This window comes from Beta vulgaris, chromosome 8 (assembly GCF_026745355.1).
Source record: "Beta vulgaris subsp. vulgaris cultivar EL10 chromosome 8, EL10.2, whole genome shotgun sequence".
Taxonomy (NCBI): Eukaryota; Viridiplantae; Streptophyta; class Magnoliopsida; order Caryophyllales; family Amaranthaceae; genus Beta; species Beta vulgaris.
The window spans coordinates 19,784,811-19,928,989 of NC_079209.1; the positions used below are offsets into that span (position 1 = coordinate 19,784,811).

At 35.3% G+C, this 144,179-nt stretch overlaps 4 protein-coding genes and 1 long non-coding RNA gene across 10 annotated transcripts; 3 read left to right on the plus strand and 2 right to left on the minus strand.

The window, feature by feature from the left end:
• Positions 1-49,964: 49,964 nt before the first annotated feature.
• On the plus strand, positions 49,965-53,474 carry LOC125492606 (uncharacterized). Its single transcript, XR_007269253.2, has 3 exons — positions 49,965-51,683; positions 52,472-52,539; positions 53,325-53,474. It is a non-coding gene; the product is annotated as an uncharacterized LOC125492606 (long non-coding RNA).
• A 13,898-nt stretch (positions 53,475-67,372) lies between these two features.
• LOC104882926 (subtilisin-like protease SBT5.6) lies at positions 67,373-83,517 on the plus strand. Its single transcript, XM_010667347.4, has 8 exons — positions 67,373-67,573; positions 67,754-67,946; positions 68,802-68,993; positions 75,308-75,419; positions 80,231-80,792; positions 81,484-81,581; positions 81,730-82,087; positions 82,565-83,517. Exons 1-8 carry the CDS (start codon positions 67,499-67,501, stop codon positions 83,315-83,317), a joined length of 2,343 nt encoding a protein of 780 aa, XP_010665649.1. The 5' UTR covers positions 67,373-67,498; the 3' UTR covers positions 83,318-83,517.
• Positions 83,518-84,206: 689 nt separating this feature from the next.
• On the minus strand, positions 84,207-90,211 carry LOC104882924 (pentatricopeptide repeat-containing protein At4g18975, chloroplastic). Of its 4 annotated transcripts, none has more exons than XM_010667344.4 (8): positions 90,055-90,211; positions 89,306-89,444; positions 89,113-89,208; positions 88,951-89,003; positions 88,605-88,707; positions 88,063-88,206; positions 85,293-85,505; positions 84,207-84,632 (listed from the first exon to the last, which is right to left on the minus strand). In XM_010667344.4, exons 2-8 carry the CDS (start codon positions 89,366-89,368, stop codon positions 84,441-84,443), a joined length of 864 nt encoding a protein of 287 aa, XP_010665646.1. In that variant the 5' UTR covers positions 89,369-89,444; positions 90,055-90,211; the 3' UTR covers positions 84,207-84,440. The 4 variants fall into 4 exon arrangements, with proteins under 4 accessions (XP_010665646.1, XP_010665645.1, XP_010665647.1 ...); XM_010667343.4 differs by having other exon boundaries at positions 90,051-90,208; XM_010667345.4 differs by lacking the exon at positions 90,055-90,211 and adding an exon at positions 89,933-90,020.
• A 524-nt stretch (positions 90,212-90,735) lies between these two features.
• Positions 90,736-91,686, minus strand: LOC104882934 (uncharacterized). The gene is made up of 2 exons (XM_048635601.1): positions 91,368-91,686; positions 90,736-91,205 (listed from the first exon to the last, which is right to left on the minus strand). The coding sequence occupies exons 1-2, from the start codon at positions 91,684-91,686 to the stop codon at positions 90,736-90,738; spliced, it is 789 nt and encodes a 262-aa protein (XP_048491558.1).
• Positions 91,687-94,920: 3,234 nt separating this feature from the next.
• Positions 94,921-99,734, plus strand: LOC104889432 (protein tesmin/TSO1-like CXC 6). 3 transcript variants are annotated; one of them, XM_048635151.2, is made up of 6 exons: positions 94,922-95,514; positions 96,674-96,748; positions 97,308-97,417; positions 97,991-98,313; positions 98,568-99,262; positions 99,446-99,734. In XM_048635151.2, exons 2-5 carry the CDS (start codon positions 96,710-96,712, stop codon positions 98,597-98,599), a joined length of 504 nt encoding a protein of 167 aa, XP_048491108.1. In that variant the 5' UTR covers positions 94,922-95,514; positions 96,674-96,709; the 3' UTR covers positions 98,600-99,262; positions 99,446-99,734. The 3 variants fall into 3 exon arrangements, 2 of the variants coding, with proteins under 2 accessions (XP_048491107.1, XP_048491108.1); XM_048635150.2 differs by having other exon boundaries at positions 94,921-95,514; positions 97,991-99,262; XR_007269152.2 differs by having other exon boundaries at positions 94,927-95,514; positions 97,308-97,382; positions 97,991-99,262.
• The last annotated feature ends 44,445 nt before the right edge of the window (positions 99,735-144,179 follow it).

Here is a 144,179-nt window from a genome sequence, read left to right on the forward strand (position 1 = left end):
ATAACTCTAATTAGTAATTGCTATAACTTAATCAAATACTTCTATAACTTAATTAGCACTGTTGATAAGTAATAGAAGTATTCATCAAATTAGTAATTCATATAACTCTAATAAAATACTCTTATAACTCTAATTAGTAATTGCTATAACTGTAATCAAATACTTCTATAACTCTGATCAAATACTTCTATAACTCTAATCAAATACTTCTATAACTCTAGTTAGCACTGTTAATAAGTAATGTCATAATTAGTAATTCATATAACTAATAAATACTCTTTAACTCTATTAAATACTCTTATAACTAATCAAGCTTGGAGTTCTTATGCAACAACACAACAAACAATAAAAGAGAAGGGTAAGAATGATTTTACTTTCATATTTATAAGGTTTGCAACATGTATTTCCTTTTTATTCTAATTATAATAACAAATACATTAATATCTAAAAGAAACACAACTATCTATATTAGCTATTAGTTCTTCACCACTTTCAGCTGTCTTAGCCATAATACACCGCCAGCTTGTTTAACTGCATCACCTTGGCAACTCGAGCAGTATCTCATTTGTCACATGCATATCACCATTATTCCTGCTGCTTTTGATGAATCAAGCTCACCTGCAATTTTAGGACAAACAAACAGAAAGAATAATTAAAATGTTTCAGCCAGTTCAAAAAAAAACTTTTACAAGGAACGCTAGTTCAATAGCAATCCTTGAGCAATATAATACCTTTCTAAATCATACACATCAAGACTACATAAATTTTGGTACAAAAGACTCTAGAATCATAAACATTACATTGGTGTAAGATTTGAAAAAATAAAATTCACTAGTTTCCGTATAAAAAACTTTTGAAGAAAGACTAAATGGATTTAAATACCTTGAGAAAACAAATATTGATAGGTTCATGCCAAAAACACCCAACTCCTAAAGTAAAAGTACAGGACTTCTGTGTTGTAATAAAAAAATTGATAAAAGAGTAAAGCCTAGACCAAAAAATACAGAAAAGCCATCGATGTCAAATAGGTGATTACTAATAACTAGAGTGAAGAAAAAAAATATGGTGAAAAAGAAGCTTAATACTATTCCACTAATCAGATGTGGGGTGTTCCTGTTGATGAATCAAATTACCTTAAGTTTGTTGATTTCGATAAGGACAATTCCTTGCATCATGATTGACCATTTTATTGCATAGTTGACACCTTCTTAGTGGTTTTTGTTGCTTCTCAATAGTCTTTTCTTTCACAGATTTGAGCCTCTTCCTACCCTTGTTGTTGGCTTTCTCATGAACTTTTATAATTACCTCTTTTGGAGCACTACATCCTATCAATTCTTGAATGACTTGGTCTTTTTTCATTGACGTATTATCCTCACCCGATTTAATGGATTTCTTGAAGCCTCTTAGATTTTCAATTAGAGCATCAATATCTTCATCCCTTTCTTCAACGAGACCAATGGTTGTATATATTTCAGTCCACAATTCACCTAATTTTATTTGCTTCATTTCTACCTTTCCACATCTTTAGGAAAATTTTCATCAAACTCATAAATATGACTTTTGTGTGCTTCCTTCGTCCATCGAGTGAGGATATATTTATCGGGCAACTTATTCAAATGTTTGGCCTTGTAAACCCAAAGAATATGCCTACATACCAATCCAACTCTTTCGAATAGTGAACATGAACATATGGCATCGAAATTCATTGGATCTAAAGTGACCTCATAATTCTTCTTCTTTCTATCTTCAGTGATAGTGATGTATTCCATTCCATCCCTAATTTCAGACCTTGCATGACCACATGTGAAACATGCTGCACTCACTTCTTCTTGAAATAGGTAAAAGATTACATGGGTGTATACTTTAGAGACGCTTGCTTCCATCGGCCAAGGGGTGATAAGTTGAGGGTAGGAAGTGTCATTATCTTTGTTCAAACTGCTTTGAGCATGTCTTTGTTGTTGACAGCCGTTTGGAAACGCAACCAGAACTCAACCAATGTAGCACATGGACTATTGAAATTACCAAAAAAACTATTATGGCTCTCTGATCTTTGTGTTGTGCGGAATAAGCCAGCCATTAGTTTCTCTTTGAAATATGTTGGGATCCAAGACTCCTTTATGTTGAATATGTCATTAAGCCACTTATTTTGCTGTAGATTGAATTCTTGTATTACTTCATTACTTATAACAAACTCTTGTGGCTCTAATTCTTTATCCAAACACAAGCATTTATTCTTTTGAGGAAATCTTTTTCTTTATTGCGTTCAGCTATCCCACCATGTCATTAGGTTCCGACTCTTCTAACCCTTCTGTATCAGTTGAGTTTGTAATCTGTATGTCTTTCCCTTTCCCCACCTTGTCAGTAAGTTTACCCATAATATGCCACATGCAGAATTTTTGTTGTGCATCATTGAATACTTTTGGGAAAGCTTTCTTATTGCAGGATCCTGGTCAGTGATAATAAAGTTTGGTTCCTTATTGCCCATAGCTTGTTTGAATTTTTCAAAAACCCACACAAAAGATTGTCATTCTCTCTTGATGTCAAAGCAGCACCAAAAATCACAGACCTATGAAAAGGAAAGGAAAAAACTTAAAATATACGACGGAGATACATAAAAGATAGACTAGACTGAGAAATTATAGTTTCATAAGTATATGATTAGAGTTATATGCATTACTAATTAGAGTTACAAGAGTATTTGATTAGAGTTATATGAAAATAATTATAGTTACATGAGTATATGATTAGAGTTATATGCATTACTAATTAGAGTTACAGGTGTATTTGATTAGAGTTATATGAATTACTAATTAGAGTTACAAGAGTATTTGATTAGAGTTACATGAATAATAATTAGAGTTGCAGGAGTATTTTACTAGTCATAAGAGTTATATGAATAACTAATTAGAGTTGCAGGAGTATTTTACTAGTCATAAGAGTTATATGAATTACCTTTTATGATGGTCAATCCCTGTAAATGGGCAGAATACCAAGTTGTACATGTTTGTTCCATACGTAGCATCAAACGAGACAACATCTCCAAAAGCAAAGTAATTTCTCCTACACAAAGCATCGGCCCAAAACATCTATGCAAACCTTCTTTCGCATTAGCTACATAGTCAAAGAAAAATCCACTATTCATCTCCTTTTGTCTACTTAAGGTGCTTATAAACATATCAGCATCATGTTCTCCAATGTATGCTCTAACATCCCGTGCAAAGTTTTTGAAGTCGCCAACAGTTGCTCCAACATTTCCATAACCACCAACCTTCTCCTTATACATTCGGTACGTCTTTGTTGCTCCAATATTGAGTTTAGAGTTATCAATTATCATTTTCTTTTGATACATCGTCAAATTTCTTTTCAACTTTTGGAATTGTCCTTCTTCAGGACTTAGTAGCTTGTGGTTATGTCCTTCATGAAAAGACCAAACTCGATATTTGGATTCTCATGAAGTCGGAAAACATCTTGGCTTTGCAACCAACCCGTGTAAGTTTTCTCCTCCTCTTTTGAGTTGGGGAAATTGGCTCAACCGACTCAATATTAGTTGTGTGATTTGCTGCAGCCACTGCCTTCACTCCTTGCTTGTTACAACAAAATGTATTTGAATACAATAGTGCCATCCTTTGCTCGAGTCTCGGTAGACATTCTAGTATCAAATCCACATGCTACAGCATATATATTATAAAAGTCTATTGCATCTTTAAGACTGTCGAAAATCTGCCCAACTTTAGGAATTAATTCTGCTGGAACAACTCGAGTGAACTCATGTTCTCCGCATGGGGTGATGTTCGTACTTTGCTTAGGTGGTGTAGACAGATTTAATGAGGCAATGTTTATGCTTTGCATATAGTTACTAGTTCCTGCCTCTGCATATTAAATAGGTATAAATTGCAAGTCAACGATTTAGAATTCAAAGTATTGCACACATAAATTCCTATAACTCTAATCAAGAGTGTCTATAACTGTAATAATTATTTCATATAACTCTAACTACTCACTAACTGTAAAGAAGTCTTGCTATGTAACTAGTAATGCCATAACTATAATTGTAACTCTTATCACTAGTCAAATACTCATGTAACTCTAATTAGTAATTCATATAACTCTAATCAAATATTCCTATAACTCTAATTAGAACGTACATAACAAGAAATGCAATAACTATAATTACATCTCTTATTACATGTCAAATAATCATATAACTCTAATTAGTAATTCCTGTAACTCTTATCAAATAAACCTATAACTCTAATTAAGACGTACATACCAAAATAATGCTATACCTATAATTATTACTCTTATGACTACTCAAAGTACCGCTCTAACTCTAATTAGTAATTCGTATAACTCTTATTAAATACTACTACAACTCTAATTAGATCAAGGTGAACATTAGTTTGCAAAATATGAATTTCCTATAACTCTAATCAAGAGTGTTTATAACTGTAATAATTTTATCATATAACTCTAACAAGAAATGCCATAACTATAATTACATCTCTTATGACGTGTCAAATACTCTTATAACTCTAATTAGTAATTCCTATAACTCTTATCAAATAAACCTATAACTCTAAATTAGACGTACATACCAAATATAATTATTACTCTTATGACTACTCAAAATACCCCTATAACTCTAATTAGTAATTCGTATAACTCTTATCAAATACTACTACAACTCTAATTAGAAGGTGAACATTAGTTTGCAAAATATGAAATTCTTATAACTCTAATTAGTAATTCCTATAACTCTTATCAAATAAACCTATACCTCTAAATAAGACGTACATACCAAATAATGCTATAACTATAATTATAACTCTTGTGACTACTCAAAGTACCCCTATAACTCTAATTAGTAATTCGTATAACTCTTATCAAATACTACTACAACTCTAATTAGAAGCTGAACATTAGTTTGCAAAATATGAAATATATGAACAAACCTTACTTCCTTTTTTTTTTCCCTTTTCCTACGCAAAAATATCACACAAACATCCTCAAAATTCATATTAGAAGGTAAACCAAATTTGATTCACTGTTTACATCACACAAATTACATAAACCTTACAACAAACATGTGAATTGTCCTTTTCAACTTACTACTAAACTGTAGTCAAAGAAAAATCCAAAACATCATGAGTCTGCGTTTGTCTTCAATCTTCTCTCTCTCTTTCTCTCTCTCCCTCTATCCCTATCTCCTCTCGCCTTGTGCTTGCACAGATCATTCTTGCTTCATTCATACTAAACAGAAACTTGTATACATTATTGTGACACATGTGCTAACTTATTGGTTGCAATGCATATGAAGCTTAACAGAGATACCTGGGCAAAGCTAAACTAAACTGTAGCCTTTCTATCAAAGCTTAAAATTACCAAAGCTTACTACTAAACTGTAGCCTATCTATCAAAATTTCCGTTCTCGACATATTTCAACATGATGAAGAAAGCAATATTTCAATATGACGCCAAAGCTTTACCAAAGCTTCACGAAAAGGAAAAAATAAAATAAAAAAATCCAATGTATGCCTGAAATTTTTGATACAAATTTGATTAAATTTTTGCAACTTCAAATTTTCAGATTTGTTCTCCTTATAACTGTTAACAAATTTCAAAAAGAAAAGCATACAAATTTATGAAAATAAACTAACCTTCATACGATGTGGTAATGGATTTCATGAAATTTCTTGATGGGAGAAGAAAGGAGCAGTACCACGTTTTTTTTAAGGAAGGAGTACAACGTTTTTGGAAGAAGGAGGAGAGAGGAGAGAGAAAGTTAGGTTTTGCATGGAAAAGATGAAAAAAAAGGTAGTTTAAAGTTAACATTAGTTTTCAAATCTTGGCCGTTGATAGGATCTAATCTAAGGGTAGTTATTCTTTCTCATTTCTCACCTAATTTCCTTTCTCACATGATCCTACCTCTATATATATATATATATATATATATATATATATATATATATATAGGGATAGGATCCGCTGAAAACAGCTCTTAATCTGAAAACTGAAAACAAGGTAACTTTTAATCCCTTTAGGGTAACTTTTAACACTTTTAGGGTAACTTTTGACAGTTTTAGGGTAACTTTATTATATGAAGGGTAGTTGTATATATTTCAAGCGTAACTTTATTTATTACTTCCTCCGTTTCTTTTTACTTGCAACGGTTTGACTTTTACACTATTCACCACCTATACTTAGTTTATGTTTGGTGATTTATAGTTAAAGAAAACATATTCATGTGGGATCTTGTTAAATGCGTCAAAATGTATATTTTCCGAATATATATTTTTTATAATTTTTATTTATCGGTAACTAAAGTTATTGATGGTTGAAATTATGCATTGGCAAGCGTGAAAGTCAAACTGTTGCAAGTAAAAAGAAACAGAGGAAGTATAAGAGTAACTATTACCACTTTTAGGGTAACTTTTACCATTTTTATGACAACTTTTTAGATTTTAAGGGTAACTTATTTTAACTTTGATTATAGTGAAACCAATGAAGGATTCGAACCTACATCGTTGTGTCTTACACAATGTTTTGCCAATTGGGCTAATAGGTTGTATGAATTTCAGTTTTATAATAGTTAGTCTTATAATAAATAAAGTTATCCTTCAAATATATAGAACTACCCTTAATATAATAAAGTTACCCCAAAACTGGTAAAAGTTACCCTAAAAGTGTTAAAAGTTACCCTAAAGGGGTTAAAAGTTACCCTAAAGGGGTTAAAAGTTACCCTTGTTTTCAGTTTTCACCCTAAAGATAGTTTTCACGAGATCTCATTCCTATATATATATATATATATATATATATATATATATATATATACACACGTATGTAACACAATTATGTGGATAAGTTCACAAAACAATAAATACTTGAAAATCAAAAGTTTGGATTTGTGATATCTGCAATGTAATTGAACATAAAAAAATTTAACTGTTCTTCAACAGGCCCGGTCCTGAGGGGCGTTTAAAGGGGCGACGGCCCAGGGCCCAGCCTAAAAGGGGCCCAACTATAGAATTTTTTTTTTACTAACAGTGGCAATTACATGCGTGAAACAGAAGAAAGAGTACGCATCAGTCTTCACCACACCAAAAGACTTCTCATCTGCTTCAGTTATTCTCTCTCTCTTTCCAAAGTCCAAATTTAATTTTCTTAATCATTCCCAAAATTTTCCCAAAATCCTACTTTTCCTCCTCTTTCTCTCTCCTTTCCTCACTACTGCTTGAGTTTTGTGTCTACATCGAAGGTCCTCTCTCTCCTCCCTCTATATCTTTTCTAATGCTGAAAACTGAATGTCTTTCATCCAATCATCTTCATGTTTTACTCATATATTGAACTCATTTATGAGTTAATGATATTCTTTGAATTTCGAACTATCATCTTTGATCTGTTGTTTTTTTCATTTGATTTGATTAAGTATATTTTTATGTGAAACATTTTGCTGTTTTTAATATTCGCTTCATTTATATTTCAAGTTGCATCGATTTTGTTGTTCTTACTGTATATGGGCAATGGAAATTTATCAAGTTGTTCTTACTGAAGAAGATGAGAAGTCTTTTGATGTGTGAAACATTTTGCTTTTTTCGGAAATTTCTTCAGTAAGTGGGTAAGTGTGGGAAGAATTAGATGAAAGGCCATGAGAATTCAAGGAAAATTAAGTTGCATAAGAGAGATGCATACTTTAATAATACTGAGAATTGAAATTGATGCCTGCAAATTTCTTCTTCTTATTCTGATTTTGTTTTCTTTTATGCAAGTGATTAGTGCCCTTTTATTAATTTTTTTAAATTGGGAGAATGGGTTATTGTTTTTTCTCCTTGTGGGTGTGTAATTTTGCCAAAACTACTATCATATGTTCTTAGTTGAATCTATCATAAATTACATTTTTTTTAAAGGGCCCCAATCGACTATTTTACCTAAGGCCCCAAAAAGATCAAGACCGGGCCTGTCCTTCAACTAAAAATCTGGTAACTTCCGTTCATCGCTAAAGAACACTTTGTAACAGCATTAAGGCATGGATGCAGTTTAATGTCCTCGATTGGCGATTGAGCTAATGGCTCTTTTCAAAGAAAATATCCTGACCTTAGAAACGAAATGTTTCCAACAGTTTTTTCTTATGGAAAGAAAAGCAAAACAACTACACGGAGAGGAAAGCGACGGGCTCAAAATCGTGAAATTAACATGATTCCTTCACTCTGCCAAATTGTATGTCAGATTCTAAATAAAAATAATAATGAAGCATCTAATATTATTTTCTTAATGAAAGATAACAAGATATTAGGCCCCTCTATCTCATGATAATGTTTCATGTTGACACCAGGCCCGTCTCGTATAATTTAGGGGCCCTGTGCTAAAATAGAAATGATTCCCACATGTAAAAAAAAAAAAAAGACGTAGTTATATACATAAAACAACTAAAAGAATTCTAGAACAATTAGTAAGCAAACTATACAATTTGGGAGTAAGGAAACCAAGAAAAGTTGAGTTATGAAGGAGCTTCTTTTCTGGCAGATTAGCAGCATTATAGGATATTCCCAAAACTCTTTGTAGAACCAATCAGACCACTACCACTATACCAGCAAATCTGATTACCTAAATCAACCACATAACTCATTATAAAAAAAGTGTCCAATTAATAAATGAAAAATCGAAATTCTTCTATGATTTAAGTTCACCGATCCTCTGTTCTTTCTGTAAATTTACAGAAGATTAGAGAGAGACAAAATTAAGAATAGGCATCATTACAAAGAAATTATAATTTCCAAGTACTTAGAATTGTATCCAAAACTCACTTTGCAAGAAACTTACAAAATCGTTCCTTTTCCGGAACATGAGTATGAAGAAGCAAAGTCAAACTCAACCAAAACTTTTTCTTTTATGGCAAACCGAGGTATCAACAATGAATTGTAAAAACCCTCAATATATTCAAGTCGAAGAAAAACTATCTTTTCTCAAGCTTGATAACTGTGATTTCTCTTTTCTCTATAAATTTCAGTCATTGCATTTGATAAATTGTGGGTTTTGGTTTACTTCATTTGTATAAAAGAGGGTTAAAAAATGTTTATCTCCATCTATTTATTTAATGGTGCCATAAATGGGGTTTTAGAGAAGGAGTCATTAATGGGTTTTGGAGAATCTAAACAGTGTGTTTGGTTCATTTTTAGTAAAGGAAAGAAAGGGAAGAAAAAGGAAGGGAAGAGAAAGGAAAAGAATGGAAGAGAAAGCAAAAAAACTTTAATTTCCCATGTTTGGTATAAATTTTTTCTTTCCTTCCGAATTCTCCCGCTTTTGGGAGGAAAGGAAAGTGAAATTTAATTAAAGAATCTTTCCTTCCAATTCCTCCCATTTCCTTTCACTTAATTTTTTTTAATGAACCAAACATTGGAAAGTAATAAAATTCCTTCCACTTCCTTTCCTTTCCTTCCAAATTCCTTCTACCAAACAAACTGAAAGAGTCGAAGAGGTGGAGGAACTAGGGAAGTGTGGTATATGTGAAGTTTAACGCGTGATTCTTGAAATTGATTTTTTTTTTTTACTTTGGGCGATCAACAAACAAAATTGGGCCCTCATATTTTTTGGGGCCCTCTGCAGTTGCTCACCCTGCACAAGGCCTTAGCCGGGCCTAGTTGGCACATAGAAAAAGAGGTGAAAAAAAGGACAGAAAAAATATGCGAGTACAATTAAGTACAAGCTCGTGAGTAGAAGAACCACAACTTCTTTAACCTAATGGAAGTGGGTAGGGAAACTTACAAAGAGAGGTGGCACGTGAATCGTGCTCTGGTAAAGAATTTCTCGTGCTGCTATGGTTCAAGGTTAATTGGCCGGAGACTCTAGCAATATATAATAACTTGGCACTCTGTATTGCAATGAATCCATAGATGTTACAAGCCTATTGTATGGGTATAACTCAAGTGTGTTAATTGGCACTCTTTCCAGGTCCGCAACCATCATGAAGGACACGAACATACAAACATCATCTACAACCCTATAAGTTAGTTCACTAATGTGGTCCGACATCGTTATTGACGGCCGTCTAATAAGACAAAATAGAGGAATCTTCCCTTCTGTCAGATACCGCACAGCGTACACATATCGAAAGCTTACACGCCTTATCATAGGAATTGTACTTCTATAAATAGCCAGCCAGTATCATTCTGCAGGTACATTCTCACACACAAAAAATAACTTATCTCACTCTCTACTTTCTCACTCTTAAAATTCCTCGTGGGCACATGCTAACTTGAGCGTCGGAGGGGGCTTCCTCGCATCCCCCCTGAGGGTAGTTTACGGTTCCTTTCTGTGCAGTTATTTACCAACGGACGCCAACTCCATTACTTGGCGGACTCTTCTTAGGACCACCAACCTGTTCTATAACCGGAACAAATTGGCGCTTGAAGGAGGGGGCTTCCCATCTTTTGTGATAACAGTCATAGGTGATACAAACAATATGACTTGCAAACCACAAGGATTCTAAACCGGTCAAGGGTCTTCCCAACCCCTTATTACCGGACCTATAGGGGCACCTAAGTTCCACTCAAGGACGTTAGGGAACGATGAACAAATTCCCACCAACAATGTTCTAATGTAGAACTCTAGTGGCGTCCCATTCAATTTGGGTCAGTTGAGTTAATTATCTCCAAAGCAACTGAAAACAGTATTATCCTTCATACAAATGTTGACGGGCACTCCTCAGCCTAACAAAACTCCTCGAATTGCTAATGTCGGAAACTGCAAGCGACCACTAGTTTTAACTGGTAGGAACGATGTCGGGACTCTGTGAAGGAAGATGCATAATTTCACTAGACAAGGACGACATTCCGAAAAGCAGCTCGACCAATCTGCGTAGAAGGAGCCATTGCTAGACACAGAAAAGCTTTATAACCCTGAAAATTGAAGAAAACCAAGGTCACTCCCACCATGAGTACAGCACCATGAGTGGCGGCCCTGTTCATGGGGGCAGTATGAATGGAGCCAAGCAAGGTTGAAAGAGCTCAGACACCGAATAAACTTTAATAAGAGTATGTAGTGGAGAAAGCCGCTAGTAATGCCTGCCATGTCTTTCACTTTGGAGGACGCCAAGCATGTTATCTACCGCCATGATGATTCTTGTGGATGATGGAAGTTCTCCAAATATACTTTATTTTTTATCTTTTGAAAAATTGTTGATTGGCCAGGAACATCTGAAGCCTATCTGCTACCCGGTGATTGGGTTCACGGGAGCGTCTGTGGTTCTTGAAGGTCTCATAACGTTAATGGTCAGAGTCGTAGAAAACGAGGAAGCTAGAGATGTAATGGTACAATTTTTCGTAGTAGATAAACTGGAAGCTTATAATGCTATAGTGGGATGCCCATTCATTCATAACGTCCAAGTAGTTCTATCTACTTACCATATGTCAATGTTGTATGTCTCTAATATAGGGACGACAATGAAATTGAGAGGAAATCAAGAAATGGCCAAATCATGCTATCTTACAGCCTTAGAGTAGCCCGCGATAAAAATTATTCCGGTAGTAGATTTAAATCCGCCAACCCGGAAACAAAGGGGAGCTCAGACGAAAGCTCTAGGCAATGAAGTAGAGTCCGAGCAAATGGATGAAGTAATGATGGAAATATCGATGGGGGATTTGGAGTCTAGGCCTGATGATACGCCAAGACCCAAACCTGATGGGGAGACAAAGTAGGAGATGCTAGCTGAAGATATTACAAGGACGGTCGTTGTTGGGACTGACATGGACCCAAAGGTTATAATCAACCTGGTGACTCTCCTTTGAGAAAAACTAATGTCTTCGCGTTCTCGGCGGATGAGATGCCACCGGGAATAGAACCGATCGTGACGGTACATTGTTTGAACATCGACACTGCTATCTGTCCTATAAAACATTAAAAGAGAAATTTTTCTGTTGAAAAACAAGCCCATCAAAAGAAGTTGACAAATTGTGGGCTGCTAACTTCATTGAACCATATGATTACCCAGATTGGCTGGCCAATGTAGTCATAGTGAAAAAGGCTAGAGGATTGTAGGTGTACAATTATATCCATTATTGGATTCCACTAGAGGTCACAAATTTTTGAGTTTTATGGATGCATTACCATAAGATCAATCTATCTATCACGGATTCTGGGGTGTACAATTATAAGGCAATGTCGTTTGGGCTCCGCAATGTAGGGGAAACATATCAAGAATTGGCTGAAAAAGCGCACGGGGAAATCTTCATGCACTCGCATCGAGAAAAAAACATCTTGCCAACCCTCCAAACCGCTAACCTCAGTGTGAACAATTAGTTTCTTATTGACAATGGTAAGCGACCACCATCCTCTTTGACGCGAAGAGCCATTCTTTTTCAGCTAATGTAGCTGCCGAAACAGATTCAAAGTTTCCTGAAAAATCCAAGAACCGGATGGTCCAAATGTAGGCAATCAAGTTGCAGACCGCCAATGGAGTTAGTTAAGTTAATCAAATGTTAAACTTGTTCAAAATCTTTACTAAGAAAGAATCTAAGGGGAGAGAAGCCCAAACTCAATATGGTGGGTTTAGACGGCTACATGACCGGGAGGGCATTCTGTTACAAAGGAATCCTTAACAATCACCACCAAACGATAACTATTAGGAAACTGGTATAGATGGTGGTCAACATGGGGATAGTTCAGATCAAGGGCATCCGACCGCCAAGGCTAATCAAGTTTCACACTCAGAAGACCGTCACTATATTCCTTCGGGAACCAGGGTGCATCAATACCTAAACCATCATCATCTGTATCCAGGACGTTTGAATTGTCAGTCCTATTCTCGGTCTCATAGGAACTCTCCCGAGCTTTTCGTTCATATAGAGGTCCGCCGGTACCTACATTATTCACGGCCGTTGTGTCATTTGCGTCCTTAATAACGCACACATGGCTGAAAGATTCATTTCGACGAAGATAAATCGACTCTTGATTGGCTATGTCAGTCACGATGGAGTCATTGTAGTCACCTAAATCAATGGCATTGGGGTGAGTGGGGCAACAAACTCTTGTAAGCAGTCATAAAAATCAGGACAACCTCAACCCCAACGTCTGCCAAGCTATCTAGCTAAGCATATTCTCTAAGAGGAGCTACAACAACACCAGGAACAGCGTGAAAGGGGGGGCCGGGGTGCCTAACGGTCCTTAATTCCCTAAATGCTTAATTCTCTAAGTGCTTGTTTATCACCACTCTGGCTGGCAACAAGATACCTTAGGGTCAAATTGTGCTCGTTACAGGTAGAACAGTCATTAAGGAAGTTAGACATATGTTCTCTTTGCATCTCAGATGTATGCAGAATGTCCGCCAACAACCTAGTCCGCCTCTCACTTAAACAAGTACCAGATGAAGACAAACTTTTGTTCTCGGACAAGGGGGAAGAAGGCTCAGTCTCGATCATAAAAGCATCATTTAGATTATGTTGGCTATCAGACTGGTCTGACATGATGAAACGCAAAGAAACACAAGGAAAAATGAGGAAGAAAATAAAAAGGTACATGCAAATGGAAAATTGCTGTAAAAGCGAAAAACCTCATAACGATTGCAAAAAACGGACGAAAAATCTCTTGAAAGCGAGAAAATGCAGAAAAGTTCCAAGCTTGACCCAGAAAATCACCGGCGAAGAAGTAGCTCTAAAACCCTCGAAACACCCAGAATAAAGTCGTAACCAAATCGTAAATCTTGGATGTACTGAAATTGGAAAGTAAAAACTGGAAGTTTGGGTTACTTTTGGAGCAAGGTCGACTTTTGGGAAGAACATCATGAAGGAAGTGAACATCATGAAGGAACCGAACATATAAATATTATCTACAGTCCTATGAGCTAGTTCACCAATGTGGTCCGTCAACGCTGTTGGCAGCCGTCTAACAAGACAAACAGAGGAATCTTCCCTTATGTCAGATAACTCACAGTCGTACACGTGTTGCGAGATTACACACTTTGTCAGAGGAATAATACTTCTATAAATAGCCCACAAGTACCATTCCGCAGGTACATTCTCACACATAAAAAATAGCTTATCTTTCTCTCTTAAAATTCCTCGTGGGCACGTGCAGACTTGAGTATCGGAGGGGGTTTCCTCACATCCCCCCTGAGGGTAGTTTAAGTTTCCTTTCTATGCAATTATTCACCAGCGGGTGCCAACCTGTTCTACAACCGGAACACCTATGATAAAGTGAAAATTGAAAATTTCAACCTGCTTTGGAAACTTTACCATGCAATCAGTAAAACAATCACTACCTAGAATAATAAATTGGTGAGAGTTCAATAACTGTACGCAATTATTAACGAATAAAAAGCACCATCCAGATGAAATTTCCACTATTGAACGAAACGGATGATCGTTAATTTGGCCCAAAAAATTGAAATACATTGCCAATTTGTCACGAAATATTCATAATAAGAAGCAATCCCTTAATTATTTAAAAGTACTAAACATTTCTTTAAAATAAAAGCCTTGAATTTCCTTAAACTTCCTTGAATTTCCTTAATAAAATTGTTCAATTCCTTCAGCCCTACTTGATGGGATGTTCATGACGACTATTGAAATCTCATAAACTTTGGTTGCAAATTCGTGACTTCAGATTGAAATCTTACAAAATTCAAGAAGAAAAAAGACTATAATTCGAGACAAACCTACTGAAGACGATTATTGAAATCTCATAGACTTCGGTTGCAAATTGTTCAATTTCGAGCAGCTTCCAACTCCTTCAAGACTAAGGTGAGGTAGGAGATAAAGAATTCAATGGAAAACCGAAAAATCGGAAGGAAAAAAGGACAAGAATTACAGATGACATATGTACCTAATGAAAAAACATCAATGGTGAGTTAATTGAGAAGAATCCAGCGGATATGGTTTAAGGAACTTGATCAGATACGTGCGGTTTTCATGGGAACTGATTTGCTCCTCGGAAATTTTAAGCACAAGGTTTCATTTTCCTACTAGAATTCTTATATGTGATAATAAATGAATCTTGAACAAGTGTTGTAAACGTGATCTCTGCACGCCAAAGAGTTGGCAAAAATATTGACACTTATCAAGTGTCGAGGAGAGGCGAAAACTTTTTAATCCATCCAACACCTATACTAGGGGGTCGAACAATAAGCACCTAAAAGGTAAGGTAAACTTTTGTATAAGGCAGGCCACACCTTCAACAAATGGTCTGGACAACTAATGAGAATCCCCAATATTGGCCTTATAATGAAGCCCAAGCGTGAATCCTTTTTTAGAGGGGTTACTTTTCGTAACCGAGTTACTTTTATTGAATCGTTTTTAAAGGGGTTACTTTTCGTAACAAGGGTTACTTTTGGTGAATCTAGTTTTCTTTTTCTAATGCTAAGGTCTTACTTTTAGTGAAAATAGGGGTTACTGTTTCGAATACTAAAGGGTTACTTTACTGAATTTGTGAATTACTTTTCGTAATGCTAAGGGGTTACTTTTACTGAAAGTATGGGTTACGTTTTGTAATTCCAAGGGGTTACTTATACTGTAACTAGGAGTTACTTTTTGTAATTATAAAGGATTACTTTTAGCGAAACTAGAGGATACTTTTTCGGATTCTGGGTTTTACTTTTTGTGAAACTAAGGGTTACATCTTGTAATGCCAAGGGTTTATTTTACGGAATATATAGGTTACTTTTTGTAATCATAAGAGATTACTTTTACTGAAATTAGGGCTTACTTTTTGTAGTTATGCTTGGAATTTACTTACGTCCTTTTTTGGAATATACATGCCTCCTTATTCATATAAAATCACATGATCTAGAAATCGTCATTTACCCCTTCTTCACATCTCTCTAACAAAAATTCCCTCAATTTAAAATTTCCCTCTGCTTTGTAAATCATTTTTACAACATACTATTTCAAATTCTAGTAATTTGTTCAACCAAATCATTGAGGAAAATCAAAATGAAAATCAAGCGGAAAACGTTGAGTTGTCGGAAATTGCCGATAGATTGGAGGAAATTCTCACATTAGGAAAAGAAGTAGTAGTAGTAGTACAAGAAGAAACTCACGATGAAAATGAACTAGATTTTTCGATGAAGTAGTCAATGAATGACACGTGGCAAAGCATACAAAGTGGCGTGTCGCCCGCCAGGATACCTAACGATGACGGTTGTGGGTTGGCGCATGCGACGGTGCCGTTGGAGGAGTGAGTGGCGAGCTATGGGGAGAGAGAAAGGAAGTGGGAATTAGGCTGTTGGGGATAGAAAAGAAGATAAATTGCAGTAAAATGTGCTAAGTGGGTGGGTGATGAAAAGAAGCGAAAAGAAAAGAATGGGAAGGAAGAGTTACAGTAAAATGTGTTATGTGGGTGGGCGATGAAAAGAAGAGAAGAGTGAGGAAGGAAGATGGATATGGCTGCACGCTTTAGCTTTGGTGTGGCCTGTGTTACAAAAAACGGACTGAAAAGGTAAGGTTTTTATTAGTGGCTTTTTCGTTGGAGATATCTTGATCTTCATGAGTAAGGCTTCATTAAACTTAGCTTGGAAAGGATTTGTTTATAGTGGAACAATAGGGAAAACAACAGCTGACCTAGCTATTTGTTACAACAGCTCAACTGCTTGTGATCAATTCAAAACCAATGAACTCAACACGATCTTAGGCAATAACTAATTATTAAATTATATATATGGCATAGAAGTATGTTGTCAACATCTCGAAGGATTGCCAAACACTTTGTTGGAGTACAAGGTGACACTCAAGAAGGGAGGGGGGGTTGAATTGAGTTACAAAAACAAATCGATTTTCGCAAAAACATTCCTTCGACATAGGGCTTTACACTATGTTATTCACTGGTAAACTCGCGTTTTATGTTTTTGTTCGAACGAAATTGTATCAAAACACGAAAACAACGAAATCATAATTCCTCACAATTGTGCTTCTTATTCAAGCAAATAGAGGAACGTTACACACGTGATTTGCAAACGTCAACTTAGTAGAACTCTGTGCTATATATACTCTGTGTTGTGGAAGTTCGTTTTCAGCTATTGTTGTTCTCACCAAATTTGAAAACGTGTAATATTATTATAATGATTTATATCCATTATATAATTTGATCAACTGAATAAGAATTATTCTCCAAGATATAATTATCTTTTTGAATCATTTTTATTCCTAAAATAAAGGGATACAATCTTTTCTTTTTGAATATCAAATTTTATCTTTTATAAAAACTGATTTTTTTCCTTATAAGATAAGGATTCTTCCACATCTTATATTAAAAGATTTTAAATCCATTTTTATCAAAACATCTTCGTCAAAATCTTTTTTCTTTAGAAATTAATTTTTCTCTTTCTACAAACGTTCTTTTTGGAAAATCTTTTAAAGAAACGTTTTCTTTAAAATCACTTTTTTTTACATAAAACATTTTGTCCGAAAGTCTTTAAAAAAAACATTTTCCTTTCAAAACTAATTTTCAAAATTAAAAACTCTCTTTTTTATTTCTTAATCATAAGAATATGAAAGTAATAATTAATCATCCTAATTTCATAATTCTAATTTTAGAAAAAAGATCTAATATGTTAATTACATTGCATACACATAAACTTAAGGGTTTTTAACAAGAATAATACAAACTTTTGCTCGTTCTCTCGCAATAATACAATCTGTTGATTATTTTTTAATAATACAAACTTTTGATCAAAATTCTTTCAGTAGGGCAATATCGGTTGTTAACTTATTATAGGAGGTAACATGCTAAGGTGGTTCAGGTGGGTGGGGGCTGGGGGAGGAGAGAGAAAGAAGAAAAATCATTTTGTAATCTTTTTTTGACCTGTTTGACCAGTTACAAGTCAACTTGACATACCGGAGGAATTTTGATGTAATGTTTGTATTATTAAAAATTAGTCAAAAGTTTGTATTATTGCGAGAGGACGGACAAAAGTTTGTATTATTGTAGTTAAAAAATCCTAAAATTATTATAACTAGACGTAAGCTTCCATATCTTCAAGTCATCCAATCTTGATAGCACGATCACTGTTACATATAATATATGTAATAGCATATAGTGTTTATCATCATCAAAAAATTCAAATATCAAAACACAACACACTTATTGGTCTAACATTAGATTTGAAGTTCAATGAGGTAGAAGTGTCTCTTGCAACTAGTGATGTGGAGTTATTGTTAGAATGCCTCATGTTGCCGCCAAATCTTAAATCTTTGAAAATGAAGCACTTGATCGGATCGGAGATTCCAAATTGGATGATTTAATAGTTGTTCTCTTTAAACCTGTTACTTTTCAAACCTGAAGATTGCATTAGTTGTCAACAAATTCCTTACCTACTAAAGACCTAAAGTGATCTACCTCGTCTAAAACATCAGTTTCTTACTAGGTTTAAAACCTTGCATTATGTAGAACATGGCTGGCCCACCGATGGAGAGCCTTGTTCTTTAATATACTTCGATTCCCTACAATAAAGCTGTTTATGTGGGATATGTCGGAAATAAGGAGGTGGTTGTCAAGTTAAAAAATGAAGGATGATGTTCAAATTCGATTACCTGATAAGATATCTAAAAGTTATGAATACTTGACATCAAAAAAGCTTACATTATTCTACCCATGTCTTTATAAGTCATAATACATCATTCCCTGCAGCTTGTTTAAATTCGACTAATACTGCCAACACATGAGGCTCTGGCTGTTGCAAATATCTATTAGAAGTTGCTATAATCCTTTAAAACATCACTTTTACATCTTCCTCAACAACTATTTCTGCATTTAAAGGCATCGAAAATAAATCACATGAATATTCTAATATCTTTTTCGATCCATTTTAATAGTTTTATAGCCCTTAAGAATCAGATTATTTGAGAACCTAGTCGCTTTCATCATGGCATTTTAAAATTTTTACAAGTGTAACAGAATGAGACTTGTATCAAATGTTGTGCAGCATCAGTTAACCCTTAAGGCATAAACAATCTGTAGATGTGAACAACTGGATTTGTGAGATAACAGACCTTGGCAAGGTGTGAGAAGCCTCATTTCTCGTTCTTCATTTTCTCTGTCTTCCTCCATTCTCATCCTTCATTTTATCTCACTTCTGTTAATTAACAATGTCACAAGGAATGATATGTTATATATTTAGTAAAAGATAAAATTAATATATTTAAAAGATTGTATATATATCAAACAATAATCAAATTTTAGTGAAATATAATAGTCAGGAGTACCCTCATAAATTTGGATAATATGTGAATTCGTTCGAGTATAGTTAAAAATCAGTTTAAAACAAATTTAGTTTAAATTTGTTTCAGTTTAGTTCAATTTTAGTTTAAATAAGTTAAGTTAATTCGGTTGCGTATTCAGTTCAGTTGATCGATGAACTTTCCAGTTTTTTACAGTAATTTTCATTTACAGTTTGTTTTCGTTCAGTTGCTGTTCAATTTTGGTTTTTTATTTACAGTTTATTTCAGTTTCAGTTCATCATTTTTCACTTGATTTCAGTTGTAGTTACTCCGAGTTCAGTTTAATTCAGTTCAAATTTCATTTGTTTCAGCTCAACCAACAGTTCATTAACCAAATTGACAGCTCAACAATTGGTTAGTTATATTATCTATTTAATCTTTCATCGAACGTGTCTGGTCAAATATGACTTGTACAAATGTCAGGGGTCAGATTCTAATGCAAGTAATAACTCAATTAGAAGGGTTTCGCCGCTCATTAATACCAAAAAGACTTATGTGGACTTTGTTTTTTCTAAATAAGATAAAGATTGATTGCAAAGAACGAAGTTACAACCTAGCTACTTCATGACAATGCCAACCAACTAGGTTGGACCCTAAAGCCAAGAAGAGCAACACAGATTAATACATTACAATCTTACATACCACTTCTGATCAACTCTAGACACCTTCTGTGGGATAACTGTCACTATTCTTTTCCTGACAATCTGCTTCAACTAACTAACCATATGATTAACACTAGGGACAACATGGTTCCATTAGGCATTATTCCTACTTTGCCAGGTGAAATAAATTGCTGCAGCAATACTAGTATACCATACAGTCTTCCTAAACTTAGTCTTCGTGGTTTGCCGAATCCATTGATGCAGACGAGCCAGCGCACTGGTCACTTTTATGATCCCCACCCACTCTTTAATAGCACCCAACACTCTCTTACAAAAATCACACTTAAAAAAACAAGTGTTCATGTGTTTCTCCATCCTTCTCACATATGTTGCAAGCATCTGAAGTGGCAACACCAAAATGAGCCATTTTTGCTCTGGTGTGAAGTCTAGCCTGGACTACTAGCCAAGTGATGAATTTGTGTTTTGGTGTGTTTAGTCTATTCCACACCATGTGATCCCAATGCACATGCTCCTGTTCCATAGATCCAATCATCTAATGGTATACTTGTTTAGTAGAGTATGAATTCATATCATAAAACTCTGCCCTACTAAAGTGTTGTTGTAATAGTTGCTTAGTTTCGTTGATTTTCCTCCAATACCAGCTGCCATTAGTCCTTGGAGTATAATTCCACCAATCCCCATCAATCAAGTGCACTTATTTTATCCACTTCACCCACAGATCAGATTCTCTTTATTTATTGCCAATGCCAACACATACTTGCCCATACTAGCCACATCCCATATATGTACATTCCTAAACCCCAGGCCACCATGAGTTTTGATACAACACAATTTCTCCCAAGCTATATTTCTTGATTTAGCTATATACACATTTCCAGACCAAAGGAATTCTCTACATAGTCTTTCAACTCCTTGTAAAAATTGTTTTGAAAGCACAAAGACTTGTGCCCAATAAACATGTAAGCTCATGAGAACTGAATTGATCAGTTGGACCCTAGCTGTATAAGACAAGTGTCTTGAACTCCACACTTTGATTCTTGCAGCCATCGCGAGAATCTCACAGTGACCACTAGAGATCCTTTTAGAACAGATAGGAACTCCTAAATATTTAAAAGGTAACTGACCTCTGCATACCTGATACATTAACAATTCTTTGTATCTCGTCTTCATTCATAGCACAACAATAGATATCTGACTTACTCACATTTGCTTTTAATCCTGATGAATTAGAGAAAAGCTTGAATGCTTGCCAAATCAAGTACACATATGAGAATTCCCCTTTTTTTTTGGTAAGTAAGTAATATCATAAAACCTATCGCACAACACCTAGAGGTAGCTTACAAATTAGCAAGCCCCAAACCTATCACTGGATAGACCCCAGTAATTACAAATTTTCAATCCACCTCCTATCATTCTATTTCACCTTTGTTTTAAAAATTTGTACAATTCTATTTTTCACTATATATTTAATTTCAGTAACAGTGTGACTAATACTATTCACAATCTGATTCCACGCAGCTTGATTTTGGTTCAGCCAAACCTTATACACAACAGTAACACTTGCAGCTGACCCAATTTGCCTTTTAAAATGATTGCCTGCATGCCTACTTCTTAGCCATCTACATGTTTGGATCAGGTTTTTGCCACCCCACCTGATACCCAGCCATAGCATAACATCCTGCATACAACTTTTGCTGAAAACACACTCAAAGAACAAATGTTGGATATGTTCAGGTCTCTACATACATAAAGGGCAGATATCATCAGTGCTCAACCCAAGTTGCATAAGCGTGCTTCTGGTTTTCAACCTATTTTGAACAGCCAACCATACTATGAATATATGCTTTGGTGCAGAGTATCTATTCCACACAGGGTGAACCCAAGGTGCCTGGGTTCTAATTTCATCTTGCAGCTTCTAATATTGTTCTTTGATACTGAATTTACTGTCTTCCAGCCACTATATGTTTTGTAATTTTTTAATGATTGTATTTTTTGCTTTACAGATCAACTTCCATATCCAGCTAGCATGTGTTGGAGCAACATACTCACTCCAGTTTGTCTCTTTTATGTACACAATATTAACCCACTTGACCCACAAGTTCTCTTTGTCATTAGCAATATGCCATGCCAATTTGCTAATAGCAGCCAAATTCCAACAGCCTAAGTCTCTAAATCCCAGGCCCCCAGCCTTTTTAGACTTGCACAAATGCTCCCACCCTACCGCCCCAGATTTAGAGTCATATATGTGCCTGTCCAAAGAAAGCACCTGCAGACATAATTGATATCTTCAATTACACCCTTAGGCAAAATAAATATCTGCCCACAGTAAACATGTATGCTCATAAGCATATTGTTAACCAATTGACACCTTTCAGCAAAAGAGAGGTGCCTTGAGCTCCACATACGCACTCTTTTCACCATCTTATCTACCAAGGCCTGATAGTCCTTCTTCTTCAGCTTTACAGTAGAGATAGGAACTCCTAAGTATTTGAAAGGAAAAGTACCAATCTTAAAGCCCCTAACTTCAGTTACTCTGGTGATTTCCTACTCAGCCATTCTAGAATAGTACACCTCAGATTTACTGTTATTAACCTCCAACCCTGAAGCATTTGAGAACATTTTAAAACCCTGAAGCATCATGTAAATGGATTTGAAATCCCCATGGCAAAATAATAGGAGATCATCAGCAAAATGTAAGTGCATCAGTCTTAGTTCCTTACACCTTGCATGGAATCTAAAACCCTCCAACTCACCAATGTAATTTAACACCCTATCCAAGTAGTCCATGCTTAAAGCAAATAACAAAGGGGACATGGTGTCTCCCTAGCTTAGTCCTCTCTGTGACCCAAAGAAACCAGTAATGGAGCCATTGAGAAGTACTGGATAACTTTGGTGTTGTAACACAAATCATCACTAACTCCACAAACTTCTTAGGACTCAGATTGGATCATCTACATAGAATCGGATCATCTGCAAAACATAATAATCATATGCATAGAACCGAATCATCTACAAAACATAGGTGAGTCAACTTGACAGCTTGAAATTTAGGATGAAAGTGAAACTGCTTAATAATAATCATCATCCCCAATACTCTAGACAAGTACTCCATACAGATTACAAAAGGCAAGGGAGACATAGAGTCTCCTTGCCTCAATCCTCTTAATGATTTGAATTACCCTTTCATAGCACCATTAATCATCAGTAAGAATTTTGGTGTAGTGACACACTTCATTATCATCTCAATGAAATGAAAGGGAAAGCCTAAGTGAGTTAGCATTTCTTGTAGAAAACTCCAATCAACTGTGTCATAAGCTTTTTGGAGATTAAGCTTAATTAGGCAACTAGGCTTAGCTGATTTTCTACCATATTGCTTAACCATTTCCTAGACCACCATAATATTATGAACAATATATCTTCCATGCATAAATCCTCCCTGATTCTCAGCAATAACATCAGGTAGAACACATCTCAATCCGCTACAAATTAGCTTGGTAATGCATTTATAGAGTATATTACAACACGAAATGGGCTTGAAATCACATAAAGTGGTAGGACATTTACACTTGTGGATAAGAGTAATCACAGTGGAGTTCAATTCTTTAAGTAACTTATTGTGAGCAAAAAAGTCATGAACTGCTAATGTCACATCTATTCCAATTATCTCCCAGTTATCTTTCTAAAATTGGGCCCCAAATCCATCTGGTACAGGAGCATTATTCTCAAGAATGGAGAAGAAAGCTTGCTTCACATCTTCAGCTGTATAAGGTGCATTCAGGAAGATCTTATGCTCATCAGTGATCAAAGGACCACTTTGAACAATCTGTTGTATTACATTCTTCCTATGAGCATGTGGTACCTAATAACTACTGATAATAGGCCAAAAAAACTTTAATTTATCCACACCATTAACTTGATTACGCCACACTCCTTGAGCATTTGTGATTGCATATACTTGATTTTGCACTTTCCTAGCCATTTTGCCTAAGATACTCAATGTAAATTTTATCACCATTCTTGACCCAGTCTAACTTGGCCTTTTGCCTAAGATACTCAATGTAAATTTTATGTTTCAATTGATAGTGCTTGATGGCATCAAGCTCTGCATCTGCATATTCAATTTGACCAGGATGGTTATACATTTCCTCCTAAGCTGCTATCATTTCATGATAGGCTTTACTATCCTCAGCTTGTACATCAACAAAACCTATTTTATTGAGGTTTTTCAAAACAGCTTTCACAAATTTCAACTTCTGCACTACAGCATACATCTTGGTTCCTTCCACCCTCCTATTCCACTACTCTCTAATGATTTCATTATACTGAGGAGCATGCCTCCACATAGTATAATACTTAAAAGGTTTTTCCCACTATTAATTCTAGGATAAATTGTCAACAAAGAAGGTGAATGATCAAAATAACCCTCAGGCATAAAACACATTTCAGTTGTTAGGAATGCCTCCTACCAAGCCATATTAACTACGACCCTATCCAGCTTTAAAAACACTCTATTATACCCCTGTTGCTTATTGCTCCAGGTGAAGAAGCTACCTGAACTTTTGAGATAATCTAAGCAACACATTGCACACCAATTATTAATTGAATCCATCTCCTAAGCCCTAACAAGTGCTCCAATCCTCTCATTAGGATATCTCACACAATTAAAATCTCCAAGGATTATCCAGGGATGTCTTGTCTAAAGTTCACCTAAATCATGGCGTAAAACCTCTCTATTTATGCTTTGACTAAAAGCATATACAAAGGTGCAGTAGAATCCTTACACTCCACTCACTGGATCAGTGAAACAATGCATGAACTGACTTGTTGCTTTGATGATATTAACCTAAAATACTCCAGGCTTCCAAGCCAACAAGATCCTGCCATTAGCATGATAACTAATGTTAGCTGAGAAACACGAACTTTGAAACATTCTTTGGTACATATCACCAAGGTGAATAGTCTTCACCTTCTTTTCGAGCAAGCCAACTAATCCTACATCATGCTTCATAATGAAAGCTTTCACTTCCATTTGCTTCTTTGGATTATTGACTCCCCAGACATTCCAGCTTAAGATCCTATCCATGAGAGGTCATAAGGTTCCCCCCTTCCTATGGCATCACCTCCATTTATCTCCTCAAGCACTTCTTTATCACCTTGCACACTCTCCTGAACTTCACATTCCAATGTCCCAAAGACATTACTTGTAGTTGTAGGCTTGTGGTGACCCACTCTAACTCTGATAGGCCTTAGAGCTCTCTAAAACCCCTCTTGATCAACCCCAGCTTACCTTTTCTTTGGAGAACTATCTCTTTTGACAACAACAATCCTAGCCTCATCTGTCTCGTCCTGATTCTGGTGTGTCTTCTTCACCCATTGCTGTCTATTCTTAGCCTTCTTACAATTGATTGTGTCATGCCCTAGTAGATGGCATACGTGACATTCTATAGGTTTCTACTCATAATGTACATCCACTTGAGTTCTAACTCCATGTTCATTGACAAAGTGGACATGATCAGGGAACTTCTGAGACAGTTACACCTCCATTAGCACCTAGCATATTGCACCTTATCTCGCTTTCTAGTGGCATCAATTTGTTCGACAATCTTAAACAAAGATTTTTCACCCCAATGGAATCCAACTTTCAATTGAATCCAAATAGAATTAATTTAAGCTCTTCCTTCTCTACATCCATATTAGGATTCCATGGTTTAACAATCAGAGGTTTGCTATCAAAGAAATAATTCCCTTGTAGCACTTTATCTCGATTATCAACAGCGTTAAACCTCACAATATATATTCCTTTCTTAATCACTGCCACTTTATCAACATGAAAATTCTTCCATATACGACGGATAAATCCTTCCATAACTTCAAGTGGAGGGTTTGATCCAAAAACATAACATATCAGAGTTGAATTCCAAAAATTAACTTTCTCCTGAATGTCTTTCATCTCAATTTTAACCTCATTATCACTAATTTCAGTCTGATCATCTACATCAACCATATGATGTAAATAGCAATAACAGAGAATGATACCTCATTGTGTTCGTTACTCTGAGTCTTATGAAGAGAATCAAGCCACGTATTGAACGTGTGTCGAACCTCTGATTGCTGTTGCAAACTTCAAATTGGAGATTTTGGCGTCAGCACCTCACCCAAACAGAAATCCAAAGCTTCAACTCTCATTACTTCATCAATGGAACGAGTCTTTAGTGCATGTGAGTCCGATGTTGGACCTCTCCGTTTAGCTACATTCTTCCCGGAACCACCATATTTCCTGGCCATGGTAGTGGTAGACGTCTACCGAGAAAATATTGGAAGGAAATTAAGAAGAATCAATGGAACAGTTTAACTTAGAGAGAGATGAGAGTTTCTCACTCTAACGGTCGTACAACCCCAAAGAGGAACTTTTTGACACTTATGTGGACTTGGTCCACATTAATATTCCTGTAGATTAGAGGCCTTGTCTATCCCATTAAATCATAAACTATTTTTTAGTCGAATAACCATTTTCCACCTATCGTTATACATCTTTGTACATTCGATATTTTAACCAAGTCACCTTTTCTACTAATTTACCCTCTAAAATTTATCTTTCTAAAATAGTAACATTTTTTTCATTTAATCGTTTTGTACAAGTTGTATTACTCTTGTTTTATATCTACTATTTTCTAACTTAATGGCACCCTTTTTCTCTCCATATAGTAACTTTTCAAAAATTGTAGATACTCTTCTTTTACATTTATTGTTATATAACATAGTGAGCGCTTTTTGCATATAGTAATCATCTATACTAAAATATTAATAGGCATTCCTAAGCAAGGAACGATGCCACGTGGCGCCTTCGTTGGAGTATTTTATGCTATGTAATCCACATACACTAAAAAAATAGAAAATGCATAACATTATGTAAGATTCGATCCCATGATCACTAGCATATATACTAATGTCTTAACCACTAAATCAAGTGCTATTTGATGTAATTATTTCCAAATAAAATATTCATAATTGAAAGACAATTACCCGTGATATAGATCCATTTATGTTTTGTTTTGCACTTATACAATACGGTGATGACACTAGAAAAATACAACATTCTGAAAAACGATACGTTCTACATTTATATTACATAGATTCCCTAGATGAGAATATGAGATAGTGTTTGGTGTTTACTTTCATTTTTATTACATGAGCAAGAAGGTCATTTTCGGAGCATAATAGTTATATATGCTAATTAATACTCGAGTTATACTTAAACACTAATCTTGATAATTTAGATAAAAATAACCAAAATTTCAATTTAATAAAATAATTGACTAATTATCAAAGTTAAAAATTACTAAACCAAAACAATAGTTAGTAAGATTATAAGAATATAAGATTGTCAATCATGTGATAGGTCATCAATCCATGTGATTTATCATTCTCTTTTTCTATTGATTAAAGAATAATATCATGGATAATGAATTAGAAACCTTGATTTGAAAAGGCTCAAAATCTAACCATCAATCTGTCAAACCCTCAACCCCAAAATCTAACCATCAGTCCTTCATCAACGGCGGTTGCTTCTCATTTCTTTCGTTTGAAAGTCTAGAATTAAATTTCTTCTTTTTTCTTTTTTAATTTTACAAATTTCCTTTTTCAATTAATTTTCTTTATTTTTTCTTCTTTGCTCTTCTATTCTTGTTTTATTATGATCCCATGTTGATCATCACTCAATGTTCAGGTATATATCCGATTATAAAAATTTAAGGAAGGGCCTCATAAATAAGTTGTAGCAGATGAAGTTTGCAACTTTGAAGATGGTGATGAAAAAAAGACCAATTCAATTTCCAGAATACAATAGTTAAGGTATTATTAATTTTTTGTTTGTTTCAGATCTATTATATGGATTTTTTATTGATATTTGTTTTTACTTTTAGATGTAATGTATTATTTTTTGTAATGACCGAATGTAATAATTATGAAGAAATTTTAATTTAACAAGATCTACCCATGTTCTATTGCCAATTTCGAATATCAGGATGTTTGTTTGATTAGAGATCTGTTAATCTATGCTCCATTTCATCTTGTTTTGTCCCTTAAATTTCTTGAAGTGCGGTTCAAAATTTATATGTAATTTTCAAATTAGTGGCATCTCTTAAATTAAAGGAGATGTCACTGATTTATTTATTTATTTATTATTTTTGTAAGGAATTAGCGACCGCTAGCGTCGATGTTTATGAGAATACCTCCTGATTTTGGCGGCCGGTGAATTTACCGATCGTTGAACAGTCGTTATCTTTGATTTACCGACCGGGCTATTAGTGACGAACCAAAAACGATCGTTTGGTGGTCGGTAATTCGATTACCGACAGTATTAGGAAATTACAAGCATATATACTAATGTCTTAACCACTAAAACAAGTGCTACGCTACTTGATGTTATTATTTTTAAATAAAATATTAATAATTGAAAGATAATTACCCATGATATAGCTCAAGCCTAAGAACTATTTATAATTACATATGCGCTATGCCAGCATAAGTCCACACCGAATGTAGTGGAGCAGGTCCATTTATGTTTGTTTTACACTAATACAATCCGGTGATGACACTAGAAAAATACTACATTTTGAAAAACGATACGTTTTACGTTGATATTACATAATTTCTGTAGATGAGAATATGAGATAGTGTTTGGTGTTTACTTTTCTTTTTATTACATGAGCAAGAAGGTCGTTTTCGGAGCATAATAGTTATATTATGCTAATCAATACTCGACTTATACTTAAACACTAATCTTAATAATTTCGATAATAATAAGCAAAATTTCAATTTAATAAAATAATTGACTAATTATCAAAGTTAGATGTTACTAAACCAAAACAATAGTTAGTAAGATTATAAGAATATAAGATTGTCAATCATGTGATAGGTCATCAATCCATGTGATATGTCATTCTCTTTCTATTGGCTAAAGAATAATATCATGGATAATGAATTAGAAACCTTGATTTGAAAGGCTCAAAATCTAACCATCAATCCGTCAAACCCATTTCCCTCATCTCTCTATCATTTTTCCTCTCTAAAACCTTAAACCCCAATTCCCCATCCCTCTATCATCCATCACCTCCTCTTCCTTCTCTCATTCTCACTCCTCTCAAACTCCACCTTGGCCGACTCCCATCTACCCTTTTCAACCCTTCATCAATACTTTTTCCATCCCCGACGTCTGTTGGTTGTGGCAGTTCATGGCGTTTGTCCTTCATTAGCGGCGTTTGCTTCTCATTTCTTTCGTTTGAAAGTCTAGAATTTAATGTCTTCTTTTTTCTTTTTTAATTTTACATATTTCCTTTTTCAATTAATTTTCTTTATTTTTTCTTCTTTGCTCTTCTATTCTTGTTTCAGTATGATCTCATGTTGATCATCACTCAATGTTATGGTATATATCCGATTATAAAAATTTAAGGAAGGGCCTCATAAGTAAATTGTAGCAGATGAAGTTTTGCAACTTTGAAGATGGTGATGAAAAAAAGACCAATTCAATTTCCAGAATACAATAGTTAAGGTCTTAGTAATTTTGTGTTAGTTTCAGATCTATTCTAAAGATTTTTTTATTGATATTTGTTTTTACTTTTAGATGTAATGTATTATTTTTTGTAATGACCGAATGTAATAATTATGAAGGAATTTTAATTTAACAAGATCTACCCATGTTCTTTTGCAAATTTCGAATATCAGGTTGTTTGTTTGATTAGAGATCTGTTAATCTATGCTCCATTTCATCTTGTTTTGTCCCTTAAATTTCTTGAAGTGCGGTTCAAAATTTATATGTAATTTTCAAATTAGTGGCATCTCTTAAATTAAAGGAGATGTCACTGATTTATTTATTTATTTATTTTTTTGTAAGGAATTAGCGACCGGCTAGCGTCGATGTTTTATGAGAATACCTCCTGATTTTGGCGGCCGGTGAATTTACCGATCGTTGAACAATCGTTATCTTTGATTTACCGACCGGGCTATTAGTGACGAACCAAAAACGACCGTTTGGTGGTCCGTAATTCGATTACTGACAGTATTGGGAAATTACCGACTGTTTTCGGCGATAGTTAAAAATACGGATTCTTGTAGTGCAACCACCATCTTCGTCAAAGACTCATACACCATGCTCGTCTCAACTTGAAGCATCCTCGCCACAACCACTGTCATTCGTTTATGAGATCCATGTTTCATTTTGTTAGTTTAGTGTTCTTTAATTTTATTTTGTATGTTTAGTTTTAGATCTGATGTTAGTGGCAATGGTGATATTTTTTCTTGTGTCTTTTCTTTTTTATGTTTTGGAATGAAGGTGATGTTAGTTTCATCTTTAGGACAAAAATTCATACACACCCATATGCAAAGATGCATTCATTTTACTTTTTGTTTTTGGAGTGAATTCAATGGATGGAGTCTCTAATATGTGTGAATAATTTGGTCTCTCAAACTTTGTAATATTTTCTATTTTTTTTTCGTAATTTCGTTCTTAATTTCAATATCTATATTCAATTTTTCTTGGATTTTTTAACTGGAATAATACAAACTCTGGCTCGTTCTCTCGCAATAATACAAACTTTTGATTATTTTTTAATAATACAAATTTTAGGCCAAAATTCCTCCAGTAGGTCATGACCGGTTCCTAACTTGTTGGTGCAGGTAAAATGCATATGTGGCACTCCCTAGGACACGTGTCGCTTGCTTATTGGTTGTGTTTTAAAATTATTTTTAAATTTTGAAAAACAAAAAAAACTTTTTTTTCTTTCTCCCTCACCTACCCAACCTACCCCTGACCCTGCCCAGCCTTCTCTCTTCGTCACCCCAGCACCTCCACAGAAGCCCATCCTCATCCTAAAACCACAACCGCCACCAACACATCGCATCAAACCACACTATTGCACCACTACACCGCACCATACGTCCATACCACACTAACACACCTCACCTCATGACACACCATCACCACACCACACCACACCTCACGACGCAACAGCACCAACGAGCATCAACACGAACGTCTCTAACGCTGCCAACACCCGCACCCTATTTTCTCTCTAATTCATCGCACTACCCCCCAGTCGCACTACCCCTAATTCCGAATTCAAGGTGGAGATAGGGAAGATAAAGGTGTTGATAGGGTTTGGTGGATGGGGTTCATGGTGGTTGTGGCTGGGTTTTGTGTATTTCGAGGGTGAAGGAGTGGAGGGGGTGGTTTTCGGGGGGGGGGGGGGAGGGGGCTATGGTTGGGATTGGTGGTTTTCGGGGGGGTGTGGATAGGTTTGGAGGTTTTCGAGGTAGGGTATGTGGGTTGGTTTCGGGGGTGGGGTCTATGTGTTGGTTTTGGGGGTGGTGGTTGTGGGGTGGGGAGGAGGTGACTGGGTTTGGTTATTTTTGGGGGTGGGGTATGTGGGTTGGTTTCGGGGTGGTGGTTGTGGTGGGGAGAGGTGACTGGGTTTAGTTGTTTTCAGGGATAGGGTATGTGGTTTGGTTTCGAGGGTGGTGGTTGTGGTGGGGAGGGGTGATTGGGTTCGGTTGTTTTTGGGGGTGGGGTATGTGGGTTGGTTTCGAGGGTGGCTGTGGGTTGGTTTTGGTGGTGGTTGTGGGGTGGGGGGTGGCTGGGTTTGGTGGTTTTTGAGGTTGATGGTTGTGGGTTGTTTTCAGGGGTGGTGGTTGTGGTGGGTGGGGGGTGGGGGGGGGGGGGGAGGGGCTGAGGTGATTCAGGGCAGTGGGTGGGGGTTGGGGGAGGAAGAAGAAAGAAGAAATATCATTTTGTAATTATTTTTACCTGTTTTACAGGTTACAAGTCAACTTGACCTACTGGAGGAATTTTGGCCTAAAGTTTGTATTATTAATATATCATGCTAGTACTTTTCTCTTTTTCATAGAATATCAGTTATTATTAAGACTTTATAAATGTTTCAATTGTAATATTTTGAAATATCATCTTGTCAAAAAAAATATAATTCTAAATAGTACCAACTTATAAATAGTTATAAAGGAATGATATGTTTTATATTTAGTAAAAGATAAAATTAATATTTTTAAAAGATTTTCTTTATATAAAACAATGATTGGATTTTAGTGAAATATAATAGTCTAGAGTACCCTCATAAATTTGGGTAATATGTGAATTCGGTTCGAGTATAGTTTAAATCAGTTTAAAATAATTTCAGTTTAAATTGGTTTCAGCTGAGCTCTGATTCAGTTTGAATCAGTTCAATTAATTCAGTTACATATTCAATTAAGTTAGGTTGGTTGATCAACTTTCCAGTTTCTCACAGTTATTTTTACTTCCAGTTTGTTTCAGTTCAGATGAAGTTCAGTTTTGGTATTTTATTTACAGTTTATTTCAGTTTCAGTTCATCTTTTTAAGTTGATTTCAGTTATAATTACTTCGAGTTCAGTTTAATTCAGTTCAAATTTGATTTGTTTCAGTTCAACCAACAGTTCATTAACCAAATTAACAGCTCAACAATTGGCTAGTTATATTATCTATTTAATCTTTCATCGAAAGTATGTGGTCAAATATGACTTGTACAATTGTTAGGGGTCAGATTCCAATGCAAGTAATAATTCAATTAGAAGGGTTTTGCCTCTCACTAAAACCAAAAAGGCTTATGTGGACTTGGTCCACACTAATATTCGTGTAGATTAGAGGCCTTGTCTAACCCGTCAAATCATGAGAACCATTTTTTACCTATAGTTATACATCTTTGTACATGATATATTTTAACCAAGTCACGTTTTCTACTAATTTACCCTCTAAAATTTATCTTTCTAAAATAGTAACATTTTTTTTCTCATAATAATCGTTTTGTACAAGTTGTATTACTCTTGTTTTATATCTACTATTTTCTAACTTAATGGCCCCCTTTTTTCTCTCCATATAATCACATTTAAATATTATAAGTACTCTTCTTTAACATTTATTGTTTTGTAACATAGTGAGTGCCTTTTCTGGATAGTAATCATCTATACTAAAATGATAATAGGCATTCCTAAGCCAGAAACGATGCCACGTGTTGCCTTTGCTTGGAGTATTTTATTCTATGTAATTCACAATACTAAAAAAAATAGAAAATGCATTATGTAAGATTCGTTCCCAAGATCACAAGCATATATACTAATGTCTTAACCACTAAAACAAGTGCTACGCTACTTGATGTTATTATTTCCAAATAAAATATTAATAATTGAAAGATAATTACCCGTGATATAGCTCAAGCCTAAAAACTAGTTATAATTACATATGCGCTATGCCAGCATAAGTCCACACCGATTGTAATAGAGCAGATCCATTTATGTTTTGTTTTACACTAATACAATACGGTGATGACACTAGAAAAATACAATATTTTGAAAAACTATACGTTTACGTTGATATTACATAATTTCTCTAGATGAGAATATGAGATAATGTTTGGTGTTTTCTTTTTATTGCATGAGCAAGAAGGTCATTTTCGGAGCATAATAGTTATATTATACGAATTAATACTCAAGTTATACTTAAACACTAATCTTAATAATTTAAATATAAATAACCAAAATTTCAATTTAATAATTGACTAATTATCAAAGTTAGAAGTTACTAAACCAAAACAATAGTTAGTAAGATTATAAAAATATAAGATTGTCAATCATGTGATAGGTCATCAATCCATGTGATATGTCATTCTCTTTTTCTATTGGCTAAAGAATAATATCATGGATAATGAATTAGAAACCTTGATTTGAAAAGGCTCAAAATCTAACCATCAATCCGTCAAACCCATTTCCCTCATCTCTTTATCATCTCTCATCTCTAAAACCCTAAACCCAATTCCCCATCCCTCTATTATCCGCCACCTCCTCTTCCTTCTCTCATTCTCACTCCTTTCAAACTCCACCTTGGCCGACTCCCATCTGCCGTTTTCCACCCTCCATCAATACTTTTTCCATCCCCGACGTTTGTTGGTTGTGGCGGTTCATCGCGTTTGTCCTTCATTAGCGGCGTTTGCTTCTAATTTCTTTCGTTTGAAAGTCTAGAATTTAATTTTTTCTTTTTTGTTTTTTAATTTTACATATTTCCTATTTCAATTAAATTTCTATATTTTATCTTCTTTGCTCTTCTATTCTTGTTTTATTATGATCTCATCTTGATCACCACTCAATGTTATGGTATATATTTGATTATAAAAATTTAAGGAAGGGCCTCATAAGTAAATTGTAGCAGATAAGGTTTTGCAACTTTGAAGATGGTGATAAAAAAAAGACCAATTCAATTTCCAGAATACAATAGTTAAGGTCTTAGAAATTTTGTGTTAGTTTCAGATCTATTCTAAGGATTTTTTTTATTGATATTTTTGTGTTAGTTTCAGATCTATTCTAAGGATTTTTTTTATTGATATTTGTTTTTACTTTTAGATGTAATGTATTATTTTTTGTAATAACCGAATGTTATAATTATGAAGAAATTTTAATTTAACAAGATCTACACAAGTTCTTTTGCAAATTTCGAATATCAGGTTGTTTGTTTGATTAGAGATCTGTTAATTTATGCTTAATTTCATCTTGTTTTGTCCCTTAAATTTCTTGAAGTGCGGTTCAAATTTTATATGAAATTTTCAAATTAGTGGCATCTCTTAATCTAAAGGAGATGTCACTAATTTATTTACTTTTTTTTGTAAGGAATTAGCGACCGGCTAGCGGTCGGTGTTTTATGAGAATACCTACTGATTTTGGCGGCCAGTGATTTTACCGATCGTTGAAAATTCGTTATCTTTGATTTACCGACTGGGCTATTAGTGACGAATTAAAAACGGCCGTTTGGTGGTTGGTAATTCGATTACCGACAGTATTGGGAAATTACCGACTGTTTTCGGCGATAGTTAAAAATACGGATTCTTGTAGTGCAACCACCATCTTCGTCAAAGACTCATACACCATGTTCGTCTCAACTTGAAGCATCCTCGCCATAACCATCGTCATTCGTTTGTGAGATCCATGTTTCATTTTGTAGTTTAGTGTTCTTTGATTGTATTTTATTTTTTATGTTTTAGTTTTAGATTTGATGTTAGTAGTAATTGTGATATTTTTTCTTGTATTTTTTCATTTTTATGTTTTGGAATGAAGGTGATGTTAGTTTCATCTTTTGGACAACAATTCATAAACACCCATATGCAAAGATGCATTAATTTTACTTTTTGTTTTTGGAGTGAATTCAATGGATGGAGTCTCTAATATGTGTGAATAATTTGGTCTCTCAAACTTTGTAATATTTTCTATTTTTTTTGTAATTTCGTTATTAATTTCAATATCTATATTCAATTTTTCTTTTATTTCATTGTTAATTTCATTGTGAAATTTTTTATTTTTTTTGTTATTATTTTTCAGTTATTTTAATATTAATTTGATTTCGTTAGTTAATTCAAGTGACATTTATTGGTTAATTTAAGTAAGATTTTTGTTTAATTTATGTAATCTGTACATTTTAATTTGATTTTAATAGTAATAAGTCTAACGGATTTATGTTAGCATGCTAGTACTTTTCTCTTTTTCATAGAATATCAGTTATTATTAAGACTTTATAAATGTTTCAATTGTAATATTTTGAAATATCATGTTATCAAAAAAATATAATTCTAAATAGTACCAACTTATAAATAGTTATAAAGGAATGATATGTTTTATACTTTGCAAAAGATAACATTAATATATTTAAAAGATTTTCTTAATATAAAACAATGATTGGATTTTAGTGAAATGTAATAGTCAAGAGTACCCTCATTAATTTGGGTAATATGTGAATTCTGTCCGAGTATAGTTTAAAATCAGTTTAAAATAATTCAGTTTAAATTGGTTTCAGTTCAGCTCTGTTTCAGTTTGAATCAGTTTAGTTAATTCAGTTACATATTTAATTAAGTTCGGTTGGTTGATCAACTTTCAAGTTTTTCACAGTTATTTTTAGTTCCAGTTTGTTTCAATTCAGTTTTGGTATTTTATTTACAGTTTATTTCAGTTTCAGTTCATCTTTTTTAGTTGATTTCAGTTATAATTACTCTGAGTTCAGTTTAATTCAGTTCAAATTTGATTTGTTTCAGTTCAACCAACAGTTCATTAACCAAATTAACAGCTCAACAATTGGCTAGTTATATTATCTATTTAATCTTGCATCGAAAGTATGTGGTCAAATATGACTTGTACAATTGTTAGGGGTCAGATTCCAATGCAAGTAATAATTCAATTACAAGGGTTTTGCCTTTCACTAATACCAAAAAGGCTTATGTGGACTTGGTCCACACTAATATTCGTGTAGATCAGAGGCCTTGTCTAACCCGTCAAATCATGACACCTTTTTTCAGTATAATAACCATTTTTTACCTATAGTTATACATCTTTGTACATGATATATTTTAACCAAGTCACCTTTTTTTCTCATATAATCGTTTTGAACAAGTTGTATTACTCTTGTTTTATATCTACTATTTTCTAACTTAATGGCCCCCTTTTTTCTCTCCATATAATCACATTTAAATATTATAAGTACTCTTCTTTAACATTTATTGTTTTGTAACATAGTGAGCGCCTTTTCTGGATAGTAATCATCTATACTAAAATGATAATAGGCATTCCTAAGCAAGAAACGATGCCACGTGGCGCCTTTGCTTGGAGTATTTTATTCTATGTAATTCACAATACTAAAAAAATAGAAAATGCATTATGTAAGATTCGTTCCCAAGATCACAAGCATATATACTAATGTCTTAACCACTAAAACAAGTGCTACGCTACTTGATTTATTATTTCCAAATAAAATATTAATAATTGAAAGATAATTACCCGTGATATAGCTCAAGCCTAAGAACTAGTTATAATTACATATGCGCTATGCCAGCATAAGTCCACACCGATTGTAGTAGAGCAGATCAATTTATGTTTTGTTTTACACTAATACAATACGGTGATGACACTAGAAAAATACAATATTTTTAAAAAATATACGTTTTACGTTGATATTACATAATTTCTCTAGATGAGAATATGAGATAATGTTTGGTGTTTACTTTTCTTTTTATTACATGAGCAAGAAGGTCATTTTCGGAGCATAATAGTTATATTATGCTAATTAATACTCGAGTTATACTCAAACACTAATCTTAATAATTTAGATAAAAATAACCAAAATTTCAATTTAATAAAATAATTGACTAATTATCAAAGTTAGACGTTTCTAAACCACAACAATAGTTAGTAAGATTATAAAAATATAAGATTGTCAATCATGTGATAGGTCATCAATCCATGTGATATGTCATTCTCTTTTTCTATTGGCTAAAGAATAATATCATCGATAATGAATTAGAAACCTTGATTTGAAAAGGCTCAAAATCTAACCATCAATCCGTCAAACCCATTTGCCTCATCTCTTTATCATCTCTCCTCTCTAAAACCCTAAACCCAATTCCCCATCCCTCTATCATCCGCCACCTCCTCTTCCTTCTCTCATTCTCACTCCTCTCAAACTCCACCTTGGTCGACTCGCATCTGCCGTTTTCCACCCTCCATCAATACTTTTTCCATCCCCGACGGTTGTTGGTTGTGGCGGTTCATGACGTTTGTCCTTCATTAGCGGCGTTTGCTTCTCATTTCTTTCGTTTGAAAGTCTAGAATTTAATTTCTTGTTTTTTCTTTTTTAATTTTACATATTTCCTTTTTCAATTAATTTTCTATATTTTATCTTCTTTGGTCTTCTATTCTTGTTTTATTATGATCTCATCTTGATCATCACTTAATGTTCAGGTATATATCCGATTATAAAAATTTAAGGAAGGGCCTCATAAGTAAATTGTAGCAGATGAAGTTTTGCAACTTTGAAGATGGTGATAAAAAAAAAGACCAATTCAATTTCCAGAATTGAATAGTTAAGGTCATAGAAATTTTGTGTTAGTTTCAGATCTATTCTAAGGATTTTTTTTATTGATATTTGTTTTTACTTTTAGATGTAATTTATTATTTTTTGTAATGACCGAATGTAATAATTATGAAGAAATTTTAATTTAACAAGATCTACACATGTTCTTTTGCAAATTTCGAATATCAGGTTGTTTGTTTGATTAGAGATCTGTTAATCTATGCTCCATTTCATCTTGTTTTGTCCCTTAAATTTCTTGAAGTGCGGTTCAAATTTTATATGGAATTTTCAAATTAGTGGCATCACTTAATCTATAGGAGATGTCACTAATTTATTTTATTTTTTTTGTAAGGAATTAGCGACCGGCTAGCGGTCGGTGTTTTATGAGAATACCTACTGATTTTGGCGGCTGGTGATTTTACCGATCGTTGAACATTCTTTATCTTTGATTTACCGACCGGGCAATTAGTGACGAACCAAAAACGGCCGTTTGGTGGTTGGTAATTCGATTACCGACAGTATTGGGAAATTACCGACTGTTTTCGGCGATAGTTAAAAATACGGATTCTTATAGTGCAACCACCATCTTCGTCAAAGACTCATACACCATGTTCGTCTCAACTTGAAGCATCCTCGCCATAACAATCGTCATTCATTTGTAAGATCCATGAATCATTTTGTTAGTTTAGTGTTCTTTACTTTTATTTTATTTTTTATCTTTTAGTTTTAGATTTGATGTTAGTAGTAATGGTGATATTTTTTCTTGTATTTTTTCATTTTTATGTTTTGGAATGAAGGTGATGTTAGTTTCATCTTTAGGACAACAATTCATAAACACCCATATGCAAAGATGCATTAATTTTACTTTTTGTTTTTGGAGTGAATTGAATGGATGGAGTCTCTAATATGTGTGAATAATTTGGTCTCTCAAACTTCGTAATATTTTCTATTTTTTTTTGTAATTTCGTTGTTAATTTCAATATCTATATTCAATTTTTCAGTTATTTTAATATTAATTTTATTTCGTTAGTTAATTCAAGTGACATTTATTGGTTACTTTAAGTAAGGTTTTTGTTTAATTTAAGTAATCCGTACATTTTAATTTGATTTTAATTGTAATAAGTCTAACGGATTTATGTTAGCATGCTAGTACTTTTCCATTTTTCATAGAATATCAGTTATTATTAAGACTTTATAAATGTTTCAATTGTAATATTTTGAAATATCATGTTATCAAAAAAATATAATTCTAAATAGTACCAACTTATAAATAGTTATAAAGGAATGATATGTTTTATATTTAGTAAAAGATAAAATTAATATATTTAAAAGATTTTCTTTATATAAAACAATGATTGGATTTTAGTGAAATATAATAGTCAAGAGTACCCTCATTAATTTGGGTAATATGTGAATTCGGTCCGAGTATAGTTTAAAATCAGTTTAAAATAATTCAGTTTAAATTGGTTTCAGTTCAGCTCTGTTTCAGTTTGAATCAGTTCAGTTAATTCAGTTACATATTTAATTAAGTTCAGTTGGTTGATCAACTTTCAAGTTTTTCACAGTTATTTTTAGTTCCAGTTTGTTTCAATTCAGTTGACGTTCAATTTTGGTATTTTATTTACAGTTTATTTCAGTTTCAGTTCATCTTTTTTAGTTGATTTCAGTTATAGTTACTCCGAGTTCAGTTTAATTCAGTTCAAATTTCATTTGTTTCAGTTGAACCAACAGTTCATTAACCAAATTAACAGCTCAACAATTGGCTAGTTATATTATTTATTTAATGTTTCATCGAAAGTGTGTGGTCAAATATGACTTGTACAATTGTTAGGGGTTAGATTCCAATGCAAGTAATAATTCAATTAGAAGGGTTTTGCCTCTCACTAATACCAAAAAGACTTATGTGGACTTGCTCCACACTAATATTCGTGTAGATCAGAGGACTTGTCTAAACCGTCAAATCATGACACCTTTTTTCAGTATAATAACCATTTTTTACCTATAGTTATACATCTTTGTACATGCTATAATTTAACAAAGTCACCTTTTCTACTAATTTACCCTCTAAAAAATTTATCTTTCTAAAATAGTAACATTTTTTTCTCATATTTGTACAAGTTGTATTACTCTTGTTTTATATCTACTATCTTCTAACTAAATGGCCCCCTTTTTTCTCTCCATATAATCACATTTAAATATTATAAGTACTCTTCTTTAACATTTATTATTTTGTAACATAGTGAGTGCCTTTTCTGGATAGTAATCATCTATACTAAAATGATAATAAGCATTCCTAAGCAAGAAACGATGCCACGTAGCGCCTTTGCTTGGAGTATTTTATTCTATGTAATCCACGTATACTAAATAAAATAGAAAATGCATTATGTAAGATTCGTTCCCAAGATCACAAGCATATATACTAATGTCTTAACTACTAAAATAAGTGCTACTTTATGTTATTATTTCCAAATAAAATATTATTAATTGAAAGATAATTACCCGTGATATAGCTCAAGCCTAAGAACTAGTTATAATTACATATGCGCTATGCCAGCATAAGTCCACACCGAATGTAGTGGAGCTGATCCATTTATGTTTTGTTTACACTAATACAATACGGTGATGACACTAGAAAAACACAACATTTTGAAAAACTATACGTTTTATGTTGATATTACATAATTTCTCTAGATGAGAATATGAGATAGTGTTTGGTGTTTACTTTTCTTTTTATTACATGAGCAAGAAGGTCGTTTTCGGAGCATAATAGTTATATTATGCTAATTAATATTCGAGTTATACTTAAACACTAATCTTAATAATTTAGATAAAAATAACCAAAATTTCAATTTAATAAAATAATTGACTAATTATCAAAGTTAGAAGTTACTAAACCGAAACAATAGTTAGTAAGATTATAAAAATATAAGATTGTCAATCATGTGATAGGTGATCAATCCATGTGATATGTCATTCTCTTTTTCTATTGGCTAAAGAATAATATCATCGATAATGAATTAGAAACCTTGATTTGAAAAGGCTCAAAATCTAACCATCAATCCGTCAAACCCATTTGCCTCATCTCTTTATCATCTCTCCTCTCTAAAACCCTAAACCCCAATTCCCCATCCCTTTATCATCCGCCACCTCCTCTTCCTTCTCTCATTCTCACTCCTCTCAAACTCCACCTTGGCCGACTCCCATCTGCCGTTTTCCACCCTCCATCAATACTCTTTCCATCCCCGACGTTTGTTGGTTGTGGCGGTTCATGACGTTTGTCCTTCATTAGCGGCGTTTGCTTCTCATTTCTTTCGTTTGAAAGTCTAGAATTTAATTTCTTCTTTTTTCTTTTTTAATTTTACATATTTCCTTTTTCAATTAATTTTCTATATTTTATCTTCTTTGGTCTTCTATTCTTGATTTATTATGATCTCATCTTGATCATCACTCAATGTTCAGGTATATATCCGATTATAAAAATTTAAGGAAGGGCCTCATAAGTAAATTGTAGCAGATGAAGTTTTGCAAATTTGAAGATGGTGATAAAACAAAAACCAATTCAATTTCCAGAATACAATAGTTAAGGTCTTAGAAATTTTGTGTTAGTTTTAGATCTACTCTAATGATTTTTTTTATTGATATTTGTTTTTACTTTTAGATGTAATGTATTATTTTTTGTAATGACCGAATGTAATAATTATGAAGAAATTTTAATTTAACAAGATCTACACATGTTCTTTTGCAAATTTTGAATATCAGGTTGTTTGTTTGATTAGAGATCTGTTAATCTATGCTCCATTTCATCTTGTTTTGTCCCTTAAATTTCTTGAAGTGCGGTTCAAATTTTATATGGAATTTTCAAATTAGTGGCATCTCTTAATCTAAAGGAGATGTCACTAATTTATTTTATTTTTTTGTAAGGAATTAGCGACCGGCTAGCAGTCGGTGATTTATGAGAATACCTACTGATTTTGGCGGCCGGTGATTTTACCGATCGTTGAACATTCGTTATTTTTGATTTACCGACCAGGCTATTAGTGACGAAACAAAAACGGCCGTTTGGTGGTTGGTAATTCGATTACCGACAGTATTGGGAAAATACCGACTGTTTTCGGCGATAGTTAAAAATACGGATTCTTGTAGTGCAACCACCATCTTCGTCAAAGACTCATACACCATGTTCGTCTCAACTTGAAGCATCCTCGCCATAACCATCGTCATTCATTTGTGAGATCCATGTATCATTTTGTTAGTTTAGTGTTCTTTAATTTTATTTTATTTTTGATGTTTTAGTTTTAGATTTGATGTTAGTAGTAATGGTGATATGTTTTCTTGTATTTTTTCATTTTTATGTTTTGGAATGAAGGTGATGTTAGTTTCATCTTTAGGACAACAATTCATAAACACCCATATGCAAAGATGCATTAATTTTACTTTTTGTTTTTGGAGTGAATTCAATGGATGGAGTCTCTAATATGTGTGAATGATTTGGTCTCTCAAACTTTGTAATATTTTCTATTATTTTTTGTGATTTCGTTCTTAATTTCAATATCTATATTCAATTTTTCTTTTATTTCATTGTTAATTTCTTTGTGAAATTTTTTATTTTTTTTTGTTATTATTTTGCAGTTATTTTAATATTAATTTGATTTCATTAGTTAATTCAAGTGACATTTATTGGTTAATTTAAGTAAGGTTTTTGTTTAATTTAAGTAATCCGTACATTTTGATTTGATTTTAATAGTAATAAGTCTAACGGATTTATGTTAGCATGCTAGTACTTTTCTCTTTTTCATAGAATATCAGTTATTATTAAGACTTTATAAATGTTTCAATTGTAATATTTTGAAATATCATGTTATCAAAAAAATATAATTCTAAATAGTACCAACTTATAAATAGTTATAAAGGAATGATATGGTTCCTATATTAGTAAGTGTTGTTATGTCCATTTGAGTTTATCTATGAATATGTGAAGTGCTAGTTAAGATTTTATACATCAAGTGATAGTAGTTGACTAAAGTACAAGTCAACGAGTTGTTTTGCAAAAAGAGAACAAGTTTGGTTTCTGAGTGTTATTCTAAGTTTCGGGGCGAAACTTATTTTAAGGGGGATAGATTGTAACACCCCACAATTTTAGTACCTATTTATATGCTTATTATTTGTATATTAAATATCTTATGAAAGTAAATTAAATTATTTCTTTTATGAAAATATTAATTTTTCTCACTTTGGCGTTAGTTCAAGAGTGGTCAACTAAGTTTTATATTTCTAAAAGGGGTTATCATCATATAAGTATACACCTCTAAGTTTAGATGGTAAAAGGTAAACAAATAGAAAAGAGAGGAAAAAAAAAGGAAAAAGGAGTTTAAAACCAAAAAGAAAGAAAAAAGAAAAAGAAAAAAAAAAGAGCAAAGGCTTTACGGGATTGTAATTCCCAGCCAAAACAAACAAACAAAACAAAGGTTTCTTTCTTTTGGTTCACTTCATCTTCTACCCTATTCATTCTTCTCCTATTTCTTGATTCAATACCCTAAATTCACAAACTTTGTTGAACGTTTATCACACATCAATCTTCCTTCCTCTACCTTCAACAATACTTGATTTTGTGGGTATTTCAAAGAGTGAAAATTTGGGTCTCAAATTAGACGTTTTTGGGGGCGAAAATCGGATTTAAAAAAAGTGATTTCGGGTCTTTTTCTTGAGTAATTTCATCTCTCTATTCAATTAAGTTCTAATCCTAAGTTTAATTTTCAGTTTTGTTAAAGTTGCAAAGTTTGGGTATATTGTTAAATTAGGGTTCATGACAAAATCGAATTGAGGGAAATTCCTACTATGTGAAATTTGTATAATTGGTTTATAGTTCATGTTTAATTCGACTTAGTTAATGTATTTTCGAGTTGGGTTTGCGAAATTATTGTTTCTAAAGTATATTCTAAAATTTGTGATATGTGGGATTGTTGTTAATTGCCTAGTTCAAATTGTAAGCCATAATTACAGTTGTTGAGCAGAAATTTTGGAAGGTTGTTGGTGTAATCGTGTTAATTATTGTTGTTGTGTTTTGCTCGCTGCTGTAGTTTGGGCAAATTTTCTCATTGATACAGTAAGTTTTAGGCCTTGGTTCCTTCATGAAAGTTGTAGAGCTCGAAAAGCTAATGAATTTAGACACAAGAATTACGTGATTCGGAGTTGTATACTAGAACTTATGCTTGCTGCAAGTTCATGCTGTTTTGGTAGTCTTGTATGCGGGTAGTACTGTATGCGTGTAAGGGTAGGCAATGGAGGTTAATAACAGTGATAAAATATTCTATAAATTATTAGTGTGGTATTATTGCTTTAGCATGTAGAAGTAGTAGTGATCGAATTATGATAGTGGTTTGATAATTGCTTATTAAGTATATTGTTTATATGATGGTATAAGTAGTTTTGTCTTGGATTGAGTTGAGTCAACTCTAGGTATATGATAAATGACTTATACATATATATATTATTGTATTGTAGATCACGGGTTTGTAGAGGAACCCTTTTGACTTGTCATTGAGATTGGTTGATAGTGGTTTGCTAATAAGGTAAGATTTCATACTAAGCTTGTACAGTTTATTACAGAAAGTATTTCATATTGATTTGTGATTTATATTGAGTTTGGAATCGTTTTTACGATGCTATTTATGGAGCATTTAAATTGTTTTGACGATGTATTTATATCAAAATAATTTATGAGATGATTTAAGATATTATTAAAAGGAGGAAGTTCCTCATGAGACAAGTTTGAGTTTGTTAAAAGGAGGAAGTTCCTCGTGAGACAAGTTTGAGATTATTAAAAGGAGGAAGTTCCTCTATGTTACCAAGTTGAGATTTTGAAAGGAGGAAGTTCCTCACCCTTACGAGGGTTTATAGAGTTTTATTGTGGGGTTGCCGGTAAGCATTATTCTCCGAGTTTGGAAGTATGCTGAGTTAACAGTGTCGCAACAATATATTTTAGTAGTTGGGAGTATGTTGATCAATCACTAGGGGAAAAAACATAAAGGGCTGCGCAGGAAGGGCTGCGCTTTTCGTAAAAGCGCAGCCCTACTAGTGAAGGGCTGCGCGTTTTTAAAAAAGCGCAGCCCTACTAAGAAGAAGGGCTGCGCTTTTTAAAAAAGGCGCAGCCCTTCACTAGTAGGGCTGCGCTTTTTCAAAAAAGCGCAGCCCTTCTGTAGTAAGAAGGGCTGCGCCTTTTTGAAAAGCGCAGCCCTACTAAGTGAAGGGCTGCGCTTTTTTAAAAAGCGCAGCCCTTCTGCTTAGTAGGGCTGCGCTTTTTTAAAAAAGCGCAGCCCTTCCTGAAAATTTTTGAAATTTCGGAATCGCGCGCTTTGAAATATTGAGCGGGGATTCGTCAAATATATTATCCCTCATTCTCTCTCCTCTCTCACGTCCCTCATTATTCCTTTCCTCCTTATCTCTCACCCTCTCTTCTCTCTCATCTTCTCTTCTCTCTCAAAAACTCCCATAAACATTTGTCTCAAAAACCCATTTTAAGCCATCCGAGTTCGTTTAAGCCTCCAAATAGCCATTTTAAGTTTTTCCGAAATTTTTTTTTCCTTTAAATTATGTATTTGGGTTTTGTTTTATGTATTTAAACATTATTAGGTTGTAGTTCTTGTATTTTTTCAGATCTATAATGTTCTTGTATACTTCTCTTTGTTTATATATTTTGATTAATGTTCTTGTATACTTCTCTTTGTTTTGATTAATGTTCTTGCTTGTATACTTTTCTTTGTTTTGATTAATGTTCTTGTATACTTCTCTTTGTTTTGAATGTTATTCTTGTATACTTCTCTTTGTTTATTTTGATTAATGTTCTTGTATACTTATTGTATACTTCTCTTTGTATATTAGTTTTTGTTCCTTTTTTTCATTTTCGTTTCATTCTTTTTATTGTTTTGGGTTTAGTATTTTCGTTTCGTTTCTCTTCTTTCTGTTTAATTTCAGAAAATGTGAGATTATGAGTAAAAAAATGACAAAAAAAAAAAAAAAAAAATTTTTTTTTTTTGGTAGGAAGGGCTGCGCTAGTTAGGAAAAAGCGCAGCCCTTCTAGCCCAGAAGGGCTGCGCTTTTTCCTAACTAGCGCAGCCCTTCTGGGCTAGAAGGGCTGCGCTTTTTCCTAACTAGCGCAGCCCTTCTAGCTTAAGGGCTGCGCTTTTCTAGCGCAGCCCTACTTAAAAAGTGAAGGGCTGCTACTGAAAGGGCTGCTGTCAAAAAGCGCAGCCCTACATGCCTTTTTTAGCGCAGCCCTTCTTCATTTTTCCACTAGTGAATACTCTTGCCATTTGTCTTCCTTCTTGGTACGTTATCAAGTTAGGGGTATGCATACTAGGGACTTTGGTGTTTACCTTATCTAGTGAGCCTAGCTAGCTCATTGGATTTTTATTACTTCCTACTCACAGATTTCAAAGGAGTTATATTTGAAAGTTTTACAAAATGGTTTAGAAAGAAAGTAAAGTGGATTTGAATTATTGAAGATTGTCTATTTTATTCAAGTTAGAATGTTGTACAATTGAAATGATTTTGTGGAATACTATGTATGTATTCCACCTGCACATTGGATAGTTCAAAGTTCTTATTGGTATGAAATCTTGCTCAGCCTTTTGGCTGATATTACATGTCTTCAATGTTCAGGGCTTGATGGTGACTAGCTTATATTGGGGTGAGAGCGTTGATTTCACCTAGATGTAGATTTATTAAAGTTAAGACTTCCGCTGCAATAGTTTAGAATTATGGTTTGTTATAGGAGTGTATTAATTAATTACATTTCCTTTTAGTTGTAATAGTTAATAATTAATTTATGTATTAGTAGTAGTACCTTTCGCCTTGCTGTTATTAAATGTTTAATAACTGCGGCATAACAGCTCTTGAATTGTCCATGCTTTGTACTATAATATGTTTTCTAAATAAAGTGGAAATTCAGGGTTGTTACTGTTGGTATCAGAGCCAACGGTTCAAGATTGTGGCTAGAGTCTATAGTTAGTTGAGCTTAAAGTGGTCTATAGGATTAACCACCAATTTCGTGCAAAGGTGTAGGGCTTTAGGTTAGCCTTAGAGGTTAACCTTGAGTTGTCTAGGACCGAGACCTAGAGTTGTGACCATCGATTCATAACCTATCGGGATCTTCAAATTCCTTTGATTATTTTGAAACTATGTTTTAGGAGAAAGTACCTCTCCTTACGTGGATTGTTCATCACCATTAAGACCATCAGCGGCCGGAGTGCGTGTTAATGATGAAGAAAACTGTACGAAAATTTTAATCATTGTTTTAATTGGAAGTTGGATCCATCCCTACCTCGAGGTAGATTTTTGTGACTTAGTAGGTTGTTCTTAGAGTTGTAACATTGACATTGTGACCTTAAATAAGACTAAATAAATAAAAGTATTAAAATTTGAAAAGCAGAGGTAAGTTTGAGATTTGGGAAGTAAGGGATTGCATGTAGTTGTTGTGTATGGTAGTTGTTGTTGACCCCTCTTATGTGGATGTTTGACTTGATAAAGTTAATGAGTTTGGTTGAGTTCCATGTTTGACTCAAGTTAAGTTGTGCTTGCTTCCATGTTTGGAATGATTGGCTAGTAAAGTATATTCTTGTTTGGGTTGTGCTTTTAAGTTGGTGCATAGCCGAAAGTTTGTAATAAACTCATGTTTGAGTCGCATAATGCAAAATTTAGTTCCATTTGTGTACAGGAACTCTGAGGTGTCATTCCGTCTTGATGTTAATTTCTATTGTCACCTATTTCATTTAAGTATCTAGCTCGCCGGTTTTTATGTTTGCATTAGGACGAACTGCTATAGTAGATAGGGATGAGCCTTATTCCATTCAAAGTGACACTCCTTTTTATTTTTTTTTTGCTCTTATGTGTCTTGTGGTGTTAGACCCACCCACCTCCCGTACTTTGTCCATCTTTTAGCCTGAGAATGTTTTAAGATTAACTACTTGATTCTCGGATTGCAAACTGATTGAGTTGGTGATGGCATGCACGAATTGTAGTTGGTGTGAATTGTTAATTGAAAACCTTATAGGAAAGGGTTTGATTATGTCTTGGATATGCTAGTCTTGTTGACTAAGTGCTATGAATTGACTTGTTAGTGTATGATTGTGTGTTGAGGCTATAACAAGAGTTGAAACTCGAGTTATTAGCTCTCTTGGTCATGCCTATAGACCTTATTTACGTGAGTTTAAAGTAGTCTAGCGAGTCATGAGATGACTATCACTGTAAGTTGTCGTGTTTTGTTGACTTTCATGGAGTATTCGTGGTGAAGTGGATAGCTAAAGTAAAATAGAATTAATCCAAGTGGGTCGATTTCTCGTAGCATACCCGTGACTAGTCAAAGTCAACTCATAATATGTTAAGGGTCAACCGTAAAGTATTACTGTTTATTTGCCGGTGTCAATGAGTCGGTTTGAAATCATTATAGAACAACTAGTAACTATCATGTACCTAGTAAGGCTATGGAGTGGTGACATAAAGTCATGTCGATGGTGGAATGCGTAGTTCCCTGTTATGTGATTTGTTTAGTAGTGATCAAGGTCTAATAACACTAAAATGGTTAGCGAGCCTAATGTAGAATTGTTTAACGAAGAAAGTCTCTTCTCATGAGTTTAATGTTAGGAGTATAAGTTGAAGTAATCTAAGTCTTTGGTTTAAAGTCATTGCAAACTTCTTGATTGGTAGTCACTAACCTTAAATGACAAGCTACAAGCTCCGCAATTCCTTGCACTTGTCTAATGAAATGACTGTAGTTATGGAGTTATAGTTGTACCATGTTAGTTGGTTGAGAATCTCGAGATAGCTTGGTTATAATTTATAAAAAGCTCTCCTTTGTGTCCCTGGGGCGTTAGACGCCCACTTAAAGTTGAACAAATCGTCGTTAATGACCTAGAGGCTATTAGGAATGGTTAAATGTGCTCAAACTCAATTTACTTAAGTCTTGTCCGAAGAATGAGACTAAGTTATTATAGTGGTTAAAGTGTGTAATCGATTAATTTGATTTAAGTTTTATGTGAGTAAGGGTTAAGTGTATCATGTGGCAAGTCTATGACTAGTTGTTTGAGTCGAAATTAATGAATTTAATAGAAACTACAGAAGTATACTGGACCATATCTATTTCATGAACCTTGAAAAGTGAGTTTAAGTTAACTCTTGATTGCTATGTTTGGAGTGTTGAGTATCGGTAGGCAAGGGTAATACCACTATTATTGTTGATGGAGTCGTTAGTTTATGTGATTCACGTATCCTTGCATGACTTGAACTTTTATTTCGTGAAATTATAGTGTGTGAACGGTTTATGATGTGTTATGAATGTGTGATAGTTTTGAGACATGGTATAAAAAAAGAGTTTTGTATAAAGTAAACTTTAGTTTCATGTAAATAGATCATATCATTTTCTGTAGTATCTTGGTAAATCGATTTGGCCCTGTTTGGTCAACGAGTAAGTTATCCTACCAAAGACTATATGAGATTGTTCAATTTGTTTGTGTAGCGTGTGAAAGTGGTTTAGACACGTTTCAATTAAGGTTGTGGATTCATTCTCGAATCGATCTAGAAATGGTTTTTCTACAACGATTTGTGTGAATTTTGGAAAAGTTAAGAACACGTTTTTAAATTTTTTTTTTAAAGGGGGCAAGTCTCCCATAGATTGCGAGCCTTGAAGGTCTTTCAATAAAGCTTTCTACCGCTCTTTAATGTGTTTTGAGTGTTACCAAGTAATAGGAGACTTGGTGTCTAGTAAAGAATATTTGAAATCGTGTTATGTGCTTTAAACTTGTCTGAGTTTCGACCCAACTAAAGTGGATAGTTAGATGGCCGACCCCATGGTGGAGGTTTCAAGCCTCCATGCCCCACTGTCATGACTATGAGTCAAACCAATGCCAGAGATTTTAAACTCCTCCTTTGTTGTCAGGATTATGTTCAACCCCATTATCAAAGGTTTCAAGCCTCAATACCTCAGTATCGAATATATATGTCTTATTATCTGGATTGATTGATCCCCGTCAAGAAATTGTTTTAAAGCGATAGAGCTTAGCATGTTGTTACTTCGGGTCTAGAAGACTGTTGTGACAATAAGAATGATTGAGCAAAGTTTTTGCAAAACAAGAATTCTATAAAAGGTCATTTATTATTGGATTTTTATTAAAGAATCGTTTTGAAAGACAAAAATTTGGTTGTATCCATATTCACGCGTAAGGTTATTTAAGTACTCTTTGGATGTAAATGCTTAGTGTGCTTTGAGGCGATTTTCCTGGTGTCATTGATTACGTGATAGTCATAAAATACAAAACATGTGCTATGAATGTTTATGGGTTAAGACTCTACCCAATGTTGATGCGACCATCAAAGTTGATTGTGAGTGTTATAATAACTTCAAGTTGAAGTTCTAGTTGTCGACTTGTGAATTGGTTTATGTTTTTTTTTTTTTTTGGGCGAGTACGCCAAACCATGTAATGGTGAGTTCATATTGTATGAGTCTTTACTTATATTATTTTTAGAAGAGAAATAGTACTCTTGATTTAGATTATTTGTTTGCTCGCGAAAGCGTTGAGCATTGGATTTGGAAATGCTTTTACGTATTGTGATTGTAACAGGTTTAGAACACTTTTTCTCATTTCGAGTTGTCCATTTTACAAAGGAAACTCTGCCGAATTTTCCAGAAAATCCTATGTTATTATTTAAAGCACTTGTGAACAATAGTGTAGTTATGAATTGAATTTCACACTCTACGACATAGTCCAACGAGTGTGACGGTAGTGGTTCGGTTTAGCTTGACTTAGATTGTTTCCCGTCGTGTCTAAGTTTATCAGTCTATATGTGATCCTTGAAAGGATAGTTGATTGTGTATGTAATAAATCCATGTTTCTTAGTTACGACATCGTATTAGTAACTCTTCACAAGGTGATAGTTGGAGTTCTAGTTGAGACTCTAGGCCAATAGATCCGTAAGACCCGTAGGGTTGAGAAATAGATAGTAAACGTTTTGGTCGCACCACAATACTAAGGAACTACTCGTAAGACCAAGGATGTCATGTGTTTTATGTGTCCCCGTCTCTTGTTCATGTTATTGTTAGTTACGAGGGCGTAACACCCTTTTTAAGGGGGGTAGACTTCATACTAATTCTTGCATGTTATTATTGATGGTTCCTGTATTAGTAAGTGTTGTTATTTCCATTTGAGCTTATCTATGAATATGTGAAGTGCTAGTTAAGATTTTATACATCAAGTGATAGTAGTTGACTAAAGTACAAGTCAAGGAGTTGTTTTGCAAAAAGAGAATAAGTTTGGTTTTTGAGTGTTATTCTAAGTTTCGGGGCGAAACTTATTTTAAGGGGGATAGATTGTAACACCCCACAATTTTTGTACCTATTTATATGCTTATTATTTGTATATTAAATATTTTATGAAAGTAAATTAAATTATTTCTTTTATGAAAATATTAATTTTTCTCACTTTGCTTTAGTTCAAGAGTGGTCAACTAAGTTTTATATTTCTAAAAAGGGTTATCATATAAGTATACACCTCTAAGTTTAGATGGTAAAAGGAAAACAAATAGAAAAGAGAGGGAAAAAAAAGGAAAAAGGAGTTTAAAACCAAAAAAAAAGAAAAAAGAAAAAGAAAAAAAAAAGAACAAAGGCTTTACGGGATTGTAATTCCCAGCCAAAACAAACAAACAAAACAAAGGTTTCTTTCTTTTGGTTCACTTCATCTTCTACCCTATTCATTCTTCTCCTATTTCTTGATTCAATACCCTAAATTCACAAACTTTGTTAAACGTTTATCACTCTTCCTTCCTCTACCTTCAACAATACTTGATTTTGTGGGTATTTCAAAGAGTGAAAATTTGGGTTTCAAATTAGACGTTTTTGGGGGCGAAAATCGGATTTAAAAAAAGTGATTTTCGGGTCTTTTTCTTGAGTAATTTCATCTCTCTATTCAAGTAAGTTCTAATCCTAAGTTTAATTTTCAGTTTTGTTAAAGTTTCAAATTTTGGGTATATTGTTAAATTAGGGTTCATGACAAAATCGAATTGGGGGAAATTCCTACTATGTGAAATTTGTATAATTGGTTTATATTTCATGTTTAATTCGACTTAGTTAATGTATTTTCGAGTTGGGTTTGCGAAATTATTGTTTCTAAAGTATATTCTAAAATTTGTGATATGTGGGATTGTTGTTAATTGCCTAGTTCAAATTATAAGCCATTATTACAGTTGTTGAGCAGAAATTTTGGAAGGTTGTTGGTGTAATCGTGCTAATTGTTGTTGTGGTTGCAATTGTTGTTGTGTTTTGCTCGCTGCTGTTGTTTGGGCAAATTTTCTCATTGATACATTAAGTTTTAGGCCTTGGTTCCTTCATGAAAGTTGTAGAGCTCGAAAAGCTAATGAATTTAGACACAAGAATTATGTGATTCGGAGTTGTATACTAGAAGTTATGCTTGCTGCAAGTTCATGCTGTTTTGGTAGTCTTGTATGCGGGTAGTACTGTATGCGTGTAAGGGTAGGTAATGGAGGTTAATAACAGTGATAAAATATTCTATAAATTATTAGTGTGGTATTATTGCTTTAACATGTAGAAGTAGTAGTGATTGAATTATGATATTGGTTTGATAATTGCTTATTAAGTATATTGTTTATATGATGGTATAAGTAGTTTTGTCTTGGATTGAGTTAAGTCAACTCTAGGTATATAATAAATGACTTATACTATATATATTATTGTATTGTAGATCACGGGTTTGTAGAGGAACCTTTTTGACTCGTAATTGAGATTGGTTGATAGTGGTTTGCTAATAAGGTAAGATTTCATACTAAGCTTGTACAGTTTATTACAGAAAGTATTTCATATTGATTTGTGATTTATATTGAGTTTGGAATCGTTTTTACGATGCTATTTATGGAGCATTTAAATTTTTTTGACGATGTTTTTATATCAAAATAATTTATGAGATGATTTAAGATATTATTAAAAGGAGGAAGTTCCTCATGAGACAAGTTTGAGTTTGTTAAAAGGAGGAAGTTCCTCGTGAGACAAGTTTGAGATTATTAAAAGAGGAAGTTCCTCTATGTTACCAAGTTGAGATTTTGAAAGGAGGAAGTTCTCACCCTTACGAGGTTTATAGAGTTTTATTGTGGGGTTGCCGGTAAGCGGTATTCTCCGAGTTTGGAAGTATGTTGAGTTAACAGTGTCTCAACAATATATTTTAGTAGTTGGGAGTATGTTGATCAATACTCTTGCCATTTGTCTTCCTTCTTGGTACGTTATCAGGTTAGGGGTATGCATACTAGGGACTTTGGTGTTTACCTTATCTAGTGAGGCTAGCTAGCTCATTGGATTTTTATTACTTCCTACTCACAGATTTCAAAGGAGTTATATTTGAAAGTTTTACAAAATGGTTTAGAAAGAAAGTAAAGTGGATTTGAATTATTGAAGTTTGTCTATTATATTCAAGTTAGAATGTTGTACAATTGAAATGATTTTGTGGAATACTATGTATGTATTCCACCTGCACATTGGATAGTTCAAAGTTGTTATTGACTTGCTCAGCCTTTTGGCTGATAGTACATGTCTTCAATGTGCAGCGCTTGATAGTGACTAGCTTATATTGGGGTGAGAGCGTTGATTTCACCTAGATGTAGATTAATTAAAGTTAAGACTTCCGCTGCAATAGTTTAGAATTATGGTTTGTTATAGGAGTGTATTAATTAATTACATTTCCTTTTAGTTGTAATAGTTAATAATTAAAATAGTAGTAGTACCTTTCGCCTTGCTGTTTATTAAATGTTTAATAACTGCGGCATAACAGCTCTTGAATTGTCCATGCTTTGTACTATAATATGTTTTCTAAATAAAGTGAAAATTCAGGGTTGTTACAATATAAAACAATGATTGGATTTTAGTGAAATATAATAGTCAAGAGTACCCTCATTAATTTGGGTAATATGTGAATTCGGTCCAAGTATAGTTTAAAATCAGTTTAAAATAATTTCAGTTTAAATTGGTTTCAGTTCAGCTCTGTTTCAGTTTGAATCAGTTTGGTTAATTCAGTTACATATTCAATTAAGTTCGGTTGGTTGATCAACTTTCAAGTTTTACACAGTTATTTTTAGTTCCAGTTTGTTTCAATTCAGTTAAAGTTCAGTTTTGGTATTTTATTTACAATTTATTTCAGTTTCAGTTTATCTTTTTTAGTTGATTTCAGTTATAGTTACTTTGAGTTCAGTTTAATTTAGTTCAAATTTCATTTGTTTCAGTTCAACCAACAGTTCATTAACCAAATTAACAACTCAACAATTGGCTAGTTATAATATCTATTTAATCTTTCATCGAATGTGTGTGGTCAAATATGACTTGTACAATTGTTAGGGGTCAGATTCCAATGCAAGTAATAATTCAATTAGAAGGGTTTTGCCTCTCACTAATACCAAAAAGACTTATGTGGACTTGCTCCACACTAATATTCGTGTAGATCTAAGGCCTTGTGTAACCCTTCAAATCATGACACCTTTTTTCAGTATAGTAACCATTTCTTACCTATAGTTATACATCTTTGTACATGCTATATTTTAACCAAGTCACCTTTTCTACTAATTTACCCTTTTAAATTTATCTTTCTAAAATAGTAACATTTTTTTCTCATATAGTCGTTTTGTACAAGTTGTATTACTCCTGTTTTATATCTACTATTTTCTAACTTAATGGCCCCCTCTTTTTTTCTCCATATAATCGCTTTTAAAAAATTATAGGTACTCTTTTTTTACATTTACTGTTTTATAACATAGTGAGCACTTTTTCCATATAGTAATCAACTCTAGTCATAGAATATTAATAGGCATTCCTAACCAAGGAACGATGCCATGTGGCGCCTTCGCTTAGAGTATTTTATGCTATGTAATCCACATACACTAAAAAAATTAAAAATGCATTATGTAAGATTTGATCCAAAGATCACAAGCATATATACTAATGTCTTAACCACTAAATCAAGTGCTACTTCATGTTATTATTTTCAAATAAAATATTAATAATTGAAAGATAATTCATGTGATATAGCTCGAGCCTAAAAACTAGTTATAATTACATATGCGCTATGCCAGCATAATTCCACACCAAATGTAGTGGAGCAGATCCATTTATGTTTTGTTTTGCACTAATACATTACGGTGATGACACTAGAAAATACAACATTCTGAAAACGATATGTTCTACGTTGAAATTACTTAATTTCCCTGGATGAAAATATGAGATAGTGTTTGTTCATGAGCAATGGGTTGGTTGGTCTTGGTTGGTGTTTGAGTTTTTTTTCTTTCTCTCTCCTTTTTACACCTCACATCCCATTAAAACTCCCACCAACTCATCTTTTTTTCACACAATGGTTTGGTTAGTCTTACTTGGTTTTTCTATTTCTCTCTCATACTTTTACCAAACCCCACCATATATTGATCTCTCTATTATTCAATGTTTATTTTTATATGAAATAGATGATTTAAATTAATAAAAGCTAATTAGAGTACATTAAATTAGATCATGTTAAATTAATTACGATTAATTAAATTACGTTACAAGCTAATTAGAGCGGGTTTGCGAATGATTGCAAATCTAGCTTGCAATATCCCGAATGCACGCTTTACATCTTTTCTAACAGCTTCTTGATGTTGTGTGAATAATCTATGTTTGGGGGTTTGGGGGAGCTTTATTGCGGGGTTGAATGTTGACCATATCGGGTTGATGCCATCAGTAACAAAGTAACCCATGTTATAAGTTGTCCCGTTCACTGAGAAGCTGACCTTTAGAGCTCTTCCTTGTAGGACATCATCAAAGACGGGAGACCTCTGCAATACATTTATATCATTGCATGAACCCGGGATGCCGAAAAAAGCATGCCATATCCATAAGTCGGTTGAAACAAACGCTTCTCACATTTTTGTTGTTGTTTTGCTTCTTCATTGATACATTCCTTTCCAGCCCCGAGGAAAATTCTTCCAGTTCCAATGCATCCAATCGAGGCTTCCCATCATGCTTGGGAAGCCACGGCACTCGCCTTCATGTAGGAGACGCTCAATGTCATTTGCATTTGCCTTCCTCAAGTATTCAGGTCCAAATCTAGCAACAACCCCTTCGACAAAATGAAGAAGGCATTCTCTAGCGGCACTTGAAGCAATTTTCAGATATTCGTCAGCAGCATCAGACGATGAACCATATGCCAACATCGTGATAGCTGTTGTGCATTTTTATAGTGCAGATGCACCCATCCTTCAGTAGCATCTGGTTTTTGCGTTAAGAACTCATCATCTTCAGTTGTTACACCTTCGACAATACGAAGGAAAACATGCTTATGCATACGAAACCTTCAACGAAAAATATTCTCGGGGTACAAAGGTTCGTTAATGAAATAGTCATGAAGCAACCTTTCATGACCTTCCTCACGTTCCCTATGCACATATTTTCTAGTGCGGGGTACAATTTCTTCCTCGTTTTGTTGCTCAGCATCAATAGACAGACTCCATTCCATGTAATCTTGAACCATCTAATTAAACAATTCAGAACCGAAACTAGAAGAACTTGAATTATAGTTCATTTTGGAGATATGTTGATTGAAGTGGTGTCTTCTAGAAAATAAGAGATTGAGAAGAAAAGTGGATGGAGTTGTGATTTATGGTTGAAGTTATGTTCTATTATATAGGAAAACTCCATCTTATGTACATAACAATAATTCACTCACATACTAGACATATTAATGCATGTGTAGGAGAAGGCAATTCAATGCAATTTAGGAGTAGACAATTCACTACAATATAGGAGTAGACAATTCAATGCAGCACTATGTGTCATACTATTCAATCTCAGGTGAGTAGACAATTCAATACAATACTATCTGTGATATTATTCAATATCAGGTGATTAGACAATTCAATACAATAATAATAATAACAATAATAATAATGATAATAATAAATAGAATAAGAATAATAATAAGTAGAATAATAATGAAAACGATGATGATATGATAACAATAATTATACCGATAGTGATAATGATACATTCATAATCAAAAGTTACGACACACACTCATTCATAATTAAAGTACGATACAACTAAATTGCAAACTAAAACCAATTAAAAACATGAACACTAACTAAAAATATTTATCCTTAAATTGTAGTTTATGTTTTTCATACATTTTCAATCTCTCTCATCCGGATCAAGGGAAGACTTAGCCATTAATATATTCCAAATTTTGAAATTTCTATCTTCCTCTTTTGTTGATTCTCTCAAGGCATCACGCTTCTTTTGATACTCAAGCAAGTCTTGTCCCAAACTAAACCTCCTCGTAAATTATGAAGAGGATGGAGATGGAGATGTAGAACTGGATATTGGGGCTTTTCTCCTACTCTTAACTTTCTTGACGTCGTCAGGACGTTTTGAGCTCACACATTCATCTGGACCAGACCGTTTTGAGCTTTCGCCGCTCATTTGGGTGCCATGGGCCCATTTGTCGTAGTGTTTTAAAACATTTCATGCATGCTCCAATGTAAATCGTGGACCATGGACTTTTATCAACATCTCACGGGCTTCAGTCAAGACGTCTTCGTCATTGCAGCGGGACCCCTTCTTCCTTTTCTCCTCGGTATATATCCCGACCCATGCATTCACATCTCCGTTGATTTTTCCAACGACTAGTAGGAGCTTTGAATGTCCTTGGGCGTAAAGTTGGATTGAGTCATCGTGACTCTTCCACACTCTCAAATACTGAACCTCAAAAACTCACTATTTTGGTCGATTCCCTTCAACACATCTCCTCCGCACTCTAGATACGCCTAAATGAGTGCATGATCTTCATCTGCATTCCATTGAAACTTTAGTGTTGTGGCTTTTTTTTGATGAAGGAGTGTTTTGAATTTCTTGTGCTTGGATTTCAACTACATCATCATTTTCGTGAGGTTGTTCATGTTGTTGTGAAATATATGTTGGGATATAGGAAAAAGATGGTTGAGCTTGTTGTTGGGATAGATGATTAGAACTTTGTGGAGATTGTTGCGTAGCTTGTTGAGAATTTTTGTAATTCGATTGGCTTAGAAAAAACATAAACATTCTTTGAAATTCCGGATTTTGTAGCACATTTGGATCGATTTCGAAATTATTTTGGGAATTTTGTTGGTGGTTTGGATTAGTTTGGGAGTAATTAGGATTATTTATCCATAACATTGGCTTAGTATAAGTAATATTAGGTAGGAGAAATTAATTAGAAAAAAATAGGTTGGGAAGAAGTTTGGTAAAAATATATCAAATTTGGACTCAATTTATAGATAAAAAAAATTTATAGATGTTAGTGTAATTTTTTCTTTAAAATAATAAGCTGATTTTTTTATTAACGTTACAAAAATTAGAACGTTATAAAAATAACCGTTGCACATTAATTGAAGAGTTTTGAAAAAAAATACAAGTGGCGCTATACCACTTGCTGGTCAGTGGGCCTCTGACACACATCAGGCCACTAATAGCAAGTTGTTGCAGTGTTCGGTGGAGTGCAGCGTTCCATTAAGTTGTTGTCCGTCTTCTTCGTCGAACGTTGCGTTTCACAATGGGATAAATTGATCTTTTCGCCAATTTCTTGCCACGTGTATGAGATTCATTGGTCTCGTGCATTCTATCCTAGGTGCATATGGTTTGAAAATCAAGACCAACCAACCCAAGGGACCAACTGCCCCAATAGCAAAACTAAGTAAATCTAGTTTTACTATTTGTTAGACAAATCTAAACCATCCCATTGTACATGCTCTTAGTGTTTACTTTGCTTTTTATTACATGAGCAAGAAGGTCGTTTTCGGAGCTTGTGATCACCTAAATTGAACTAATACCATTAGCCTTTTGAAACGATCTTGCATATTTGCATAGTCCGGTCCATGACAATCTTACCTCTTGTGTCTTGTCTCATACCCTAACTTTAATAATGATCAATTCATTCCAAAGGATTCGTTGACTTCACATTCGTTCACGGAATTCGTACTTTTTCACTGAATTATCTGCGTTTTAGTGGAAGTTTTAATCGACGCATGACAACAAATGTATGCTTTGATTTTTTTTTTTAAAAATGCCCAAAATAAAAGTTGTCTAACAATGTAACTATGTAAGATCGATCTTTTCGCCAGATATTTGTAGGTTTATTTGCTTTTTTTTTTCTAGGGATAATTTGTTAGAATATACTTTTCATATATTATTCTTTGCAATAAATAAAATTTTACCGTTTTTTAACCAATTATCTCTGGAGTTTAAGAAAATTCACAAGGTACCCCCAACTTTTCAAAATTCACAAGGTACCCCTAAATTTCATAATAATACACTCAAATGTCCTTAATGACTAACGACATTTAACTCCGTTAATCGTCGTTAGTCATTACACTAGTGGAAAAAACCCCAACTGATGCGGTTTTCGTCTGCATCAGATGGGTTCGTAGCAGTTCCCATTAATTTACAGATCCGGTCATAAACTAGATCAGTAAATGATTTATTGATATGGTTTTCTTTAAGAACCGCATCAGCTTGTTAGAGTATATGTCATAAAAAAGTTGCAGACCTGCAGGGTGCAGGTCCGCACTACTTTTCTTCCTTCACTGATACAAATATATGTCAACGAAATTTGGATTGTATACTAAAAAGTATTAGATACAAATTGTATACAACTAGAAACAAAATACCTTCGCATTAATTTAACCAAAATATTCAGTGAAATACATTCACAATAAAAGAATCCCTAAATTATATACGAACAAATCTAAAATACAGAAAATTAATAAAATAACTAATCACGAGTGAAAACAAACTAAAATACTAAAATTTATTAAAACGAACAAATCGAACAGAAAATTAATAAAACGAGCAAAAAATTGAAAAAACCAAAAAAAATTACAACGAGATCTAAAATTACAACTAAAATCAAAAAACAGAAAATTCATATTTGGGACCATGAGCGATCGATGAATATTGAGAGAGGAGACGAAATCGAATTTCTTCGTTTTGCTTCTTCGTTTTCGTTCTTCACTTCTTCATTCGTGAGAGATGAGTAGAGAGGAGAGAGAGAGAGGTGGATTGAGTTGGTGGCGTTTGTGAGAGGAGAGGAGATATGAGTTTAGGGTTTCAGCTGCGTGTGTGAGGGAGGAGTAGAAAGAGGAGAGAGAGGAAAGGAAGAGAGATGAAACACCGGGATTAGTTGAGGGTGAGAGGGATATCCATTCGATGTCGGATTCGCCGATTTTTTAGATTACCTTGTCGCTTGGTTCGCGCGACGTCGTCATCGCCTTCTTTAGCGAATTAGGGTTCATGTGAAGGAAGGGGTAGGGTTTGGGAGCAGAGGATGATGGGGTGATTGAGGAGAAGACCTGAAGAGGAATGGGGTGGGGTTATGAGAGAAGGAAATTTGTTAGGTGGGATGGGGTTATAAGGGAAGGTAATGGGCCACGAGAACTGGGCCAGGTTTCGGTTTTTTTAGGGAAAAAATAATAAAATCTGATGCGGTCCTAGAAAACGCATCAGATATTAAGAAAAGTACATCAGTTTTTTAATCTGATGCGGTCCATAAGAGGACCGCAACAGATTTTCCTCACAGCCTTCCTTCCCATTGTTTTAATTGATTTTCTGATGCGGTCTTGTAAAAATCGCATATGTTACTAAGTGACAGATAAGGTTCTTTCCACTAGTGTTACTAGGTAATTTAGGAGATTTCAATCCTAATTAACCACTAACCCTAACCCTAACCTCTTACCAAAACCGTAAATCCTAAACCTAACCCTAAGCACCCCTGCCCCACCCTCCCACCACCCCTGCACCCCCCGTCGAATTCTGACTGCATAGCTGACGCGCGGCCACCATGCGCACACTGCTTCCGCTGCCACTGGAATGTCATGTCTAGTGTTAAGCGCACTCAAAACTTTGCTGCTACGGCTGCCACACAGCGTTTATCGCAGGTTATGTCTTCTCAAACCACCGACGACGATGACAATGAAGATGAGGGTGCGGGGAGGGGTGTAGAATTCGACGGGGGTGGGGGATAGGGGGAATTCGGCGGGGGTGGGGAGAGGGGAGGAATTCAACTTGGGTGGGGATGGGGGAGGGGGGCCGCTGGGGTGGTGGATGGTTAGGGTTAGGTTTTGGGTTAGGATTAGGTTTTGGGTTAGGTGTTAGTATTAAAGCTTAAAAAAGAAAATTAGGGTTAATCACTAATGACGGTTAACTTCGTTAGTCATGAAGGGCATTTGGGGGTATTACTATGAAACTAGTTAACTTAGGGTTAATCACTAACGACGATTAACTTATGGGTACCTCGTGAATTTTGAAAAGTTGGGGGTACCTCGTGAATTTTCTGAAAACTGGGAGATACTTGGTTAAAAAAAATCGAATATTCTATACTAACAACTTTACCTTATAATTTCTTTTGGAAAAAATTACCTGTTGCAGAATTATATTTTAGCAAAAGATGGATTACTTGTTGGTTAGAAAATTACTTAATACCCATTAACAATAGGTGGGTAGCTATTCAAAATAGAAAAATCTGATATAATACTCACTTTTATATGTGAAAAAGTTGAGTGTAGTCTTGATGGTTAAGGTTTTTAGCATCAAGATGAGCAGTTAGGTAGATTAGGAGATGATATTAGATATTCCTTTTCTAGTTCCAATCATCTTCAACACATTATAATCTATCAAGCAATTTATCAAGAAGAATTGGCTCAATATGTAAATGAAAAATACAAAAATCAAGCATTCTGAACATTTTTCGTTTAGAATAACTTTTGGTAGTATATTTATGTTGCTTCTTTTCTAAATACATGTGCTATTTAAAATTTTGCACTATTCAAATATTAACTTAAACAAATGAACATTAGTAGCAACTCTTTTATTTTTTAATTTTTTACATCGAAAAATTTTGCATTAATTAAAAAAAAAATTACAAAACCAAGGGGATAGCCATACACTTAAAAGCACCTCGCCATTCTATGACCAAGTATTTTACAAAAGTTGCCAAAATAGCTTGAAGCTCTTTGAGGGTGTACGTCCCTGTGCCATTGTTAACAGAGTGTATTCTTACTGAAGTGTCCTAAACTCAGGGGCGGATCCAGCATGGGTTCAGTGGGTTCAAGTGAACCCACGTGGATCTGTGGGAAAAACAGAATTATACTGGAAATAGAAAAATGGTTATATGATTAGGCGCTGAATAATATAAACTATATGTAGTATGGTTTAGTGGTGATGATGTCCGCGTGAAACCGTGAAGAATATGGCTTGGGTATGCTTGATTGATCGCGGGATCAAATCCCAGCAAGAGCATGTTCTTTTTCCCCTTTCTTTTTCTCTCTTTGTTTTTTTTATTACTTTCTTGGTTCTATTTTCTCAATATCTTCTAATCCTCTAGCTTTCCCAGCGAGACTACTAACTTGAAAGCAATTATGACCCGACAGCGGTGGTAATCGACACTGGTCGAAAAGCTCCCCAAGGTTAACACAACAATCTAAAATGTCACCACTAACATAGTAGGTTATGGTGTGTCTAAACAGATGCGTGAGGTACTGATTTTATAGGAGGAAATCATACCAAAAATGAAAGTGAGTAACATAAGAGAGGATATCAAGGGATTGCCATAAATATTGTACGTTCAAAACGTTGTAGTCCGCAAAACCGTTACACACACACTCAGGTCCGGGTCCAAAAAGATAAACTCTGGCTCTATTCCCAGAACCCAGATCCCAGGCCCTAGCCCTGGCCCAGTCCGGGAGTGCGGCACGCGCGTGTGAGTGGAAGCAAGTCCAAATCCAAGCATGATAACTAACCATAAAAGAATCTCAAGTAACCAACTCAATAAGTATAAGAAGGAAGGGAATATATAAACAATGGAGTATTCCCTCCCACAAGCGATGTAGGACTTTTGGCAAACCATTGGAGGCTTTTCAAGCCTTGATTACAACAATCTCCCATAAAGGCTCTAGAAAGTAAAATTATTCCTGGGTAAGGAAAGAAAAGTACTTAAGCATCAATATCTTTCGATTTTAATTGATACATAGTGAAATGAGGCAAAAACGTAATTCTTGAACTCACTAGAGTTTGTTGAGACCCCCACAACACATACATATACCTTAAGATCGTGCAGTCTTCGTGATACATTACAAGCGCTTTATAGCCGTGCACACACCTTTGCTCTCATAAGTGCTTTAGAAAGAAAGCCCTGTCTAGTTGAAATTGATCTCGTCACCACCAAGGGTAAACACATAACCACGAGTTGAACTGATCTCATCATTACCTAAAACCCAATTTGCATCACAAAATCCTTCAAGTACAGCTGGAAATTTAGAAACAGCAAACACTAGTGGAAAAAACCTTATCTGTCACTTAGTAACAGATTTTGTTTTTACAAATCCGCATTCAAAAATCAATAAAAAAAAATGGGAGGGAAAGCTGGGCGGAAAATCTGATCCGGTCCTTTAGTGAACCGGATCAAATTAGAAAATGTTGCAGTTTTTAAAAATATGATCAGGTTCACAAGACCGGATCAAATTTTCGGTATTTGTTCTATAACAATAACAGGCCTCTTTTTATAGACCCAAAGCATAGATGAAGGCCCAACGCGTCTGTTTTTACACTCCCTATACCTGATATCTCTCATCGCTCAAAGCTATTAAACCCTAATCTCCCTCCCATCTCTCTCTCCTCTCCACTCCTCCCTTACACCACGCTGTAGATCCCTAAGCCCAAATTCTCACTCATCTCTCTAGGCTCCCTCCTTTTTCCTCTCCCCTCTCACCTCTCACCTTTCACCTCTCATAAGTGCCACCACCTCATTCTCACCTCTCTCTCTCCTCTCTACTCCTCCCTCACAAAACGAAGAACGAAAATGAAGATCGAAAATGAAGATTGAAAATAAAGAACGAAATGAAGAGCGAAAAGAAGAACGAAGAATCGAAGATATGTACACAAGAAACTGGTTTGTTTGACTTTTTATGGGATTTGGTTTTTTGATCTGGTTATAGTTGTTGGTTTCTTTTTTCGTTAATTTTTTTACCAGAGTTTTTTTGTTTTATTTTGGATTAAGTTTTTAGATCTAATTTTGGGTGTAGGTTTTTTTTTTGTTTTTTTTTTTTGCCTTCCATTTTCGTTTGATTTTTTGTTCGAATTCTTAATTTTCGTTTCGTTTATTTGGGCTTCCATTTTCATTTCCTTTTTTTTTGGCTTCCATTTTCGTTTGATTTTTTGCTCTAATTAGGGTTTATGATTGTAAAATGATGGTAGTAATAATTCTTAAGTTCTACGATTTTAGCTTATGTAATTATTTTTTATTCATGATAAATATATTCGGTTTTTTTCACTTCTTTGTGGTGATTGCAATTCCTTATATTTATTGATTTTTCTTTGCTGGGTTAAGTTGTTGTCTATAATTTCGACAATCTTCTGCGGTTTTTAGGTACAACCGAATAAGTTAATGTGTGTGATTAACTGATAAAATTGGATTACTAAATAATTTACTGATCCGGTAATAAATATTTTGGATCTACTGCGAGCCCACCCGATGCAGACCAAAACTGAATCAGTAAGCCCGATTGTAACCACATCAAATGGACTTTTTTCCACTATTGGAACAATAATCTACATTTTCGTTTAGGTATCTGAGGAGATGATAAAGAGCATTCCAACGTTCATTACTAAGGTTATGAGTATATCGACACAGTCTATTCACTGCATAAGTTATGTCAGGTCGAGTACAGTTCATGAGGTACATCAAACTACCTATGACTTTCGCATATTCACTTTGAGATACACTTTCACCTAAGTCGTTCTTGGTCAAATGAATACTAGGGTCATAGGCGTACTCATTAGAATAACATTAAAGGAGTGGAACTTTTTAAGCACCTTTTCCACATAATGGGACTGACTAAGGGAAATGTGACCGGAGATTTCTCAAGTCTTACTCCTAAAATTACATCAACGTCGTAGGAGAAGCAGCCACTATGGTTGTAGCAGACCAGGTGGCAACCTTTTAAGCCAACCCCACTTCCTCCAATGTGAGCATGGATCGTGCCTGGTAAAAGGGAGGGAGGGGCAAGCTTTGATGAATTAACGTCTCGACATTCTTGTAAGCCACCGAGAGACCGGAAACAAGCTGCAAAACAAGCCGACTATCAGACACCGACGCTCCGACATTCTTCAACTGGTCAGAGAGGCTTTTGAGTCTTTGACAATACGTTGAAACATTAGAGAAATCATCCATATAAGTGGTGGAGAATTCTCGTTCGAGCGTGACAGCTCGAGAATTCTAATTATCTTGAAAGATATCTCGAAGGCGATCCCATGCCACAATGGCAGTAGAATCCAATTCAATAATAGTGGTTAACATGTCATTCGAAATTGCCGAATATATCCATTGAAGAACGGTTGCATCAAGAGTCGAACAAATTTGTTTGGAAAAATTCCTCATGTACCCCTGAGGTTTTGCGTAATTTCCAAATTTACCCCTCACATTTGGGGAATTTCTCAGATATCCCCGAGGTTTGTGTTTGGGTCTAAAATACCCTTACTAATGACAACAGGTTAAGACCATTAATTTTTTGCCTCTCCCATCTCCATCTTCATCTTCTTCATCTCTCCTCCCATCTTCTTCACCACTCATCTCCTCTTCTTCTATGACTTTGTGCCAAAAACGCCATCGGAAAACCACCACACCACCTAAGCACCCTTGTCGGTGCACCGCCATAACAACAGAACCCCCGAAGCACCGTCGGTACCCTGCTACAGCTCGTGCACTGCTTGAAGTTTTCTTCTTTCTCTTTCGCCGTGCTTGCCCGAGTTGCTGCCAAGCTCGAACTAGAGCTCCACTAGCTCGCGTCGCCCGTCGTCAGCCGCCCCAGCCCGCCCGAATAATCCCCGCAGTTCTCTCTGCCTTTTGCCGCCTATCTGCACCATCTTTTGTCACCTGGATTTATCGAGTTTGCACCGCCATTGGGGCTTTGAACTGATTTTTGTGCAAAAATTATGGACATGATTTTTGAATTAATTTAACAAACCCAATCTAATTTTATTTTGTTAATTTAGCAAACTACTCGAAAATTCAAGAAAAATAATAATGGAGGATGGTGGAGGAGAGAGAAAAAATTATGAGGTTTAGAATGTCACAAATGGAGGATGGTCGGAGGAGAGAGAAATCTTGGAGGTTCATTAATGGAGGATGGTGGAAGGATAGAGAGAGAAGGGAAAACCTAACGGCATTAGGGTTCCGTCCATAGTAAGGGTATTTTAGACCCAAACACGAACCTCAGGGTATCTCAAAAATTCCCCAAATGTGAGGGGTAATTTGGAAATTACTTCAAACCTCAGGGGTACCTGAGGAATTTGTTCCTTTACTATCCTCAGCTTTGATGATGTGATAGATAACTCGGTGAGACCGAGCATGAATTAAAAAGAGTTCCTCCTACGTTTCATATTGAACGTTTTCTATCTCAAGAACAACATAGATGAAGTTTTTGATATTGGAAATAGCTAGTGCAGAGTGAAAAGAGAAGGCTTTGGATTCAGTCATGGCCGAATACGCAACGAAGAAGATGAGATAGGAAGGACGGAAGAGCTAGGGGCAGCGGAAGAGAAGAAAAAGATATCCTAAACTTGATAGTTTGATACCATAAAAGAATATTTTCCGTAACCTTTTCTCATTCACATCACCAAACATAATATACAACTCATTATCCTATAGTCAACGCTATGAAAAAGGAAATAAATCATACTGCAAATATATTAACAATTATACACTATACAATAATATATCTCTATTATATAAGCCAAGGGAGGAGGTGTGGTGTCCTCTTTTGAAGTGACTAAAATACCCTTAATGATCTAATTAATAGGATGAAAAAAATTACAAAAGCAAATCATTTAAAAATTCTCATTCCAACTTGCCATTTAAAACAAGTTTAAAATGGTATATGCATCAAATACTCAATCAAAAATTAAATGGACAAAATATTTATACCTTATAAAAAAAAGATGGCATACATAACGTGCACATGAAAAGTCTAAACATTCACTACCTTTGATACTCTTTAATTCAGTTAAACCAACTCATTATTTTTATTCTTTCTGTTCAATATTCATTCACAAAAAATTAATGTTAACAATAACTCGCAATCTTTTTATTTTTTTACATTAGCGAATTAATATATCTAAATTCATCTAACTGTTGAATTTTTCACATTTAAGTTTAATCATAAATAAAGTACGAATGGAGTATCTAATAGAATAACAAATTTTGAAATTAACGCACGCATCGCGTGCATATGAAGGCTAGTTTCCATATATTCTAACAGTTACAACAAAAACCTTTCTTTATTTAATTAAACTTCTTAATCCCTCTCCCCTCTCGGAAATTGGTGAAGGATTACATTATCAAGTGGCGTAATCATCCTACTGAAAAAATCATCTTGCCGAGAGTGTATTACATTGCTACCAAGGAACATATAAGATATAACCTGTACACTCCAAAACATACCCCAACTGGCACACCACACATTTCTTGGATTCATCCATTCACATAATTCGTGTACCGAAAAGTATTAGCTTCTATTGGTTGCCGCCTCAAAAATAATTCATCTTCAACAGTAACGAAATAAAACTCCAAAACCTTGAAAAGATAACCCAATATTCTATTAGATTCTACTAGTATAAATACCACTCATAACCACAACATATTCACCCAATCCCAACAGAATTCAAAAAAGCTTCACCAATGGAGATTCTCTCAACTATCTTCTCTCTCTTCCTTTTTGTCCTACCAATTCTTGCTTCCTCTTCGCAAAGCCAGGTCTTTCTTTTCTAGCCCTTAACTTTTCTTCCCTTTTAGGGTAATGAATTATTGATATCATATGATTATATATTATAATGTCGTGGTGACATACGTTTTATATGATTCTAAGTACCATATAGTATAGCTTAACTCTGGCTAATTTGTGTTCTACTTTTGTATGATATGATATTGTGACAGGTTTATATAGTATACTTTGGAGAACATAAGGGAGATAAGAAATTGCATGAGATTGAAGAATATCATCACTCTTACTTGGCCTCTGTTAAGGAAACAGAGGAAGAGGCCAGAGTATCAATGCTCTACAGTTACAAGCATAGTATTAATGGCTTTGCTGCTACTCTTACTCCTACTCAAGCCTCTAAATTATCCGGTAAGTGATACCTTCATCGTTATTATATTTACCCCATTTTGGACTAAGAAAAAACTCGTTCAATTTACTAGTTTTAAGAAGTAAAATTGATGTATACTAATATCTCAAAATAAGTTATTGCACGTCAATTTTAGCTAAAATCTACACCATCGGCTTACAATGATTTATTATATGTAGTGGTGGAACTCTGGTCGTTGGGAAACCTATGGTGTGATATTATATACTTCATCCGCTCCAATAATAAGTAAAACATTTCTCTCTTTTATATGATAGCTTTTTTAGAGAAGTGTTTCACTTATTATGGAACGGAGGAAGTATATATATGGGCAAGATCACAAGAGAATGTTACTTACATGAGAAATGAGAATGAATCTCAACCACACTATTGGATTAGAGTTACAACACTCGTTCATTAGAGTTAATACCCCTAAAAAATTTTCAGCCCAAAATATATAGAGAGAGAAATTGTATTAATTATCGTATTCTGCAACCCTAAATCATATGTCTCAAAATTTCTTATCTATACCAAGAAATTAAATTTTAAATGTTATTGACGGCTACATTTTGTAGGTTAGTTATCGTATATTAATATCAGGAAATCGTCATCTAATGTTAAATGTTACTATGCTGAACCTCGAGACATCATACCATACTTGAACCAAAATTATAGGAAACCTAATTAAAGGTGGAAAATAAGTTTTAATAACCTCAATTACGAGTTTATCACGTTAAAAGAAGGAAACTTAACTGCTTTACGTCAGAAATTAATTGTTATGACAGTGTTCGTTGTTTCTATGAAGTGAAATTATATGAGAGTTGAATTAAATATTTAAATATGAGTTTGAATTTGAATAGAATTGGAGGAGGTGGTATCAGTGTTTCCAAGCCATCCAAGGAAACACAAAATGCACACAACAAGGTCGTGGGAGTTCGTAGGGTTGGAAGAAGGAATCAAACAACAGTTACATATGCATATGGACAAAAGTGAAGCTTTATTGACAAGAGCTAAGTACGGGCGCAATGTCATCGTTGGAGTCTTGGATAGTGGTAATTTCCTCCTACTATTTTTTTTTTTTTTTTTGAGAAGAAGTATATCTTCTTATAACGGTTGAATGTTCGTTCATTTCTTATATAGGGGTTAAACTCCAACCATAATATTTAACCAATACTATTCTTATTAATTTCACATTCAACATTTGTTTTTTATTTTAAAAAAATTGTAAAAATAATGAGTTTTTTGATCAATAAAATCATTCAATAAAGATTGTTAAAATGAGGTGAAAGGAACAAATTCTACCAACTATGTTGGAAGAAATTCATCTACTTTGCATGGATATAGAACTGAACTTCTATACGTCGCCCAACAATTACTTAAAATCGCCCAAAAAAACAATGAAATTACATTTATAACCTTCCTTATTTTTTTCTTAAATCAACACCATCCACTCCACCTTCCGCCTTCCACCACCACCATCTCCCTCACCTCCTGCCTTCCACCACCACCACCCACGCACCTCACTCCTCCACTGAAATTACCCCTCTCTCTCTATCTCTCCTTCATTGTTTACGTACCACCACCCTCAGCCAGCGTGACGTCGCAGTGTCGCACACCGCAGCCGGCCACCTCGCAGCGAAATTTTTTTAAATTGTAGAACGTCCCGGCAGGACGTTCAGCCCATGGGGCGATCGTCCGGCCAGGACGTTCAGCCCATGGGGCGATCGTCCGGCCAGGACGTTCAGCCCATGGGGCGATCGTCCGGCCAGGACGATCAGCCCATGGGGCGAACGTCCTGGCCGGACGTTCCCCCCATGGGCTGATCGTCCTGGCCGGACGATCGCCCCATGGACTGAACGTCCTTCCGGGACGTTCTACAATTTAAAAAAATTTCGCTGTGAGGTGGCTGCGGTGTGCGACGACGGTGATAGTGGGAAGGTACGTGGTGGTGGGGTGGTGGGGAAAAGAGAAGGTGAAATGGCAGAAGGTTGGTGGTGGGGGTGGTGGGTAGTGTAGAAAAGAGGAAAGGGTAAATTGGGCTATAAAAATATATTTTGGGCGATTTTAAGTAATTTATGGGCGATGTTTAACAATCCTCATATAGAAGTATCTCTTTTGGGTAATATCTATTGCGGTCCTCAATATTATTCAAGATAAGGAGAATATATCTAGCCTAAGATTTAGGCCATATCTTTTCAAAGAGTTCTTTAAGTGGGGAATTTAGCTATCCGAACCTTAAAATAATTCCGTCTCCTAGCAGCCAAGCAAGAGAAAAGGATAATTGGCCATAATTCCTTTGTTTTAGAACATCTAGTTCCATATATAAAAAGCACAAAGTGAGAGAGAGTTAGTGAGAGAAATAGTTTTCATCCGAATTTATTAGACATCATTAGGATATGATCTCCTCGGCATGAAATAACTGAACTGATTGCAACTCAACTGAGCTGAACTAAACTGAATTAAATTATAACTAATAGTACTGATAATAATATAATATAATATTATTTAATTAATAATAAATTCATAATAATGATTTATTAATAATGATAGTTATTAAGTAAAATAATAATTAATTGATTATGAAAATTAGTTAATGTTCAATAGTACTATGATTTTGCCTAGTAATTAATTCAACTATCAAAATGTGTATTTTTTTTCATTTCAACAATGACAAGTATTATTATTGTTATTATTAATAGTATTATTGTTGTCATCTATTAAAAAGTTTCTACTTTGAACAATGATAAATATTATTGCAAAGTGTACTTTTTAGGCTTAAATTATCATTTCAATATAATTAGCTGAATCAAATAAAAAAAAGTAGTAGCATAACAATAATTAGCAATATTAAAATAATAATAATTGTAATCATGATATTAATATTTCTAATAGTAATAATAATAATAATAATAATAATAATAATAATAATTATTATTATTATTATTATTATTATTATCATTGTTTTATTATCAGAGAATTAAATGATTGAATTGAACTGAACTGAACTGAACTGATTGCAACTGAACTGAATTGAAAATAAGTTGGGGAGAACATGCCTTAGTCTTTATTTGACTTATTAGATTTTATTTTGTGAGGATATTATACCTTATTTTTACTAACCTTATCTAAATTTACTTTTTTTAATAAGGATTGAAAATAAAGTGAATAAAACAAACCTCCCCTCAAAAATGTTGGATGGAATATTCTGCAGGGAAATTAGTGGTGTGTGTTTCCTGATCATATGTTTAGTTTCTCTATAAGGATCCTTTTTTGATGTCATCAGTCAAGTTAGACGCTGATTCCCAACGATATCAGTCATATAATGTCATTAGAAATAAAAAAATCTAAATATTCTTTTTGATATTATGATTAACTTCATCCGTGCTTCCAGTTCCAAGCACGGCGTTTATCCCTCCAAAAAGATAAACGTAATCGTATTGTATACTCAATCTATTATCGAAATTAATGTTTTCGCTTGAAAAACATAGCATATTATAGATAACAAGTTGAAAATAAGACTACTAAATATTTTAAAACACAAGAGTAGAATAACAATTAATTTTGCTATAAATTCTTAATTTTAATGTGATTTTTGAAAAATGTGTCTCTAATTACATGTAGCAAAACATCATAAATGATCACAAGTCACACCAAAATTTATTCCCCTTATTTAAAGTATTAAAATTCTAAGTTTTCTTACTCCCTCCGTCCCAAAATATAGTTCCCATTTCCCTTTTTTCACGGTAATTTATGCAAGTAGAATCTAAGAGAGATAGTAAAGATTTTTTGTTTATTTAAATAAATGTTGTATGGGAAAAGATGATTTTAAGAGAGGGAATAGAGAATAATTGGTGAAAGAGCATTAATTGTAACATTTTGGTTGAATAAACAAAGGAAAAAACAAATTTCAAGAGGAAAATAAATGATGGGACACGGTTTTTCTAGACAAATTACAGAAAAATGTGGAACTAAAGATGGAAATGAGAACTATATTTTGGGACACCAAAAATGAAAATGAGAACTATATTTTGGGACGGAGGGAGTAGTAAGTTATTCGAATTTCTAAGAACAACTTTAATAGTGCAAGTTTTGGACTTACTGGCAATTTTGCTAAATGTTCAACTATTGACTAAACCACTAAAATAACATTGGTAGTTTTGCTAGAGCAAATTGGCTAAGCAAATAAATGTAGGTTCCATTCCAAAAAAAAATGTAGAGGAAGCTGCTTTGCGTGCATATCAAGTTGGCGACGACTGTTGGCTTAAGAATAGATTTAACTAAGGAAATGTATGGGACCCACCTAAGCAATAACGGATTTAGCTAATATTATTGTTGTGTGATCATGGATATATATATATATATATATATATATATATATATATATATATATATATAAATAATAATAATAATAATAATAAACTATTTCCTGAATATATATATGTCATCCTTTAAGATTTATTATATCGTTAAATAAATTTATTTTGGGACCTTTATCACTTGTTGTATATTCTATATTTAGAAGTTTCATATTAATTTGCTATATATTTATCTTTTGATAACACTCCTCCGGGCTCCGTCCCATAATCTAGTGCTTGTTTTCCTCTATTGAGGTCAAAGTTTAAAATATTTAACCAAATACTCTCATTAATATATACAAAAAAATACGCATGTAGGATCTCGTTAAGTTCGTCGCAATGTATACTTTCGTAATATCAACTTTTTAGATTTTTCATTAATACGAAATTGAAGATATTAAACGTCTATATCTTGGAGACTCTACAAAATGAAAACAAGCACTAGATTATGAGACGAAGGGGATGTTATTTTTATCTCTCTCATCATCATATGAATCTCTGACATCCCTCTCTTTTATTCCTAATATGTACTCCTTCGATTTCTTTTTAGTTTACTTATTTCACTTTGGGGGAGACCAGGAAGAAAGTACAAGAGTATGAGAGAGAAAATGCAAACGTAGAGGGAAAAATTAAAAAGTGAAAGAGAAAAAAACTAAAAATTAGGTTAAAATATTTTAAAAGTGGATGATATGAGTGAAAAAGGAGAAAATATATGGAATCAAGAATATAAAAAAAAAAGTACATATATCAAAAAGATACAAACAAAAAAAAATGTATAGTTAAAAAGAGAGATAAATAATATATATCTTCTATATGGTGATCAATAAAGTAAGTATTTTATAGGCCTAGTGTTAAGTTATTTAAGGATTGCCTCGTGAATTATTGCATTCTCATATGGAAGGATCAAGTTAGCTCATGGAGCCGACTTTCCTCTAGTTAACTTTGTAGTAATGATGACATATTACTATTGCATGTCACGTATGCCTAGCGACTTTTTGCCCTAAATAGGGCATTAAAAAGACCCTACGCTTTTGTCATTAATTTATACTCCCTCCGTCTTTTATTAGTTTACCCCTTTTTTTGGGGCACATTTGCCGAGATACTAATTTGAACCTTAATATCTCTAATTTTCGATAAGCAAAAATTACAAAAAGTTGATATTTGGATAATACACATTGAGACGAATCCAACAAGATCTCACATGACTATATTTTTCCTTAAATACAAAATACAAAAGATAGTCAAAGTCATCTATGTGAATAGTGTCAAAAGTCAAAAGGGGTAAACTAATAAAAGACGGAGGGAGTAATAAAGAATTTTTGGTCATTGTTATTTTTACTTTGTAAAATTACGGTGTTTTTTTTTTTTGAAAGAGAAATTTCATTAATTGAAGGTCAAACGGAAAATTATGGTATTTTGATGTACTCCTTTTTATTGAGATTTACGTTTTTAACTAGCATTCTATATATTTTCTTCGTTTTTTTTTCACAACTAAAGTATTTGTACGATATTTAAGAAAAGGAGAGAAAATAAAATGGACTTATTTAATAAGAATTAATTAATTATCTCAAACTTTAACATCATCCCTACCAATAAATAAACTATCACAACCATCACCAGAAAATAGAGCATTGTCAATTTGTCACCACCACCTCCACTGCTACAGGTACCTTGGCTTACCCTCCCATTGCCTATTCTCCCAACTACAGGTACCTTGGCTTACCCTCCCATTGCCTATTCCCCCAACTACACACACCACGCACACTTAGCCTAATAATCACCAGCTGACCACCGCAACTCGACCACAACAACTACTACCACATTATAATTTTTCAATAAAATAACATCAAAATCCAAAAAAGGAAGAGGAGAAAGAGAAAAATACATTATTCTATATACTACTCATTAATTAAGTTCTCTTGTATTTAATTATAAAAACATAATATATATCCACACTTAATGTGTCATTTAATTATGTGTATACTCCCTCCGTTTCACAATATAAGGCACGCACGATGTTCGAGGTCCAATTTTGACCGTTAATTATTCTCAATTTATGTTGATAGAAAATTTTAAAAAATAATATTATTATAGTATTTTTCAAGACGAATCCAACGATATAATTTTTGTAATTTTTATTTATCGTATATGAGAGATATTTGTGGTCAAAGCAAATTTTCGTAAAGCGTGAATGCCTTATATTTTGAAACAGAGGGAGTATATATTATATATAAATGTAAATAACTTTGGTTAAGTAAGTCCCTTCTACTTTCTCATTCCAGTTTCTTAAATATCGTGCAAACCTTTTAGTTGCAAGTAAAAAGAAACACAAAATTTAATTATTAAGTAATCAATCTAAAGATTGTGAATTTTCGGAGTTTTCTATCTTCCCAATTATATACATGTGATTTTTTTTTTTCAATTTTTTTTTGTTATTTGATAGATGCGATCTATATAGGATGTCTCATAATTTTTGGAATACAAATTAGTGAGAAATAACAGTAAGATTTACTATAACAAAATTTTACATTTGTCGAATAATTTGGATATAGAGCTACATGATTTCATATTATTTGTAAATGATCTCCCAAGATTACCAATAAATTAATTTTTAATTTTTAACTCTTCGTATGAATTAACTTAGCCTCTACATAACTTGCACAACTAAGACAATAGTTTTGTTAGATATATGTAATATTAGATTTGTTAATCATGGTTTCATGTTTATAATTATACTACATTTTTTAACAAGGGCAACAATTGAAAAGAGCCTAATGCAACGACACTTGGTAAGCCGTTAGTTTTGTTATATATATGATATAATTATGTATCATACAATAACTAAAGTTTTATAGTTTTAGCCTCTTGTGCATTTCTCTAAGGACTGTATGTATTTAGCATATTTTGAATTTCACAAGTTAATTTTTTTTGTGTAACTTTAAGGTAATTTGACTCAATATATAAATATAATCTTGCACCGTACCGTAATTGTATTATACTGCCCCATTCAGGATTTTGGCCTGAATCAAAAAGCTATGGTGACGAAGACATGGGACCAATACCTAAATCATGGAAGGGTATCTGCCAAGAAGGGGATGCATTCAACTCCTCTCATTGTAATAGGTGAGTTTGCCTCTTTTCTTTAGTCCTAATAGCTTAGAATTATCATTATAAAATACAAATACTTTATTCAAGTTTTTCATTTAACAACTTTTTATAAAATAATAAAAAAGTAACTCAATATATAAAATCCCAAAATTATTAAAATTATTGTCAATCATTATTCATATTTAGTAAGTGTTTTGGTAGTTGGGAACATAGGAAGGATTGGTAATCTCCACTTATAACTTGCAAGGCCTCTTAGGAGCTTCTTGATATCTAAATATATGATTGAAACACAATTATTTATTTTGGTCATAGTTATGCAACAATAATAATTCTACGTTTTATATAATTTTATTTTTTTTCAAAAACTTCCCTTATGTAATCGCAATTTTGCTCCCCTTCTCAACTAATTTCCAATTTTTAATTATTTTGAGATGATCCCAAGTTTAAGGCATCTCTTTAGACAATTCGAAATACTAAATGGTCCTACTTAAAATAACCCAAAAAGAATTGCATTTTCAATCAAATTAACATTTCATATAAGTTTGAAATGGTCTATCGAAAGTTGAAATTATTATTTTTGAATAATTCAAAGTTTGACTTATATTGTGAAGATAGATGAAAATCAGAATTATTCATGTTATATTATCATATACTTCCTCTGTTTCTAAATAAGTGCAACATTTTTTGTTTTCACGTTTGCCAATGCATTATTTTAACCATTAATATCTTCAATTATCAATAAGTAAAAATTATAAAAAGTTGATATCAAAAAAATTCACATTCAGACGAATCTAACAAGATCCCACATGACTATGTTTTTCCTAAAATGTAAATCACCAAAGCTAATTAAAGTTCAAACTGTGAATAGTAAATACTATGCAAATGTTGCACTTATTTAGAAACGGAGGAAGTATATGTTAAAGAGTAAAAGCCCACATGTGAGTTAAGAATAATTGTCCGACATTGAATAATTAGAGAGAGAATGACTAACATATAGATTGGTGGGTTACTCCACCTATCACGAATTGGCTTTAGTATGGAACCTCCTTTGGGCTTATAAACTGGACCAAATCTCTCCTCCTCCTTGTTCAGGTCACCTAAGCCTGTTTCGTATTGTTTCTAAATTTCTCATGTTATCAGTGCCCAAGGTTGTCAGGCCTTTCTTATTGGAGTATTTGTCATGCAACTGAACAAGTCCCTCTATTGGACGATCATTCCCAAAGAGGATTGCCTTACCACTATGCTATAATTCTAAGGACACTCACATGTGATGGGGAGATGTTGAACCTCATGTATGTTATGCACATGTGAGTTATCCCACATTGGAGAAAGATGAGAGAAAGTACCACAATATAAGTTAGAGGAGCTACTCCTACTATTGTCAATTAGTTTTAGTATGGAACCTCCTTTGGACTTGTATGTGGACCGAACTCTCCTCCTTCGTACTGGATTGCCCAGTCTCATTTTCAATCATATCCGTTTCGTAACATCATAATATTTTATATTTAATATAACGCATCAAACAAGGTCTATAAATCTAAATGTTCTCTTATTAAAACAAACTTGTATAAATTTTCTCTCTCACTAATAATGCACCCTAAGACATTTCAGATATGATAGAAGACCCGTGACCTGATATTGTTGTGTATGCATACAATGAGACCCCACGTATTCCTTACTCTAGCTTTTTTGGATTTGCTTTGGGATGCCCAAATGACCAATTTGATAGGTTTAATTACTTATCGGGTGTAATTTCCCATATGTACGCGTTCATGTGAGGCATGTTGTTCCCAGTACTACATGCACAATTATTGACCACACGAATACAAGTCTTTTGTTATTAGGCTTATAGACAAAGTTTGACGTCTTATACATACTTTTGTGTCTTCGATGAACAGTTTATGTCTAAGGTACTTTTGTCTATCTTTCTAAGTCTAGTAATCACCCACAAAATATTGTAATAACCATTAAAGTAATACTAATAACAATGACAACTCAATTCCTTTGTCTGGAAGTACGTAAAACGAGTGATCACATGGAAAGATTGGTGAATATATATATGCTTATAGATGTGACTTAACTTTGCTTCCTTGTCTTGTGAATTGTGATGTGAACTGGTGATCCCAAACAGGTGGAAGGCTAAAAATATAAAGAATAAAAAATCGAAACATGATTACTTCTGCCATGGACCTTATTTAGTTATTTCTCACTATGAACTAGAGGTGATTATTTTGGCCCGGCCCGCTAGCCCGGCCCGGTCCATTTTTGGCCGGGTTTTGGGCAGAATTTTTGGGCCCGCCGGGCCGGGCCCGGCCCGGTCCAATCGGATATTTTTCGCCTTTGGGCGGTCTTTGGGCAAGCCAAAAACGACTTTTAGTCTATTTTTTGGCCCGGCCCGTTTTGGCCCGCAAAAGCCCGCTAATTTAGGCTCGAAATAGCGGGCTTTGGACACAAAATTTCGGCCCAAATTTAGGCCCGGCCCGACCAATGGGCAAATTTTTTTGGCCGCGGCACGGCCTGAACCCCGCCAGGCACGGCCCATGATCACCTCTACTATGAACATAACCATAATTTACTGTATTCAATCTGAAATTTTAAGGGTGCATTTTTCTCACCTTAATAAATTAAGTTTCAGGTAAAATCAGTTCAGTTCATTTCAGATAAGTTTTAATCAGATCAATAAATTTCAATGAGGTCCAATAAGTTACAATAAGGTGCAATAAGTTCTAATCAGGTCCAATAAGTTTCAATAAGGTTCAAATAGTCAATGGTCAATAAAATTTTAATTAAAGTATCATTATGATTATTATATAGTATTATATTTGTAATATTTTCTATTATTTTATTATTCATATTATTAGCTTATTATATTATCATTAAATTTTTAAATTAAAGTATCACTATGATCATATGATATTATATTTACATTATAATTTATTGTTTTATTATTCATATTCCTATTAGCTGATTATGTTATTATTAAAAAATATTATAATCATGATCAAATAAGGTTAACAATAATAATCATCATAATTATAATATTTTGCAATTCGTCTTTAAATAATTAGAGATAACATATTTTCGTTACTAATAACAATGAAAGAAATAAATGTTATAAATTGATTTCCTAATAGTGCTTTATGAAATCAAATCAAGACTCTTAGATATATTAGTGGTGAAAGTTGTGTATAGGTAAGCATATAAACAATACTTTTTTTATTTAATAAATTAGTTATAAGAGATAATTAATAATTACTATTTTTCGAAAGATAAATTTTAATAACTATTATGTCATAATAAATTTTGAGGGATAGTATTTATGTTAGGGGGTAATATTTATGTTATAGCTTATCAAATTTTTTGTCAAACAAGTTCCAATCAGGTCTAGTAAGTTTCAATCAGGGCACATCAGGTCTAATAAGTTCCAATCAAGTTAATAAGTTCCAATCAGGTCATAAGTTCCAATCAGGTTTAATCAGGTCCAATAAGTTGAATTAGGTCCAATCAGGTCAAATAAGTTCAGTTCAGTTCAGTTTAGGATTATTTAGGTGAAGAGAACGCACCCTAAGTTCGTTTATTTATTAGAGAATAAGTTTCAAATGTACGCCCCTAGTCCCCAACTGTTGAAGGATTACTACTTTCCTTGTTCCAAAGTCAAATTTTAACAAGAAATTCTTACTATTATATACTTTCTCTGTTATTTTTCTATTACAACAATAGATCTCGACATGATTTTTAAGAGAATGAAAAGGGTAGGTAATTAAACATAAAAAAATTCTTTAATTTACTAGAGAGAGAAATGAACATTTGGTAAAGTAAAAGTATCCCTTTAATAATAAATAGTGGGTTGGTGAGTCATCATTAATGATTGTTTTAGTAAGATAAAGTAAGGGTAATGATGTCAATTACAAAAAGTAGAATTGTAGCAATAGATCTAAAAATACGTAAAGTAGTCACTGTTCCAACAAAAAAAGAACACAGTAAGTATGTAATAGGAAAAATTGACAGGAACAGTTCCAACTATGAGCTTTTCGCCATTTTCAGTTCCAAGTAAGGAGGATTATTTTTTAGTAGAACTAACTATGTATTATTTTCTTCAAAATTGGTCCCACTAGGTTAATGCTCTACTACAATAGGTAAAACTCGTTTTTTTCAGCATCACGTAATCAACACCACCCTACCACCCTTCCCTCCCCTAACACCCCCTCCGAAACCCCACCACCCCTCCCTCCCATGCCACTCCCTATGAAACCCTCCTCGTCTACCACCCCTTTCCCTACCACCCCCTTCAAAACCTCCCTCCCTTGCCACCCTCCCCTACCACCCCTTTTCAAACCTCCCTCCCCAACCCCAAATCGGCTTGTCACCCCATGCCACCCCCTCCAATGTCACCCCCTTCGAAACCCCCATACTTTGCAACCCCCTTCCAAATCCCCTTCGAAACAAAGAGGAGGAAGAATAAGATCAGTTTAAGAAATTAAAAAACAAACATGTTAAACAAGTAATCAGTTAACATGGACCAATATTGTAAAAAAAGATGCATAGTTGGGTTAGTTTAGAAATAATCCTTAGCTGGGATTGAAAATCTCGCAATGCACATAGTTCAAAATATTCGTGTCAACTTTTCTTATGTAATATAGTCATGTCAGCTATTATTAAATTTACCATAATAAGTACTCTTATGTATATAAGTATGAAACTCTAAATGTCAATGGTGAGATGCGTGTCTTGAATAATGAGGAAAAAAAACCAAATGCACAATTAGTAAAAGGGTTCCATGATATTGTAATGTTTTAGTAACATAAATTAATTTAATCCGATGACAGGAAAGTGGTAGGGGCTCGATACTACGTGAAGGGATACGAGAGCTACTACGGGCCATTGAACAGAACGGTGGACTGCCTTTCTCCCCGCGACAAAGATGGTCATGGAACCCACACAAGCTCCACCGTAGGAGGCCGAACGGTCCCTGATGCTGCCTTCATGGGCTCGTTAGCGCAAGGAACAGCCTCTGGTGGTGCTCCATTGGTGCACTTGGCCATCTACAAGGTGTGTTGGGGTATTCCAGGGAAGGACAAGGTGAACGGAAACACGTGCTTCGAAGCAGATATGTTGGCTGCCATGGACGATGCAATCAATGATGGCGTGCATGTTTTGAGCATTTCGATTGGGACGACAACGCCTGTAAAATATCACGAGGATGGCATTTCGATCGGAGCATTGCATGCTGTGAAGAAAGGTATTGTGGTTGCTTGTAGTGCTGGGAATTATGGGCCTCAGCCTGGGACGCTGTCCAACCCTGCGCCATGGGTTATTACTGTTGGTGCTAGCAGTTTGGATAGGAAGTTCTCTGCTCCTGTTGTGCTTGGAAATGGATTGATCGTTGAGGTAATTTTTAATTGCTTGACTTTAATGCTAGTAGTTGTAGCCTTGTATGAAGTTCTATTGCTATCATATTAACTAAAACTCTAACTGCCCGTTTGGTAGTCGTTAATAAATTGCGGTAATGGGAATGAATTTTAAGTGTAATTTATTAGGGAAGCACCCTTAAAATCTCCATGGGGTGGCATTTTTTCTCCATGGACAAACAATCTCACCCCTAAACTTGTGTTTTTGTCTCCAAGGGGAAGCAATTTTCATTACCACTCATTACCACCCTACAAGGTGGTATTGGATGGGAATGAAAATTCAAGAAGGAAAGTGGACACTTTAGGATAAATTAGCATTACCATGGTAATGGACAATGATATTTTTCACAAATTTACCCACAAATTCATTCCCATTACCACCGTTTATGACCAACTACCAAACGGGTCGTAAAGAATTTTAACTCGATGTCCTAATACGTACTAAGTCATATAATACTCATGCGAAAATGATAGAAAAACTATAAAAAAAATATCCCCTACAACATTGTAAATACTAATTTGACGGGGTGAATTAGAAAAAAATCTTGCTCATATTCTTTAATAATTGAAGGTTAGAGAAATGTGATGACTAATTTCAAATACAAGTCATATAGTACATATTTTTTGGCTATCTTTTGCTTGTACATATGATGGTGCATAATATTGTGTAGGGAGAGACAATTACCACTTATCGGTTGGACAACATTTCTTATCCACTAGTATACGCCGGAGAGATTACAATACCAAATGTCACCCGGGAATTATCTGGGTAAGTAGCTTTATTTTTTTTCACTTGCAAATTCTGTTGATTATATATTTAGCAAATATTCTAACGATTCAAGTTAACCAAGAAAGCATAGAATCAATGACATGATTTTCAGTTTATAATTAACTATGTCAAAATGATATTTACACAGGCAATGCCTTCCAAATAGCTTATCATCAGAGAAAGCAAATGGCAAGATAGTATTTTGTTTTAGAGGAAATGGGACAAGAGTTGGGAAAGGAATGGAGGTTAAGAGAGCAGGAGGTATTGGCTACATCTTAGGCAATGCTAAAGGTCAAGGAGAAGAGATAGTCGCGGATCCCCATGTTCTTCCTGCAACCTCTGTAGGTGAACATGAAGCCATGAAAATCTACAAGTACATCAAATCTACCAAATTTCCAGTTGCTAAGATCCTACCAGCTGCGACAGTCGTTGGCACATCACCGGCACCTTTCATGGCCTCTTTCACTAGTAGGGGACCCAATGTTGTCGATCCCACTATTCTCAAGGTATATCATTGAGTTCCTCATACTTCGAATTTGCTCTTGACACAGAACGTATGTCTATTAATATCTTTGTACTCCATTTGCAGTGTTAAAAAATTACTAAATAGCTCATGCCAAGAGCATTTTCTCAATACTTGCATATAGATTAATAATAGCATATAAAGCAATCAACATATAAGGCTTTATTATTCTCCACTTATTTCACTTATTTCATAATGGAGGAAGTATAAGTTCAAGACTAATAAATGAAATAAGTTTAAGGCTAATAAGTTTAGATAAGTTTGATTCAAATGTCTATAAGTTCTACTTCATTCCATTCATAACTATAATATATTTTTATAAGTTCCTATACATTCATCATTTCAATACATGACACCAAGTATTCAAATTATACCATTTAGTATATATACAAGCTTAGAAGTACCTTTTTTTAAATAGATACAAGTACATAAGTTTAATTACATTTGATATAATTTGCAGCCTGATATTACCGCCCCTGGATTGAACATATTGGCAGCATGGAGTGGGGCAGATTCACCAAGTAAGTTGGCTTCAGATGACAGGATAGTCGAGTGGAATATTTACTCCGGAACGTCAATGTCTTGCCCTCATGTAGCTGCTGCTGCTGCACTCCTCAAAGCCATCCATCCTACTTGGAGTTCTGCTGCCATCAGATCTTCCCTTATGACTACAGCTGGTCTGGAAAACAACAATGGAACTCTAATAACTGACGCTATGGGAAACCCAGCCAACCCTTTTCAATATGGAGCCGGTCACCTTCAACCAACGAAGGCAGCAGATCCGGGCCTCGTTTATGATACATCTTACACTGATTACTTGACTTACCTTTGCAGTATAGGCATGCCTGGTTTCGACTCATCATTCAAATGCCCGAAAGTTCTACCAAAGACAAATGACCTTAACACCCCTTCCCTTGCAATCTCCAAGCTAAATGGAAGTCTAACAGTTACAAGGACAGTAACAAATGTTGGTCATCCAGGGAAAACCTCTTACTTTGCTTCTGTGAAGCCACCAATGGGATACAGAGTCAAGATTTCGCCGAGTATATTGATTTTCAAGCATAAGGGGCAGAAGAAAAGTTTCAAAATTACAGTTGAAAAGGAGAGAGATGTTATCCAAGGAGTGAGTGCACAAGAGTATGAGTTTGGGTGGTTAAGTTGGTTTGACGGCGTTCATACTGTGAGAAGTCCTATGGTCGTGTCGTCTGCATAAGCCCGAATTCAGATCACATGAAGGGCTATATTTCCTTGTTATCTAAACTGAAAAGTCAGTTTAGAAGTTTTAAAGTATACAGGATAAAAGATTAGGATCTGAATGATGACCATAGAATGTTGACTTATAGTTAGTCAACAATTAAAGCTTTGTGTTTTATAGCTTCTCAATTATAAGTAAAATATCACGCTTTATCCGTATGTCACAAGTTAAAACCACAGTGGCATAGATATTCTCATCTTCTTCTCACTGGTACAATCATTGTTATGCAGAAGCCATGCTAATCTTCTCTGCATTTAGACTTTGTTTTTATAACAACATAGATGAGAAAGGAAGGAAAAGGAAAGGGGGGAAAAGAGACAGAAGTGTAATCAGATCTCTTATCCAAACAAAGTGTTAATCAGATCTCTCTAAAGAGACTATTCTCATACACACAGTATACTTATTCTCATAATATGTCAAGGTTGAACATATAGTAGAGCCAATAAGTGTTATAATGAAACATCTATCTGATTAAAGAAAATCAATCCATTTAAAAACAACTAATCCCGATCACCGAAAAAAGTAAAGCAAAAAAAACATATAATCCAATGTATTTGGCTTTGATTAGTTTGGACTCCAAATACTTATTGAAATAACTTTTCATCTTCATCAAGGAGACTGGACCAGCTAATGTTGCAACACATAAGTAACCAAATCACTAGCCTTCGAGAAACAAGAGGATGTACTTCAAGGGTGTGACAATAAAGTTGGTTTTTCCATATCACAGCTTTTGGTTTGTGAATGGGTGAATAATTTTCCTAGGTTGTAAATAGATTTTTCAGAAATGAAGAATATTTCATTTTTAAGCATTGCCATATTTTCTTCCATCTCTCTCACTCCATTACAGTTGTTCTTTTCCAAAATATATTTATCAATTAACTTTGAAGCTTGATTTCCATGGAAACATGTATTCATCGAAAATAAGAAATAGTTCAATGTTTTTTCTTAATCCAAACACTGCCTAGCTTATATAATTGCTAATCCCCTCAATCTGCAAATGTTGTCCCCATTAGAAGGGATCAGCAACAAGAACAATAATGTACAAAGCTCACAGGTTTGAAGTTTTGAGCAGCATTGGCTTCTAATCAACAAAAGGGTGTCTCTTAACTTTGACTCTTTCGCCTTTAAAATGGATATATTTCCATTTACATCCATATTTTTGAATGACCAAATCCTTCTTATCTTCTTGCCCAAGTTTCTCAAAGGCCCGTGCCACCCTCTTGACTGTATCCTCATCTGGTTTGACACCTAATTCTTCCATATCTGTAAAGACCTGGATTTATAAAAAGGGGACGAAAATCATGAGCACTCAGGCCTACCGGTTAGAAGAGGGAATATCCCACTGTGTTGATACAGGAAACAATGGTATCTCGATATAGTAAGCGTGGTGAGTGGTAAACATGCAAATATATATAAATTGCTATTCAGGGCACGTCTGGTATCCATTTAACAATTAAGAGGGCATAATTTAGGGGGTTGATTACTCGATTATTACAGAGGAATATCTTAGGGGTGAAATTTGTCTTTTTATGTAGTTTGGGATCATTCATAGAGTACTAATTACTCCAGCCATTGTTCCCCCCTTTTCCTTCCTCTGTTTTCTGGTCACAAAAAGCAGAACATATTTGTTGGAGATAGAGGGCTTTCGAGGAGGTCGGGTAGAGGCAGTACCAACTTTTTCCAGAGAAAGAGAGGGTGATTATGACCCTAGGGGGGATAATTATTACCCTCAATAGAATCATAAAATTCACCATTTAGCGAAAAAAAAAAAAAAAAAAAAAAAACACAAGAAGATCTGCCAGTGGTCAAAAAGAACTTTAAAATTAATAGCTAAGCGAAAGCAGCACATCAAATATGATGGAACCACACTAAAAGACAAGGTGAGTATCCCCCTCCTCCCCAAAAAAAAAAAACACGGTGAGTTTTTGGATACCTCTATTACTTTCTCGGGTAGACTGTGATGATCATATAATGATATCATCCGGGAAAACAACCGCTTCGAAATAGAACGTGTATGGGTATGCAAAATCATATTCCACAAAGATCCAGCTTCATCTATTCTCTTCTCCTGGTCAAATGCCAATAGGACTGTATCATATGTCGCCATGGTTGTACCTTGGCCCTTGCTCAACATCCACTTGGCAACCTATACACCACCATAGAATCAGTAAGCATTTCATTTCTGCACCATTTACATATCTGCCTCAACTAGTCAACTTCAGGATAGTCAAATGACAAAATCTATAGCTTTTACGGCCCGTTTGATAGTCGTTAATAAATTGTGGTAATGGGAATGAATTTTAAGTGTAATTTTATTAAAGAAGTACCCTTAAAATCTCCATGGGAAATCATTTTTTCTCCATGGGCAAGCAATCTCACCCCTAAACTTGTGTTTTTGTCTCCAAGGGGAAGCAATTTTCTTTACCATTCATTACCATCTACAAGGTGGTATTGGATGGGAATAAAAATTCAAGAAGGAAATTTGACACTTTAGGATAAATTAGCATTACCATGGGAATGGACAATGATATTTTTCACAAATTTACATACAAATTCATTCCCATTACCACCAGTTATGACCAACTACCAAACGAGCCGTTAGTACAAACTTTGTAAGCAACAAATAGCTCCGCTCCTATCAGTAATGGCAATTGCTATCAGTTACTGCAATGGACCCTCTGCAGGGAACTCAGTAAAAGAATCAGTTGTCAATTAAAAATAAGAGAGAAATAATCACAATGTCGTCTGAGTAAATCAAACACATCATCACCAGTAACTAAATAATGATATCGACAAGATTTCTGGGCTTCCAGCAAAGCATCAATCTGATTTCTTAGAGCACCTAACTGGCCAGACTAGGTAAATGATTCAGAATTACTTCCTCTGATATAGTTGCAACATGGGGGGGAGGGGGGGCATTAATGAAGGTGAAGAGGTGAAGATAGAGATAAAGAGAAAAAAAGGAGACCCCTGGGATGAAGAGAGATAAAGTGAAAGTATATCCAAAACAGGCTATATTGCGACTAAAATGAAACACCCAGAAATAAGAAGTGTTGCAACCGAAAGAGAACAGCAGAAGTATTTTTATAGTTTCCAATTCTGGAAGAAGCATCAGAAGGTAGTAACTATTAAGTAATTAGCCAATTGGCGGCGCTTCAACACAAGTACACAACTTACATGTTTGTATTTGTTTCACTAAAATCTCAACACTAGTAGCCTCGCCCTTGTGAATTTCCGAGCTAAACCAGTGGCAATAAGAGCTCGTGTGAGTATTGACAAATATAATCCAGCAAAGAGACTTAAAATTAAGAAGCACTTTCAATCTTAATTACACCAGAAACAGGTATTAAACAACTTATTGAGCTTAACCTAGCATAGCTCTACTTTTCGATATTTCCAAATAACAGTAGGATGACTAAACTATGATGATAAATACCTCGATAAGATAAACCTTTAGCAGTACGATTACTAAACTAATGTACTAAAACAATTTGTCATCTTCAATGCTGCAATAGTTACATATTGTCAATGCCACAATTTGATTCTCAACAGGGTTCATATATTACAAAATAGATATGATGTCCTAGCAAAGCGGTGAAGCATACTTCTAAAACCCCTGTTCTCCTCAACTCTTGTAAAAAGCGTTCGATAGAAACAATTTCAATCAGTAAATATCAGTTTTCATCTGTAACAATCAATAATTGTGTTTGAGGACAGCACTATTGAATCAGCAAAATTCAGTTCTAATCAATAAAAATCAGTTTTAGTAAGGAAAAATCAATATACTTAGTAAATACAGTTTCAGCAAATATCCAATTAAAAGAACAAGGCCTCACTTCATTTCCTTCTACAGTAAGCCATGAGAAATGGAAGCCAAAAAAATGCAATATGTTCAGTTGTAGTGTTTACAGATGTTTCTTGTCAAGGGTGGAGGGAGGGGTCCTCTTCCCCCTTTTATTGCATTGTTATAAGATGGTTTGTCCCAAGGGTCGAGAGGTTGGTTTATGGGTGATGAAAACAGAAGAAAAATGTGACAAGGTTTAGTTTGCCTATCATTATACGAAGGATTACGGTTATGGTTTAACTGTTGTTTGGGCAGCAATCTGGGTAATTGTCATCAAGAAATCGAGAATACTGATTTTTATTCACTTCACAACTAAGCTATCTAGATAGGGGAGAATTAAATATATATGGTACATATGTAATAAGTGCTGGAAATCAGATTGACAATAATATGAAAGTAGACCTCAGATAAATATATTAACTTTGGAACGTAAAATCCCAGGCCCAATACAAGTTTACTCACTTTCGAGAGGTGCGACTTACCACAACAAGAATATAAATTACTCAATGTTCTTCTGTATCTAACTTATTTCTCCTCTTCTATTTATGCTACTAACTTGCATCATTTCATTCATCACCTGTTTCTAGAAGGATTCTCATCCCAACGCTCCACATTGTACTAGGTGCAGGAAAATAATTAGAGGCTTCCCAATTACAGCTGTCGATTCCTCTGTCTTGTTGTGTCCCAATACCCTTTTTGCCCCTCCTTACATATGTTAGGAATTTACCACTTTTGCAACTTGTGCAACATGTGCCATGTTGATTTCCAGCATAAAGCTTATTAAAAAATGATGAGGATTGTGCTTATGAAGGAGACACAAACACATACAGAGAAATTTAAGATCAGAAATTAATCATACTTGAATTACTCGCATCCATTGCCTCTGCTTTTTTAAGATTGTTAGAGCCTTGGCTGTTGCAATCAAAGGAAATTCCAGCTCCCATGCACTCCATTCGTCCAATGCACGATAAACTGCCTCTTTCTCATTTGGAAGTCCTGAAATCTAGTATTACAAATTACTGCACTGCTTTCTAGTGAAAAATATGCTCTTTACAACAGTAACCAAGATCAAAACGCAAAGTTTAGGATTAGAATGCTCTAAAATGTTTTTCGAATATAAGCCAGCAATTAAAAAGCTACATTTTGCTAAGATTCCGGCAAATATTACTCCCTCCCCTACAAGTAATAGTCACCTATACTAATTTTTGAAGGTCTAGAATAAGTTCACCCATTTCCAGAATGCCATGTTATGGAGGACAGGACGCAATGAAATCAAAGGTATTTTGGTGGAATCATGGTCATAATGTGCTGAAGCGACAATTGAAGTGCCTAAAAAGGTGACAATATAAGACAAAAGTTCGTTTATTTCAATTAGCATACAAGAAAATCACACAAACTTACAGTTCGAACTAGATTCATTGCTTGCTGTCCAGATCCAGCAGAATCTCTACGTTTCCACAAGTGATGTTCTCTTTTTCCTGGCTTCTTCACACTTTCTCTAGATCTTCACAAAGAGTATCAAAATGAAAGTAGTAGCAATTATGACCGGTAGGGCTATAACAAAATATTAGAGATTTAGTTTCTTAATAACATATAAGCAACAAGTTACATTTACTAACAGAACATGAGTCATGTCAAAATATGAACAACTAAAAAATGGAACAGCATAGCTAAGACACATTTGAACAACAAAATGAAACAATAGTGGTTTCGAATACTTTGTAAAAGATGTAAATGAATAGCTTACTTCTGAATGGAATTAGAAGAGGAAGGCCGTGGAACAATAGATTTGGAAGAGCACTGCACATTGAATGGGAGACATATGTCACAATACAAAATCAAAACTTCTCTAGCGAACTTCACAAGCAAACAATTAAGTTAAAGCGCGTATTTGTATTTAGATTCTTACCTGGATAGTAGATACGTGGATAAAGGAAGGTTCATGTAGAAGTAACATCCTTGGACCTTGAATTTGGGTTTGGAAATCCATTATCGCTGCATTCACCTATGACATTGATACCAGACATCCATAATGCAAAGATTCTTAAGTACTTAGCAAAGATTCTGCAAAAATTATAAAGATTCCATAAACATGCCAAAACCTGATTTGAAGATATGTAGGAAGCACCAAGGAAACACATATGTTTGCTAGAATAGACCATCATCTTCTCTTATCTCATAAGAAGCACAACCATCCAATTCTACAACAATTGCAGCAATTTTCGGCGTAAAAGCTTGCTTCTGAAAGTAAATTAGCATGGCTTTAAGCATACAAAGCAATAATCGATGACATAAGCGTAAAAAAACATAAAAAGTATTATCAAGGCATTACAGTATCAGTTCAACAAACGCATTTCCACTGAGAAATTTCTTTGATTTGCTATGAAAACAACCCAGAAGAACTGAATTTTAAACAAAGTAAAGTATATGATCGGAAGCTATGAAGAGCAGTCCAAATGTGAATAAATGCCTCAAAGAGAGACAAGTAGCCTAAAACTGTACCCAGTTCCTCCAAATTCACTCGACAGCTAATCTTTTTTTCCAATCTAAAATATTATTTTATATGTCTAACAAAATTATATTCACCATCAAATACAATCACTCCAACATCCGAATTTTTTTATCAAAAATCCAAATTGACAATAACCCATCAAACAAACAAACAACCACAGTATAAAAACTAGAATTATAGAAGTGTTAAATCTATTGACATATAGTAAAATATATACTTATGACAAACGAGCAGAAGAACATGTTCTAATTTGCAAAGAAAATTATGCAAATCAAATGATAGAAGTAGAAAAGGCAAAACTTTTTTTTTTTGATGAACAAAAAGGCAAAACTTACCGACCTAGTTGGGTTAAGAGGAGAATAGGAGAGAGAACGATCAGTTTCTTAACTGGAGTACTTGATTTACTATTGAGGATTGGGGTTGGCTTGGGTTTTCGAAAAACTGAGGCCTTTGCCTCATCTGCTTGGTAATGCTCTATGTGCTTTTTTTTCAAGTTCTACTAAGGTGTGAATATCCTCATACTCACCTCCAAACTTCACTGCCATATCATCATTTCACTACTTTTTAATTCTACATACTCACTTCATACTCATTCCAATTATATACTCTATCCTTGATTATCTCCAGACTCACTTCACTTTATTTTATGTATTCTAATTATTTTTTTGTTTTCAGTACCATTATATTATGAAAATGTAATAAATTAAAATTATTACCAATAAATAATTAGTTAAATAAAAAAATTAAAATTTTAAATTGACACTAATATTATAAACTTTTACAAACACTAATTGAGTACATGAGCAATTTGAAAGGCATTCAATAACATAACTAAATACATAATAATTTCTACAACATATGATAAAAGATAATCGCGAAATTTTAAAATACACATGAAATTTAGTTAGCATTTTCTCCAAAACGTGACTAAATGTGTTCCATCAAGTCATGTTGCAATTGGTGACATTGAGTTCGGTTACGAATCCGCGTATGATTTTCAAAGTATCTGCTTCGATTTGCCTAATAACTTCTATGCAGACCAGTGCGAAGTTGCGGGCTTTCATTTTGATTTCTTGATACCGTATATTGAACAGTAGGGGTGATTCCATTATCATCTCTTTCATCCTCAATAATCATATTATGCAATATTATACATGCTTTCATGATATCCCCAACTTCAGTTTTATCCCTTAAACGTACCGGGTTGCAAACAATTGCGAATCTCTTTTGGAGCACCCCAAATGCCCGTTCTATATCCTTCCTTGCACCTTCTTGATATTGAGAAAATAGTTTTCTTTTCTCTAACAGCATATTCGCTCGAGGGATGGATTTGACGAAAACTGGCCATTCAGGATAAATACCATCTGCAAGATAATATCCTATATTATACATGCTTCCATTTACAGTGTATTGGATATCTGGGCCTCGACCTTCAAGTAACTCATCGAATATCGGGGATCGATCTAGTACATTGATGTTATTGTTAGAACCTGCAACACCAAAATATGCATGCCAAATCCATAAATCAGATGAAGCAACAGCTTCTAATACCATAGTTGGTACACCTTGATGACCTCCAGTGTATTGACCTTGCCATGCAGTAGGACATTTATCCCATTGTCAATGCATACAATCAATACTACCTAGCATACCTGGAAATCCACGAGCTTCCCCTATTTGAAGCAAAGGTTGGATGTCATCCACAGTTGGCCTTCTCAAGTATTCAGGTTCAAATATCGCGATGACACACTTACAAAATTTCTTTAAGCATTGTATCGTTGTATATCCACTAATGCGCACATATTCATCTACAATGTCACCAGCCACTCCATAAGCCAACAATCGAATGGCAGCAACACATTTTTGAAGTGGAGTAAGAGAGCTTCTACCAACCGCGTCAACTCTTTCTGTAAAATAGACAGAATGATTTTCGAGAGCATTGATGATGCGAAGGAATAACTCTTTTCTCATCCTGAACCTTCAGCGAAATTGTCGTGCGTTGTATACCGGGTTGCTTGAGAAATAATCATTCCATATGCGCTCGTGCCCTTCTTCACGTTTTCTTTCAGTGTAACATCGCTTCTTTCTTACTTTTATATTATTTGAAGATGAAGTATCCTGAATGATATCATCTAGGATATTATCTACTGCATCCATGGAAGTGTCACCCTCCATGTATGAATCACACATTTGATTATACAAATCATCAAATTTGGTAGGGGTGTTGGAGTTTGACATTCTTGTTTTTTTAAGTGTAAGAGACTTTGTAGGTGTTTTGGTTTGAGAATTTAAGCTCTTCAGTGGGATAAATATATAGAGCTGGTGAAACATAATTCATTGCACACAATTCACACAATTCACACAATTCAATGACTATTCCAACAATGCACTGATCTTTGGTATAATAATTCATAAAAGATAGTACACTAATTCAACATATAGTGTAATAATAGCTGACAAAGTTACTGAAAAGAAAAAGGTGATTAGACTAGAGCTATGCAAGCAACAATCAATGTAAAGTAAGAAGTGATGCACTGATATGGACATGGAGTTGACAACTCATTGCAGGTGAAATCAACTCACCTTTTATTATTATTACTAGTGTTACTAATAATTATAAATGTAAAAGAACCAAATCAATAATAGACAAAACTACGAATAACCATTAATATTAAATGTAGATGAAGTTCAAGAAACGAAAATACTTAACTTAAACATAGTTGAAACTAAAACACTTAACATAAACATAATTGACATAAAATCACTTAACATAAACATAGTTAGAGCAAACTAATATAACATAATCGAACGTTAATGAGAACATCACCCTAATCATCAAAAGTCCATCCATATTTGTCTGCAAGTGCTTGCAATTTTTTTTCATGAATTTTGCTTTGCAAGGAAGTCATCTTGGTGACATCAGCACAAAGTAGTTGATTCTCAAGCTCCTGCTCTTTTAAATTTGCGATATGAATTGCTGATTCTACGCGTGTGTCTTCAATACTCCTTGCAATTGATATAGCTTCATTATGATCACTTTGAATGCTTTTTCCCTTCCTTTGAGAAGCTAAAGTTTCTTAGCAGCTTGTTGACCCATTGGTCTGGGTTCAACAACTTCATCAGAACCCCCAACACCCCCTTCGCTTGTTGTGTAGTCGCCTGAATCCGAAACTTTGCTCCTCTTCGATGACTCACTGTCGTGTCGTTTCTTACGCTTGTTTTTTTGTTCAGACTTAAAATTATCTTCATCACACACGATACTCCACACATGATCGTACTGGAACTTTGACTGGTAGAGACTTTGGTAGAGTGCACGTGCCTCTGATAACTTCAAAGCTTCATTGAACCCACTCCTCTGTTCATATTTGGCATAACAACCTGCAAACTTTCCAAGAGACGCATTAATTGACTGACTACCAATGTTGTTTGCAGGGGTTTATCTCTCTTTCAGCTTGGCCTTCTTGTCTATATATTTTCATTGAAGAAAACACAAATTTTTCCCCAGTACGCATCTGGTCTTTGTGCATTGCCGTTGACTTCATCTTTAATAGTATTAATCCAGGCGACACCAAGAAGTCTTTCATCTTCTATCATCCAAGCTAAAGCCTTTTTCTCTTTTGTTTGACTTTTTCGACGTGTTGTAGTACGGGTAGGTTTTCGAGTGGTTGTAGTGACAACAACATTTTCAACCTCTTCAATGCCCACATTATCCATAGGTTGGTTGTCTGAATTAGATCCAATACTAATGGGTGTAAATGGAGGTTGATCCATATTATCACTTGTGGGATTATATTAGTAATTTGAAGTTTGGAGAAAATGGCTTAAATTTTGTTGAGGTGTATTTCCTATATTACTTGGACTAGGAAAAGTCATATTTGGATTTTGGAAATTTTGGTGTTGGTTTTGTTGGCCTAAAGCGGAATAAAATTGGGGATTATTTTGCAAGAAGCTTATAAGAGAATTCAAATCAAAATTTTGATTTGGATCCATTATAAATAAAAAAGATGGATATATTTTCTGGAGATGATTATAGAGATGATTGATTTGGGAGAGTATAAAAAAAAATAGAAACAACACACATAGTATTTATAGAAGAAATAATATATTACCATTGGATTGGAGCTTAAACAAAAAAAAAAAAACTGCAGGTTTACGTTGCACAGTGGGGAAGGGAAACCAAAAAGTGTTGTTAAATACTTGGTGGGGCCCACGCATGAGTCTTAAGATGAGTTTGGGAAATTAAAACTCATCCCAAGACTCCTTCACCCTTTCTCCTTGAATATCCCTAGTCTTGTTAAAGACTCCCCCAAATCTTGTCTCAAGACTCAAGCTTAAGACTAGGGATATTCAGACCCTAAGGCCGCCTTCGTTTGCACCGCTTGCACACTTGCACGGCAAAGACTAAATTCAACTGAACTAAAATAAATTAAATTAAAAGGTTTTTTTTTTTGTCAAAAACTACTTATTAAGTACAACTTTTTGAAAACAACTACCTAATATGTCTAATTTTTAAAATAACTACTTTTTTCATGTTTTTTTTGGTAGCACTACCAATGCACAGTAAATGTTAGTGATTTCGTTTGGTGGGCCCCACTTGACAATTCCCTCCATTTTACTATTGTGGGTTTGTCTTCTTCCCCCTTCATTGAATTAGAACCACCAATCTCATACCCCAATATTCAAAGTCAACAAAAAAAATTCTCTCTAGCTCCTTCTTTTTACTTGGTGAATTGCAGATTCCCCCATCCTCTTTGATTCTTCATTGAGCATTCTAACATTTCTTTCTCCCTCTCCAACAATAACTGATTTGTGACAATCCTTTGCCACTCTAAAATGTCATCATCCACCTAGTGAAAAAAATTGCAACCTTTTTTAGCTCTATACGGATCAGAGAATTTGCACCCAAAGAAACCTTCTACCTGGGTTCTTCCTAGTCCATGAAGTTAGCATCTTTGGTGGGATGCCACAGTCGCACTTGCTAGGCAATGTCTGAGTTGATTGGTAAGTGTTGCTTGACATCCTTCCAAAAAAAAATTAAACAGTGTTTAAACACTAGTGGAAAAAAGCTCTTTTGCTACTTGTCAAATGCTTTGGTTGTTTCATAAACGGAGCATTTGGTGAGTTCCTTTAATATTTTAATATAAAAAATTCACAAATGCTCCGTTTGACCGGAGCATTTGTTTTCCTACCACATTATTTTTCACTCGCTCCCCTCCTCTCCTCGATTCTAATTAAGCTGTTCCTACCCCTTTTGATTTTCCCATTGCCTCTCTCTATTCGACACTCTCTCTTACCCTCTCCACTCCCGATCTCTCTCATCTACCCTTTTGATTTTATCGTTCATCCCTCCCAAATCCTATTTCCCTCTTCTTCAATCTTCATTGTTAAAACCCTCTCAACAATCAACTTCCCCAATTTCACTCTCTCTCCTATAAACCCTAGTTTCTCGCTTCCAATTCGAACTTTGCTTCTCTCACAAACCCTAGAAATTCTCAACTGGCATCAAAGGAGGTTTTTAATAATTTTCTGAACTTGCACCAAGATGACGACGACGACATGGAAGATGCCGAAAAGACCGAAAAATGAAGACGAAGTTACAGAATATGAGCCACAAAGAAGAGTAGAAGAATTGCAAGGTGCGAACAAAGATGAAATTGATGAAGTTGGTGTGCCAACTACTACATCTAATTGGACTCAATTGAACCCTAATTCGACTCCGAAATGGAGCAATTTGAGATTGCTAGCTCAGAGTTTCGTGCCGTCCGATTCAGATGCGGCGAGACAGAGGAGAGATAACCTGTTAGTCTCTCTCGTCCTTTAATTAGCTTGTTTGTTTTCTTCTTTTCGTTCTTTAATTAATTTGGTTTTGTTCGTAATAGTATGTATTACTAAATTTGGGTTCTCAGTTTTGTAACTTTTACTATGCTCACTAAAAAAATGCATTAATTGTTTTCTACATTGCTGCATTGTTGGGTAGTTCAAGATTCAAGAGTAAAATTGGTCAAGAAATGCTTTTGTTAAAGTTGGAAAAAGTTCATTGATTTTAATATAATGTGCAACCTCAAATTTCCTATAGCATACTGTTAATGAGATTTCATATGTGAATGGAGGAGCGTGCACTGACCTTGTTTGAATGGGTCAATCAAATTTAGCCAATCAAATTTTCCATATAGATTATAGAGAGACTCTGATTTAAAGCTTTTTTCATTGGTTGTTTGAATGGGTTGCACTGAGCTTGTCCATTTAGGCTTTCGCCTCGTAGACTTTGTCTGATTCAATAGACAAAACATTTTCTCAAAGGATTGGAGATCCTCATGCTTAGGTTAGGCTGATAATATAAGTAGTTGGATTAATAAATTTAGAGTTGTATCTTTGGCTGTTGTGTATCTTATCAAGAAAAACCCATAAAAGTTTGCTAATACCCGGTGTACAATTATGTAAGAATAAACCTTTTAAGCTCAAAATCGATAAGATACAGATTTCGTTTTGTAAATATGATCAGGTTTGTGTGAGTTCTTCGGCGTCGTTCATTCAGGTTTGTGAGTTTTTGTAGTTGAGTGTCAACTTTGCTCATCTAACTGCAATTCAATTAATGTTTAAATTTTGATGAGTAATGATATGGATCTTTTGTCTACCGTTGATCATATGAATATAAGTGTCTAATTATTCAATGCTAATACTTTGGGCTGGAATCAAGACTCAAGAGTATGAGTAAATTGGCTTCATTTATCTGTTTAGATTGTTGATATAGATGGTTAAATTAAGCTGGATTATGTGCTGAAGAGATTTGGTAGGATTCAATGTGTTTGCAGCAAGTGAGTATTGTCTCTTCTATATGTCAAATTTGATCTTTATGCCTCAAATGAAACTAAGAGCCTAGTCGTTTTTACTGTCTCATTTGTATGCACAAGTATCTCGCATATATGTTTCTGACTTGATATACTTTTGATTTGTTCAGACGTGTTCTGGTTTGATTGAAGGTCGATGGCGATTGATGTTTACAACAAGGCCAGGAACTACTTCTCCGATTCAGGTTAGCGTAGGTCTTGTGCTTCATTAATCTTATAGGTTATTAGGATTGGATATGGAATTCTGTTAGTTTGAGACAAAAGTTGTTTTTGGGTATACAGACTTTTGAAAGAGCCTGAATTTCTTACCAGAATTGTAAAGAGTAACTTTTTATACATAAACTCATCATGACACGCTTCTTCAAAAGTAATACAGAAGTATAGGAAAGGGTGATGTTACTGCAAGTTTGAAACAAACGTTTTTTTTAGGTGACATGAATTAGTATCTAGACATACGATATCATGTTTTGTTCACAATCTGTCTTTTTTTTTCTAAGCCTTTGATGATTCTTAATGCCACCCAATCCTCCACTGATGTTGTCGACTATTTCCTCCATAGTCCATACTCCATAGCATCTTTTTTCTTCCACAATAATTTGAAAAATGTGTTTATGCCATTACAGAGAACATTTGTAGGAGTTGACTTCTTCAATGTGTTACTGATCTCTCTCTCTCTCTTGGTCTCTCGCTCTTTTGTTTTTCTTTTCTGTGGATGATGACATTTTTACAAATTTTCTTGTGCAGTATTTATGTGAGATATTGGTAAATAATAAAGGTATTGAGAAGCTGCAATTGAACAGTACTGGCTTGGGAGATGAGGTCAGTTTATGTCTCTACTGCCAAAATGGGAGAAGGTATTGATGTTGTTAAATAAAATAGGTTTAGAGTCATAAATCTCTTTGTATTCAACGAAGATTCGTTATTGCATAGAAATTAGAAAAGTGTCTTCATATATTGAGGGAGATAGCTGACTGAATTCTCGAATGGTGAATATAATGTAAGAGATTCAATGTGGTTCAGCTCCTAAGTATATGTGGTTCCTTTAGCATGAGAGAATCAGTTTCTTTGCTAGATGGTAAATATGAGCACTTAACTTGCAATTCATTAATTAAAACCTTGACTGGTTAATACTTATTCACCTCTTCAGATCACTTTAGAGGGACAAAAAGTCTCACAGTTTTTCGTGGTACAAGAATCTTAGAGATGTAATCTAGTGGTTGGAGATGTAGCTTCATTAGGAATTTTTTTGATATACATAGAGGGGTGAGAGTCCCTTTAGGATATGGAAGATTGAGAAGCTTGGCTTGTTGGCTTTCGCAGCCTTGGTTATGCATAAATTTGAAGATTTGATAGGCTCTTTTTTTTATTAATTTCATTTTACCCTTCTATTGTTAATTATTTATTATTGTGCCCAATTTGATGGATAGGCTGCACTTGCAAAGGAAAACCTCATATGTGAAACAAGATGAGCAAGCTCTTAGAATTTGTACAGGCAGTTCTGGGTTGGATGAATGTGATACACTGAATGGAAGGCCAGCTTCTCCCGGAACAATGGCATTGTTGTGCTATGAACAGGAAGCTGTACTGATGGAAGAGGGTTCAAGAGAACTTATTGTTGATAGCCAAAACAAAGCTCCCGAGACTTCTTGCAAGCAGCAGATCACAGAAAGTTTTATTGAACAAGAAAGGGTGGTTTTGACCCGATTCCGAGATTTTCTCAAGCGACTGATAACTTGTGGTAGCATTAAAGGTAAGTATTGTCTTTTTAATTGCAAAACTGTTTATGACAAACATCTTCCAAATCTAACATAATTTGAATTCTTGCGAAATGGCTGCCACACTAGCACTCCAGTTTGTAGACATTGGTGGAAACTGGAATGAGATACTCCTATCATTTTGCTTGCCATATGCTAAATGTAATTTCTTATTAGCTAGTTTATAAAAACCTGTTAATCCCATTCCTGTTTTTTGGTTTGCAAAAACAATGTGTTCATCCTTAACAAGAAATGAAGCAAGAAGTCAAGGACAACCCTTAAAGACCGAGGTTTTCATAGATGGGCACCTGAGCAATGGCATGGTAAAGCCACTTATTCCGGTTGCTAACCATACACTATCAGCAAGACCAGGTGGAGTTGCTTTCGGTTCCAGTAATGCTTTCTCCCAGCACATTGGGCTTCCTATCGGAAATGGCAGGTTAAAACCCAAAAGTGAGAAAGCTGTTTAGTACTCGATTGAAATTGCAACACAATAGTCCAGAGTTTCCATGATGTTTTTGAGTTCGATGGCTGAGCTACTGCCTAATGGTCGTTAGTTAAGAGTGCTCTTTGTTACTAACTGTTGATTATTGGTAATAAAATATTTTGGTCCTTTCAATACGAGTGGTGACTTTTTACAAATTTTCTTGTGCAATATTTATGTGAGATATTGGTAAAAAATAAAGGTATTGAGAAGCTGCAATTGAACAGTACTGGCTAAGGAGATGAGGTCAGTTTATGTCTCTACTGCCAAAAGTACTAGCTTGGGAGAAGGTATTGAGAATCTTACTCATTAATATATAACGTGAAACCGTTTTGAGCAGGTCTGCATCAGTTTCACAAATGACGTTTCACAAATGAGAAACTGCAGCAGCATTTCAAGCAGGTGGAATTGGCAAGACAGATTGAGAAAACAGGTGTTTCTGCTCTTGCTGTCCATGGAAGGTTGTTTTTGCCTTCTTTGCATCTGTTTCTCCATCTTTGAGACTATGTGTTACTGTTATACTATATCATGTCTTTTTATTTATGGTAGTATGACCTAAATCAAATTGCTAGTAAGACATATGTCTTGGTATTGTATCTTATACCCCTCCCTTCTCTGTATCCTCTCTTTCAAATATATTGCAGAAGAGTTCCAGGTAGACCAAGGAATCTTGCAAAGTGGAATGAGATTGTTGATGTACTTGCTGCTTTATTAATTATAGTGGTACCAGATCGATGGAGATGTTTTCACTCATGAAGATATTCAACGCATCAAAATTGCTACAGGTTCCATAAAACTTCTTTTGTATAAGACTACTTATATCAACATTTTGTAGGCTAGATTATATTGAAGCACATTAAAATTGTTACGTGTAGATCATACAATTGTGTACTTCAGAACTAGCAGTAGTAACAGCGCGAGATGTTGTGTTAATAGTATGATCCTGCAACCTCCTGATAAAAAGGAACATGGCTACATCACTTTCATTCAGGGTAGTGGAAGTAGACCAAGTGTGCTATTAGATGAACAATATACAACCTTCACTAGAATAAGTTAGTCACTTCTTCCATATTATAGATTAGAGAGTACATGTGGTTTAAAAATTTAGTAATAGTAGTTCAGGTAGCCCTCACCTTGACCCTAAGTTGCTGGAGGATTTCAGGGCGAACTTATATGCAAGGTTAGTTAGTGTGTAAGTTCCTTTCTTCTTATGTTATGGGTCGTATGACATTTGCTACGAGCCAAATACGGAGCATTTATGGGGGGTTTTAACCGTAGCATTTGATCATTTTTCCACTAGTGAAATCATGAAGGTTTGTCAAAAAATCCTTAAATAAAACCACAATTTGGTGAATTTGATAAATTTCACAACCCCAATTTGAAAAACCTAATTTCTTGCGAATTGGGGAATTCATAACCATTAACTGTAAATCAAAAAAATTTAGAGAGAAGGAACCATTTACCTGATTTTCATATGCGAGATGAAAAATGTGAATCTTGTTGGTCTTCTTCAAATGATTTGAATGGTGGAAGAGATGAGAGAGAATAGTGTGATGTGAAGAGATAAGATGAGAGAAAATGGTGTTTGAAGGAAATGGGGAAGAGGTGTGTCGAATGAATTTGAGAAAGTAGTTACGAAAATTGTCAAGTGGGGCCCATCAAACAGAATTACTAACGTTTACTGTACATTGGAATTGTTACCAAAAAAACATGATAAAAGGTAGTTGTTTTAAAAATTAGACATATTAGGTAGTTGTTTTCAAAAACTTGTAATTAATAGGTAGTTTTTGACAAAAAAAATCCTAAATTAAACTATATAAGTCTAATTATATTTAACATGCTTATAATTAATTTGAATTGCACATAAATTACATGGGCGGAGGCCCTAAAGTGGATAAGAATTACCTCCATCCATTGCTAATTTTGTTGTCTCCTTCTTCTTCTACGATCTAGTGCACCCAATCTGGTTTTGATTTTTTAGAATTTCGGTGCCAAACCCTTACTTCCACAGTCTCACTGTATAGATGTTAAACTTTCTCTTTTTAGAGAGCAAATCTAGTGATCTTTTTCTTTCAGAATACAACACCTATTTTATAGTAGAGTTTTTCCATCAAAGAGCCCTAATAAAAATGGTGAGCATTGTGAGTTGTTATAGAAGTAGGGAGATGATCATGGGGAGTTCCTTGATCATGGGTAGCCACTCACATAAAATGACTATATTAATCTATTAGCTGACTAGATATTATTAGTAATTAATTAATAACTAGCTAAAAAAATTCCAACATTCTCCTACTTAGTCCATTTTAACAAGAAAAACTTCATATAGAAATCATAGCGATAAATTCTCTTAGAATGAGAATATTTTGTTCCATGTATAACGATATACATAGTTTTACACCACTCATACTACTTAATGAGTAAACCCTATGTTTAGTTTACTCTAGGCTAAACATAATGACAATTCTCATAAATAATAAGGTGTACGTACACAAATTCAAAAGAGAAATATCCAACTTACTGAAATATTTAAATACAAGGCAGATAATGTATTACATGATAGAACCAAGTCCCATCTTGTTGTATTTCATGTTTTAATGATGCCAAATACTTCGGTAATAATAATATTTTATTTTAGAAAATCATAAAACACCAAAAATTATTGTCATGTTTATTTTATATATCTTGTAGAGAAAGATTTTATAATCTAAGTCAAGATATTACTTTTATACATTTGGAATATAAGGTATGTTTAATGATCTATTAACTTAGAATATTTGTATTAAATATTCTTAGTTATTAGATATGAATGTTGTTATTGTTGCTTTACAGTTAAAGCTAACATGGAATAAATTATTGCTCGAAAAAGTGGTTGGATGAAGTGGCGCATAAAAAGAGGAACTGTCTCCTTGAAGATCTTTAACCTTCGTAACAACCTGCTATGTGCAAGTAACTACCTGCTGGAATTCCTCCCCACTAACGGATAATGGAAGCTGTTATTTACTATTGCTATATTTGTGGAATATGCGCAGCAATTCAGGCCATATCTCCGCGATATTACAAGCATGGAATTAGGAGATCATGGATTGATAAAATTCTGGTAGAAGATGGTCAATTACAACTACTATATAAGAAGAAGATTAATCGAATAAAAAAAATACAACTTTTCAGCTCGAAAAATCAATTACTATTTTAGAAAGTTGTTTCTGTATTTTTCTTGTTCTACTTTCCCTTGTAATATTCGAAGTTTTTGGGTGAGAGAAAAATTCAGAGAATATCCTTGAGATAAAAAGAGAAAAAGAACGAGAGAAAAGAGAAGACTTCTAGTGAAGTCAAAGTGAGTGTCATCAGTTCAGGGGAAACTGAGTGATTGGGAACAAGTTCCTAGAGGAACAGAGAAGGTCCTTGTTAGGTTGTAAAGAGAGATTCTTTTGGCCTATTTCATTAAAGAAAGTTGAGATTTAAATCCCTTGGGCTCAAGATTTTTCTTCCTATTGGGCCCGGCCTAGGATGTTTTTCTTGTAAAATTTCGTGTGTCTTTTCTCTTAAGTTTTAAAGTCAATTCTATTTCGCTTTATAAATTCAAAAAATTTTCCCTCAACTACAATTCAACCCCCCTCTTGTAGTTGGTTCAGTGTTCATAGTAGAACAACAATTGGTATTAGAGCTTAGTACCTCCAAAATTAGTTAACCTTGAGGAGCTAGTACCTGACACCATGAACACTACAGGTGAAAACTTGATGAAGTATATTCTATTCAGCGTCCTCCCATGTTAATGGAAAGCATTATTCATACTAGAAAAATCGTATGAAGATCTTTATAAAAGCATAAAACTATCAAGTATGGAGAGTAATTGAGATTGGTGACTTTGAAGTTACTAAGAAAAATGATAAAGGAGATATAATCCTAAAACCCCTGGAAGAATTTGCTAAAGAAGATTTCGGCAAAATGGAGATGAACAACATAGTTAAAAAGTTACTCCACTATGACTTTGGTCCTCATGAACACAACCGGATCATGGGGTGCAAGACCATAAAACGGATGTGAGAACTTCTTCAAGTTACGCATGAAGGAATAAGCAAAGTGAAAAAGATCAAAGATCGACATGCTCATGCATAAGTATGAATTGTTTTAAATGAAACAAAAAGAGCTTGTTAAAGAAATACTAACTTGCTTTTCGAACATCATAAATGAACTTGAGTCTCTTGGAAAAATCATTACTCCAGAGGAACAAGTTGGAAAGGTTCTAAGGAGTCTTCCCTAAGAGGAGAAGTGGATGGCTAAAATAATTGCCTTATTGTAAATAAAATATTTCACTACATTCAATGTACAGCAGTTGGTAGGTTCCTTGATGACCCATGAATTGCATCTAAGAACTCATAAATCAGATGCTGCGATACTGAAGGCTCCGGCTGCTCAAAATAGATGATCAAGAAGAGTCAGAGACAGATGACAAAGAAGCTGCTATGATCGTGAGAAGATTCAAGAAGTTCTTTAAAAAAAATTATAAAGGGAAGATCACAAGGAAACCTACCAAATTGAGTTGTCACAAGAAGTCCATACCACTTTATCAAAGAGTGTCCCTAATAGGATACCGAGAAGGATAAAGGCAAATTCAAAGAAAGGAACAAGGATCAGCCAAAAGCTTTTTTGAAAACAGAGAATAGATGAAGAGAGCCATGATTGCTGCATTTGGGGAGAATCTAATTCTGAAAAGGACCAGGAATAGGCAGAAGAAGAAACTACTCACCTATGTCTCATGGGAAAAACTGAAGATGAAGCAGAGTCATCAAATACCAAGGTATATCCTAACAATATAAAAGAAGAGCTTATAGAACTTAACTAAAGCCAACTTGTGAAATTAATTACTTCTTGAAAGGTTAGATGATTTTAAGGCTATGTGTGTTAAAAAGGATCAACTAGAGAATGCCTTAAAAGTCACTAAGAAACATTCAATTTGGCTTTAATCTTTAAAAATCGATACTAAAAAACGGTTCTTCGACCTTTTAGATAAAAACCGAAGTATACAAGAAGCTTTCGAAAAGGTTAAAAAATAAGAATTATTTTTTGAACACGGAACTGGCAAAGTGGAAACTCTTTGTTCCTGAAGGATCTGTTCCTTCAACTAGTATCATGACAGATTTTGAGAAACTAAAGTCTGATTATGAAAATGCTTTAAGTGAAAATCTGGTACTAAAGAAGGAACTGGGTTTCTCTAGCCTGACCCTGTAAGTTGGATATAAAAGTATCAGCACATTAAGGAAGAGATGGACTAGGCTTCAATCACAAGAAGAAAAATTAAAAAGAAATAATATGTTGATTTGCCTAGTAGCAAGATATGTTCCTACTATGGGAACAGTGGACACATAGTTTATGATTGTTCCACTAGGGAAGAAAGTATAGAAAAAATACATACCGAGTGAAACATGTATGAAAAGTAAAGGATGATTTGAGTCCACAAAAGGAACCCAAGCAAGACTAGGTTGGACAACATTTCTTATCATCAGAGAAAGCAAATGGCAAGATAGTATTTTTTCACTTGCAAATTCTAAGCTATTTGGTTGTTTAATTGGCTGTCGCAATGCGAAAGAAGAAGTCCAATGAAGGAAGCACAAAAGAAGCACCTAAAGCTGGAAAGAAGCTCTTAGTTTCCGAAGCCAACAAAAAAAATTGTGACTACAAGTTTAGCTAGTCTCTTATTTAGCCACTACCCCTGTATGCAAAACGATGCAATCAAATGGCCACACTTATACATGGTGCTGAACTAGAAAATTTATCTACTAGACTGATCAAAACATGACCAACTAGCCTAGTAACAGTCAAAAATCAATTTTTAGTATCCATTAAATATATTAGATTTTTTTTCAACATCACTAAGATCAAGCAGTTCTGATATTGAATGAGAAACCCTCTCTTCTATTCTTTATGGTTCAATAATGTCTACTGGAAACAGATCTTTGTACCAAAGCATTGTAACAATTTATGTGGCAACAAGCAGCGGTCGGAGAAATAACAGTTGCCAAGTAACAACAAAACACAAAGGTAACATCTCATAGCAAGGAAGAACCAATTAAAACATTTAACAGCACGTGAGTGTGGAATGTTTGCAAAACACGCTAGCATGACAATCAAATAAATCAATTGGACACAAGACAAAGAGTTAAATCATAGGAGTGATCAAATTTCACAGTAAAAAGACTATCTTATCCTCAACAGCAGGATCAATATCAAGGTTAGCTTTCACAAAGAGATAGCCAACAACCTTGACAATAGCCAAATTCATATATTCTACTCTTTAGAGTCCATCATTCCCTGAGTTAACAATGAACAAGAGTGGCACATTAGATTTTTAGTACTTTCAAGAGGTATGAATTGTCACATTGACTTAAGTAGAACCTACTACCTTGACCTCATAATAGAATGGAATTGGAGCCAACGTTTCCGGAGATGACAAAGCCACCGACAGAACAGAGAGCCCAGATTCAGCATCGAATGTTGTAACTTGAAATGCAAAAGGTTAGGTTGCAGGCTAAGGCACTTGACATTGAGAAACAGCGGCTTAAATGGTTAAAATTTCACAGCAAGAAAGATAGAGAACTTGAGAAATTGAGGCTGGAGAATGATAGGATGAAACTAGAGAACGATCGGATGGTTTTGCTGCTTAAGCAAAATGAAATGGTGCTATGTATGCAAAAGTCAGATACATCATTAAAGCGCATTTCCATTAGCATTGACAGGCTCCAAGGAAGAGATGGAACCAAGAATGAGTCAAGTGTGGGCACGTTGCCAGTAGCTAGGGGTTGTTAGAAAGGGGGAGGGGGGAAGCAGCTAGCATGGTTGGCAGAAAGAGGGAGGGGGGGCTACAGGGGGAGGGTAGTACCTAGAAGAGGGGGCTATAGGGGGTGGCAGCAGTTAGCATATTAGCAGTAGCTAGGGGGGTGGTAGGGTAGCAGTAGGTGGGGGTGGCAGTAGGTGGGAGGATGACAGTAGGGGGTGGAAGGCTGTGGGAGGGGGTTCTAAAGGTTGGCGGGGGTGGGGTAGCATGAGGAGAAGGGTGGCAGGGGTGGGCAGCAAGCTAGGGGAGGAGGAAAAAAAATGAATTGGGTACATTATACATGAGTCAAGAGTGGCAGTAGCCATAACAATACTATATTCAGATGATATGAGAAGCCAAAACACCATAACTTGATGAGAATCATTGATAGAAAAGAGTCACATAATAAAATTCAAGAGTTCATAACTGTGATTATAACCTCCTCCTTTGCATAAAATTTCACATTGGTTGGCCATCCCGAGTCTGAATTGGGAAGTAGTAGATTAGTTTGAGGTCTCAAAAAAAGTAGTAGATTAGTTTTAGTAATAATTTCGCTAATGTTCATGCTAACTATTTTTGCCTTAAATACAGAGAGAAATCAAAGATTACTAGAAAGTAAAGTGCAACAATCATACAACACCAGATTAGCAGTTTGAGAACATATTAGACCTGAATTTTCTTGTAATACATTCAATTTAAGTAACAATATCTATAGTATCAAGGTTTCATTAGCCAACACTCAAAGAGCTTTGATACTTATACTAAAGCAAGGTACAAATCTCCAATTAAACTGATGAATCACCTTCTAAATTATGAAAACACCGGATCCATTAAGCAATTCACAATATTCTATTTAGAATTTTTAACAAAAATTTCAACAAAAATGAAAAATGAAAAAGCTGAGCTCAAAATCAGCCTCGTCACTTCCTAAAAGCGTTGAGCCAAAAGTGTCGAGAAGCTAAGGAATTTGTTATAGTGGAGGAAAATCTTTAAACAACTTGGTACATCTTATGACTTCTTCAGTATGTATGATAATAAGCAAGTTAGTTACTTCAAAATTTACTAACCCCAAACTTTTAATAACAGACGACGAAATAAACGAATAAGTTGACCAGAATCAAATAACGCTTTAACGAGAATGAAGTTAATAGAGAAAGTACCAGAAACTACGTCGATAGTAATGACAGGTCATTCCCCTTTACAGTCTCTACCAGGGTGGTTCTGTTTACACTTCTTAAAGTTGTAACTCTTCTCATATTGACCTTTATCATTAATGCCTTGACCATTCCTTCCTTGGAAATTCCCATTTCCATTTCTTGTAAAATAAAATATTCCCATTCACATGCCAAAATAAATTCTTGCTCACTTGGATAACTAAATATTTACTTTTATTCCTCAAAATAATGATACTAACACTATTTTGAATCCATAATAACTATATTTTTTCCTTAACAAAATAAAGGTACTAAGAAATAAGTTTAAACCATTGCTTGATCGACTACTTATCCAATAATTGTTCTTAAAGCATAAATACATAACCTAAGGAGATACATCATTAGGCTCATCCTCCAAGTCTTCATCATCCTCATCCTCGTCTACTACAGAAAATCTCGGTTCACAAAAAATAATCCTCATCATAGCATAATATATATTCTTTCAAGTTTCACTCCCAGTGTAATCCCCCGTAATTTTATGAATTTTATAAAAATATTTTTAAAGTATAGATATATATATATATTAATATATTTAGTATTTAAATGATTTTATAATGAAAGATTGACTATTGAAAGTCAAAGGAATTATTTAATGATTTTAAGTAATAAAATATTTTATTTAGTCATACTTTGAGAATTATTTTAATAGCTTAAACATCTTTGAGTTTAGTAAAAATATTTTAAAATGGTATAGGAATCCAAATATACCCAAGTACCCAACCATTAAATATTATTGAAATCCCAAACCTTTATAACTTATATATGACCATCTTTTATTAAATTAACCCATCAAGCCCAATTTTCTTTTGAACCCTAATGGAAAACTATAAATACCCTTTCTTTACACAACTTCCCACACATTAAACACTATATTCTCTCTCCTCCTTCTCCCCCATATTTTTTGGCCCCCCTCCTTTCTGCTCTCTCTCTTTTATTTTTCCCTCTCTTCTACTCTTCGGCCTTCACTCCTCCTTCGTGTGACGACCGCCGCCGACCACCAACAACCAGCGTTCCTTCGGCTGTCGCAAGACTTCTTTGCTCTCTCTTTTTGGTTCTTTCTTCCTCCTCAAGTTATTAATGCAAACTTCGTATTTTTAAGGTTTGTTTTAATAAGATTGTGTTTAAAAGTTATAGTTCTATGATTTAATTATGAACCTAAAATTATATGATTTATGTAATGAAGAAATTAAAATTCAGATTTACTTATTAGGTTTGAATTGGTTTTGAAATCCCAATTCAAACATAATAAGTAAATCATAGTTGTATACTAGAGTTGTATTTTTAGGGTTTTATGAGTTAAAAAATCATAATTATATATTATAGTTTGTAAAATTGAGTACTCATACAATTATGATTATGTTTAAGTATGTTTTAAAGGAATTTCAATACATTATCAGTTGTTGGAATTTTTATTGCTATACTTATGAAGGAAATTCTCAAAGTATGAGTTTTAAGGATTTTTAATGACTAGTATAATATTATTATATTATGAAGTATTAATAATTGAAGTTTTACTGATGGAAAAGGTTTATAAACACTTTTAAAGAGGGTTTAAAATATTTTTAAGTCGCTGGAAATTATTTGCGTATTGATTCTTAGTTATGGTGGTATTTAGTAGGCGGAAAATATTCTTTGTAAGGCGACTTTTAAGCTTGTTAAAGTACCCTCAAATTTTTTCTACACAAGGTACATACATACCTATATGCGAGTTGGATTAGTATCATGTCCTAAGGATGGGATTTATGTATTAACATGTATATGAAACTATTTTTAGTTCATATGTGATTTATATTTAATTTAAATTGCATGTGTTTATGTCGTTGTGTGAAACATGTTGACTATGATGATTATACTATGTTTGCATGGAAGATTGATGCAAGCATATGGAATTTGGAAACTTTTTTATATTATTCATATGAGAGATTAATATATATGTTAGTTTGGATCATGATTGAATCATGTTGTTCAGTCTGGATTATTTAATTACTTTATAAGGTCCGAGGGCCTTATTTGATAAGTGGATTATTATACCTGTGAAAGGTTGGTTTGTTGTTGACTTGGTTTAACAAATAAAGGACGGTTATGAATTACAGTTGGAATTAATCTTGGGTTGTTAAGTTGTTGTTGATCACCTTATCTAATCCTAAGATAAAAATGAATGTTTATGATTGTTTGATGATTGTATTATTTGTCCTACTTGTGAGTCATCACAAGTGAATAAATTATTAATCATGTAAAGTGAAACATACTTTAGACTTGTGCACGTCTGAAGTTTTGGACAAGTATGAGTTGGAGTACATGGTGGTAGCCCATGACTTTTCTTGGGACCGGATTGATCACAATGTCCTAATTTTATTTTAAAGGTTCTTCGATATCGTAGGTCAAGGGAATACAAAGTTGCACCCATATTTCGTCTTCTAAAGGAAAGACTGGTTTTGCTCTAGACAACTCGTTCCATTGACTATTCCTTCTAAATTAATTAATCTATTAGTTGGAAGTTTAGTTCAGTAAAAGTAGTCTGCAATGTTATTCTATTTTTATTTATCACTGCTTAATATTTATTAGTATCATGTTAGGATTGTTTCTTTATTTATTTCTTTAGTATGAAGTACTCACCTTTGCTGATTACATGCTTTGTGTATGTATATTGATCATGACTATGCCTTATTGATCTTGTGATGACCCATGGGTTCGCGATTCAAGAGGTTGTGTTGATTATATATTTTATTTGACTTTATACTTTTCACATTTGACTTTGACTTTTGTTGGTTGACTTTTAGAGTTGACTTTTTGGTTGACTAAGTTTTATTTCTAAAGTTTATTTATTATGTTTTTTCTGCAAAAATTCTGAAATAGCCGATACATTATCACACGGGCGATAATACTTTGATAATTCTCTAATTTTTATATTAAAAAGGTATTTTAGACCTTGTTATGCGTTGTGTCTTGAAAGTAGGCATCCCTGATAACAATGATGAGGTAATTCATCAAGAGTTTTATCGTACTAGAGGGCAAACCCGAAAGGACATCTATATTGTTTATTGGAGATCTTATCTAAGCGATGTGAGTGATTCAAAGTCGAACAAAGATGTACCTCAATCCAAAAGGATTGAATGATCTACTAGAACTAGGAATTCAGGTTATTATTATTATAGTGAAGACTATCGAGACTTTGAAGATGAAATGTTACTCCACAAAAGTATAAAGAAAACAAGGATAAGAATGATAATGTAACTCCATAGACTACTTACATATGTTTTAAGGTTAGTAGTTGAATAAGTAGCTAAGCTACAATGGTTTAGATTTCCTTCTTTAGCATCTTTTTATTATTGAGGAATAAGTTGGTTATTTTGGGATTGGAAAAATGTTCTTATTATCGTTTGAGGAATAAAAGTTACTATTCAGTTATTCAAGTTGAGTAAGTATTTATTTTAGTACTGTAGACACCAAATTTTGAACCCCTTTTTCGGATAAATAAAGATTTTAAAAAGAAATAAAATAATAAAAACTGTTATGCATCGTGGAGCGCTCCCTGTCAAATGCACGTTAAGTTTCGTAATGCGAGTTTCACTCTGTCATTTGGTTTTCCATTTTTTACATGTTCGTCACACAATCCTGGTTTAGAAATATAATTTTTCGAAAATCGGAGTCAACCACTACTACCACCACCAATTTTAATAAAATGATTTGTTTACGAATCATGTTCGTCTTTAATAGTCTGACGAATGTTCATTAATTATATCAAGTTAGTTTTGCGAAAATCTGAAAAACGAGTCGCAACTGGGCGCCGAAATTTTAATCGTCTTTCAAAACTGACGGGAATCAGTTTTCTTGATGGTTAAGTCAATGTTACTTATATAAAAAATAAGAATATATTCTTTATATATCCACTAATCACATCCTATATCCATTAGTTACAAAATAAATCATGAAAAGAAGTGAGAATAAGAATCAAATCCCATGTGTAAGAGGGGAGAATCCAAATTTTTTATGGACAATTTGAATGTGTGCCAGGCACACGTTCATGCGCTAGATGCACGATTTTGTGCCTAGCACACAGCCATGCCCTGCGTCAGGCGCAGGCTCTTACGTTTGGCGCAACGTTCTGATCAACTTTTTTTGCATGTTTTTCGATGCAATTTTTTACGTATTAGGGTGTTTAGGGAAAAATATTTTCTGAAAAATCTGATTTTGCCTTGTTTATGAGAAAATTCAAAAAGAATAAGAATATTTGTGTTTCCAAAGAGATGTGATGATGTCATTATGACGAGGTCATTAGAGCGATATTATTAGGGTGATTAAGAATGAGAAAAATCAGATTTTTTTGGGTCAAAAATCTGATTTTCTACCTCTTTGAAACCCTAATTCATCTCCCCCATTTCTCTATAAATACGTTTCTTCTTTTACTTCAAAATCAAGTTGAGCAAAAATCAATTTAATTTCATAAGTTTGCTCAATACTACTCTCATCTTCTCTACTCCCCTCCTCTAAAAATCACATTAAAAAAAAAAGTAAAGTTAGAAAAGTAATTAGTAAATAAAGAAGTTCATCAAAGAAAACACAAAAAAGAGTTCAAGTAAGTAATTAAGTAAACTTAGAAATTCACTTAGAAATTAAGAATTTCACAAAAAAGAGGTAGAAGAAATTTGCAAAAAGAAAGTGCATCATTGAGCAAGCAAGGTAGAGTTGAAGGTTTTGTTATTTTTTTAATTAGCTGCTTTGAATACAAGAGTAGGAAAGCTACATTAGCTACAATAGTTGCAATAACTACAATAATAACATTAAAGCAATTAAGCTAGTCTATATTCTATTTAAGTTATTAATTATAATATTTAAAAGGCTTTATTTATTTAAAAGGCTTTTATTAATTATAAAGGTTTTAAATAGGCTTTTATAATAGATTATGGGTTTTTAAAATAAATTATAGCCCAAATTATATATTGGGTCTAAGTTTACAAATTATAATTGAAGTAGTTAGTTTAGTAGTTGAAGATATTTCTTAAAAAAATCATAAAAGATTTACAACAAAATATAGAGATAAGACAAAAAAAGGAAAAAAGATTTACAAAAGATCCTTTTTTTTTTTAAAAAAAAAAGAAGGAAACAAGTTGCCAGCCTAATATGTCTCTCGGCAGCAATACTATGCAAAGTCTTTATATCTTTTTTTTTGTTTATCTTATTAATTATTTAACCTACTAGAATTACATTTGGTGGGATAATTATATCTTTTCCTAATCTTAGTTGGATAATCGTAAATATTAGCTACATCTTAGCTAGATTAGTTTTTCTTTTTTCCTAAATTCATCTTTTAGTTTCCTAGTCCTATTCCGATTCTACCTATCCAACTAGCTAGTATAAATATGGTCTTCACACATCATATTCTTCACACCAAATTTGAGAAATAAATCTCTTTATTTTTTTTTTCAATTTAAACTCTCTCTTTCTCTTAGCCTACCCTTTCTCTTGAGGAATGATAAACCTCATTTTTGCTAGATGTTTGCAAACATCTAGCAGGCAATAAAAAATAATAAAAGGCTGAAAAGATGGTTATATGGGTCTCATGGAATAGAAGAGGAATAAAACACTATTTATATTTCATGAACACTATTTGTTAGTTGCATGAACACTATTTTTAGTTATTCGAACACTAGTTTTAGTAGCATGAACACTATTTTTTAGCATTGGAATTTTCGAGACTACTTTTTGGTTTGACTGACACTTTGCAATTTTCGAAATAACTTTTTTGTTTGACTGACAACTGTTTCTCATAAATATTGACAGTTTTACCCCTGTTAGATGTTTGCAAACATCTAGCAAAAAGAGGTTTATCATTCCTCCTTTCTCTTCCTCCTTAGTAATTATTAATTTTCAAAGTGCGAGTATGCATAGATCTTTAATAATTGTTTTTGCAAGCGTAGTATCCTGTTTTTAGGAAAATATTTTGGATTGAAATACATATTTTTAAAAAAGTATCCAAGGATGCGAAATTAAATATTTCAATGTTTAATTAAATAAAGTGTTTAATATTCCCCATATATATGTACTCAATATTGTTACTGACACTCTTTTTGTTTGTGTTTATGGCTTTGTCCCTGTAATGATCCTATTTTGGCAAGCAGAATTTACAGTTTGATATGATGCATACTTCATATGGGGGAGCTAGTGATGAATCATAATTAGTCAAGGAGTTATTATTTTATTTTCTTTTTCCATTATTGTCATAGTTGTACAATAAAATTTATATTAATAAAGAAAAGTTATTTAAGTTGTTTTCACTGCAATAATTTCAAGTTTAGTTAGCAGTTAATATTAAAGCCTTTAACGATATCACGTGACGGTAATACTCTCTAGTTTTTCAAGTATTTTATATTAAAATATATGCTTCCAAAAGAGAGAAATTTAGGAGTGTTACAAAGTGGTATCAGTTTTCAGGTTTTTTTTTTGAAAGAAAATAAATTAGTTGATAAGAGTATGGGTAGATCTAGGAAGGGCATATAAGCTCGAGTTTCGCATTCTTTTTGCATTTTTTTGACATTTTATATTATGTGAAAAAATACTTCTTTCTTTTTAAGCAAATACTTATATTTTCAAGTATAAATATTTTCTGATTTATATTTTGAAGAACGAAATAAGTATGTGTTTTTATTTTTCTGAGGAAAGTTATGGCTAAGGAAAGACTTGTTACATAAGTTGCTCGTTTGTGCCGCACCTCTCTATCTTGGGAACTCACTCGATTAATTATTCATACAATATGAACCTAGTACTCAATAACTCTTTAGGTCATATACATATATATGTTTTTTCAAAAATATCAAACGAATTTTTTTTTAGGAATTTCAAATATATTTTTCAATTCATTTCAATTTATAGTTTAGGTTTTTATTTTTATTTTGACTATTATGTCAACATGCAATCCTTATTTTACTTATATATATATTTATTGGAATAATAAAGCATTGTTTTTTATAATTACTCAGTGATTGTTGTTCTATTTCTAATATGATCATTTTGAATATATTTTAAGAAAGTGTGATTTATTGTCAAGTTAATAAGAAAATATTTGCATTTTCATAAGCAAAAGAAAGAGTTTATTGTTTATTTTAAGAATTGAGTTATTATTCTGTATTTCATCACATGTTATTAAGAAGGTACTTGAAAGTTGTGACAATACTATCTCTTCCGACATATTTTTTTGACATGAATATTTTCTATGAGATGAACTTGGTTATTTAGTGTCTTATATGACATGTATGCATGTGATCCAATTCATGCAAAGTGATTTATATACACTTTGTAAAGCATCAATATGTTTATTTTGTTGATTTATAAGTGTTAGGAGAACTTATGAGTTCAAAGTAAGCCTAATTGACTATTTTTAAATTCATTAAAGGTGAAATTGGTCTAGTTTATTCCTTTGAAGGAAAGAAGTTTAGTAGTTATTTTTGTTAGTATGAGTGAAGAAGACGATACATTATATTATGTGCTAAGAATTGTGAAATTAGTCATTTGAAGTTTTATGTAGTTGGATGATCTTTAATGTTTAGTGACATGAGTCAGGAAGAGAAATTTCTTTTGCTTGAATGATAATGCATAATTGTTGTTTTGGCAATATGAAAGATGAGTGATTATAAGGATTGAGTATGTCACTTATTGAAATAAATGAGTGACTCTAATAATAGAAGAAATATATTCTTTTGGAAAAAATTGGAAGCTTAATAAAAGAAAAAAAGGGAAGAAACTAGTCAATCAAGGTAATTGACTTTGGAAAGAATAGTCGTATTTTTATATTGTGGAGTTAAACATTGAGTTTATATCATGTGAAGGAGTTAATTTAATTGAAATAAAGATTGTATGAATTTTCAGGAAAAGATTGTTTATTTACTATCTTAAGTCCTAGTTGACTACTGTCTATTTTTGAGAGAATATTAATTATTGTACTTTAAGAAAATTTGAAGATTAATTTCGAGGAGTTTTACTTTTGAGAACCTAAGTAAGGAAGTCTATTTTTCTTCAAGTATATATTGTGTTAGTATATAAACTAACAAGTTTTGCTTGTGAATAATGACGAATTGATTTGATTCTGATTTGTAATAAACTAAGATCAATGGGTAATTTTTTTTATGTTATTTATTGTGAGACCTTCATGAGTAATGTAAAGCTGATTAAATTTTGAGGAGAAAGCAAACATATTTTACAAACAAAAGGAAAAAAATATTTGAATATTGTATTTTCGAGTAAAGCTTATGAAAGATTTTATAAAGGGATTTTTTTGAACTACAATAATACAAACTTTTGTCCGTTCTCTCGCAATAATATAAACTTCTGATTATTTTTTAATAATACAAACTTTACATCAAAATTCCTTCAGTTGGTCAAGTTGACTTGTAACCTGTAAAATAGGTTAAGAAAAAAAATACAAAATGATCTTTCTTCTTTCTCCCTCCTCCCCCGACCCCCACCCACCTGAACCACCTCAACTTTTTACCTCCTACAATAAGTTAACAACTGGCATTGCCCTACAGGAGGAATTTTGATCAAAAGTTTGTATTATTAAAAAATAATCAAAAGTTTGTATTATTGCGAGAGAACGGGCAAAAGTTTATATTATTCTTGTTAAAAAATCCTTTATAAAATTATTTTGTTCTCACTTTATTATAGCATTTTCATAATATATTAGAATTTTACCTCAAGGCTTTTTTCCTTCTACTCCTACCTTTATTATCAATTTGTAATTCTTTATTATTTTAGAATTTGGAAAATTTTCCTATTCAAGTTTTAGAAAATTTTCACTTTGTCATAAACTATACCCTTTCGCACTAATTCAAACAATTTCTTTATTATGTGGATCTATTATTGAAGGCAATTATTTCTATTATTAATACCTTGAAATAGAGGTTATTTTTGTTAAAGCTTAAAAGTTATTTTTCAAAGTTTTATTATCTCTCTAGTGATTTTATTATTGCATTTCCAACAATGATTTGTATATTGTTGTATTGCAAAGTTGGTAAATAATTTAAAGTTAAGTTTTAAGCCTTAGCGAGTTACGGGGCGTAACTCTTTTTCAGATGGGTAGAATGTGATAGTGTTTCACACTTTTAACTTAAAACTCTATTTTAACCCAACTTTTACTTATTTTATGAGTTATGAAATAAAGTGATTAACTCAAGTTTCATAAAAGTAATTGTTTTCTTTTGTCACGAAAATTTAACTAAAAATCATGAGATTTTAAGTTTCTTTTAAAATGACACATTTTATCATGTAAATAAAAATCAATAAAAATAATCATAAAAAAAAAATCAAAGAGGTTAATTAATCTTTAATTTTCACAAGTTTACAAATAAACATGAATTTCAAAGCCCATTCAAGGAGACGAAGATCAAGGAGCCTCATGGAGAAGATCAAGATTGAAGATTTTGTATATATCATAGATTTTGTACATTTTTTTGTAATAATATATAATTTTTTTTAAATAGTTATAACACCACTCAATTAATGAAAAAACATGGAGAAGTTCATACATAATTTTCATAAATAATTCCACAATCCATTTTGAATAAAATGAGCAACCAATGTTATAATTATTGTATTGTATAATATGAGCACTATAACAGAGGTGGTGAATTATAGTGAGAGAATAAGCTAAACTTTTTGCGGAATTAAAAGTTAACTTGGGAACACACAATGAGAACACGAGGGATTTTAGCGATGGAAAACTTCCTAGGCCTAATAGGAAGAAACGACCTCAACTACAAGGGATTTTGACTCAATAATTTCCACTATAATAAGCCAAACAACTCTATTTACAAACATATTACTTTTCTCTAAAGCCACAACTTAAGTTCCTAAACATAAGCTCCCTACAACAGTGCCCACAACTGTCGTTCCTCTCGAACTTCCCTCGAAGATCCTTTCTCTTTCTCTTTCTCACGCTTCACTCAAAGCTTCTCACACTTACAAGAGTTCACTCAAACCCTTACCCAAAAATCCAATTTGAAAGACAATGGAAGAGTGAAAACTCGAATAAAGTAAGTATGAATTCACTTCGGAACGACACTGACTCTTAAGAAAACTAAGAATATTTAGCTAAGTCATACACAAAATAATCTAAGTTTTAGGCGCCTATTTAAAGATAACTTAGGCAAGACATAGACTATCCACTACTTAATCCATTATCCCATGATGTCCATGACTTTAATTAATTAATTAGTTTATATTACATATTTCTTGGGAAGTAATTAACCCACTCACTCCACTACTTAACTTAAGAATAAGAAGCAATAAGTATTACGTGATTTTAAATATACTTGGGGAATAATGAACCAATTAAATTAATTAAGACTTGGTAAGTAATTAACTAAGCCCACTAACCATTAACTACAAACGTGTAGTAGTAGTTGTTATGACTGAATTTTTTGACAGGATGACATTGACGCAGTGACGCGACGACCCAGTGACACGATGTTGTCTGACATGATGACGAAGCGGTTACGATTGAAAGACGCAGCAGAGAACGCAAGGATGGAGCTAAGTGTAAAACAAGTAACGGTTTCCTAAATAAGGAAAGAGCATCATGAGGCATAAATTCAGCTATTAAAGAGCTTTGATCGAGACGTTGGACATAAATGGAGAAGATCTCCCATGATTGGAGCACCGAATTTAATGTAATAATTAGTGAATTTATTTTTGTACTCATTGAAAAAAGCCAAGGGAAAAAAGAAGGTATATAAAAGAGAGTGAGAGGTCATTGACGAGTTTTTTACGCAACATTGTCGAAGCAAACACTAGAGAGAAAAACATTCTTGTGATAACGAAGTCACTCCCTAAGAGAGACAAAGAACTATAGTAGATTGGTGGATCTCCATCCACCCGCGGTTTTTACCCACCTTCATTGGGGTTTTCCGCTCCCCTTTGATCCCCTTTTTGCACTTTTTTGTCGTGTCATCTTTAACATAATCTGGTTGAATCGTCCCAAACTTTAATTTCGTCGTGATTGATAAATTTTAGCATAAACAATTTGGCACCCACCGTGGGGCACAACCAGACCATCTACTATTCAAAATCTACCAAATGGGAGAAACACCTAACCACGAGGAAATGCAGAGACAATATGAGCAAATGAGGGCAGAAATGCTCAAAATGAAACAAGCCAATGAGCGGCTAGCTACCGACTTTACGACATCGCAGGAGAGGATCCAGAAATTACAAGAAGAGTTGACATCGTCCAAAGCTTCGAAGGTTCGATGTCGTACTAATCTGAACGACATCCCTTTTATGGGGAATCTTTCTGAGTCAGATAATGAGGAGCCTGAAAACAACGAAGAGCCAGGAGGACGACGAGCCCTTGAACAATGAAGAAAACGACCAAGGCGAGGGAGAAGCGAAACTTGTAACAAAACGCATGGCCCAGATCGAAAAGCAAAATAAGCGCTTGATGAAGCTCATGTCCCAGCTCCCTGGAGCCCCAACGCCAGGCATCGTGGAGCATGCCGATGGATATGCAGAGTCACCTTTCGTCCACAGGATCGCAAGGGTCGTGCTTCCCAAGAAGCTCAATCTGCCTACCCTAGCTGCTAGTTATGATGGTTCGACCGATCCGGGCGAGCATGTCGCGCAATACAAGCAGCAGGTGTGGCAAGCGTCAATTCCTTGGCACTTGGTAGAGGCCTGCATGAGCAAGTCTTTTGGGGCCACACTTACTGGTCCCACTCTCAAATGGCTTGGATCCCTTAGGCCAGGGAGCATTGGCAATTTCTCTACCCTAGTCAACAAGTTATATGAGAAGTTCGAAGGCAGTCGTAGCCTAGAAAAGCAGACGAGCGACCTATATGGCGTCGTCCAAGGGCCTAAAGAATCTGTTCGTGATTATTATAATCGTTTCAACAAAGAAATGATTAGCATTAAAGATATTGACACTAAGACTGCCATTGAATGTTTCAGGAAAGGATTAATCTTGCGATCAAAGCTATACAACCGTCTTGAAGAAGTCAAGTCGCGAGCATTAGCGTAGATGAGACCGGAGGAGGATGATGCCATCCTTAAAACTATATCAACGCGACGAGCGCCAGAAACTTTTGCTGACCGGTAGGCCTTCGTCCCCAAAAAGAACAATTGGCGAAGTCATCCATATGGACGCTCAAATCAGGTAAACAATGTTACTGATGTTGTTGAGAATGCAGGTAATGACGCAAGAGCGGAATCGCCGGTCTTCCCGGACCTAGATTCATATGGGTTCTCCGTCGATGCTGGAGGCATCGTGAATGCCTTGACCAAAATCGGAGCACCCGTCCGTTGGCCAAAGAAGAGCAACTGGCCAGATGTGCAAAAAGATCAGACGAGATGGTGTAAGTTTCATCATGACCATGGCCATAAAACGGAAGAGTGCATTGCGTTGCGACGAGAGGTCGCGTTGATGCTCAATAAGGGGTACCTTAAGGATCTCTTGAGCGACAAAGGTAAAGCGTCTTTCGAGAGAAACGTGGCGCAGTCTGACCGTCCTGCGTCGCCACGCACGTAAAGGTAATCAATGTTATTTCTGGTGGATCTGATGTATGTGGGCTAACGTATTCCGCAGCCAAGAGGCTAGCAAGAGAGGGCATTCCCTCGTCCTCCATCTTTAAATCTTGCAGGTCCGCAGAAGAACGCAAGCTCGAAGCAAGGGCGATCACCTTCGATGACGACGACGTCTGCGACGTAGAACACCACGATGGACTAGTCATATCCCTGACTGTCAGTAATTGCTTGTTGAAGCGGGTGTTAGTCGATGGGGGCAGCTCAGCCAATATCATATTCAAAAGCGCCCTCGAAGGTATGGGTTTGTGTGATAAGGATCTTACTAAAAAATCTACTGTTTTGATAGGATTCAGTGGAGAGGCCCAGCACATAGTCGGAGAGGTCACGCTGCCGACGTTGGCCAAAGGCGTCAATTTGCCAACCAGATTCAACGTCATGGATTGCCCGTCAGCATGTAACATCATCCTCAGCACTCCATGGATCCATAAGATGAAAGCGGTCCCCTCAACTTACCATCAGTCGCTAAAGTTTCCAACCAAGTGGAGCGTCCAAGAGATAAAGGGCGAGCAGAAATGTGCAAGAGAATGCTATAGTTCGTCGCTCAAGCCCCCAAAAGCGTCCATCTAGCAATTAAAGGATGGGTCAGCGCTCGACGCGCCCAGCGAGCAGGACGTGGATGAAGTGATGCTCGATCCGTCCATCCCCAATCGTATCGTCTGCATCGGAGCGACTTTGTCGCCGCCAGACGTACGAGGTCAGTTAATTGAATTTTTGAAAACTAACCAAGATTGTTTTGCTTGGTCCCACGAAGATATGACAGGAATAAGTCCGGACGTCATCACACATAAGCTCAACGTCGACCCCAGTCACAAGCCCGTGAAGCAGAAAAGACGCAAATTTGCTCCTGAAAGGAATCAAGTCATCAATGACAAAGTCCAAAAGCTGATCGAAACCGGAAAGATCCGTGAGGTAAAGTATCCAGATTGGTTAGCCAATGTCATGGTGGTCAGCAAGAAGAACGGGAAGTGGAGAGTTTGCATTGACTTCACAGACCTAAACAAAGCATGTCCCAAGGATCCATTCCCTCCCCATCATATCGATGCGATGGTCGACGCAACGGCTAGTCACGAGCTCTTGACATTTATGGACGCGTACTCTGGGTACAACCAGATATTGATGCACCCGGACGATCAGGAAAAAACTGCGTTTGTCACTGATAAAGGTATATATTGTTATAAGGTTATGCCTTTTGGCTTGAAAAACGCAGGTGCCACTTATCAACGATTGGTCAACCAAATGTTCAAAGACCAACTGGGCGATACAATGGAAGTATACATAGATGACATGCTCGTTAAATCCAAGCGAGCAGGCGACCACATTCAGCATCTCTCGGAGGCTTTCGACATCCTACGAAGGTATGGCATGAAATTAAATCCTACTAAATGCACCTTTGGAGTGTCTACAGGCAAATTCTTAGGGTACGTCGTTGCGCAACGAGGAATCGAAGCCAGTCCGGACCAAATAAAAGCTATTGCCAACATCCAATCTCCGCGGAGCGTCAAGGAGGTGCAAAAGTTGACCGGTCGCGTAGCCGCGTTGAATCTTTTCATATCCTGGTCGTCTGAAAAATGCCATTTATTTTTACGATGTCCTAAGGAAGAACAAGGGTTTCGACTGGACGCAGCAATACGAAGACGCGCTGCAGGAACTTAAAATCTACTTAGCATCACCGGCATTGCTGTCAAAACCAAGCGTCGGGGAAACGTTGCAGCTTTATCTATCCGTAAGTAACGTGTCCGTCAGCGCTGTCCTGAAGAGGGAAGAAGAAAGCCAGCAACTATCAATCTACTATGTCAGTAAGTCTCTGCTAGATGCGGAGACCAGGTATTCTTCTGTAGAAAAGCTTATTTTGGCCATAGTCGTAGCTGTTAAAAAGCTTAGGCACTATTTTGAAACACATACTGTTATCGTGATGACTAACTATCCTGTTAAGTCTGTCTTGCGGCATCCCGAATTGACAGGACGCATGAGCAAGTGGGCAATAGCACTGAGCGCATACGACATCCAGTTCCGTCCAAGAACGACAATCAAGTCAGAAGCTATGGCAGATTTTGTGGCAGACTTTAGCCCAGAATTGGAAAAGCCTGCGGACGACGAAGTCGCAAAGATCAACCAAGTAAACAACGATTTTTGGATATTATTTGCTGATGGATCTTCTAATTTTCATGGTGCAGGTCTTGGCATTGTGCTAAAGTCGCCACAAGGGGGCAAGATAGTACGAGCCGTTTGCTGTGAGTTTAGAGCGACAAATAATGAAGCTGAATACGAGGCGCTCATAGCAGGAATGACATTAGCAAAAGACATGGGAGCAAAAGCGTTAAAGGTTTTCAGTGACTCATTGCTGATAGTAAGCGCTTGGAAAAAGGTCAGTGGGAACAAGTCTAAGAGGACATGCATGAAGGGACGTGCGGGAATCACTCAGGTGGACATAGTCTGTCCACTAGAGCGTTACACATGGGTTATTACTGGCCTTCCATGAAGAAAGACGTAATAAGGTATGTTGCAAAGTGTGATAGCTGTCAACGACACGCAGGTATGTCGCATAAACCTTGTGAGGTTTTGCATCCTACCCTAACGCCTTGGCCTTTTGAGAAGTGGGGCATGGATATAGTCGGCAAACTGCCTCCAGCCCCAGGACAGAAGGTCTTTAAGTTGGCACTAACTGATTACTTTTCTAAGTGGATTGAAGCAGGTTCTTTTCAACATGTACGAGACATGCAGGTAATTTCTTTTATATATACTAACATTATTTGCAGGTTTGGTGTTCCGTCCGAGATAGTGTGCGACAATGGGTCGCAATTCATTAGCAACGAGACAAGGTATCCGCAAGCTAATGGACAGGCCGAGTCTAGCAATAAGACAATCATTGACTACTTGAAGAAACGACTAACAGCTAAGAAAGGTAAATGGGCGGAGTTGCTACCTTCCATCTTATGGGCTAATCGCACAACGCCCGCGCACCGCGACTAGAAAAACACCATTTTCTCTAGTGTACGTTTGCGAGGCTGTCCTGCCTTCAGAGTTGAGTGTCCCGACAGCAAGATGTGGCCTAGCAACGGAACGACAGAACTGCGATGAGCTTGTAAATGACCTAGACACTATTGAAGAATTACGCGATGCCGCATTAGTGCGCATGGCAGCTCAGCAGCAAATAGTCGCAAGGAGTTTCAACAAAAATGTCCAGGATAAGTCTTTTGTTGAAGGTGATTGGGTCCTAAGGAAAGTATTCCAGAACACACAAGAGGCTAATGCTGGTAAGTTAGGACCTAAATGGGAAGGACCGTACCAAATTAGCAGGGTAGTAGGCAATGGGGCCTATCAACTAGTTCGACGTGATGGAAGCCCCGTGCCACGTAGTTAGAATGCCACACACCTCAAGCGATACTTCTTTTAAAGCTAAGTAATAAGTTTTATTTTTTCTTCGTCATGTAAAAAGTAGACAATAATACTCTCACGTTTGCGTCGCTAGTCGCTAGCGGCCATAGTCTTCTCTCACTGTGTCTTTCTGAATTTCAGGAAAATCGCTCTCATCTATCTTAATAACGATTACAATGATACTTGAGGCAATAGTCAAATATTCGTCTTACAACTAAATCAAGTTTTTTGGTCCTTTATTACCCTAGTTGACACTGCAACAGGGGGCATAGTCATTTTGAAGCCATTGTTGCTTACGGCAATCCATCCGTCTCACTGACAAACACACGTAAGTATCTATGAATTTCCTATGTGTATTCTAAAGTCATTTAGTCCAAACGTTACGTCTGAACGACCAGAGATGGCTTTTACATAGTCCAAACGTTACGTTTGAACGAGCAAAGATAGCTTTTACATAGTCCAAACGTTACGTCTAAACGACCAAAGATGGCTTACTGAGCGCCTGACCATCCTATAGAAACGTCAGAATAACGACTGAGACACATACATGAGACATAGAGCAAAGACATAAGATCAACGTTGCTAAAATAGAAAAGCATCAACGTAATGGTCACCCCTGTAGGTGACCCAAAAAAAAGGAGTTCACACGATAAAAAGTTATGGTCACCCCCGTGGGTAACCCAAAAGTACAGAACAAACAGTCACTCCTTCGAGTGACCTATAACAGAGTTTGATTAGAGTTTAAGTAAAAAGGGGCATGGTGTAAAGTGCTTAAAAATTAAAAGACAGGGGCCTCCTCAACTTCCTTCTCCTCGGTCGCTTCAGCTGGTAAGACAGTGGCTGGAACCTCCTTCTTAGTTGAAGGGTCAGGGGGCACATCCGACGCTATGAACCCGGCACAGGACAAGACGTTTTCATCAACTTTTGATGAAGAGTCCGCCGTCGCAGCCAAGTCCTCTTCGTCCATCATGTCCTTCATTGACCCCATGTACTGGAGGTACAAGTCAATGTCCTTTTGCGGCGTCCACGACGCCGTCTTCTTCATCAGGAACTGATACATTAATTTAGCCCTGACCCTGGTTGTCACCTCAGCCTCTAGAAGGTCCAGCTCATTCTTCTGTGCGTCAATACTTGCTTGGAGATTTTTGATCTCCTGACGCGAAGAGTCTTCCAACTTAGTCGCCTTCTGCCTGATTTCTTCCAGCTCCTCTCCGTTTTTCTTCAAGGTCTCCCCCATGTCCTCCATAGTCTTCTTGCAAGACTCCAATTCAGCGCCTTTGGACTTCGCGTCCGATTCAGCCTTCTCCATTCCCTGCTTCATAGACAGATGACCCTTCAGTAGAGACGAGATGTCCCTCTTAGCCATTAGGAGATGTTGAGAAGACTGCACAAGAAAAGATATAGTGTGTGTCATTCATAAGTCATAAGTCGTTATAGCATAGTGTGTCAAAGGGGGAATGTTAGTGTCTATACCTAGAATAGGAGCTCTAGCCCATCTGACATCATGTGGGGGAGAGTATGGTCCTTGATCCTTTCCATCGCGCTGGGAATGAGGAACCTGTCAGCCTCGGGCCAGATGGACCTTTACAACGACATGAAGTCGTTGGGAACGGTCACAGTGTAAGAAGGCCCACTCTTGTCCGGAGGGGCCAGGAAGTCAGTTTTGCGCGCCTAAGACGCAACGTCCTTCTTCGCTGTTGAGAAGACTGCACAAGAAAAGATATAGTGCTGTTGAGAAGACTGCACAAGACCGCCGCAATATGGTTTCAACGGGAACTTTTTGAAATTTTTTGACTATTTGACCAAACATATTGTTGTGGTTTCTGACAAAAATTGCAGCAATATATTAAAATAATTTTAAAAATTATTATTTTAATATATTGATGCGGTTCCTTCTGAAAACCGCAGCAATATGGTCATTAGGGTTTAATAAAATTAAGGCGCCGTTTCCATTTCTCACCCTCTCACTTCCTCGACCGTTTCATTTCTCACCCTCTCCTTCCTCTCACTTCCTCTGGCGCTTCATTTCTCACCCTCTCATTCCTCTCACTTCAGATCCACCGTCGTTCCCCTCTCACCTTCGTTTTCTCTATCACCTTCGTCTCACCTTCGTTCCCCCTCTCACCTTCGTTCTTGTGTCGTCAGAAGACAACTAACAACTCCTCGGCACTGATGCTAACATAAGATCCACTCGCCTATTTTTCTTTTCCAAATTCCACAATTGCCTTAATAAAGTGAGGCATCTTTCAAAAGAAAGTTTATGACTTGATTTTTCATCAGACTTTCTATGTACATTCAGAAGTTACTGGGGTCAAAAACAAGAAGAATCGCTCAAAATTGATTAAAAAGCCGCCACATATCGTTTCAATGGTATTACCATGTCAAGTAAAAGTTGTGCCAATTACGAGTGAAGTTGCTGTTAATTTTGACTGATTGTCGATGAAGGTGAGCAAAAATGGCAACAAACTTTAATTTTGTAAAGTTTGGTTCATTAAAACAATCAAATCATATTCATTGTCGTAGTTAAACTACTAGTGGTTTTTAGCCTACCTTTTAGATGTAGATTTTGTTTAGTCTCTTTATTTCTTTATTCCAACTGGTAGTTTTATTTCGACTCCTCCCACCTTCGTTCACTTCCTCGGCCATTTTATTTCTTCAATTTGCTGTTTTTGTTTTGCAATTTCTTCCGATCTAATTTCGACGAGGAGCTGACAGCGGTGGTTCGATTACTAGATCTCGCGCACATCAAATCATCATCAACCACCAACACCAACGACAATAAGCAATAGGATTGTTGATTTTTAGTTTTTTTTAAATCTAATATTTGATTTTCGGTTTTGCTATTTCTCGCAAAGGCATATTTGTTGCACTATCTGATTTAAATTTTAATTAACACTTTAATATGTGTCTTTTTATTTTATTTTATTTCTAGATCTAGAATTCTGAATTTCAGTTTCTTATTTTTTTGTTTTTATCATAATTTTTGTAATTAGTAAGTTGTAATAGTTGTTTTTTTATATATTAATGAAATCTATATCATTTTATCTTCAGTTTGTCAGCAAATTTGGTGGATAGTGGATGGGTTAATTGCATGCTTTTAATCTTTCAAATTTAATTTTGAAATGCAAATTTTTTTTTTCCCCATATCAGGACCTATTGCTGCGGTTTTGGGCTAAAAACCGCAGCAATATACTAAATTTTTCCTGATAAAAAATTATAATATTGTTGCGGTTTGTGATAAAAACCGCAGCAATATAATTAATACCTATTGCTGCCCTCTTAATTGCTGCGCGCCCAAAACCGCAGCAATAGGGCACTTTTTGACCGCAGCAAATAACATTTATTCTACTAGTGGACGTTAGAGGATTCCCTCTTGCGTTTGCGCAGCATCTCAGATAACGCTTGCCCGTCCAAACTCCCCCTAGGACGCGACTGCGATGAACCTATCCAAAACTCTCTGAGTCAGTAACACGAAATTCTTCCTTGGAAGGTCCTACTTAGAAACGAAAACCAGAAGAAAACAGATAGACTAACCAGATGCCATAGATGAACAACTGTCTTGAGAAGCAAATAAAATCCTTCTGAATTGTCTGTCCTCTTCCGCCACCTTCAAAAACTTGTCACAGAGACTCTGAGATTCGTCGCGATGCGACAATAGTTTTGGGTTAAGATCTGCGGAAGAAATGATGTAAGAGTAGTGTTAACTAAAACACACTTTCGGTGTTCCAGCCGCCAACCAAGGACGTCCCAGCTTCCCCTAGCGACGACCTCTTCACAAATACAAACCTGTTTTTCCAACTTCTGTCATTCGACTGTATCCCCCCGACTAGAGGTTCTTACCTCGCCTTTGCATGTAATGCTAGCCTATTTTTAGCCTTGACTCTGATCTCGTAGTGTAACAATAGGTCATGAAGGGTAAAGGCTTCCTCCAACGATGCCGTCACCCTGTCGATGACGCTTAGAATCCTCCAGACCTGGGGCATAATTTGCCCGGGACTGATCTGGTAAATTTGCATCAGATCCCTTGCCAGGGGGGTGAAGGGAAGTCGGAGACCAATTTTGAAAGGGTACTCATAAATCACTACCCATTTGTGAGGAGACGACTCTGGTGGTTCGTCAGACTCAGCGTTCCTAATGATAGTACCCTCGGGCAAACCCCCTAGATCTAAAAATCTCAGCATGTCTTCCTCTGACATCGTTGACAGTTCATCTTCGTTTTCACTCCTCTGTTCCACAACTTTGTCTTTCCCTTTCGATTTTTCTTGGTTTTTTACGAAATTCCTAATGCTACGTCTTCTAGGAGCCATGACAACAGTAGAAGAACAGAAAGTAGCGCGAATTAAAGGAATTGACGAGAAAAGAGTGCGAAATTACCTGGTAACAATGGACGATTTTCCGGCGGAGAAGAGTAATGGAAGTTAAGGAAACTATCTCACTTGAAGAGAGAGAAAGATTTGGTAAAGATTGAAGTGATAGTTGGAATCTTTAAACCGCCCAAGATATTTATGCCAACAACAGAGTAATCATGACGCTTAAGGCTAACGGTTATAAATTAAAACGACTACTTTAAAGGAAAACTACCTTTTGTATTTTGCGACTCTTGGGCTACCAAAAACAACCGCTCAAACTAATATCCTTACCTTCCTTGCGTCTCCTTGCGGATTTTTTCTATAATTGACGAAAGCGAGATTTTTCTTATGATTTTGTGATATCTTAATGACTTAGGCGGAAGTTCATTCGATTTATTGATTTTTCTTAACAATTGTCTCATGGGTTTTGTGACACCCCGATTCAACAATTGGGGGCAAACTGTTATGGCTGAATTATTTGACAGGATGACATTGACGCAGCGACGCGACGACCCAGTGACACGATGTTGTTTGACGTGATGACGAAGCGTTACGATTGAAAGACGCAGCAGAGAACGCAAGGATGGAGCTAAGTGTAAAACAAGTAACGGTTTCCTAAATAAGGAAAAAGCATCATGAGGCATAAATTCAGCTATTAAAGAGCCTTGATCGAGACGTTGGACATAAATGGAGATGATCTCCCATGGTTGGAGCACCAAATTTAATGTAATAATTAGTGAATTTATTTTTGTACTCATTGAAAAAAGCCCAGGGAAAAAAGAAGGCATATAAAAGAGAGTGAGAGGTCATTGACGAGTTTTTTACGCAACATTGTCGAAGCAAACACTAGAGAGAAAAACATTCTTGTAATAACGAAGTCACTCCCTAAGAGAGACAAAGAACTATAGTAGATTGGTGGATCTCCATCCACCCCGCGGTCTTTACCCATCTTCATTGGGGTTTTCCGCGTCACCATTTTTGTGTGTTCATCCCCTTTGATCCCCTTTGCACTTTTTTATCGTGTCATCTTTAACATAATCTGGTTGAATCGTCCCAAACTTTAATTTCGTCGTGAGTGATAAATTTTAGCATAAACAGTAGTGTGATTAGGCGTGATAACTGATTTCTTGGGGAGTAATTAAAGTATTTAGTTTAAATAGTTTTTAGAAAAATATTTTTATAAATAAATTAATTAAAACTGAAAATCATTTTTGTATTAAAAAGAAAATCTTTTTATAACCGGAAATTACATTTGATTTTGAAAACAAAATCTTTTAGTTTAATTAAGATATAAAAGATAAGATTTAAAAGCTTTGATATTTATCCTAATTAAACAGAAAATCACTTTAAATCTTTTCCTAACAAACTAATAACAAACTCTCTAAAATATCTAGTCAAAACTAACCTAGGACTCCTAACTAACCTGTTGGGCGCACAAATAATGTTAGGCGCAACCCTTAGGAAATATTAGGGGTTCCTTAAGTTCTTTCTAAGTCTATTCCTTAACCTTGTTACTAACTGTGCCAGTGTCTGTTCCTTTCATGGAAACAGAATCAAGTTCCGTTTGAGAATTCAACACAAACTAAATTAAGCTTTCACTCAACCTGAACAAGAAGATATTAAATACACCTTAATGTATTCTAATCTTTACTCCAATCTTGATACTTCATCATTCGAACATCTTTACTCGATCTTTGATTAATTCTCCATTTCAATTTTCGATCAAGTATTCTCGTTGCTCGAGAATGAATGACCTAGCAATAACATAAATAAAATACAATATGTCTTTTATGGTTAAGTCATCTTCAAAACTTAAGGGTCAACATATTGCATGTTGGGCCAATATATCATAGTATATGAATCAAATGACGCAAAGAGGAAAAATTGCAAATCTAACTAATACTAGTAGAAAAAGGTCAATTTGCGTCGGACCCTGGACCCCTATTTGCGTCGGACTTTGGTCCGACGGCAAAGGTCTCGACGCAAATGAGCCAACACTTATATGCATCGTACGAGAGAACGACGCAGATAATTTGGCTATTTGTGTCGCACTATGTATACGGTGCGACACAAAATACCCTCCCCATCCCTCTAGAGGAGAAATTATGTGCGTCGCACAGAGGTAAGGTGCGACACACATTACCCCTGCCATCCAGGCTAGGCTGGGCAGGGCAATGTGCGTTGCACATAGCGCAAAGTGCGACGCACACCACCAATGTGCTTCGCACAACGGCAATGTGTGACGCACACTGCCCTTCCTAGCCTAGATTGGATGGTAGGGGCAATGTGTATCGCACCTTGCCTCTGTGCGATGCACATTGGTGATGTGCGTCGCACTTTGTGCTATGTGCGACGCACATTGCTTATCATTTGCATCGCACCATTTGCCGTGTGCAATGCATATGTATGGTTTATTCTTTTTTCCGTTTTTTCAGCTTTTTTTGTTTGTTTGTTTACATATTACTAAAATATGATGATTCAAAACTAAACAAGCATTTATATTAACAGTTGTGAGGGAAAAATTCGGCAGAGTCTCCTTTGTAATCTGGATAACCCAAGAAATCGTTGGGAAAAAGATATATAACAAAACCTATTTTAATACATCTCAAATCATCTCAAGCAAGCAACGAATGTTGCAATACTCAACCAATAATGTACAACTACTACACTAACAAGTCACGAGATGTTTAAAGTATTGCGCAAAATGGTCTTTGAGTTCGTGGATATCATCTATGGTGTATGGCTCAATGCTTGAAGAAAATCCTATAAATATGTTAACTTAGTTAATAATAAACTTTAAAATTATATAAGTAAAGTAATGAATTTACAACATATATATACCTTCTTCAAATCATTTGACTCAAAGAGAAAGCGGACGATTAGAAACATGTATCTCATGACGAAATAGCCGCATTTATCTCTTCCCGTTTGTTCAGCACACTACACCACATTTAAATACACATTAGAATCGAAAAATTAATAAAATATTAAATAGGACTATAAAATGCGTATCAAATGCAAAATCATAAGAGCTTTACCTTCATAGGTATACAAGACAATTTTGTTGCTTTTTTGATACCTTCAAGGCGCGTGAATGATGTATATGCACTAAGCACAAAAAAATTTTAACAATAAAAGAATTATTACAAGCATTTATAAATTATTTAAAATATCATAAAATACATGTAAGAATTATAAGAATTATTAATTTACGTATGCATCGGTTCCTTGATAGCTAAGGATCTATCTCTCCTAAGCGAATCAAATACATATACGGTTTTTTTTGGATAGAGAAAGGACTAGACGAATCCAATGTTCCCTAAAGCATTCAACAAAATGTGATGTTCAACATATACTTTAACTACAAGTTCATATATAAAGATAAAACAAAGTAAAAATTAGTTTAACCAACATACTTTTCAACGTACGGAAACATAATGTATGGCATCTCTCGATAGGCTTTCATTGACCTTTGCATGTAGTTGGTCGCGGCATCTAGTTCAGTGCGTAGCATGGTATCCGAAATCAAACCAGGACACAAGAAACCAATATTTGAATCTCCATTTAGCTCATTATCATCTGACAAGTACCTACACTCCAAATATTTATAGTTAGACCAATAATAATAATAATAAATATCAATTTTGATTAGTTTAGAGTTTGAGAAATCTCACATCATAAATACTTGCAAAATGGATACATTAAGCCGTTCTCCCATCAGAAGTTGGAAAACATCTTGTCGGGAGAGAATGATCATCTGATCAGTAGTATAGTTGAATTAGGAACTCCGACTAACTTCGATACAAAAAGGCTCATCTGCGGATTTTTTGCAAAAACATTTGATACATATCCTTGATAGAATTAGACATATCCTCAAGTGACAAGTCAATCAATGGATCTACATGTCTATGTGCAAGGAGCATTAGCAACTGTTTTCTTTTTCTTCTTCTTCGTCGCACTTTCTTTAGGTATATGTTCCTAATTCAAATCGACTTCTTTTTAATTCATATTATATATAAAATAAAGATTATTTGGTATATATAAATCAATATTTCTAAGTATATACTAAACATAAGTTACCTGATTATCTGAGACTAAAAATAACAACTCTTTTGGCCATTCTATGACAGAACCCTCAACTTGACTGGGTTTCGTGATGAATGGAGTAGAGAGTGGAACTGGAGCATCTGCGTAATCCGCATAAAAATCATCAACAGATACTCTCACGGCAGTCGTAGAGTGTGACGATGACTCCTATCGTGGATGAACGGTACCCTCAGCTACAATGATCGGTCCGGAGACATCCGCTATTGCCAAGCGACATGGAACTTGACTCTTACCATCCAATGAGAGAAGAATGTCATCAATTAAATGTTTTAGAAGCATAATATAATAATTAGAACATATATAAAATGAAAATATACATGCAAGTCCATAAATGGATCATTTTCCCCTGATTGACAGCTACTAGGAAAGACTGGAGTGGAAGGAATTGGTACTTGAATACCTAACTGCGCCGCAAAAGCCATGAACCTTTCTTGAACTAATGCATCTATCTTCGAGTTCATCTCTTCCATTGTCTTTCTCTAACTCTTTGGCTCACTCTAGCCTCTTACGCCTCCATATCCTCATCAGCCATGCCCCTACCCTTGCGAGCAGTACTGCTCCAATCAGGATCTCCCCAAATAGATGTAATCCCAATGCTACGCCCAGCTGTTAACACACGCCCATGTCGGTCTTTCCTCTGCAGAGCACTTTGATAGAGCATCATCCATCCGACTTGGAACAAACTCTCCTTCACTTTCTTTCTTTTTCCAATTATCCCGCGTTCAAGTTAAAAAAATCATATGATTAGTAGAAGACGAGTACGTAGACAAGAAAAACGTTATAAACTTTGAACAATGCTTACAATGAACTCTTTTATCTTTTTTGTTTCTTCATTTGGAAAGATGAAATTTCCATCCTTATCTTTTCTCGATCTCGCGAGAAGCCAAGGCGATGTCCGATCCGGCAAGGAGGAAATCACTGATGATGTATATGAGTCAACAGATGATGCTGTAGAGGATGAAGGGATATACCTTTGCGTTTCCAAATGGAAATCATCTCCGCATATGATTTTTGACCCAAAAAATGAGGATGCTTGTTAGCAGCCTGAGAGATTCTTGCTTTTTTACTTTTAGCCTAATATAGGATTTAGTAACTAGTCAATATTAAAGAACCTAATGATAATATAATTTCATATTATATATTACATATCTGGAACTCCTTAGAGCTACATATTTCTACAAACTTGTCCCAGATCTCTCGCGTGATGAAAGGATACATCTCGTACGGTCGCCTATCATTGTTAGGCCCCTTCCTCGTTTCCGTGATCCATCTAGTCACCAATCTTAACTTGAAATCTATCCACCGCTTATCACATGCAGTCAAGACATCTCGTTTCTTCTTCCCATCCTCTTTTATTCCAAACTCTCTCTTCAATATACAAAAATAAACCAATTAATAATAAACGATTAGAAAAATACATAATCTCAATTAGTGTATTAAAAGAATGAGGTTACTTACTTTAACATCTTCCCACAAAGTCTTTTTTGTGCCTTCTGGAACATCATCCCAACTGTCGTACAAGATAGAAACTTTGCTTCTGCTGATCACCCCGCAATATATCTTGTACTCACCAACAAATTGCCCAATCGGACGTATCCACTCATCCCACAGAAGAACTCTTTGAAAGCCGGATTTGGAACGTATCCCTTTTGTAGGACCTCTTGGCCTTCTCACTTTCTTCTTCCTAACAGCTCCATCAGTTATCTGGGGCTCATCAGATGCATCATGTATTGTCTCCTCTTCCATCACTACACCTCCAACCATGTACATTCATGTTAGATTAATCAATAAAGTAATACACAATTATTTGAACATGCAAACCACAAAATTAATAATTAAAGATTATAAACATTAGTAATTTTATTAATATTACATAATTTACCTATGAATCAGCTATTTCTTTGCCAATGTAAAATCCCTCATTATGGTCTCTACGAATTTGTGTCTAGATCTTCCCCTAATGTACTTGGAATGACTACTGAAGAAGCAATGACTTCATTGAATTGTGCATCGTAATCTTCTTCATCGTGTACATCATCAATTCCAAGTATTCTCCTTTTTCCTTCCATGACAACAAACTATTTTGAATCGGCAGGGACAACCATGTAGAATACTTGTTTTGCTTGTGATGCCAATATTAAGTTATCTTCATGATGTCCTAACCGGCTGAAATTGACTAATGTAAAAAAGTCATGTTCATCCTTCTTCACACCACGATGAATATCAACCCACTTGCATTGCAACATCAGAACTTTGAAGTCAACATAGTCAAGTTCTAATATCTCTTCAATGAACCCATAGTAAGACTTCATTGTCTCAACAATCGTTCTATCTCTTTTACTTTTATACTCTGATGTCAAAACCCCCATCGTAACACCACTGTTTTGCATCGTGGATTTGTCATCTTGCCGCTTAGTGTAAAATGTATAACATTGATGTCATACCCTCATAGAAAGAACTTGTGCTTTGACCCATATGCCAACCATTTCAACGTATCTGGTACATCGTTAGGAGTATCAGATAATTGGTTCATAACTCGTTCTTTAAACCAATCAACGAACATACGATTATGCTCAATCATCAAGTTACCTCTATTCTTCAATGGATACTGAACACTAAGCACAGTCATGGGCTCATCTAAGTAAGGAGGAACTTGTTTCAGATTTTGTAACACAATCAATTCTGCTTTTCTTTTCAACTATCCATCAAGACATAATCTTTTTCTTCCAATGGTACCGCAACCTTCAAGCCTTCCTTCATGTCTAGATTTTGGCAAACCAATTGCTTGTGCACATGCTAAATATTGACTTACATATTCAGATACTTCCTGAGCAACTGTTCTTTGGACAATACTTGCTTTTGGTCTAGCTAGATTCATCAGTTTACCATTTAGAGTACTCATATGTCTTTCAAAAGGCCACATATACCTCATACAAACGGGCCCACAAAGTTTAATTTCTCTAACAAGATGGATTATCAAAGAGGCATGATATCAAAGAACAATGGTGGAAAGTACCTTTCAAATCGGCACATCGTCTCTATTACATCGGCTTGCAAGTTATCTAGAGTGTTAGAATCAATCAGCTTGGTAGAGATAGTTCTGAAGAAGAAACACAATTTGTGATTGTATATCTTACTTGGGAAGCAAAATTCCTCGTATTGCAACAGTAATATGCTGCATCAAGATATGACAATCATGAGATTTCAAACCAACAAGTTTAAGTCTTAGTGAACAAGGTTTCGGAAATTTGACAGTATCCAGCAGGAACCTTTAACCATGCAGGACTCACAAAAACTGTTTTCTCCTTCTTAGACAAAGTGTAGCAAGCTGGTGGAAGATAATAGCTTGTCCCCGCTCCTGAGGTGCTAGTTCTGGTCTGCCCATTTCAGCCATGTCTTTCCTAGCTTTAACTCCATCCTTTGTCTTCCCGGGCATATTCAACAATGTTCCGACAATGGCATCACAAACATTTTTCTCAATGTGCATTAAAAGACAATGTCTGACTTCCAAACATTCCCAATACGGAAGGTCCCAAAACTTAGATATTTTCTTGTATAAGTTCTTTGAGACACTTTTGAAGGGCTTACCAAAACTTGTTTTAATATCCTTTACCCTATTAGAAACCTCTTTTCCACGTAAGGGTACAGGGGCTTCCCTCATTTCCACTTTTTCGTTGAACAACTTTTTCTTCTTACGGAATGGATGATCTAAAGGAAGCCATGTACGACAATGCAGGTACACATTCTTCCCACAATGATGTACCCGCTTGTCAATCATATCCTCATCATAATAAGGGCATGCCTTTGCTCCTTTAACCGTATACCCTAACAAATTTCCATAAGCCGGGAAATCATTAATCGTGCAAAATATCATGGCACGCAATGTGAAGTTAGTTTTGGCATACGCATCGAACATGGAAACACCATCACCCCACAGCAATTTCAGATCTTGAAGGAGTGGGTCAAGATACACATCTATGTCTTTCCGGGTTTTTAGGACCCGAAATAAGAATGCGATATAATAATTACTCTTCATACATAACAGGGAGGAGATTATAAATTGTCAGTAGAACCGCCAAGTGCTATGTTGGGTACCTAGTGTGCCAAATGGGTTCATCCCATCTGTAAAAGTCTAAGCCTAAGATTTCGAGGTTCTTTACCAAAATCGGGAAACTTTCAGTCGATATTTCTCCATTGCGGAGAATCGGCCAGATGTCTAAGCATCCCATCTTTCTTCCTCTCGTTCACATGCCATATTAATAATTTAGCATTATTTTCATCTAAAAATAAACGCCTAAATTTCGGAATGATTGGAAGATACTAAAGATCCTTCATCAGAGTTTCTTTCTTTCTCATCCCCTCATCATTATTCTCTTTTACCTTGTATCGAGACTTTCCACACCTAGGACACTCACGCAAATCCTGGTCCTCGTTTCGATACAACACACAATCATTTTGACATGCATGTATCTTCTCATATTCCTAATGGACACAACATTTTCTTTGCCTCGTAGGTACAGTTGGGCATTTCATTCCCTTAAGGTAGCAATTCTTGTAAAAGGCGAACAACTCACTTAGACTTTTATCTGTCCAACTATGCTTCGATTTCATATTGAATAATGTGAGGACGCAGAAAGTTTAGTGAAATTCTTATACCCTAGATACATAGGTTTTTCCGCTACACTTAAAATACTATCATACATATGCTGACGATCGGTTCTTTCATCCTCCAAATTGTGCAATATCTCATCTACTCGATCTATCATTTTCATCATCTACCATATCATCTACCCTATCAATCTCATTATCAGCATCTCCTTCAATCTTAACCTCATCAACATGCAAATCATCACACAAGCTAGTGGAGCTCATACCCATATCATAAAACTCTCCATGCCATGTCCACCTAGTATAGTTACTCTTAAATTAAATCCACGACGAATCAAATGATCTTTAATTTGATTCATATCATGATACCCCCTTGAGTTATTGCAATCACAACAAGGACACAAGAGTAACTTTGACCCATTATGCGATTGATGTTCTAACACAACTCTGATAAATTCATTAACCCCTTGTAAAAATGTCGTCGAAATTCGATTACCATACATCCTGTTTCGATCCATATTCATACACTAGAGACACCAAACAAGAACACAATCGATCACATCATTCAAAGTGGTTTATCAAATGCAGTCATGACCATTTGGGTCCTTATCACTCCAACCAAACACATCCCTGAGTTTCTCATCTCACCAGTGAATGAACATTTGGTTTTCAATTATAAGAAAAATCCGGCAGCACTTCCCTACAGTTCTCCAAGTATACGATGAAGATAGTAGTTAAACTATCAACATATGTCACTAGTACAGAAAAGGCAATTTGCGTCGGATGTGAGGTGCCTATTTGCGTCGGACTTTGGTGCGACGCCAAAACCCTCGACGCAAATGACCCAGAAATGATCTGCGTCATATGCGGAAACGACGCAGATGGTTCATCTATTTGCGTCGCACTCGTATACGGTACGACGCAGATGGCTATCCCAACCCAATTCAGAGTAACGCAGAGGGTAATGTGCGTCGCACATTGCCTAGGGTGCGACGCACATTATTGATTTGCGTCGCACCTTGGGCTACGTGCGACGCAAATTCCTATTTTAATATTTAAAAAAAAATCACTGTGCGTCGCACCCTACACAATGTGCGACGCACATTCCTATTTTAATAAAAAAAAAAATCAGAACTAAAACAACCGAAATGACAGTATTACTACTAAACTTCATAAATTTTCTCTTCATAATAATAACAAATCAATTCTCAAATCATGTTGCTTCAATGACAGTATTAATAAACGCAATGTAAAGAGAGCAAAAAAAAAACAAACAGAAGAAGACGCGAATTGAACACAACAAGATAAACCAACAAAATTCATAATTTACAACTCCAACCCAAAACAATAAAGCACAAAAATTCAATAATTTACAACTCGAACAATGAAAAAATCAGATATTAACACAACGAGATTTAGAGTAGAGAGATGCGAAGTCGAAACAAAACGAACGTTTCTTCAATTTCCTTCCATTTCAGACGAAGAGAACTTCCAGATAAACCAAAAACAGATCTGCAAATGAAAATAAGAAAAAAAAAATCAATAAAAAATCAGATATAAAAAGTAAAAAAAACAGAAGAACATAATTTCAGATGTACAAAACTCGAAAACAATGAAAAAATTAGATCTAAACAACGTAAAAATGAAAAAACGAAAGGAAAAAATTGTAGATCTGAAAACATGAAAAAATGAAACAACGAAATTGTAGATTTAAACAATGAAAAAAATTAGATTTTAAACAATGAAAAAATGAAACAACGAAATTGTAGATCTAAAAAAACGAACCTGTGAATAGCGACTTCAGATGCGAATAAATGACTCTTGCATCTCTTGTTAATTAGCGAATCTTTGTTGTATTTTGCTGGTAAATCGTACACATATATCTTCAATCCTTCAAACGAATCTTCAAAACAACAAATGAAAATAAAATTAACACGAGAATATCATAAAGTTGATTATTAGACGGGATTTGATGGAGGAATTAGGACAATGGTCAGAGTTAATGAAAGGAGGGAAAGATTTTGAAAGTGAGAGGAGGTGATCTGAGAGAGAGAGAGAGAGAGGAGTAGTGAGAGAGAGAGAGGAGTAGTGACGCTGTGACGCCAAGTAAAGAGAGAGAGAGAGGCTGCTGATGAGAGAATTAGGGTTGGATCTGAGGAGGAGCAAGTATAACACGCGTATTGGGCTTTTAATGTGCGTCGCACAATGGGTCGGACGACGCGCATAGCTTCTATTATGTGCGTCGCACCATGGGCTTCATGCGACGCACATAGTTATTTTGCGTCACACATTAGTTAGATACGATGCACATAGGTTGTCTTTTGCGACAATTCCTTATAGCATGCGACACAAATAGGTTTTTTGCGTGACTTCCGTGTCTGTGCGACGCAAATCAGGGGACGCAAATCGTCCTTTTTCTACTAGTGTGTACCCAGAGAACGCTTAGGGAAATGAGTGAGATCTTTCTTAGAATCAAAAACCAAACATTCATTCAAATCCTAAGTGAGATAAGAAACTCAAAGACAGTCCCAAACCGAGGACTATTCATCAAATGGGGCATTACCAGACCATCTACTGTTCAAAATCCATCAAATGGGAGAAACACCTAACCTCGAAGAAATGCAGAGACAATATGAACAAATGCGAGCCGAATTGCTCGAAATGAAGCAAGCCAATGAGCGGCTAGCTACTGACTTCACGATATCGCAGGAAAGAATCCAGAAATTACAAGAAGAGTTAGCATAGTCCAAAGCTTCAAAGGTCTGGCGTCGCGCTAATCTGAACGACGTTCCTTTCATGTGGAACCTTTATGAGTCAGATAATGAGGAGCCCGAAAATGACGAAGAGCCCGAGGACGAAGAGCCTTTAAACAATGAAGAGAATGACCAAGGCGAAGGAGAGGCGAATCTTATGACAAAGTGCATGGTCCAGATCGAAAGGCAGAATAAACGCTTAATGAAGCTCATGTCCCAGTTGTAACACCCCGAAATTTCTCCACTTTAAAAACTTATACTTTCGTAAAATAATTGGAGAAACTTAAGGGTATTACCATACTATAACTTGATACATAAAATATGCAGCGGAAACTTCTAACTTTATTTATGAAAATAATATTATTATCCAAAAACCACAATACGAATATGAAAAGTCTAAAGACTACTAAAACAGTGATCTAACACCAAGCATCGTGGAACATCCGACGGTTATGCAGAGTCACCGTTCGTCGAAAGGATCGCAAGGGTTGTGCTTCCCAAGAAGCTCAATCTGCCTACCCTCGCTGCTAACTATGATGGTTCAATTGATCCAGGCGAGCATGTCGCCCAATACAAGCAGCGGATGTGGCAAGCGTCAATTCCTTGGCATTTGGTAGAGGCCTACATGTGCAAGTCTTTTGGAGCCACGCACACCGGTCCCGCTCTCAAATGGCTCGGATCCCTTAGGCCAGGAAGCATTGGCAATTTCTCCACCCTAGTCAACAAGTTCTATGAAAAGTTTGAAGGCAGTCGTAGCTTGGAGAAGCAGACGAGCAACCTATATGGCGTCGTCCAAGGACCTAAAGAATCTGTCCGCGATTATTCTAATAGCTTTAATAAAGAAATGATTAGCATTAAAGATCTTGACACTAAGACTGCTATTGAATGTTTCAGGAAAGGACTAATTTTGCGATCAAAACTATACAACCGTCTGACGAAGTACCCGTGCTAAACATTCGAGGAAGTCAAGTCACGAGCGTTGGCCCAGATGAGACTAGAAAGGCTTTCGTCCCCAAAAAGAATAATTGGCGAAACCACCCGTATAGTCGCTCGAATTAGGTATACAATGTTACTAACATAATCAAAAGTGCAGGTTCTGACGCAACGACGGGGTCGCCAACCTTCCCGGATCTAGACTCCTACGGATTCTCCGTCGATGTCGGAGGCGTTGTGAATGCCTTGACCAAAATCGGAGCACCCGTCCGCTGGCCAAAGAAGAGTGACCGACCTGAGTTGCAAAAAGACCAGTCAAGGTGGTGCCAGTTCCATCATGATCATGGTCACAAGACGGAGGAGTGCATTGCACTGCGACGAGAGGTCGCATTCATGCTTAATAAGGGGCATCTGAAAGACCTCTTAAGCGACAAAGGAAAAATATCCTTCGAAAGAATCCTGCACAGTCCATCCCTTCTGCGTCACCCACGCACGTGAAGGTAATTAATGTTATCTCTGGTGGGTCTGATGTGTGTGGACTAACATATTTTGCAGCCAAAAGGCTAGCAAGAGAGGGCACCCCCTCGTCCGCTGTTTTTAAATCTTGCAGGTCAGCAGAAGAACGCAAACTGGAAGCAATGGCAATAACCTTTGATGCAACGACGTCTGCGACGTAGAACACCATGATGGACTGGTCATATCCTTGACAGTCAGTAATTGCTTGTTGAAGTGAGTGCTAGTCGATGGGGGCAGCTCAGCCAATATCATATTCAAAAGTGCCCTCGAAGGTATGGGATTGTGTGATAAAGATATTACTAAGAAATCTACTGTTTTAGTAGATTCAGCGGAGAAGCTCAACACACCGTCGGAGAGATCACTTTGCCAACGTTAGCCAAAGGCGTCAACTTGCCAACCAGATTCAACGTCGTGGACTACCCGTTGTTATGGCTGAATTTTTTGACAGGATGACATTGACGCAATGACGCGATAACTCGATGACATGATACCATCTGACATGACGACGAAGTAACTATGACCCGAAGACAAAGCAGAGAACGCGAGATTAGAGCTGGGCATTAAAGAGTAACGGTCCGGCTAAATAAGGAAGGAGTCTAACAAGCCATAAATTCAGCCATTGAGGAGCATGAATCAAGACGTTGGAGCATAAGTGGGAAAGATCACCATGGTTAAAGCATCAAAATTAATGTAATAATTAGGAGATTTATTTTTGTATTCATTGAAAAAGCCAAGCGAAAGAAGAAGGCATATAAAAGAGAGAGAGAGGTCATTGACGAGTTTTTTACGCAACTTAGTCGAAAGAACACTAGAGAGAAAGACATTCTTGTAACATCAAGTCACTCCTAAAGAGAGACAAAGAACGATAGTAGATTGGTGGATCTCCATCCACCTGCGGTTTTTACCCACCTTCATTGGGGTTTTCCGCGTCACCATTTTTGTGTGTTCATCCCCTTTAATTCCCTTTGCACTTTGTTGTCGTGTCATCTTTAGTGTAATCTGGTTGAATCGTCCCAAACTTTAATTTTGTCACAAGTGATAAATTTTAGCATAAACACCCGTTGGCATACAACATCATTCTCGGCACCCCGTGGATACACAAGATAAAGGCCGTCCCTTCAACCTATCACCAGTCGCTAAAGTTTCCGACTAAGTGGGGCGTCCAAGAAATAAAGGGCGAGCAGAAATCTGCAAGAGAATGCTATAGCTCGTCGCTCAAGCCCCCGAAGGCATCCATTTAGCAATTAATGGATGGGTCAGCGCCCGACGCGCCCAGTGAGCAGGACGTGGATGAAGTGATGCTCGATCCATCCATCCCCAACCATGTCATTTGAATCGGAGTGACGCTGTCGCAAGAAATACGAGGTTAATTAAGTGACTTTTTGAAAGCTAACCAAGATTGTTTTGCTTGGTCCCATGAGGATATGACAGGAATCGGTCCTGACGTCATCACGCATAAACTCAACGTGGACCCCGAGCACAAGCCTGTAAAGCAAAAAAGATGCAAATTCGCACCTGAAAGGAATCAAGTCATTAATGACGAGGTCCAAAAACTGATCGACATCGAAAAGATCCGCGAGGTAAAATATCCAGAGTGGCTAGCCAACGTTGTGGTCGTGACTAAGAAGAACGGGAAGTGGAGAGTCTCCATCAACTTTACAAACTTGAATAAAGCATGTCCCAAGGATATGTTCCCTGTCCCCCATATAGACGCAATGGTTGACGCGACGGCAGGCCACGAGCTTTTGACGTTCATGGATGCATACTTTGGGTACAACCAAATATTGATGCATCCGGATGATCAGGAAAAGACCGCGTTTGTTACCGACAAAGGTATATATTGCTATAAGGTTATGCCTTTTGGCTTGAAAAATGCAGGTGCCACCTATCAACGATTGGTCAACCAAATGTTCAAAGAGCAACTGGGTGACACCATGGAAGTATATATAGATGATATGCTCGTCAAATCCAAGTAAGCAGGCGATCACATCCAGCATTTGTCGGAGGCTTTCGACGTCCTGCAAAGGTATGTCATGAAACTGAATCCCACTAAACGTACATTTGGAGTGTCTGCAGGAAAGTTCTTGGGATATGTCGTTATGCAACGAGTAATTGAAGCCAGCCCGGATCAAATAAAAGCTATTATCAATATTCAATCTCCGAGAAGCGTGAAAGAGGTACAGAAGTTGACCGGTCATGTAGCTGCGCTGAATCGCTTCATATCCCGGTCGTCTGAAAAATGCCATCTAATTTCTGACATCCTGAGAAAGAATAAAGGCTTTGATTGGTTGCAACAACATGAAGATGTGCTGCAAAAACTCAAAAGCTACTTAGCGTCGCCAACGTTGCTGTCGAAACCAAGCGTCGGAGAGACGTTGCAGCTTTATCTCGCGGTTAGTAACGTGTCTGTCAGTGCCGTCCTAGCACGAGAAGCGGGAAGCCAGCAGCTCCCAATCTATTACGTCAGTAAGTCTCTGCTAGACGCGGAGACTAGGTATTCTTCATTGGAGAAACTCATTTTAGCCATAGTCGTAGCTGTTAAAAAGCTTAGGCATTATTTTGAAACACATACTATTATCATTATGACTAACTATCCTGTCAAGTCTGTCTTGCGACATCCCGAGCTAACAGGATGCATGAGCAAGTGGGCAATAGCACAAAGTGCATACGACATCCAATTTCGTCCAAGAACAGCTATCAAGTCACAAGCTTTGGCAGACTTTGTGGCAGACTTTAGCGTAGAATTAGAAAAGCTTGCAGATGATGAAGTCGCAAAGACTAACCAAGTAAACGATGAGTCTTGGATATTATTTGTTGATGGGTCTTCAAATTTTCGTGGTGCAGGTCTTGGCATTGTTCTAAAGTCGCCACAAGGGGGTAAGATAGTACGAGCCATTTGCTGTGAATTCAGAGTGACGAATAATGAATCAGAATACGAGGCGCTCATAGCAGGAATGACGTTAGCAGAAGACATGGGAGCAAAAGCGTTAAAAGTCTGCAGCGATTCATTGCTGATAGACAGTCAAGTCAATGGCGAATTCGCGGCAAAAGACTCTAAAATGGCCAGGTACTTAGAAATAGCTCAGCGTAAAAGTAAAGTGTTTAATTTTGTTTGACATTTTGCAGATACTAAGGGACCAGAATACGCAAGAAGATGCATTGGCCAACCTCGGATCCTCTCTAAGGGACATTTCGTTTACTTCCGTCCCTATAGTTCACCTGAAAAGCCCCGCAATCGATAAGACCGAACAACCTCAAGGCACCCAAAAGGTCGTTGGCAGTATAGGTGATCTCGTGGCTTCAAGCGACCCAGACGTTGAGGAGGTAAGTGTCAGTTGGACAAAACCACTTTATGATTATCTTGCTAACGACGTGCTTCCAGCAGACAAGGCAGAGGCGCGCAAGATTCGGTTCAAAGCATCCCGATACGTGCTCATCCAAGGAGTACTATTCAAGAAATCTGCTGCAGGGCCTTACCCGTGTTGCTTGGAAAGGATTAGTGGGAGCAAGTCTTAGAGGACATGCATGAAGGGACATGCGCATGGGATACTATTGGCCCGCAATAAAGAAAGACGCGATAAGTTATGTGGCTAAGTGCGACAGCTGTCAACGACATGCAGGTATGACGCATAGACCTTGCGAAATTTTACACCCTACTTTAACACCTTTGGCCTTTCATGAAGTGGGGCATGGACATAGTTGGCAAGTTACCTCCAGCCCCAGGCCAGAAGGTTTTTATGTTGGCACTAACCGATTACTTTTCTAAGTGGATAGAGGCAGGTTCTTTCCAACATGTACGTGACAATGAAGTAATCTCTTATATATATACTAACATTATATGCAGGTTTGGTGTCCCGTCTGAAATAATATGCGACAATGGGTCGCAATTTATTAGCAACGAGACAAGACGATTCTGTGACGAATGGAACATAACATTGTTAACGTCAACCCCAAGAAACCCGCAAGCCAACGGACAGGCAGAGTCTAGTAATAAGACGATCATTGACACCTTGAAGAAACGACTCACAGCCAAGAAGGGTAAATGGGCGGAGGCGTTGCTTTCCATCTTATGGGCTTATCGCACGACACCGCGCACTACGACAGGACAAACGTCGTTCTCACTAGTATATGGTTGCGAAGCT

What these genes read in the sequence shown, in the direction of transcription:
- LOC104889432 (XM_048635150.2), top strand. Translation starts at nt 96,710, where the DNA reads ATGTTTACAACAAGGCCAGGAACTACTTCTCCGATTCAG. An exon ending in GAACTACTTCTCCGATTCAG is followed by an intron (nt 96,749 to 97,307) that starts GTTAGCGTAGGT and finishes TTTCTTGTGCAG; the next exon opens with TATTTATGTGAGATATTGGT. An exon ending in TACTGCCAAAATGGGAGAAG is followed by an intron (nt 97,418 to 97,990) that starts GTATTGATGTTG and finishes TTTGATGGATAG; the next exon opens with GCTGCACTTGCAAAGGAAAA.
- LOC104882934 (XM_048635601.1), bottom strand. Translation starts at nt 91,686, where the DNA reads ATGAGAAAAGAGTTATTCCTTCGCATCATCAATGCTCTCGAAAATCAT. An exon ending in GGAAGCTCGTGGATTTCCAG is followed by an intron (nt 91,206 to 91,367) that starts GTATGCTAGGTA and finishes TTGGTGTTGCAG; the next exon opens with GTTCTAACAATAACATCAAT.
- LOC104882924 (XM_010667344.4), bottom strand. Translation starts at nt 89,368, where the DNA reads ATGATGGTCTATTCTAGCAAACATATGTGTTTCCTTGGTGCTTCCTAC. An exon ending in CCTACATATCTTCAAATCAG is followed by an intron (nt 89,209 to 89,305) that starts GTTTTGGCATGT and finishes TCAATGTCATAG; the next exon opens with GTGAATGCAGCGATAATGGA. An exon ending in TCCACGTATCTACTATCCAG is followed by an intron (nt 89,004 to 89,112) that starts GTAAGAATCTAA and finishes TTCAATGTGCAG; the next exon opens with TGCTCTTCCAAATCTATTGT.
- LOC104882926 (XM_010667347.4), top strand. Translation starts at nt 67,499, where the DNA reads ATGGAGATTCTCTCAACTATCTTCTCTCTCTTCCTTTTTGTCCTACCA. An exon ending in CTTCCTCTTCGCAAAGCCAG is followed by an intron (nt 67,574 to 67,753) that starts GTCTTTCTTTTC and finishes ATATTGTGACAG; the next exon opens with GTTTATATAGTATACTTTGG. An exon ending in AACTCCTCTCATTGTAATAG is followed by an intron (nt 75,420 to 80,230) that starts GTGAGTTTGCCT and finishes ATCCGATGACAG; the next exon opens with GAAAGTGGTAGGGGCTCGAT.